The sequence below is a fragment of the Antechinus flavipes genome, chromosome 5, assembly GCF_016432865.1.
Source record: "Antechinus flavipes isolate AdamAnt ecotype Samford, QLD, Australia chromosome 5, AdamAnt_v2, whole genome shotgun sequence".
Lineage (NCBI taxonomy): Eukaryota > Metazoa > Chordata > Mammalia > Dasyuromorphia > Dasyuridae > Antechinus > Antechinus flavipes.
In genome coordinates, this window is record NC_067402.1 from 201,802,479 (window position 1) to 201,938,212 (window position 135,734).

Consider the following 135,734-nt stretch of genomic DNA (forward strand, 5'->3'; position numbering starts at 1 on the left):
CTTTTTAAAATCACATCATACTCAGCTCTACACAATCTTTCTTTTGAACTACTCAATTACTAATGACAATCTTAGACATATGGTTTACATTTCCACCTATAAAACAGAAACAGTTTGTCCTTATTGAGTTCCTTGAAATTAGGAATTCAATATTTATTTTATATTTCTCTTGGATATTAATGTCAAATTTTCTATTAAGTTCCAGATCTTTTTGCAACAAAATATTTAATGTCTGTCTAGCAATTCACTGAATGTCCAATTTTTGCTGTTATTCAGGATTAAGTTTAATCTAGCTGTGTATATTTTTGGCTGCAGCCCCAATACTTCGCATTCTGTTACATAGTATCCTTAAGAACCTCGGTCATTAATAATCTAAGAGAAATGGATGACTACCTCCAAAAATATAGGCTTCCCAGATTAACAGAGGAGGAAGTAAATTGCTTAAATAGTCCCACTTTCCACACAAATTAAGTCTGATCTAACCAACTGGAAAAATATTAAATGCTCTTGGATTGGGCGAGCAAACATAATAAAGATGACAACACTACCTAAACTAATCTATTTATTTAGCACTATACCAGTCAGACTCCCAAAAAATTATTTTAATGACCTAGAAAAAATAACAACAAAGTTCATATGGAAAAACAAAAGGTCAAGAATTTCAAGGGAATTAATGGGAAAAAAAATCAAATGAAGGTGACCTAGCTGTACCAGATCTAAAATTATATTATAAAGCAGCAGTTACCAAAACCATCTGGTATTGGCTAAGAAATAGACTGGTTGATCAATAGAATAGGTTCCAAAGAAGAACTAGAGATCATTATTGATGACAAAATAGAAAAATTTGATTATATCAATGATTATATCAATCTCTTCTTGATCTTTTCCACAGATCAGTTGTTTTTCTTATGCGATATCTCATGTTCTCTTCGATTTTTTCATTCTTTATATTGTTTTATTACTTCTTGATCTCATAATTTTGAGGACATCCCCTTGCCCAATTCTAGTTTTCAAAGAACATTTTCTTCCTTAAGATTCTGGATCTACTTTTTTAGTTGGTTGACTTTCTTTTCATAATCATCTTGTTTTTCTTGTATTGTTCTTATTTTTTCCTTCATCTCTCTCATTTGATTTTTAAAGTCTTTTTGAATGTTTCTACAGGATAAGTGATAATTTTTTTGTTTAAGTATCCTCCTCTGAAGATGAACTTTAGTCCTCCTTATTCCCAAAATAACTTTTACAATTGAGTTCTTCCTCTTTTTCCTGCTCTTTTTAAAAGTAGCAGATTGCTGGTATAATCAACTCTATCCTGAGGTTTGGGGAATGGTACCTCTGGTACCAGGTTCTCCTTCAGTTCTCCCCTCTGGCCTGGAATTTAAAACAAAAAACTCTATTTTCCTGTAAGTCCCAAAGTCAACAGGGTGCCTGACTCACTGCTTCTGCACTCACAGAGAATGTACTGGTTTATTCTTGCCCAGAACACAGCTCAGGAGCACAACTGGGCCTGGTATCTCTCTCATCTCTTTCCTGATTCAGACACACAAGTCCCCACACTGTCTGGGAGATGAAAATTCCTGTGGAATTTTGAGGCTACTGGAACTGAGGCTGCTTCCTAAGAAAGCTGCCCACAGGGCTTAACACTTGTTTAGTGAAACTACCCTGGAATTTCACTGGGCCAAACCTCTAATTCTCTAGTCTTTCTTTGGAGCTTTTCTGATTGTTTGATGAAGACTCTATTCTGCCTCAAACTTTGTTTATTTTTATCACTCTGTCTTTTGCCTATTTTGTCTTGTATGTGAAAGAAATCTGGAGAACTTGGAATTTTGGGACCTATTCTATCATCTTCCCAGAATACTCTCTGAAGATAACTCAATATTCATTTTGACTTCCAAACTTTTCTTCTTCCATCACTCTTCTCCTCTCTTCCTAAAATGATATGCATTTTGATTTAGGTTACATATGTACAATCATGTAAAACTATTTCCATATTAGTGGGGTTGGGAAAGAAGACATAGGACAAAAGGATAAAACACAAAAAATATAAAGAGTTTCATGATGCATCCAGAGTCCATCAATTCTTTCTCTGGAAATGCTTAGCATTTTTCATTGTTAGTACTTTGGAATTGTCTTGGATAACTGCATTGCTAAGAACAGCTAAAGTCATCCATAGTTGATCATCACAAAATATTGCTGTTACTGAGAACAATGTTCTCTTGGCTCTGCTCATTTCTCTTTGCATCAGCTCATGTAAGTTTTTCCAGGTTTTTCTGAAATTTGCCAGCACATCATTACTTATAGTATAATAGTATTACATTCATATACCACAACTTGTTTGGCCATTCCCCAATTGATGGGCTTTCCCTCAATTTCCAATTTTTTGTCACCACATAAAAAGCTGCTTTTTTGCATTTAGGTCCTTTTCCCTATATCTCTTTGGGATATAGACCTAGTAGTGGCATTGCTGGATCAGAAGGTACGCACAGGTTGATTGTCCTTTGAGCATAGTTCCAAAATAGAATTAATTTTTATGGCAAATTTACTATTTTGAGATCTTAAAAGATCATGATTCCTAAAATTCATAGGCACAATGAAGTACCTTAATGAAATTTTTCTTTCAGAAACCCAGCTTCTAAAAGGCAATCAAATATTTTTCATCCCATATATATGGAATATCATCCACCTTCTAGATAATCACTTCATATGACAATTGGTAGCTTTGGTTTCTTCATTTAAAAACTGTTTGTTCATTTCCTTTGACTATTTGTCATTTGGGAAATGGCTTTTTATTTTTTTTAATTTGATCCAACTCTCTATATATTTGAGAAAAAAGATTTTTATCAGAGTCTCATCTTGGTTGCATTGATTTTATTTGTGCAAACTTTTTAATTTAATATAAACAAAATTATCTATTTTACATTTCAAAGTGCTCTCTATCTCTTGTCTGGTTATAAATTCTTCTATTCTCCATAAATCTGACAGATAGATTATTCCTTGCTCTTTGTTTATGTCATTTATATATAAATTATGTATCCATTTTGACCTTATGTTGGTAAATGGTGAAAGATGTTGGCCTAGTTTTTGCCATAGTGTTTTCTTGATTTTACCATATTGTTTTCCATCTTTCCCAGGAGTTTTTTAAATAAAAACTCAGATAAGAACTAATTTTTAAATAAAAACTAGTTCTTATCTGAGCCTTTATCAAACACTAGATTACTATGGTCATTTCCTACTGTGTATTGTGTACCTAATCTATTCCACTTATCCACCTTTATTTTTGTAGCCAATACCAAATAGTTTTGATAGTTGCCACTTTATAATATAGTTTGAGATCTAATACTTCTACGTTCTCTTTTTTGTTTTTTTTTATCCATTAATTTCTTTGATATGCTTGATCTTTTTTTTTGTCTAGATATATTTTGTTGTATTGTGTTTTTTTTTTTTTTAGCTCCACAAAATGTTTTTTTGGTAGGTTAGTTTAGTATTAAATAAATAAATAAGTTTAGGCAGAATTGTCATTTTTTGTTATGTTGGCTTAGCCTAAACATGAGCAATTGATATTTTTCCAGTTGTTTAGATCTGACATAGGGAGTTCTGTGGGTTGGAACCAAGATGGTAGAGTGAAGCCAGGAAGCTGCTCCATCTTTCCCAGTTTCCCTTGAAAAGCACATGAAATCAAGCCTCTGAACAGTCTGATGGAGTGAAACCATTCTCCAGCTCAAGATAGAGTGGAAGAACTTCAAGAAAAGTCAATTTTACTGGGATGAAAGGGGTATTCAGTCCAGCTTAGACTGTCCAGGAAAGTCAGTGAGAGCATTTTAATCACAACAGATCAGCAACTGAGGCCCTTGGTCCTGGCTCAACTAATGACTCAATGAGACCCTAAGAATCAATCAAACAAACTAAAAAGAATGAAAATGGAAGAAAATGTAAAATACCTCATTGGAAAATAGATCCCGGAAAGACAATTTAAAAATTATTGATCTACCTGAAGGCCAGGACAAACAAAAAAGAAAAAAAGAAAGAAAGAAAAGAAAAGGATCTGAATTTATTTGTGTGAAAGTATTTGTAATTGGATGTACAGAGTTCTTGGGTTTGTCTTGGCAAGTAGATTCCCAAGTATTTTATATTGTCTGTAGTTATTTTAAATGGAATTTCTCTTTTATCTCTTGCTGCCGGATTTGTTGTTAATTTGTAAAATTGCCTATGATTTACGTGGATTTATTTTCTATCTTGTAATTTTGCTAAAGTTTTTAATTATTTCAAGTAGTTATTTTTAGTTTTTTTTTCTCTAAGATTTTCTAAGCATAGTGTCATTTTTAATTTGTTCTTTTTCTAGTTATTTTTAGTTGCATGCTCAATTCATTGATCTACTCTTTCTTTATTTTATTGATGTAAGAATTAGAGAAATAAAATCTTTCTCTAAGTATTTCTTTGGCTGGATACCATAAAATTTGTCTCATTATTGCCATACTTTTTAATGAAACTATTGATTGTTTCTATGATTTGTTCTTTGATCCACTTATTCTTTAGAATTAGATTATTTGATTTTCAATTAATTTTTAGTCTATCTTTCCAATATTTTTTGCTAAATGTAATTTTTATTGCATTATTATCTGAGAAAGCATTTAATATTTTCATCTTTTCACATTTGATTTTGAGGGTTTTATGCCCTAATATATGGCCAATTTTTGTGTAGATGCTATATTCTGCTGAGCAAAAGGTAGGTTCTGTTCTATCCTCATCCACCTTTCTCCAGAATTCTGTCATTTCTAACTTTTCTAAAATTCTATTCACATCCTTAACTTCTTTATTCTTTATTGTTTGGTTAGATTTACTTAGTTTTGAGAGGTGAAAATTGAAGTCCCTAAGTAGTATAATTTTGCCATTTCCTTCTGTAATTCACTTAACATCTTTAAAAATGTGGATTTTATACTATTTTGGTGCAATATGCTTGTTATTGATATTGCTTTATTGTTTGGGATACCTTTTAGTAAGACATACTTTCCTTCCTCTGTTTTAATTAGATGTATTTTTGTTTTTGCTCTGTCTGAAATCTTTATTGCTCTCCTGTTTTTTTTTAACTTCAGCTGAAACAAAATAAATTCTCCTCCAGCCCCTTAGCCTTTATTCTGTGTGTGTCCCTCTATATTAGCAGTTCTTCTTTTTTCTTGTAGAATTCTGGTTTTTTATCCATTTTTCTAGTTGCTTCCATTTTATGAGAGAGTATATTCCATTCACATTCAGTTATGACTACTAACTGTTATTTTCCTGCATTCTATGTTTCTCTCCTGTTTGTCCTTCTATCTCTCCTCTCACCATTTCTGTCTGCACCAGTGTTTTACTTCTGACCACCATTTCCCCTAATATGTCCTCCCTTCTATTTGTCATCCTCCCTTTATTTAACCTCTTTCTCCGCCTACTCACCTGTAGGTAAGATAGATATGTATACCCAACTGATAGTGTATATTATTCCTTATGTTAGCCAATTCTGATGAGCAAAATGTTCAAGTGATACCCACTGTTTATTTCCTGGGGTGAAAAGAGCATTGCCCAAAGCTTCTTATATGAGGTGCTACATACATATCCTGACTGTTTGTCTGGTACTGCCCTGAGGCTCATTGGAAACACTTGTCCTGCAAGGCCCCATTGACTCACCAAGTGCTCTAACGAAACATGTATATATGTGTGGTTATGGTGGTAGTGGGGTGGTCCTGGCCTTGGTGCCTTCTCATTCCTCAGGAACTATACTGAGGCATGCAGTGAGTGCCAGTACTTGTGTCTGTCCATTCACCCAGAGCTGAGCTGAGGCACATGAATGGTCACAAAACTGGCACCTTCCCATATGTCAGAAGTTGCACTGATGAGCCATGTGGGGAGTCCCAGTGTTTGTCTGCCCCGCTGACACACTGGGGCTCAGGGTCTCCCATTGGCTTGCTGAAGATCTTCTACTGACTTGCTTTTCTACAGTACCAACCTTCCCTATTTCCCTAGAAGATTTTTCCAACTCATTTTTGGCTGGTCTTACAATTCCTGAATTCATTTTTTGCACTATTTTATAGTTTGGGAGGCGAATGTCAGAAAGTTGCAGTGATTTCCTGCTTATTTTGCCATCTTGGTTCTCAGAAGTCTATTCTTCCAACATTTTCTTCTAAAAGTATAGCTAACTCATTACTTTATTTTTCAGATTAGGATACTGTGATTCAGTAAGAATAAAAGACTTTCCCCAAATCATAAAACTAATAAAGTGAAAATCTAAAATGTGATAACTTGAACCCAAGTTCTCTCCCATGGCAATTCCTGCTATACACACTGAAATAATCTAGGCAACAATGTCCTAATTAATTGGATTTTAATTTATAAAAGGTGATCAGATTAGATTGGTCAAGACTTAACTACAGTTAAATTGATATTTACAATAAAAACTGATAATCTACAAATATAATACTTGAATGGGAGATGAAATTTTCAAGGTAAATCAAATTATAGAATTTATTATTACAAGTTGAAGGAACTAAAATCCTGTATTTTTGAAATAAATGGGACAACAATGAAACATTTTAAAATATTTAGATTCACATTATATTTCAAAAATATTTTTGTATACTGTAATCAAATAATTCTGTACTGCCATCTACTGACCACTACAACTAAAATCAGATTAGAAAAAAATAACATGAAAAGAAACTAATCAACTTTGAAGAGTGTTAATAAATATAATTTCTGTAAATAAATAAGCTTTTAGTAATTTTCTCAAATAGAAAAATTAGCACTTTCCAGACTTTCAGCTTTGGAAAAAAGAATCATAATGCAAATTGTAGAGGGGGGGATTTATATTCATTAACCTTACAAAGAAAATCAAATGTTAAGCACTTAATGTGTCAGGTGCTGTGCTTACTATCAGGGATATAAATACAAGCATGAAATGATCTCTCTCCTCATGGAATTTTCATGCTGTAGGAAGACCATTATGTATAACAAGCATATGTACAATTATGTGGAAAATAAACAAAAGGCAATTGGCTGGAAGATGCATTAGCAATTGGGGAAATCAGGAAAAAAGTCATGTAGGAGGTGGTTTCTAGGCTGAGTCTTGAAGGAAAGTAGGAATTTTGAAGGGGTAGCTGTGAAGGGAGAATATAGGCCAGGCATGGAGAATAGCCTGTGTAAAGGCTTGACTGGAATATTGAGTATATGAAGGTCAGTCACATATAATGCAGTCAAGATTAAAACAGAAGCAGAAAACTGAAGAAAAATGTTTACAGCTGATGTTTCTGATAAAAGCCTCTTTTCTAAAATATATAGATAATGGAATCAAATTTATAAGAAATGAAATCATTCCCCAATTGATAAATGGTCAAAGGATATGAATAGACAACTTTCAAATGAAAAAATTAAAGCCATTTCTAGTCATATTGGAAAAAATGCCCTAAATCGGTGGTCCTCAAACTTTTGTTCTCAATATCTTTATCCTATTAAAAACGATTGAGGATCCATCTAAAAAGTTTTTGTTTATGTGGGTTATAGTTATAGATATTGATCACATTAAAAATAAAAACCAATTATGAATTTGTAGACTCTCTGAAAAGATTTCAGAGATTCCTCAGGATGCTCTGGACCAGACTTTGGTCATTATTGATTAGAGAAATGCAAATGAAAACAACTCTCAGACACTATCTCACATTTATCAAATTGGCTGAGATGGCAGGAAAAGATAATAATAACTTTTTAAATAACTTTTTATTGACAGAACCCATGCCAGGGTAATTTTTTACATTATCCCTTACACTCACTTCTGTTCCAATTTTTCCCCTTCCTCCCTAAATCCCCTCCCCCAGATGGCAAGCAGTCCTATATATGTTAAATATGTCGCAGTATATCCTAGATGCAATATATGTGTACAGAACCAAACAGTTCTCTTGTTGCACAGAAAGAATTGGATTCAGAAGGTAAAAATAACCCAAGAAGAAAAACAAAAATGCAAACAGTTTACATTCATTTCTCAGTGTTCTTTCTTTGGATGTAGCTGCTTCTGTCCATCCTTGATCAATTGAAACTGAGTTAGATCTCTTTGTCAAAGAAATCCACTTCTATCAGAATACATCTTCATACAGTATCGCTGTTGAAGTATATAATGATCTCCTGGTTCTGCTCATTTCACTTAGCATCAGTTCATGTAGGTCTCTCCAAGCCTCTCTGTATTCATCCTGCTGGTCATTTCTTTCAGAACAATAATATTCCATAACATTCATATACCACAATTTACCCAGCCATTCTCCAATTGATGGGCATCCATTCATTTTCCAGTTTCTAGCCACTACAAACAGGGCTGCTACAAACATTTTGGCACATACAGGTCCCTTTCCCTTCTTTAGTATTTCTTTGGGATATAAGCCCAATAGAAACACTGCTGGGTCAAAGGGTATGCACAATTTGATAATTTTTTGGGCATAATTCCAGATTGCTCCCCAGAATGGTTGGATTTGTTCACAACTCCACCAATGCATCAATGTCCCAGTTTTTCCCGCATCCCCTCCAACATTCATCATTATTTTTTCCTGTCATCTTAGCCAATCTGACAGGTGTGTAGTGGTATCTCAGAGTTGTCTTAATTTGCATTTCTCTGATCAATAATGATTTGGAACACTCTTTCATATGAGTGGAAATAGTTTCAATTTCATCATCTGAAAATTGTCTGTTCATATCCTTTGACCATTTATCAATTGGAGAATGGCTTGATTTCTTATAAATTTAGAGTCAATTCTCTATATATTTTGGAAATGAGGCCTTTATCAGAACCTTTAACTGTGAAGATGTTTTCCCAGTTTGTTGCTTCCCTTCTAATCTTGTTTGCATTAGTTTTGTTTGTACAAAGGCTTTTTAATTTGATGTAATCAAAGTTTTCTATTTTGTGATCAGTAATAGTCTCTAGTCCATCTCTGGTCACAAATTTTTTCCTCCTCCACAAGTCTGAGAGGTAAATTATCCTATGTTTCTCTAATTTATTTATAATCTTATTCTTTATGCCTAAATCATGGACCCATTTTGATCTTATCTTGATATGCGGTGTTAAGTGTGGGTCCATGCCATAATTATAATTTTGAGGGAAGGTGGGAAAACTGAGACACTAATGCATTGCTGGTGGAGTTGGGAATGTTCCAGCTAGTCTGAAGAGCAATTTGTTACAAACTGCATGCCCTTTGATCCAACAGTGTCAGTACTGGATCCGAATCCCAAAAAGATAATAAAAGAGGGAAAAGGACCTACACATACAATAATGTTTGTAGCAGCACTTTTTATAATGGCAAAGAATTGGAAATTTAGTGGATACCCATCAAATGAGGAATGACTGAATAAGTTATGGTATATGAATATAATGGAATATTATTGTTCTATAAAAAATGGTAAACAAGATAATTTCAAAAAATGCTGAATGAAGTAAGAAGAATCAGGCGAATATTGTACAAAGTAATAACAAGATAATGTGATGATCAACTATGATAGACTTATCTCAGCAATATAGTGTTCCAAGATAATTCCAATAGAGTTGGGATAGAAAATGGCATCAGCATTTAGAGGGAAAACTATAAAAATTGAATGCAAATCAAAACATAATATGATCACCTTTTTGTTTACTTTATCTTTCTTGTGGTTTTTTCCTTTTGTTCTTATTTTTCTTTCACAACATTATAAATATGGAAACATGAATGTTGTAAACTATTTTTACATGCAATTGAAAAAATAAAATACAATTGAAAACTAAAAAAAATAGAGACATGAAATATCCCTGACACATATGTGCCAGATGAAGCAAGGATCAACAAAACCAAAAGGAACACCAGTAATTTTTTTGATCTTGTCTTGCTATAAAAAGATGCTCAAAACTCCTGCTATTGTTCTGAGAGGAAATGTGTGGGTGGGGATGAGAAGAGTTGAGGAAGAATCAAGCAGAAGCAAGTATGGTCTCTGGTAAATGAAACCTGAAACTAAAAAGACCTCAACTTTGATCTATTAAAGTCAGAGCAGAGAATAAAGTTAGCACATGAGGGGATTTCTTATGAAAACAGAGATAACTTTGTTTTAGATAATATATACTCTAAGGAGTATTTCTCAGGACTTCCAAAAGTCCTGAAGTAAGCACACTCTGCAATAGGTGAGAAAATCTAAAAAGAAATTCCCAGAAAAAAAAAGAGACAAAGCTTCCAAGCAGTCCATCCAAGAGTAGAGTATTGCAGAAGTCTAAAATCAGTGCTATCTCTGATACCTCATTATATCTTCACTAAAGAACAAAGCCAAATTCTATTTGATGATTGACTAGGAGAAAAAATACAAAGAATCAATCATAGCCAGAACACATAGTGGGTCACCAGGAGAGAGATAAAGCAGATTCTGGTCCTAGGCACATCATCAAAAATTGAGGAAGAGTATAATTGATGGCACTCAGAACACAGAGAGCATAGGACCAGGGGCATAGGGCTAAAGGAGAGAGAGGATGCAGAGTTTAACTCTGGAATAAAGCTCTAATATAGGAAGTGAGGCTCTTTGGGGGCAGAGATTACATTCTTCCCCTTGGCCAAAACTCTTTTCAGTCTTTTGCAAAAACCAACTGGTACAAATTCAATATCACTAAGAAGAGATAGTAAAAGATATCCCATTTAAAATAACCATAGACAGCATAAAATACTTAGAAGTATACCTGTCAAGATAAACTTAGGAACTACATGAACAAAATTAAAATATTTTAGACAAATAAAGTAAAATTTTAAAAATTGGAAAAACATTCACTATTCATGGATAGGTTGAGCCAATACAATAAAATGACAGTTTTATCTAAATTAATATCCTTATTCAGTGCCATCTCAATTATGCTTTGCTACACAGCCTTATTGCTGCATAACAGGGAGTAAGTAAGCTGGAAAGCTTGTTTGGAAGAGTCAGGGACACAGTATGAGGAAAATAAGATATTACAAGAAGCATATACTAATTTTACTTATCCTGCTGTGAAACATAAAGAACAGCTTGGTGACCTCATACTCAGAGTAATGTTATAGGAGAAATATCTGCTTTCTCTGTTCAAATGGTGGGAAAGTGCTGCCAAATATATATTTACCACAATGCAGAAATTATAAAGGCAAAAACCTGGTTTTTATTACTATGTCCCAGCATAATTTCAGGTCTCAGAAGAAACCTGAACAATCATTAGAATTCTAGCAAAGCTTCTTATAGTCAAAATTACACCAGAATGTCAGAGAAATAATTATTTTACATATTTCAATCTTGTACATAATCTTAGGCCATAAAAGTTAAAGAAAAGATATATCTGTATTATCTTCAATGTTATAAAAGTTGAACAAATTTAGTTAAACAGAGTCATAATTTCATAAATCTCTCAAGAAAACAAGCATCCTCAAGCAAACTATAAAAGTAAACCAAATCATATTATAGATTAAACTACATTTATTGGATTTATAAATAGATTAATTGAGAAGGATATACATGTCATCAAGGAATCAAGGTACTATTGCAATTCTTCCTTTGGCTTCTTATCTAAGGAATGTTTAATAATGTTTATCTAATTAGTTTTCATATCCTATAGGATAGATTTTGGTCAGATGAGGTTAATTTGCAGGAGGAATGGTCTTTAATCTCAAATGATATTAAAAAAATTAAAAATTCCCCAAACAGTAGGTATTCACTTACCAAGATTGCAGCATAGGGATGCATTGGAGCTTTAAAAAAAATTTACTTCTTGGACTACAGAAAGTATAAATAAATAGGATGCATAACTCTGATATGCCTCAAATTATCTCTGCTTTGTAAACAGAGAAACTACTGCTTAAGTATATGAAAATAAAACAATTCACTTTTGATAAAATATTCAACCTCTACTGGCCCAGAATCTTTTTTTCCAGTGTAGGCAACAGAAGCAAAGGAAGGAAAATATTAATGCAACACATCAGTTCAAAGTGAAAGGACAAAGATGATTAGAAGGAGAAAGTATAACATTTTCTTTAAGATCCTTTTAATAAAGATCAGCTAATGATGAAAAGGGTAGAAAAATATGTTTGTATAAAAGAATAAATTCTCATTAATTTTTTAATGATATGGAATGATATCTTTGTTATGGATGGACATTTTGATATCCAAAATAAATAGAAAAAGAACTTTGTTTTGTTATACATTGTTAATATATGCCTGAAAAAACAGCTTTTGGATGAGATTTAGATAGAAATTTTGGGATTTTGGTGAAAAAGTTAGGTGTAGTGCAAATTAACCATCATTCTTATAAGAATATTAGAAATTATTAATAATTGATATGAATGGCAGTTGCTTTTATCTTGGAGAACTGCAAAAAATCATTGAACACGCTATCTGGGCTATAAAGACTAGTCCAATTAGTTATTCACTTACCTAGAAGTTAACACTGTCCAGTAAGAAAAGAAGTTGCAGCTCTGTAAGCATAGAAATTGGTGAACAGATCTCAGGTTCTTTCTTTAAGTCACAAACCAGAAAATTGTGACAATTTCAAAACCCTTTGCTTTTCATTTTCCAGTCAGAATTGGAATCTGAGCCCAACCAGTCTTCACAAAAAGTTACATTTCACTTCAATTTTAGTCCTGAAAGACAATGTGGCTGAAATTCAGCCAGTGAAACCAGTTCTCTCCAATAAATTAAGAATCACTTAGTTGAAGTTTTCTCTCAGCTGACTGCTTCCAGCTGTCAAAGTTTGTTATATACCTTTTAAACTTTTACAATATTTGTATTTTTAGCCTAAGTATACGAACCTTATGGAGCCCAGGTTCATTTGCCTGCTGGCTTAGAAACCCTAAATAAACCCCAAGTGCATAATCCCTTTTTGGAAGCTCCACACATTTTTTGGATTTACTTGATTTTGTTTCCTCTTCTTTTTAACTGAGTCTATTTATTATATTTTTAGGTGAGTTTGAGATTTTATTTGAATTACCCTTGCATTTGAGATGTCCTTAGGAATAGTGGCCCAGAGAAAATTTGCCTGGATTTCAATCATCATAAAACATTTCTGTTACTATGTTCTCCTGGTCTGCTCACTTCATTTTGCATCACTTCCTGTAGGACTTTCCTGGTTTTTTTTAAAGCATCCTGCTTATTATTTTTTAATAGCATAATGATATTCCAATATAATCATATTCCACAACTGATTCACCTCCTTCCCAATTGATGGACATCCCAATTTCCAATTCTTTGCTATCACTAAAAGAGCTACTATAAATATTTTTGTACATAAAGATCCTTTTCTTTTTTGTTTTTTATCTCTTTGGAATACAGACCTAGTAGTGGTACTGCTGGATCAAAGGCTATGCATGGTTTTATAACCTTTTGGGTACAAAGTTCCAAATTACCCTACAGAATAATTGAATCAATTCTCAAATCCATGAAATCGGTTCTCAAATCAATACATCCAAATGTATTAGTATCTTAATTTTCCCACATTTTCTCCAAGATTTGTTATTTTCTTTTTCTGTCATATTAGTGAGTCTGATAGATGTGAGGTAGTAATTGTGAATAATTTTAATTTATATTTCTCTAATCAATAGTAATTTAGAGATTTTTTCATATGGCTATAAATAATTTTAATTATTTCATCTGAAGGCTGCCTGTTCATAACTTTTGACCATTTATCAATTGGAGAATAGCTCTTCTTTTTATAGATTTAACTCAGTTCTCTATATATTTAAGAAGAGAGAACTTTATAAGAGATGCTTGTTATAAAATTGTTTTTACAATTATGATTACTAACTATATTTCCCTCCATGTTATTTCCCCATGCTTATCCCTCTCTTTTTCTCTCTCCTTTTACCATGTGCATCTTCAAAAATGCTTTGTTCCAATCCACTCTCCTTTCTATTACTAAGAGTGGAGTACACTATATATCAGCACAGGGGTTGCCCCAGCAAACCAGGAGCTGGCTCTGGGGACATATTTTTTCCTTGAAACTGTAATATTTTTAACTTTGTTATCTTCTTCTGAGTTTGTGTTTTGATCTTCTATAGTCAGGAACTTTTTTTGTTGTTGTTGTTTGCTCATTTTCATTTTTTAAAAAATTTGTATTAAAGTTGGGCTCTGCTCCCAGGATCCCAATGTTTTGTGTGTAACTGCTTTCAGAGTTAGTCTGTGCTTTGGTCTGTGAATGAACAGGAGCACTCTTTTATGTCCTGGGACTGTGACCAGGGAACCCACTCCTCTGTGGCCACAAGTTCTGATGTGCTAGTGACCCTCCTTGCCCTGGGATTGCAAGCTAGATCTGAGTATGGGGTAATGCAATAGAGTATTGCCCTTAGTGCCAGAGATGAGAACTTTGTGAATTCCTGACCAATTGTCCAATCTCCTTATTATCTGTGAGCTGAGAACTCTGGAAGCAGCTTTTATTGCTGCTTCAGTTACCCCCAAGGCCTATTCCTGGTTTTCTGGGGCAACAAGTGGGATAGATCCTTCTAAGTTGCCTCAGGCTAGAAAATTGTTTCATCCTAAAATTTTGAGGGTTTTGATGTTCCAGAATGTGCTTTGAGGTATCATTAAAGCTGTTTGGAGGGGAATTTGGGAGAGTTCAAATGAATCTCTGACTTTTCTCCAAAATCTTGGTTCATCTTCTCTTTCAATTAGCACACACACACACACACACACACACACACACACCCCAAAGATCCCTGAAAAAAGTTTGGGGTGCCTTATATTGCTTTAGGAACCCAGAATATTTTGGTAATTCTTCTATGACAAAAGAAACTAAAGATATTATCCAGACTTCCCCTTGCATTCCATATATCCCAGGGATTCATGAGGCACTCAAAGAACTGTTATGAATTAAGGTTATAAGGACAATGTATTTTTAAAAATCCTCAGTGATTTTTTTAGAGATGGCAGCTTTTTAAAAATGGATATTCCCAATATGCTCTGGCTAATAACAAATCATGTGGAGGCTTGGTAGCATACTCCCATAAATGTATAATAAAGGGGCACTTCTCTCTACGGTTCAGCACTTATTTCCCTCATTTCAGGGGAATAATTGTGTATTTCTTTTCTTGCTTTATTTCCTTAGTAAATATGCCTTTTAAAAAACAAATTGATGTAAAACTGGTTCACTTGTACTGAAAAGAGATCAAATTGATATTGGGGAGATATTTATACTGGCAATTGATATTGAGATGGGGGATTAAGAGCAATATCATTAGAAAGATACTTCTAACCCATCAGGACTCCTCCTAAAATCCTGGGGGAATATGTAAATAGTTATATTCTGAAGACCTGACCTGCCAATTCAAGTGGAGTTGGAGTTAACTTTTTTTTTTTCCAGGAGCAATGACTAACCAAGCTAGCACTCACATACAGACCATTTATATGGTTTATTTATAAGGTATATTTGGTATATATAAGGTATGTTTGGTATATTTATAAGTGGTTGAGGAGAAAGAAACATTGAACTTCAGGACACAATACATATGATAATATGTATACTCACAGCTATACCCATAATTTAGTAAGCATAGAATCTTTGAGAAAAGCTTTTTCAGCAGCTTTTGTGTAGAGGATGTGAAGGGCAGTAAAACATGATAAAAGGAAACATTGTTTAAAAGCATTAACAAATATTTTCAAAACCATGTTTTGGAAGATTTTTATCTCAACAATAACTTTTGTTCTTCCTGGTTAAAGGGGTCATATTAGCATCTGTTGCAAAGAAATTATTCAGATTAAGAACACCCAAAAGCAACACTGTGAGACTAGTAGATTGAGTAGCAGGACTGGTAATCTCTTTAGTAAATCTGTTTTAATAATTCTAAGTGGAGGGGAAAAAGTTTCCTGATAGCAAATCATGTGGAGGTTTGGTTGCATATTGTCTTTCCCTTTGGACTGTGAGATACTTGAAGGCAGAAACTTTGTTTTGCTTCTTTATGTATCCCAAGCACTTAGTATGAAGCCTGGGAAATATTAAGCATTTAATAAATTTGCATTAATTGACTAACGTCACTAAATTACCTGTAACTGAGAAACACTATTAGATCCATATGCTGAAAAAAGATCAAAGGAAGAAAGGGCAATTTTGCACAAATCTATTTGTAATCCTGCCTTCCTATCCTCTACCCCACTCTGCCAAATAGCAATTGCACTGACAAATTGTGTCCCCAGGAGGCAGCTATTCCTACTAGATCTCAACGTTTAGGTAACCCTATTACAAATCTACCTTTCAAGCACTGGAGCTTCTAAGTCTCCAATCTTAGGTTTCTCAACAAAAAAGTCAATATCTCCAATTAATTTTTAGAAAAGGTTATTTGCTAAGAAGGTTGTAAATAATTTCAACAAAAGTCTATGGTGAAAATATATAAATATGTACATAAGCCATGGTGGAAATGGGTTCAAATTTAGCTGTAGGGGTAGTGAGATGCCCATCTAGATAACATTATGGCAAAAAAGGGTAGCTTATAAGACTTGGCACATAATAAAGATTTGATATGTCATCTATACTCCTTTTCTTTGTATAAAGAAGTTTTTGTGTTTATTGATGTTTTTCAAGTTCATAATAAGAAAAATGAACATTTAAGAAATAAATGTCATTGAGAAAAACAACTGACAGGTATCCAGAAATCATTTTTCTCTTGTATATATTTACTTAAGAACATGTACACATCCTAAGTCCTAATTACATCTCAAAAAGAAATCCTATTTTATATAACTCCACTGAAACCTCTAAATCATTTTTCTAGATCAAAGCCAAGTTATCAATTAGCAATCATCTATTAATCACTACTATGTGAGGGATAATTTGCTAGGCACTAGTGATACAAGGACAAAGTGATTAAGTCCTCTAATTTTACAGTCTTTATTAATTTCCTTTTTTCCCCCTCTTTACTATTTTGACCTTTTTTAAGTTTTGATTTTGGCAATTTGATTTTCCTATCTCTTTTTGAATAAGATCAGAAATGTTTGAGCAACATTATTAAAGAAATCATCATGTTCACAGATAAGCAAATACAGGCTATACGCAAGTAGCAATAGGACCACTCACCCTAAAGGACTGTTATACTTTCTTCTTGTTCTGGATTCACTCAGATTCAATCCCTGGGAACTTGGTCCTTAAAGAAACAAATCAGGTTATGATTCTTTATTCTCTTCTACAAAAGTCCTAAAGAAAACAACTTAAAATATAGGTTTTGCTCTTGTCTAAGATCTCCTCAAAATAGAGATCAAAGAGATATTCAATGTACAATAAAAATCAGGTATAAAAAAGCTATTTCCTTCATACAAAATAAATACTTAAAATATATTTAGAAATATGAATTGACAAAGATTTGAAATATAAAATAGCAATCCCTATTGCATACTATAATCTTTAAGGAAGTTAATACTTAATACATTAAACAGGGAATATTAAATGGGACTTTTGGAAACATACTTTATCTTTCTTTATCTTAGCTTTTTACTCTATAAATAACTTCTAAATAACTAAATAACTAAAAGCCAGGACATGCCTATTCATCCTGTGAACGATCAACTCCAGGAAGGATGTAATTGCAGCTTACTCTTCTTACTGCCAGTGAGTTCTCGTTGAGACCAAGAATTCTCAATCTTCTGAGGTAACACATGCTCAAAGAACAGTAAGAAAAGGGGGAAACGAGATCAGATCATTGTTTTTAAGACATACTAATAGTGGACCATTTTTTCTGGTTGAATCTGATACTCTTTGCCATTTTGCCCCCCAGAAATTGTAAGAAATTGTTTACTACACCATGACAATTCTTTTAGTATTGGGCACATATATTCTAAAAAGTATTCAGGAAAGCTTCACAAAGATTCCATGGGACATGATTCAGCAGAGCAGAACTAAGAGGGGAGGTTATTACACCCATTATACCTAAAATAAAATGATACGAGAAGCACTAACCATTAATGGGATGAGGAAAGGCTTTTGAAGTAATTGAAGAATTTCTGAGAGGTGATGATAAGGAAGGAAGATAAAATGTTCCCTACTAGAAAAAGTAGCTCAATTGTCCAATAAATAGTATGTTGGACCCAGAGATAGAAAGCCTTCTTCCAATTTAAAACTTTAGACACTTTATAGTTGTGTAATTATGGACAAGTCCCTTAATTCCTTTTAGTCTGTTTCCTTATCTGTAAAGTGGGAATAAATGGTAATTGCTCCACAGGATTGTTGTGAGGACCAAATGAGATAATTGCAAAGTGCTTTGCAAATTGCAGAGTGCTATATAATGCTAGCTATTATTATTAAGCAGGTTAGGTTAGTAGAAGCAAAGTGTATAAAAGAAAGTCATGTATAATCTACCTGGAAAGGTATACTGCAGCCAGATTGTAAAAATTTTTAAATGCTAAAGAGAGGGGTTTGTATTTTATTCTAAGCAAAGGGAGCTATCAAGAGGGAAAATTCTGTTTTCAGACCTGTGCTTTAGTAATATCACTTTGGCAGTTAAGTGGAGAACCGATTGGAGAAAGGAAAATATGAATAGAGACCAATTAGAAGAAATATTATTCTTTGGGCACTGATTTCTTACTTTCTGCTGAAAGTGAAGAAATGTCATTTCATCCATTCCAAGTTTCCTCTTTACAAGTGAATCTGCTGCCTTTAGGGTAAGGGTAGAAAAGTAATTTCTTTATCTCCCCAAACACTACTTGTCAATTCACCTGAGATGCTGAAGATCCTAAGAGACTAAAGCCCTGAGGATGCTGGTAACCTATCTGAATTCAATTTGCAATGATTAACAAATTCTCCATTCCAATGATTTTGAATCACTGGCTATCATCATTTAAACCCAATTTCCCAATATTCCCCTCATTCTCATTCCCTTCAATCCCAATCCCTTTAATGTGTTACTCTAAAAACTATTCACCTCTTCCACTGTGCTTTCTGGAATATGTACTCCATTATGTTATCTTATATTTTCTTTATATATTATATTTCCTTTTGTACTCCAGCCATCTTGTGGTTTTCACTGAAATGAAGATCCCTCTCAATAATGAATATTCCCTGCTTTTCCTTTCCAATACTGGTCTATTTTCATTCTTTGCCTACTCCCTCTCCCTGAATCATCATGGGTCAAGGTAGAGGAGTTGGAAACTTCATTCTTCAATATCACTTCCAGGGTTTCTCTCTTCCTCTACCACCATTTTTTGAAATGCAATTACAGGGAGTTAGAGCCAAGATGGCTGAGTAGACAGAATTTTGCCTGAATTCTTCCTTCAGAATCAACACCAAATTAAGTCTCTGAATGGATTTTGGAATGACAGAATCTACAAATATTAGGAGAGTAACAAATTTCCAGCAGAAGATATCGCAGAAGGACTTCAGAAAAGATCTGTCTCAATTGAGCAGGGAGCTATGTGGACCAGCACAGATGAAACAGGGAAACCCTGGGATGAGAAGCCCCACACACTGGAATATAGTGGGAACATTTTAACCAAAATACAGCAACACTGGCTACTCTCTCCCGGTTCAGAAGGTGATGAATCAGCAGACTAGCTGAGACCTTCAATGCAAATACAAATAGTGAGCCCCTGAACCCTAGCATAACAAGTGGGACTTGGCCAGGCCCATCCAGCTCAGGAAGGAAATCTGTAGCACCACTGGCCCCAGGGAAGCCTAAGAAGAAACTCAGGAAAATCTCACCCATACCCTAGGAGCCTACTACAACTGAGTTCCTGGGCGGGAAGGAATCAGCACACGGGAGCACAGAAGCAGTGGGGCAGGGCGTTCCCGGCTGACAGCACTTGCTGAAGGGAGGAGATCTTGGTTTAGGGTTCCATGTCAGAGGGGAGAGCTGAGGTGAAGGCAGAAGCACCATCTCCTCATGATTAAAAGTGTTTATACTAATACTTCTTATCAAAAAAAAAAATGAGCTGCCAAAGAAGAAAAAATCCAATCATAGAAACTTTATATAGATATATATAAAGATAGAGATAGATAGATAGATAGATAGATATAGATATCTATATCTATCTATCTATCTATCTATCTCTCTATCTATCTATCTCTATCTCTATATATACAGAGAGAGAGAGAGAGAGAGAGAGAGAGAGAGAGAGAGAGAGAGAGAGAGAGAGAGAGAGAGAAACAGACAGAGACAGAGAGAAAGAAAGAGAGAAAGAAGACTGGGGTTCATCTTCAGAAGAGGACATTGAAGTAAAAAGAACTTCTTCAACCCCAAAGAGTAATGGTAAATGGCTCTCTGCCCAGAAAGAATTTATAGAAGGTAAAAAAAAGAATTTAGAAATCAATTGAGAGACCCTGAGGAAAAAACTAAAAAAACAAAATCCAAGACAAACAAGAAAATTATGAAAAAAAAAAGTTATCCAACTGGAAAAGGAGATACAGAATCTAAAAGATGAAAACAGCTCTTTAAAAATTAGAATTGGGCAAGGGGAAATCAGTGAAGCTATGAGAGACCAAGAAATAGCAAAACAATATAAAAAATGAAAAAATAGAACAGAATGTGAAACATTTTAAAGAAAAGCAACAGATTAAAAAGAGAAAATATTAGTATAATTGGACTACCTGAAAGCTGTGACCAAAAAAATAATCTAGACATATTAATGTAAGAAATAATCCAAGAAAATTATCTTTGAGTGACAGATCATGACAAATAGAAAAAATCTATTGATCACCACCTCAAAGAGATCCTTCGTGGAAAACATGTAGGAAAATTATTGTCAATTAAATACCAAATTTGAAATTCTGAAAATAAAATGAGAGATTAATAAAATTGAAAGTAAGAAAACTATTGAACTAATAAACAAAACTAAGCATTGTCTTTCTGAACAAAACAACAAAATAGGTAAATCTTTAGTTAATTTGATTAGAAAAAAAAAGAAAGAAGAAAATCAAATTGCTAGTATCAAAAATGTAAAGGGTGAACTCACTATCAATGAAGAGGAAATTAAAGCAATAATTAGAAGTTATTTTGCCCAGCTGTATATCAATAAATCTGATAATCTAAGTGAAATGGATGAATTGTTGCAAAAATATAGATTGCCCAGATTAACAGAGAAAGAAATAAATTACTTAAATAGCAAAAAGAAATTGAACAAACTATTAATGGATTCCCTAAGAAAAAATCTCTGGAGCCAGAAGGATTTACAAATGAATTCTACCAAAGATTAAAAGAACAATTAATTTCAATGCTATTAAAAAAACTATTGGGAAAATAAGAGAAGAAGGAGTACTATCAAATTTCTTTTATGACATAGATACCTAAAACAGATAGATCAAAACAGAGAAAGAAAATTATAGACCAATTTCCCTGATGGATATTATGCAAAAATCTTAAATAAAATTTAGCAAAGAGGTTATAGCAACTTATCACTAGGATGATATACAATGACCAAGTAGGATTTATGCCAGAAAAGCAGGGCTGGTTTGATATTAGGAAAACTATTAGAATAAATAGAATAATAATAATTAGAATATATCAATAATCAAACTAACAGAAATCATATGATTGCATTGATACAGAAAAGCTATCTGACAAAATTCAACAAACCTTCTTACTAAAAAACACTAGAGAGCATGGGAATAAATGGAGTTTTCCTTAAAATCATCAGTAGCATCTATCTAAAACCACTAGCAAGCATCCTATGTAATGGGGATAGACTAGAAGCATTCTCAGTAAGATCAGGAGGTGAAACAAGGTTGCCCACCATCACCATTACTATTCAATATTAGAAATGTTATCTTTAGCAATAAGAGAAGAAAAAAGAAATTGGAGGAATTAGAATAGGTAATGAGAAAATAAAAGTATTACTCTTGGCAGATGGAAACAATAACTTTAGCAAAGTTGAAGGATACAAAAAAATCCACGTAAATCATTAGAATTTCTGTATGTTATCAATAAAGTCCAGCAGCAAGAGATAGAAAGAGAAATTACATTTAAAATAACTAGACAATATAAAATATTTGGGGGGGTCTACCTATCAAGACAAAGTTAAGAATTATATGACCACAATTACAAAACACTTGCCACATAAATAATGTTAGATTTAAACAATTGGAAGAATATCAAGTGCTTCTGGGAAGGCCAAAGTAATGTAATAAAAATGAAAATTCCGCCTAAATTAATCTACTTATTCACTGCATACCAATAAAACTGGCAAGAAATTACTTTATAGAGCTAGAAAAAATAACAAAATTCATCTGGAAGGAAAAAAAAGTCAAGAATCTCAAGGGAATTAATGAAAAAAAATTGCAAACAAAGGTTTGCCTAGCTGTACCAGATCTAAAACTATATTATATAGCAACAATCATCATATAAAGTAGTGGTCATCAAAACCATTTAGTACTGGCCATGAAATAGAGTACTGGATCAATGGAATAGGTTGCATTTACAAGACATAATAGTCAATGATTATAGTAATCCCACATGTGCAAAAATGTTTGTGGCAGCCCTTTTTGTAGTGGCAAGAAACTGGAAACTGAGTGAATGCCCATCAGTTGGAGAATGGCTGAATAAGTTATGGTATATGAATGCTATGGAATATTATTGTTCTGTAAGAGATGATGAGCAGGATGATTACATAAAGGCCTAAACAGACTTATATGAACTGACACTGAGTGAAGTGAGTAGAAGTGAGGTGAAGTGAGTAGAAGTGAGTAGAACATTGTACACTGCAACAAGATTATATGTGATGATCAACTCTGATGGAAGTAGCTCTTTTCAACAATGAGGCGATTCAGGTTACAATTATTAATTAGATAGTAATTAAAAAAAAAAAAAACAACTGGTGAGATCACAAAGAGAAAGTACTTTCCTCCCCTCTAAGTTTTCCATTATTAAAATGTTAAGAGAAATCACTCAGAATTATTAAAATACATTTACTAAATAAATGACCAGTTCTGCTACTCAATCACTACTAGTCTTAAAGTGAAACTTTTAGTTTTATTTACTCTAAATCTGATGGAAAGAACCATCTGCATCCAGAAAGAGAGCTATGGGGACTGAAAGTGCATCATGACATATAATATTTTCACTTTTTTGTTGCTGTTTGCTTGTTGTTTTTTTTTTTTTTTCTTTCTCTTTTCCCCCTTTTTGATCTGATTTTTCTTGTGCAGCATGATAAATGTGGAAATATGTTTAGAAGAATTGCAAAAGGTTAACCTATATTGGATTACTGTCTAGGGGAGGGGATGAGGGCAAAAGAGGGAGAAAATTTTGGAACACAAGGTTTTGCAAGGGTGATTGTTGAAAACTATCTGCATGTATTTTGAAAATAAAATGCTATTATTAAAAAACAAATTGTTACAATTTAAAGCAAATATATATGCAAATATATAAAGCAAGCTATAAATATACACACATATGTCTGTATATATATATATATGTGTGTGTGTGATAAATTGGAAATAGTTAACAAAGGGAAAGGATTAGGGAATTAAGATGGATTAAGGAAAACTTCCTAATGTGTACTGGACATCCTGTTTGAGATAACTGAAAGGCATTTGGAGATGGGAGTTTAGCAAAGAGTCTGGGGCAGGACAGATAGATTTGAAAATCTATCTTGGAGAAGATAATTAAATAGTAATTAAATTCAGGAAAGCTAGTGAGATTACAAAGAGAAAGTACTTTCTCCCCTTTACTTTTCCATCATTAAAATGTTAGGAGAAAGCACTCAGAATTATTAAAACAGATTTACTAAATAAATTACCAGTCCTGCTATTCAATCACTATTAGTCTTAAAGTGAAACTTTTAGTTTTATTTACTCTAATTTTTTTTTTTTTTTTTGCAATAGAAGCCCTCTCTCTTTGATAAATTGTAAATTATTAATGAAGGAAAGCACTAGAATTAAGAGTGGTTGGAAAAGACTTCTTATAAAAGATGGGATTTTAGTTGGGAGTTAAAGGGAGCCAGTGACATCAGCAAGTGGAATTGAAGAGGAAGAGTATTTTTGGCATGGGAGACAGTTATAGAAAATGCCCAGAGCTGAGAAATGGAGAAGTTTGTATAAGTAACACCCAGAAGGACCAGTGTCATTGGATTAAAGAGTATATGGTGAGGGAGGGAGGTGTAAGAAGATTGGAAAGGTAGGAGGGGGATAGGATACAAAGGGCCTTAAAAGCCAAAGAGAACATTTTTATAGTTGATCTTGGAAGCAATAGGGAGCCACTGAAGCTTATTAAGGTGTAAATGACACGGTCCCATCTGTGATTTTAGTAAAATCACTTTACTGGTTGTAGGATGGATTGGAGTGAGGAAAGACTTGAGACAAGCCCACCGACTTTTCTATGAAAGTGCCCTAGTGCTCAGTGTCAGAAGAGCGATAGCGATATATTTGTGAAATATAAAATGAAATTCACAGACTTTGGCAACAGCTTGGATATGAAGGGATAGAGGAGAGGGAGAGGAATAGAGAGCAGTTCTGGGAGGACTCCTAGGTTGCTAGCTGGAAAGACTTGGAAAATGAGTATCCTCTTTACATGGGAGCTTCTTGAACTTTTTCCACTTGCACCCCTTTTTGGTCCCAGAAATTTTTACTCGATCCCAAATATATAGATATATAAAATAGGCATACAAATCAAACATTTACTGCCAATAAATCGTAAAGAAATTTATTTAAAAACAATTCTTTGGTATACATATAATTTTACCATTTATTAAAAACGAAGGCAAATTTGAATATTGAGATGGATGTACTTGTTTATTTTTACATAAAGAATTAAATCTTGGAGGAATATTTAATACCTTTTACTGTTTACAGATTTTTCGTGGCACCTCCCTTCAGTTAAGTGACCCCTCCCCCCCCAAATGGGGTCACAACACATACTTAAGTTTTGTTAAAAATTAGGAGGGGGAAGAGTTGAGGGGAAGAGATACTGAGTTCCGTTTTAGACATGTTGAGTTTTAGATAATTACTGAAATGTCTGCAATTTCAACTGAGAGTTTGGAGCAGGAAAGGTGGATTTGAGATGGTAATTATGAGCCGTATTTACTTAATCTGTAAACATAACGAACCTGTTTGAAGCATTAACTTGCCTTCCTACTTTTCAGACCTACCTGTTATATCTTTTATTGGGCAGTGCATCTTACACATTAACATCTTTATATCTTGCAAATGAGACCTTTTATTGAAGAGTTTTTACAAATTTAAGACAACCACTTATTAAATTTATCAACAACCACTTATTAAAGCTATGCATGCAAACAGGCACATAACAATTTGTTTACCACCTTGGTGGAAGCATTGCATATATAAAATTACAAGTAAAACTGCGATAGGGACTGGATTTGTGAATTCAGTGACAAATTGCTGGAAGAGGAAATTAAGTTTAAGGAACTGGCTTCTTGGAATTGCCTAGTGGATTGAGAGATTAAGTGACTAGTTTAGGATTACACTTGAATCCAGCCCCCTTTTCACTGTGCTTTCTCCTTTCTCCTTCAAAAGTTAAAGTAAATAAAGATAATAGAGGTTTTTTTTTAAAGTCCAAATGTAACATGCAAGGCTTGCTTGAAGTGAAATTGGGAAGGAAAAAAACCCAATTAGGTATTTTAAGATTAGGAGGTAAGGGGAGATTCCCCTCCAGGTATCAGGGGAGTTTGTGCAAAAACTCCGTAAGAGGAAGTGGAATGCAGGGGACAGAACGTGCAGACCTAGGAGGCAGGCAGCTGGTAAGCTACTTGCTGTATTTTGCATGAAGAGAAGAAACCACAAGCTCCTTTTTCGAGCTCCTCCTTCCAAGTTGCTGCTAAGTAGCCTGAAGTTAACTTTCCCCATTTTCAGAGCCTACCAGTAGCTTTGTTTCCCTAGACTCCTCCCTGGCCCCAGGGACCATCTCGTTCTGGGCTGGAAGACCCAAACCAGCCAGTAGTGCGCCAGGGCCAGACACAGACACGTGCAGCATCCGTAGAAGGCCCATCAGTGGCAGAAGCGTACGTAGCTGGAGGAAGCGCGATTTTCCTCCCTCCTTCTACCCCCCACCCCACTTTCTATCGAGGACGCTTCCCAGAAGCCTCAGCTCAGCCGCTCCTTCTCTTCCGCTCCCAGTTTGTGTGACGCGACGACGCTGGCTCGCCACGCTATCCTTAGTCGAGGTCGCAGCGCCGCCCTGCGGTCTCCTTGGGTGTCGTAGAGCTACCAGAACGGGAAGACGGAGGCCAAGAGCAAACGCGGAGTGGGCAGAAGCCAGGTCCGGTTGCTGCCGCGTGCCGACATGTGGTAATCTAGCTAAGCGGAGAGCAGTCCGGGGGGATCGGCTGGGGGAGGAAAAGAAGAGGAAGGAAAGGAAAGCCCTGAAAGACGAGGTGGAGACGCATCAGCAGCGGCGCCCGCGGTACACAGAGGTTTAGCATTGCTCTGGTCCCTGTTAACCCCGCCGCCGCCTCCTTCCGGCGCGGCCCAGTTCGTGCAGCTTTTAGTACTGGAGACTCGGCGGTCCCCGGAATACCTTACGACAGTGGAAGTGGAGGAGTCCATGTTGGGGAACTTGGTGACCGAGTGACGGTGACCGGGAGACTTGTGTGGAGGAAACACCCTAACTACCCCGCTGTGAGCGGGAGCCTTGTCTGCAGCCTGAGGTAAACATCGGGCTCGCGGGGGGAGGAGGGGGGAGGGCGGGGGGAAGGGGGAGGGGGATTGAGAGGAAGGGGGAAGAAAGAGTGAGCCGCTCGGAAGGCCTTGGGATCTGCGGGGGCTCGGCCGAGGGGGAGGGAGTGAGGAAATAGAACCTGATTGGGGGCGGGAGCAAAGTTTCTGCTCCACGCGCGGCCCACTGGGCACCTTGCTGGTAGTGGAGAGAAAACTTGGACCATTTATCTTTCGTCCCTCCTTCCCCCCCGCTAGGCGGGCTGCAGGCTCCCCTGCAGGTACGCGGAGTCTGTCCGGCACCCTTTTCCTTCCATTTCCTTCTTGTGGCCTACCCGTCCCTTACCCCTCCCCAAGCTTGCAGCGTTTGTAGCTGGGGGGGTGGGGTTTGCGGGGGGGACTGATGATGAAGAAGCGGGTGCAAAGTCGGACTTCTTTCCCTCCCCATTTCCTCTCTTTCCTTGGAAGCTGACTGCTTCTGTTTGACTTTGGGTCTTTTAATGCTGCATTCGTCGATATTTTCCTAGTTTTCTTGAGAAACCAAACTTTTAAGCATTGACCTTTCCATGTAAGCGAGGAACTTTTAAGCATCAGTGTGTATTTGCCTTCCTTTCATCCCCCCACCTCAAACTACTGCTTAGCTGATTCATTGCTGTGATAACAAAAGGTCCAGATTGCTAAACTTACTGGGATCTTTATACCCCGCTTCCCCTCCAAGCTGAAAGCCTTATCCTTTCTTAAAGGGAAAAAAAAAAGAAAGGAATCTTCCTTCTCGTTTTTAATCCATGTTAGTTTTCTTTTTTTTAAATAGCCTTCTTAACGAAAACTTCTGAATTAATTGCTGAACATAGTTACAAAATTAAATATTTTGTTTTTTAAAGTTCATCAGTTTATATCTAAATCAGTATGGATTATTTTTTCAAGGTTGTGACTAAGCCACTCCTATCATTTATGTTATACAGTTGGAGTAAAGAAAGATTTTAAAATATTACTGTCATTTGTTAAAGCTAATAACATTAAAGAAAAAACAAGTCCATAAGAGCAAAATGGAATTGATATCTTTTGGAGGTTGCAAACACTTTAAAGAGCGAATGGTCCTATTAGGAATTTCCAGTATGCAAAATACTTGAAATCTAGTTTCTCGTTTGTAATTTAATTTTTCTTTTGCATGAGATCAGTTATTAGTTACCCAAACTAAGTAAAGATTTTTAATATGGAAAATCCTTTGTCAACTTTAAAGCATATTATTGAAGACCCAGATATAAATAAATTTTTTAATTTCAAAAAAGATGTTGTGTATTATGTATACACACATATATATTGCTGTATATTAATCCAAATCTTAACTGAATATTGGAAGGAAAAGAATTTCATCCTAAATTTAATGGTTTCTAATTTTAGATAATTTTTTAAAAACTTTTTTTTTAGTACAACTACTTTGAATTTTCCTTCTGATAAATTCAGTATTTGTTAGCATCTTCCATTAAAATATTTTAAATTTATCAGAGTTTTACTATTCCTGAAAAAGTTGATTTTGGTTGGTAGGAGAAAAGGGTGAAACTACTGATTAAATGAAATGAGTCCTCCCTGAATTTTTTTTTTTTCCTTATGCTACATATTGGCAATATAGAGAAATGGGTTTAATTTCAGCTAAAGATTAGTTATGTCCTATCTGCATTTTTTTCCCCTTTTGCTATGTCTTAATTTCAACTAAAGACTTGTTATGTAGCAAATATTTTAATAATTGTATTGTCCTTTCATTTCAGAGGGTAGTGACTTTTTGTGATGAGTTCAGTAAATTATTTAACTGTGTAAAATTATTTTAGAATTTAAACTTAAACAATACCTACCATAGAAGTCATCACAGTCATAGAATTTGACAATTGCAAGGAAACTCAGTAGCTGTCTGGTCCAATTCATATTAAAGGAATCCTCATTACAATTATCTGAGAAATGATCAACCATTCTCTGCTGGGAATGTTATAATAGCTCCTTTCAGTTTTATACAGCTCTAATTGTTAGAAAGTTTTTCCAGTAGTAAAGCCTCATCTTGAGTCTTCATAACTTCTACTCATTTCTCCCATGGGATGACATATAAAAAAAAAAAATCTGACCCCTTTTTCCATAAGATAATCCGTCAGATGTTTCAAAGAAGCTATCACAGCCTTAGTATTCTTTTCATCTTACACTGCAGACTATAAGCTCATTAGGATAAACATTTCTCTTAGTCTCCTCTTTATTCTCTAAGATATAATGTCACTATATAGAGTAAATCAGTAATTTTTAACTGATTTCATTTGTAAATAAATTGATCATAACCAAAATCTAGTAACCACCAAGACTTTACAACTCCAAAGAAATGATTTACAAATAGTCAAATGCAATTATTTGTTAAATGTCCAAAGGGGAATTAGGTTCAATGATTTCTGTTTAGATTTCTAAAGCTCTACCTTTTTTTCAAGTACAAAAAATATGGAAGTGAAAAGTCAGGTGTAAAATGGGAGAAATAAAATTTTAAAGTATTTACTGAGAAAACTGGATTTCATTTTTGCCCTCAAATAGATTCAGTTCTACTGTAATATCAGATTGAATGCTTTGGGGTTTTAAGATAATGAGATGGAGGAAAATGAAGTCAGAAAGTATGTGCGGACTAAGAGTCTGGCAGGTAAAGTCTACTGCTTATATTTAATATTTATTGTGTGCTGTTTTATTAATAAGGCACTATTTTTTAACTGAGTTTAATCCCTGAATCCTTCTAGTTTGTTTTTCTTCTGTTCTAAAACATGGTCTCCTATAGATAACAAATATCCACAGTGAGTTTTTTTTTTGAAAAATGAGGTCAGCATGAAGACATAAACCTAGTTTTCACTCTTTATTGTCTGAATAACATTCATATTTAAGGTTATCTGGGTATCAGTTCTCGACCCCCCCTCCCCCCCCATACTTGCTGTGTGAACACAAACAAATCACTTAAATCTCTCAGCCTTAGTTTTTTCTTCTGTAAAAAAAAAAAAAAAAAAAAAAACAAGTATGCACATCGTAGTTTTGTTGTGAAGGAAATGTTTTACCAAACTTACACTATTATATAAATGATTATTGATTAATGTAATTGAACATTTGTTAGGGTATTTCATCATCAAGATCCTACTTTGTGGAGGGAATACCCACACTGATGAAATCCTGTATCTTTAAATAAAAGAAGTGTTAAGTTATTTGATTATCTTACATTTTATTATCCCAATCTTAAAGGTGAGAAAATTTACTTATGGACAGAGGCTTAATTTCTTGGCCTACATGATAAGAGAAACTGTAGATTATAGAATCTTGGATTTGAAATTACTATACATTTATAGGTGGTAATAATAGGGCTAGCTATAGAGTCAGGAATACAAGGATTTAAATCTAGACATATAGTTCAGCTATGTAACCATGGACAAGTGATTTAAACTCTCAGTTTGCCAAGACAATTCTAAAATAATAAATTTCAGACCTGCTTTGGTGGAAAAAGTTTTCAAAGTGGCAATTCCCAACATGAATGAAATTGCAAATTTGAGCTCCCTTCACAAAAAGTACATGTTATATTCCCTCCATACTATGTCAGCTCCTTTTAGAAAGGGACTTTTATTTTTGGATTTATATCTTCAGTTCTTTACACATAGTGCTTAGTAGATGCTTGTTGAATTCCTATAATGTGAAGATTCTCAGAACATTACATGTGTTTTTATTCAAATGTAAGTATACCAATTTGGTTTAATATATAGGTGTTTTCGTTTATAGATTAGGTTCCTTTTCTGTGGTTTGGCTCCATGAGGTTACTTTCAGTTTTGAAGTTCAGTGAAAGTTAGAGGGAGATAGATTTAGGCTCAGTTTCTGACCATTTGAGTTCTCCACCATGTCTCAGTAAAGCATTTATTATACCTACTTTGTGCCCAGGGCAAGGGAGTGGGGGGGAGGGGATTAAGGTGAATAAATGCAAATGTATAGAGAGTAATAAAATATAAGGTAATTTGAAGAAGATGGTACTATCATTTGGTGTATATGGAAAAACATGCAGAAGGTGCTTCAGTTATATCTTAAAGGAGGAGAGATTGAAGACAAAAGTAAGGAGGCATGTATGCATTCTATACTTGGGGGATGTCTGGTACAAAGACTGAGAGAGGAGATAGCCTGTCATATGGGAGATAGAGAAAAGGGTAGTTTAACTTGATCTCAGAGTAGAAGTAGGAGAAATGTCCAGTGAAGTTGGTGAGAGCTTGAGGTTTGTGTACAAAGACGGTGCATTTTATCCTAGAGATAAGAGAAAACCACTAGAATTGATTTGAGTAGGAGAGTCAGAGGATCTGATCCATGTTTAATCAAAATTTACCTTTGCAGTAGTGGATAGAATGGACTACTGTAGTGAGAAAGTTGGGGTCCTAAAACCAATTAGAAAGCTTTTGTAAAATTCCAGTTGACAAGTGGCTCTGTCACTGGCAGGCTGACAGAGTGAGTGGAAGGCTCTGTGAGTGGAAAGAAAGATTTGGATGCAAGAGATGTTATAGAACTCAAAATGGCAATATTTGGCATCTATGTGGGGTAAGAAGGAAATAAAAGAATTTGGAATAATGCTAGGAAATTGTAAGAATGGTGAAATAGAGAAGTAGTGAGCTGCTAAAATTAGACAAGCATATGGATAACTAATATGTCATATCTAAGTATTTCCTGCTTTGGGAAAGAACTTTGACCAAGACCCCTAAGTTTCCTTCCAAACTTAAGACTTAATAGTCAAAACATGCTTACTAAAATTTTAGTTTGAGTGTTAATTAAAATGTTTATGTGCATATTTCTTTTGTTATAGATCTATTCTGACTTGTTTGGTTAGTGAAATTTAAGGGGAAAAATGAGCCTTGAAATTAGACTAGCTGAGTTTTATCTAGACAGATTAAAAACCTTGAGTCACTTGCTAAAGCATAAAATTAGAGGGGTCACTATGGTTTTGCAAGGAGACAGTTATGCACAATTTAATTTGCTTTTGTAATAAAATGATACGTAGATTATTAAATTATTGATGTGGCTACAGTTTTCTTGATTTTGGGGAAAATTCTGATTCTTTCTCATATTAGTATTCACAGAAAAGTAAATTCTAGTTAAGGGGTGATCAACTCCCTTGAAGAGTAGTACTTTTAAGTTACTGATAACATGATATTAATAAAAGGGCAGCATATTGACTTAATATTTTTATAGAAGTTGATGCTAGCCTAATTTGTTAAGCATTTTAATTCTCTTATCTCTTCAACCCTTTTCAGTCTGGCTTCCAAACATGTTACTCAACTGCAACTGCCTTTTGGATTTTACATATAAGTCTGTCACTTCTCTATAACAGGTGGGTAGCATTCTTTTCCATCTATTCCAGAATAGCAGTTTCCACTCTTTCTCTTTTCTTAGCCTCATCCAGATCCATATCATAGGTTCTTCTCCTTTCTTTTCATTTCGAGTGTCTTTTCCCTATCTCCTCTTTGAATTCAGTATTTATTTTGATTATGTCTTGAAAATTTCTCCCATTTATCATATATGTATATATACACATATATTTATATGTATGTAGTACATAGTTGTTTTCATATTATTTCTCCCATTAAGCTTTTTAAGAGGAGTTTTTTTTTTTTTTTTTAATTTAACCCATTGTTTAGTATACACAGTGCCTGGCACATAATAGAAACTTAATGAATTCTTAATAAATTGCCATGCCCAATTTAAAATCTGTTCCAAAGCAGTCAGATCAGATTCTTTAGCTGAATATTTAGTGACCAAATACCTAACTCATACAATATAGCACTTTTAAAGTTTTAGATGGTCTAGTTGTTTGAAAGATTTTTAAAAAATAAATATTGATATGAGATTAATTATATGGCATTTTGTGGTTTTATAGACCGATTCCCTTTAAACAACTTTTAAACAAGACAGTCTAAGTATTATTCCCTTTTACAAAGGAACAGCCTTTAATATATGTCCTATATTTTATCATAGCACAGAGTCAATGCCCTGATTATAACCAACTTATCATATCAATCTATTCATTAATCAGCAGAAATTAAGTGCCTTCTGTTTGTCAGTACTGGGCTTAATACTGGGGATGCAAAGAGAAAGATAAAAATGTCTCTGACTTTAAGGAATTGGCATTGTATTGAGGAGACAATTTTATTCATCAGGCTTGCCTCTTGCTTTATTTTTGGAATTTTAAGAAACAAGAGTTGAATGTAGCCTATCCTTGGTTGCTATGTAATGGAAGTGCTGGAAAATAGTGGTAGCAATATAAAATTGATATTTATTCTTTGAACCTGAAATAGTTTGGGCCATAGACTTGCTGCCTACCTTTGTCAGGAAGAAAAAAAAAGGTGAAACTTTTTAGTTTTTTTTTTTTTTTTATTTTAATCTAGTATATGAATTTTTTTCCTATTAGGCCTGTCACTTTAAGCATATGCTAGGTGTGGGGCAGCTGAATGGTGCAGTGGTGGATAGAGCACCAACCCTGAAGTCAAGAGGACCTGAGTTCAAATATGGTCTCAGACATTTAACACTTCCTAGCTGTGTGACCTTGGGCAAGTCACTTAACCCAATTGCCTCAGCAAAAAAAAAGAAAAAGAAAAAGAATATTCTAGGTGTTTGAAAGTTTTATGTTTACAATTTAGTTTCTAAAATCTTTAAGCAAATGTTTGAGTGTATACTATATGAAGGAGAAATGATGGTATTATTGAAGAAATATTTTTTAATACCTAAAGACTGGAAACATTTACTTCTCTTTCAAAGTATAGCTTTTATAGCTGCTGGTTATTAACACATTGATACATTAAGAAAGGGTACACTATTAGTCAAATGCCTGAAGATTTTCAGTCTTAAATTTTTCAGCATAGTCATGTTTTTAACTATCTGATATCCATTTTGGGTGTTATTACATGAAGTTAAATTTGTTGTAAGGCATGCTGAGTTAAATTTGCTAATTTTCAGTTACTCGAGAGTAGAAATGTTGAATTCTATGTTTTTTACGATGTTTGTGATGCTAGAATTCAGTGGCTAGATTGGAAAAGTTGAACAACTTTATGGGTTTAGTAATTATTAAAGATAATTTTGCCAAATTTGTTAAATTAAAGTAGCTAAACAGTCTCTTATTATAATCAAGTAAAGTAGAATCAATAAAAAATGAAGCTATAAATCTTAACTTTCTCTTAGATTTTCTCACCCTATAGATGAGATGTTTAACAACTTAATCCCATGTAGATAGATATTTGCTTTGAGTTTTTTATTTCCTTGTTAAAAAAAAAAAAAAAAACTAAGCAGATGAAAATCAATATGAATTAGAATATATACCCAACCATCCTTTTGTTTTTATAAATATCTTTTAGTTTTCACTGAAATGTTTGTTCTTTCTTACTGTATTGGCCTGAGTATTTTTCCAAGTCTTTGGCTTCTCTTCTCTCTTGTTTGCTTGCTTCTGTTCTTCAGAAAGAGAAAGATCAAGTGATTTTTACTTTGTTATTTAACTTGAGTTATCTTGGACTTTGAGCCATTTTCAGCATGATTGAGACTTTAATAGTTGTCTATGTTGCAAGTAAATATTCCCTACCCTTAACATCCAGTGTTAACTAGAACCATTTATTGGTTAATAGAATCCGGGGAAATCAGATTTTTCAGAGATAGTAAAATTGCAGAGAATTTAGTAATTCATCTGAATGAAACTGGTGTACTATATGTGTAAAAATTATTACTTGGAATTTGTGATTATTTATAGAATATAACATAGGATTCCAGTTTTCAAAAAAGGAAGATAGTTATTTATCTGGGCCTCTTTGATGTCTGCTCTTTTTGCTATTTCAATATGCATTAATATTTCTTTTAGATGGCTAGTGGGGAATAAAGGACTAGTTGGTTTATTTTGCTATTGTTGGAAAGCTCTTTATAATTTTTCTAAAGATCTTGACTATGGGGAGATTTTGTTTTCTCTCTATTGTAATTGAGAATTTTTTGATGGAACAGTTTTGTGACTGGAGAAAACAATTTTTAGTTTGAGATAGATGAAAATCATTGGCCCTCTTTTACTTTTCATTTTCTCTACCTACCTAAAATCATCTAATAATACTAATGACTTGTTTGTGTTCTTTCCCAAATATACAGAAGCTCTTAGTCTTCTCTAATAAAAAACATCCTCAAAGGTAATAGTAGATTTTCTTGGAAGAGATGGTAGCAGAAATAATATGTTATATAAAGAATTTGTATGGTGAGATTGCCAGTGTAATTGCAAAGGGTAGAGGATGGTAAAGCTTTACATATATTTTTACTTTAGTTTGACCATTGGTATTCTGAATGTGAACTTGTCTAATGATCAGTAAGTGAACATATGCTAGAGGAACTGAATCATATCCATTTTGACATTCTTGAATAAATAATAGCAGAAAAAAGAAGTTAATACCAAAGTATGGGTCATGGGTACAACTGAGACTAAGAAAGAACTTGTCAATGGTTTTTATTCTATATTCAATGGCAAGACACATTTCTTCGAATATTCATATATTTCAGAACTGATATTTTAATAGTAGCAATGTTGTATTTTCAAAAGACCACCTTGTGGCCTGTAGCTTTTATACTAGTATTGGTTGCTGAGGCAGAAGTGTCACGTGAAATTAATATATGCTCTAATACTTGGTTATTTTAATGCAAAGGTGGGGGGAAAACCGTTGAGTATGGCAATATGAAAAAAAATGTTTCTGAAAAAAGGAATGAGAGATGCCAAAGTCTCATTGATTTCTCAGAAACCTCATGTCTCTGCATTATGAACACTTTCTTGGAGAAAAGAATTGTTATGTGCCACACATGGTGAGTACTAGATAACACCATAAGAAATAAAATATTATATATTAACTGACAGGAAAAGACTTATTTATTTGAGGGTTAGCCCTGAATTAGTAGTTGTGAATAATTTTCATTGATTTGTCAGAGCTAATAATAGAATTCTTTTAAAACAAGATAATGAGAAAAGTATATGATATACAATTGAAACATGTAAACCTTGAATTATTTAAGCAAATAATTTAAAAATGGAAAACAGATCTCAAAAATAATATTGATATCGACAAAATGTATCTAGAAGTTAGTTTACCCACTATAAATAAGATATAATAGCTCCTGATAAGTGCCAGGCACTGTTGTAAGTGCTGGGATTCCATGACCAGTAAATGAAACAATTCTTGCTCCCAAGGAACTTAATTTTTAATGGAGCATCCAAGTACTTATAGAAGCATATATAGAAAATAAAAGAGAAAAAATACAAATCATTTAAATATAAAGTAGTTCAAGAGGAAGGGCACTAACATAATAATAGCTAACATTTATAAAATGTTATACTCTATGCTAGGCACTTATTATAGAACTAAGAGAAGACTTGAAAGATAGATGCTATTATCATCCCTATTTCACCCTTAAGGAAACTGAGGTAAGCAGAGATTAAATAACTTGCCCAAGCTAACACCGTTAGAAGGTGTTCAATTCAGATCTTCTTCACTAAGGCCTAGTATTCTCTTCACTATACCTCCTAACTTTCTGAAGAAAAAGACCCCAAAAAGTGGCTTAGTCAGCAAACATCTAATATACTCACCAAACAGAGAGAGATGATAGTTCGAGGCAACTCTAGATTAGAATATAAACTTACTTGTAAACTCATGAGTGTACTATTAAAGAACAATATTATGTTACAAAGTTGAAGAAATCAATGGTGGGTAATCTAGTTAAGAAATAGGTTGGCAAGATATTCGCTTAAGCGAAGGTTTTTATCCCAAGAACATTTAGAATAAAACTGTAAGAAAGACTACTAATATAAGACAAATGGAAAAAAGATGTCTAAGATCATTATAACAAAACTGTTATCTGTATTAAGGAGGTTATAGAATCTCCCCACATTTGGGGGTGTCCTTGAGTTTCTTACTGAAGTACAAATGGTACTAAAGAGATCAGATACAAGGAAAGCAGTTTATTTGAACTAATTATATGTGGAGCTCAATACTAAAAGTCATTCATTTGTGAGCTTGAAGTTATCTGAAGGGGAAAATACAAGATAAGTCTTATAGAAAAATCTCATGCCTTATGAATACCAAAAAAGGTGACCAGAAAAACTCTCAACTTGTTTGTCATCTTTCCCATCTATACAAAATCTTTTCTTTATTAGTCAAATGAAGAGCATCCTCAAAGGTAAATTTCCTTGGAAGAGATGGCAACAGAAATAATATCCAACAAACTTCTGATAATGCACATTAGATAAGGCATCATCAAATAGGAATACATATGCTTTTTGTGATGTAGGAGATCTAATACAAAGTTGAGGTTGAAGAATGAATTTCTGTGAATAGTAAGGTCCTCCAGATAATTCTGTTTGTGGATGACTTTGAGCTAATGGCTTTAAGCCCCAGAAAGTTGCAAATAATTGCAATCACTGAAAGAAATTTGACTTGATCATCCACATAGGTATGACCAAGTGATTGAATTGTGGTTCTCAGATTTTAACATACTTTTGTAAAAACATCTTCAAGTACTTGGATGCCTGAGACAGATGGTATACATAGACCAGTTGGGCCAAAAATCGTACAGAAAAATTGAAGGGAAGAAAAAAAAGGGCTAAATTGCCCTTTTGGATTTTGGATTTGGACAAATCCTTTACTTATACCAAACTTTCCATAAAAGCAAAGGCCTATATGTTTAATAACTAAGATTCTGCTGCTATTGCTTTTGTAGCAATAAGGTCACAACTGCTTCCTCTCTTAGTCTCATTAAGTCATTATTACACAGAGGACAATGGAAAGATTGATGGTGGGTATGATAAAATGTGCAGTTAGGTCTGTTCATCTGAATAATGAATCCCATGAAGTTACATTTAAATTTGCTCTATTTGAAATTATAATTACATGTGTAAAAATGTCATTGGTTTCAGCTCTATGGAGATAAACAATGAAATTTTTTTTAAAGTAGGTTTTTTTGTTTATTAAAATAAAATAATCAGGAATAAGGAAAATGTATTTTTTTCAAGTTTTTTTTACAAACACCTCATTACTTTGTTTATTCTCAAAAAATCTATTCTGAGAGCATACAAATCATTGATCACTTCTAGTTCTGGATGATCCAACTTGTTTTTAAGTTATTTTAGCACAACTTTTAGGAAATGTTGCAAGGACAACAATATCATGTTTAAAGCAGTACTGATTTCAGATAATTCCTCAGGTCATCCAGTAATACCTGATTCACTGTATAAAAATGTGAACATAAAAATTTTTAGAGATTGTAGATAAAGCTTTCTGTATTTACTAGCATATGTATGAAGGGAAAAAAAAAAGCTGTTTAGTATATATTGCTAAAATTTTTTGCCCAATACACAACAGTGTGCAGTAAAAAAAAAAAAAAAAAGTACACTTAGTGTTTCTGAACACAGTTTCCCTCATCTCCATTTGGAAATGTATCTGGTCAGTCAACAGGGTACAGCAATTTATGTAATCCTAAGCAACCTATTCAACCTTGAGAGGCACTAATTACATGTGGCAGGGACCTTTTTTGCTCCCAGATGCAAGAAGCTGCATCAGGAAAGCTAGAGCCAATCAAGTTGTGTTGGGGATAAGGAGGAAGTTGTATTAGGGTCAGGAAAACTGAATCAGGAAATCACTAATCCTATCATATCTCACCCTTTGATGGCAAAGTTCTAATAGTCCTCTGAATGATTTTCCCCTATTTAAATGACTAGACAGTCCTGTCATAGGTAAGAAAAAGGAAATTAGAGAGAAAAATAAAAAAATGTGAGTCTAAGCTTTCTCTCTTTCTTTGGATGGACCAGTTCTCCAGTCTCTTATAGTAGAGGTGTCAAACATGTGGCTCCAAAGGTTGCAATGCACTCTCTAGTGTGGCTCAAACCTGATTAAAATGCAATTGGAAACCATTTAACAAAAGAACTTAAAATATAATAAAACTTTGGTAATATTGCATCTCAAAAAGTTAGCATGTGGCCTGCAAGGAGCCTTATGTCCACTTCAGTGACCCCTGTTTCTAAGTGAGGATGCCACCACTGTTTTACAGGACAGTTTATAGTCAATACTAAGGAGAAGGTGGGGGGAGGGGAGAAGGGAGAGAAGGAATGTGTGATATGTGGAGGGCATGTCACAGAAATGGTGAGGCATACAAAAAGCTGGAGATCCTACACTTTTATTTCCTCCTTCAAAAGGAATTCTAATCTAATTTCAATTATAACTCTTAATCTAATTCTACGTGATGAATGCTGGATGTTCAGAGTGCACCATGCATTGCCTAATGCAAAGTGGTATTGACGAACAAGAGCAGCCCCAAGAACATTAAAACTACAGCACAGGTGGTGATCCCCTAGCATAGTTGAAGATTTCTTCTCCACTAAAGTGATGATGATGATCAGGAACAACTCCAGAAATATCAGGGACTCTGCACAGATTTTTGTAATATACTTAGCAGTTTTTTATCCTGTCACAGGTTCATCTGTGGTAAAGTGACTAAACAGGTTCTAACAGCTTTTCTTATACCCAATCCATTTTGGGTTCTAAGTTGAGACGGAGGCTCTTCCCAAACTATTACTTGCATAGTATTCCTTGGTCCAACAACTGAAACCTCCCTCACTCAGAGAGCTATATCAAACTCTTGGCTTCTTAGGCCTCTTTCTGTAGGACAGCTGCCCTCTTCTTCCACAGTGACTAAATAAATACTCTTCCTCACCCTCATTCAGTGATTCAGGTCAGTCACCAAGTTAACTAAGGGTTCTCCTTTCTTACGAGTACATATCCAACATAATTATTTAGCAATACTTTTACTTCTTCCATACTCTTAGGTGCCTCCCAACAGTGTTGCTCCTTTTTATGGAAAGAAATTCCCTAAACCATTTCAAACTATACCAAAATATGCTAGTTGAGAGAAACCTGAACTACTTTTCCAAGATGTATAGAGACTTATAAAAGAGCAAGGACCTTGAAGCTAAGGCAATGCTGTTCCAGGAAAGGAATAAAGAAAGGCAGGAGAGGATTAACTGGAACAAAGTCCAGAAACACTTTATTCTTAGCAGATAAATCTTCCTGGAGACTGGATCTAAGAAATCACTAGAGAAGGAAATGTCTATCTTCTTTCCAGGATAGCCTCGACTTATCATATATATGGCTTCTGGGAGGTTGCTCACTATTGTAGGTAGTCAGCTACATACTGATACAACTATTCATCAGTACTGTCAGAACTCTTATCCTGTTATAGGAAAAGTTCCATTTTTCCCATTGGGGGACAGATTGGGAGTCCCATGGATTAGTAACTATCTTGAGCTTATTAACAAAGAGGATCATAAGTATCCTGTGCCTGGCATAATAAACTACTACTTGAATATTCATATTGATCCTGGATCCTCTTCCCAACTTCTGCCATTCTTGTAATCCAAGGTTAGAATGTTTTAAGATGTCTTTATGGTCTTTACTTCGGGTATTTTTATTTTTCGAAGGTAGTCCTGTATTTTGTTTGTGGTGGTGTTTGTTTTTTAATAGCATATAGTTGTAAAAAGAAGCTTACCTTTATTTTTCAATTTCTTCTGGTTTTGTTGTGACTTTCCTTAGGTATTTTGATATTTGTTTGAGGCACTCCTCAAAACCTAAATCTTGTTAGACTACTTTATGATTTTTCTGATGAATTTTATTAAATACTAATCCTTGCTCCAATAGCTGGGATCTTTAGGTTTCTGAGATATTAGCTTACTGGGTTTGTTTGCTTGCATATATTGTGTACCTGATCTGTTCCACTAGTCAGACTCTTCAGACTCTTACTTTTAAACCAGTACCAAATAATTTCCATGATTTTTTTTTTTTTTTTTGTAGTTGGAGACATTGAAATGGCTAGGCCCCTTCTTTCCTCTTTCTGATTATTTCTTTTGAGATTTTTCACTTTTTGTTCCTCCAAATGAGTTTCTTCTAAAAGTTACTGTTTCAAATAATTTAATATTCTCTAATTGAACCTTCATATCCTCAAAAATAGTGTTTTATTTCCTCTTTACCTGTGTTTATTCTCCTATTTTTCTTATCACTATTTGCAGAATTTCTAAACCTATTTCAATTTATAATGATTCTGAACATCATTGTTTTACTCTGACATTTATCTTTATATAAAGATGTCTAACTTACCCTTAGTGTATAATATATGATGATGCTTCTTATTTTCAGACATATGCTATTTATCCTGTGAAGGAAAGGTCCATTTTTTCTGGTGTTTTTTAGCAGAAATGTGTATTAGATTTTGTCAAAAAAAGTGGGTTTTTTTTTTTTTTTTTTTGGGTATGTTTATAATCATAATTTTTGTTATTATTTATAACATCTATTTTGTTTGTGGTTTTTGTAATATTGAACAAATCCCACATCCCAGCTGGTATTAATATATAATCTTATTGATAGCTTTCTAGACCCTCTTTTGCTAATGTTGCTAATATTAAAATTTTCTTCAGTGCTAATTAGGGAATTGACACAAAATTTTACCTTTGTTCTGTCTCTCCTTGTTATACGTGTTAAGGTCATATTTGCCTCTTATGTAAAAGGCATTTGGTAAAATAACCCTTTTGCAAATACTTTATATAATTGAATTGTTGATGGAATTTTTAAGTCTACTTGTTTTTTACTTTTTTTTATACATTTTTTTCTTTTTGGAATATATGATTGTTAGTATGTAGTTTGGCAAACTAGTTCCTAATTATTTCCTTTATTTCTTTGTTTGTATTGAATTTTCCTTTTCAGTTTTTATTCTAGTGATTTGATTTTCTTTCCTTTTTTTTTTTTTTTGTAAAAATAAATGACTTACTGATTTTTCCCTTTAGAAACTAGCTACTAATTTTATTCGTTTTTATTTTCTCTTTCATTTTTGTTACTTTATTTCTCAGATTTATTTTAGTATTTAATTGGAATTTTTTACTTTGTTGGTACTTTCTTCCTTTCTCCTTTTCTTCCTTCCTCTTTTTGATCTTTGACTCTTTTATTGATAAAATTGATCAGGGATATGGACTATGCCTGTAAGATTGTTCAGCAGTTTTGCAATTGATGGGCATTTCCTCTATTTCCCATTCTTTGCCATTAGAAGAAACTATTATAAATATTTTTGTACATGTGGGTCCTTTTTCCTTTTTTATGATTTCTTAGTGGTATTGCTGGATCAGAGTGTGTACAATTTTGTAGCTCTTTGGACATAGTTCCAAATTATATTCCATCCACTCCTTCAACAATGCATTAGTGTCCCAATTTTCCTACATTTATCATTTTCCTTTTCATTCATATTAGCAAGTCTAATAGGTATGAGGTGGTACCTCAGACTTGTTTTAAATAACATTTCTCTAATCTGTAGTGTTCTCTTCTTTTTCTATAATATGATGGTTCTCTGGGAGCAGGTTTTTTGGGGAGGTTTTCTGGAGGCAGCCTTAGTTTCAGTTCAGATCAATAATCACCTCAAATGCAGCCAGCTGATAAAATCCAAACGTTTATTTTATCCTTCCAAGTCTTGTCTAACTGAGGCCTCCACTCACTCCTGGCTCTCAATCTCCCAGAGTGCTCTTTGGCCCTGAGAACTTCTTGCTTATATGCTGTACACTGAGTACACACCAATCATTATATCACTGGGAAACTGTTATTTATTGTAGGATTAAATCAGTTCTAAACTAGATTTACAGATTGTCTCCTCAATTCCACTTAGGACCTTGTTTCAAGTTCTGGCCCATAACATCTCCTTGTAGCATCAGATCAATCATACTGAACCATGCTAAATTAGATAATTATTTTCTTTATCAATTCTAATGACTTAACACTTTGTAAGGATTTCAACACTAATCAATAGTGATTTGGAACATTTCTTCATATGACTATAGGGAGCTTTACTTTTTAATCAAAAAACTGCCTGTTCATATTATTTGACCATTTATCAATTGATGAACCAATTGGATTCTTATAAATTTGTTTCAATTTTCTCTATATTTTAGAAATGAAGCCTTGATCAGGAACACTGGCTATAAAATGTTTGCCTGCTTTTTTTACTTTCCTTCTAATCTTGACTGTATTTGTATTGTTTGTGCAAAAACTTTTTAATTTAATGTAACCAAAATTATCCATTTTGCATTTCATAATATTCTCTATCTCATGTTTGTTCATAAATTCTTCCTTTCAAAATAGAATTGACAGGAAAACTGTACCTTGCTCTCCTAATTTGCTTATGGTATCACCCTTTATATCTAAATTGTGGCCTTTGGGGAGGTATTTTTCTTTAAACACATGCATAGATAGTTTTCAACATTCACCCTTGCAAAACCTTGTGTTCCAATTTTTTCCCTCCCTTCCTTCTACCCTCTCCCCTAGACAGCAAGTAATCTAACGTGCAATTTTTCTATACATGTTTTCACAATTATGTTGACAAGAAAAATCAGATGAAAAAGAAAACAATGCAAGCAAACAACAATAAAAAAAAGTGAAAATACTATGTTGTGATTCACACTCAGACCCCGCAATCCTATCTCTGGGTGCAGATCTGGGCTCTCTATCACACTGGCCCAAATCCATCAGAATTGATCATTGCATAGTCTTCTTGGTGCTCTTTATAATGTTCTCCTGGTTCTATTCATTTCACTTACCATCAGTTCATGTAACTCTCTCCAGACCTTTCAGAAATTATCTGGCTGATCGTTTCCTATAGAACAATAATATTCTATTACATTCAAATGCCATAACTTATTCAGCCATTATTCAAATGAATGGACATCCACTCAGTTTCTAGTTTCTTAAAAAGGGCTACCACAAACATTTTTGCACATGTGAATTCTTTTCCCTTTTTTATGATCTCTTTTGGATATAAGCCTAGTAGGAACACTATTGGATCAAAGGGTATGCACAGTTTGATAGCCCTTTGAACATAGTTCCAAATTGCTCTCTAGGATGGTTGGATCATTTCAGAACTCCACCAACAATGGATTAGTGTCCCAGTTTTCCAGTATCCCCTCCAACATTTATCATTATATTTCCTGTTATCTTAGCTAACCTGAGAGATGTGTAGTGGTAATTCAGCATTGTTGTTTTAATTTGAGTTTCTTTGATCAATAGTGATTTAGAGCATTTTTTCATATGACTAGAAGTGATTTTCATTTCTTCATCTGAAAATTGTCTGTCCCTATCCTTTGAACATTGACCAATTGGAAAATGACTTGTATGCTTATAAATTTGAGTCAATTCTTTATATATTTTAGAAATGAAGACTTTTGTCAGAACCCTAGGATGTATTTTTTTCCCCCAGTTTACTGTTTCCCTTCTATTCTTGTCTACATTGGTTTTGTTTGTACAAAAACTTTTAAACTTAATATAATCAAAATTACCCAGCTTGTATTCCATAATGTACTCTTATTTCTTCTTTGGCCCCAAATTCTTTCCTTCTCTACGCAGCTGAGAAATACTGTCCTTTGTTCTTCTTATTTGCTTATAGTCTCACTCTTTATGTCTAAATCATGAATCTGTTTCGACCTTATCTTGGTTTGGGGTCTTAGTTGTGATTAGTTGGTTGTGGGTTAGTGTCTAGTTTCTGCCATACAAATTTCCAATTTTCCTAGCAGTTTTCGTTAAATAGTGACTTCTTATCCCAGAAGCTGGTGTCTTTCTCTTTAAGCAAACAGTTGATTGCTATAGTCAATGATATTACATCTTGTGTGTCCATCTTATTCCAGATCCATCACTCTATTGTAAGCCAGTACCAAATGGTTCTGATGATTGCTTCTTTACAGGTTTAGATTTGATACAACTAGATTACCTTCCTTTGCATTTTTTTTCCATTAATTCCTTTGATATTTTTCTAGATGAATTTTGCTATCATTTTTTTCTAGCTGTATAAAATAATTTTTTGGTATTTTATATGAAAAGACACTGAATAAGTAAATTAACAGGTAGAATTGTCATCTTTCTCAAACAATTGATATTTTTCTGGTTGTTTAGATCTGGCTTTTTATTTATGTGAAAATTGTTTTTTAATGGTTTTCAGATAGTTCCTGGGATTGTCTTGGCAGGTAGACTCTCAGATATTTTATATTATCTACAATTATTCTTTTTCTACCTCTTGCTGCTGGGCTTTGTTGATAATATATTGAAATGCTGATAATTTATTTGGATTTATTATAAATCCTGTGATTTTGTTAAACTTGTTAATTGTTTCAAGTAGCTTTTTAGTTGAGTCTCTAGGATTCTCTTAAGTACACCATCACAACATTTGCAAAGACTGATAGTTTTGTTTCCTCATGACCTATTTTAATTCCTTCAATTTCTTTATTTTTAACTAATTGCAATTAACTATTACAATATTGAAAAATATAGAGATAATGGGCATCCTTGTTTCACCCCGTTCTTATTGGGAATGCATCTAGCTTGTCCCCATTACATATAATGTTTTCTGATGACTTCAGATAGCTATTTGTTACCATTTGAAGAAAAATACATTTATTCCTGTGTTCTCTAGTGTTTTTAATAGTCAAAAGCTTCTTCTTTATCTATTGAGATAATCATAATTTCTGTTGGTTTTGTTACTGTCCATTAGCAGAAAAACTGCTAATAGTTTTTCTAATATTGGACTAGCCCTGCATTCCTTATATAAATCCTGGTTAAAGTTGGCTAATATTGTATTTAAAATTTTTGCATCAATATTCATTAGAGAAATTGGTCTATAATTTTCTTTCTCTTTTGTTTCTTCCTAGTTTTGGATATCAGCCCATTAAAGGAATTTGATAGGATTCCTTTGCTTATTTTTCTAAATAATACAAATAGTATTCGAATTAATTGTTTTTTTAAATGTTTGGTAGGATTCACTTGTAAATCCATTTTTTTCTTAGGGAGTTCATTGATGGCTTGTTCAATTTCTTTTTCCAAGATGGAATTATTTTAGCATTTAAAAAAATTTTTTTGTCAATCTGGGCAATTTATATTTTTTTCTAAATATTTGTCCATTTCTCTTAGATTGTCAGATTTATTGGCATACAATTGGGCAAAACTCCTCATTATTGCTTTAATTTTTCCTTCCCTGGTGGTGAATTTACCCTTTTCATTTTTGATAATGGTAGTTTGATTTTCTTTTTTCTAATCAAATCAATTATCTATTGTATTTTTTTTCATAAAACTCTTTTAGTAGTTTTCTTATTTTCAATGTTATTAATCTCTTCTATGTCAGACTTTCTAATTTGGTATTTAATTAGAGATTTTCAGTTTGTTCTTTTTTTCTCTGATTATATTTGTTTATTTAAATGAAAGAATAAGGCATAAAATAATAGCAGTTGATATATATATATATAGTGATTTAACATATAAAAAGTAAGATAGACATAATCTCATTTGGACCTTATAATAACTTTATGACATATTGTTGTTTGCTTGCATTGTTTTCTTTTTCATCTGATTTTTCTTGTCAACGTAATTGTGAAAACATGTATAGAAAAATTGTACGTTGGATTACTTGCTGTCTTTTTTACAGATGTAGATATTGAGGTTTAGAGGTTAAAGCTGTAATCTTGTAAACTTAGTGACTTTTGAGGAAATTATTTCACCATTCTGGGCCCTGGTATCCTCAAATGTAAAATGAAGTAGTTGGACTGCATGATATTTGTAAAAGATGTTGTAGTAGATAGTCTGATAAATTTATACTCAGGAATCCTCTTCTCAATAAGTATTCTTTCTGAACACTTCAGTCTTTGAGAGGGTTATAAAATTTGGATTTTTTCTTAGATACTTTCTCCTCTTTCAATCTTCAAGATAGTGTCCTCTTATAATTCTCCTCCTAATTATCTGATATTCCTTTTTAGACTTTTTGTTTTGTTGTTGATCTTCATATTTTGTCACACCCATTAACTGTGTATTTGTTTGCTAAAACTTGGTCCAGAGCTCTTTTCTCTTCTACTCTAACTGTACATGTTTCTTAAATCTTGGTCCTGGGCTCTGCTCTTTTCTGTTGCTTAATGATCTCATCAGTTGTCATGTTGTTATCCCATGTTATCCAGTTATTTCTATGCAGATCAAGAGAGTAAACCTTAGTTTGTCTCTAGCGCTTCATTTTTGCATCACAAACTACTGTTTGAACATTTCAAACTCTATTACTTATAAGCATCTAAAAATAATCATGTCCAAAAGGTTAAAAAATCCAGCAAAACAGAACTCATTATCCTCTTCCCCCTTATCCCCATTAAAAAAAAAAAAAATCAAATGAAGGTGGCCTCGCTCTACCTGATCTAAAACTATCTAAGTATCTAAAGCACCAAAACCATTTGATCAGTGGAAGAGATTAGGTTCACAGGACAAAATAGTCAGTAGCTATAGCAATCTAGTGTTTGACAAAACAGTAGTCCTAATGCAGAGCTGAATGTGTCACAGTAAACTTCAATGACTCCCTTTTAACCTCTAGGACAACTTTTTAATGTCTTTTATTTAACATTTAAATCCCTTTACCACTTCTCCCCTTCCTAGATGTCCAGTCGTACACTTTGTTCCATAAACTCTCATTTCTAATTTCTTTTTTTTTAAATAATAGCTTTTTATTGACAAAACATATGCATGGTTAATTTTTCAACGCTGACCCTTGCAAAAATTTCTGTTTGACAAGCCTAAAGACCCCAACTTTTAAGATAAAAATGCACTATTTGACAAAAACTACTGGGAAAATTGGAAATTAGTATGGCAGAAACTAGGCATTGACCCATACTTAACAGCGTACACCAAGATAAGATCAAATGGGTTCATGATATAGGCATAAAGAATAATATTATAAATAAATTAGAAAAACACAAGATAATTTACCTCTCAGGCCTGTGGAGGAGGAAGGAATTTGTGACCAAAGGAAAACTACAGATCCTTATTGATCACAAAATAGAAAATTTTTATTACATCAAGTTAAAAAGCTTTTGTACAAACAAAACTAATACAGTCAAGATTAGAAGAGCAATAAACTGGAAAAACATCTTTACAGTTGAAAGGTTTTGATAAAGGCCTCATTTCCAAAACATATAGAGAACTGACTCAAAATTTATAAGAAATCAAAACATTCTCCAATTGATAAATGGTCAGAAGATATGAACAGACAATTTTCAGATGATGAAATTGAAACTATTTCTACCCATATGAAAAGGTGTTCCAAATCACTATTGATCAGAGAAATGCAAATTAAGACGATTCTTGTGATACCACTGCACACTGCTCACAGTGGCTAAGATGACAGGAAAAGATAATGATGAAGTTGGAAAGCATGTGGGGAAACTGGGACACTGATGCATAGTAACTGGAGTTGTGAATGGATCCAACCATTCTGGAGAACAATTGGGAACTATGCTCAAAAAGTTGTCAAACTGTGCATACCCTTTGATCCAACAGTGTTACTACTGAGCTTATATCCCAAAGAGATACTGAAGAAGGGAAAGGGACCTATATGTGCCAAAATGTTTGTGGCATTTGAAGTGGAAGAACATTGGAGTGTTCTTTTTTTTGGTAGTGGCTAGAAACTGGAAATTGAATGCCCATCAATTGGAGAATGGCTAGGTAAATTGTGGTATATGAATGTTATGGAATATTATTATTGTTCTGTAAGAAATGACCAGCAAGATGAATACAGAGAGGCCTGGAGAGATTTACATGAACTGATGCTGAGTGAAATGAGCAGGACCAGGAGATCCTTATTTAAGTCTGACTTTATTTGTGTGGAAAGTTTTTTGTAATTTTGCTCATATAATTCCTGACTTTCCTTTGGTAGATAGATTCCTAAATATTTTGTGCTGGCTACAGTTATTTTGAATGGAATTGCTCTTTGTATCTCTTGCTGTTGGATTTTGTTGGTGATGTATAAAAATGGTTAGGATTTATGGGGATTTATTTTGTATCCTGCAACTTTGCTAAAGTTGTGGATTATTTCTAATAGCTTTTTAGTAGAATCTCTGGAGTTCTCTAAGTATACCATCATATCATCTGCAAAGAGTGATAATTTGGTTTCCTTATTACCTACTCCAGTTCCTTTAATCTCTTTTTCATCTCTTCTTGCCAAAGCTAACATTTCTAACACAATATTGAATAGTAAAGGTGATAGTGGACAACCTTGTTTCACTCCTGATTTTTATTAGGAATTTTATTGGGAACCATTACATATGATGTTTACTGATGGTTTTAAATAGATGCTGCTGATTATTTTAAGGAAAAGTCCATTTCTTCCTATACTCTCAAGTGTTTTTAATAGGAATGGGTGTTGGATTTTATCAAATTCTTTTTCTGCATCTATTGAGATGATCATATAGTTATTGTTAATTTGGTTATTGATATAGTCTATTATGCTAATAGTTTTATTAATATTGAACCAGCCCTGCATTCCTGGTATAAATCCTACTTGGTCATGTGTATTATCCTGGGGATGATTTTCTGTAATCTTTTTGCTAATATGTTAGTTAAGATTTTTGCATCAGTGTTCATTAGGTAGATTGGTCTATAATTTTCTTTTTCTTTTTTTGTCTTACCTGTTTTAGGTATCAGTACCGTGTCTGTGTCATAAAAGGAATTTGGTAGGACTCCTTCATTCCCTATTTTTTCAAATAGTTTATATAGCATTGGTGTTAATTGTTCTTTAAATGTTTGGTAGAAGTCATATGTAAATCTATCTGGTCCTGGGGATTTTTTCTTAGGGAGTTGATTAATAGCTTGTTCTATTTCTTTTTCTAAGATGGGACTGTTTAACCAATTTACTTCTTCCTCTGTTAATCTGGGCAACTTATATTTTTGAATGTATTCATCCATTTCATTTAAGTTATCAGATTTATTGGCATAAAGTTGGGCAAAGTAACGCCTAGTTATTGCTCTAATTTTCTCTTCATTCGTGGCAAGTTCTTCCTTTTCATTTTTAAGACTTAACAATTTTATTTTCCTCTTTCCTTTTTCTAATCAAATTTACCAAGGTTTGTCTATTTTGTTGGTTTTTTTCATAGAACTAACTTTTAGTTTTATTTATTAATTCAATAGGTTTTTTTTACTTTCAATTTTATTGATCTCTCCGTTTATTTTTAGAATTTCAAGTTTAGTGTTTGATTGAGGTTTTTAATTTGCTCTTTTTCTAGCTTTTTTAGTTGCAAGCCTAATTCATTGATTTTCTCTTTCCTATTTTGAGCAAGTAGGCCTCTAGAGATATAAAATTTCCCTTATTACCGCTTGGGCTGCATCCCATACATTTTGGTATGTTGTCTCATTATTGTCATTATCTTGGGTGAAATTATTAATTTTGTCTATGATTTGCTGTTTCACCCATTCATTCTTTAGGATGAGATTAGTTAGTTTCCAATTACTTTTTAGTCTATTTTCCCTTGGCTTTTTATTGAATGTAATTTTTATTGCGTCATGATCTGAAAAGGATGCATTTACTGTTTCTGCTTTTCTGCATTTGAAGTTGAGGTCTTTATGTCCTAATACGTGGTCAATTTTTGTAAGGTTCCATGAATTGCCAAGAAGAAAGTGTACTTTCTATCTCCATTTAGTTTTCTCCAATGATCTGTCATACCTAACTTTTCTAGTGTTCTATTTACCCTACTTTAACTTCTTATTTATTTTGTGGTTTGATTTATCTAGTTCTGAGAGTGCAAGGTTGAGATCTCCCACTATTGTAGTTTTGCTATCTATATCTTCTTGCAGCTCTCTTAACTAAAGGAATTTAGATGCTATACCACTCGGTGCGTATATGGTTAGTATTGCTATTGCTTCATTATCTATTCTGCTCTTTAGCAAGATATAGTGCCCATCCTTATCTCTTTTAATTAGATCAATTTTTGCTTTTGCTTGATCTGAGATCAGGATGGCTACCCTTGCTTTTTTGACTTCACCTGAAGCAGAGTAGATTCATATTTTGTATGTATCGCCCTGCTTCGAGTGTGTTTCTTGTAAACAACATATTGTAGGATTCTGGCTTTTAATACAGTCTGCTATCTGCTTCCGCTTTATGGGGGAGTTTACCCCATTCACATTTATGATTAAAATTACTAATTCTGTATTTCCTGCCATTTTGTTAATCCCAGATTATACTTTTCTCTTTTCTTTTCCCCTTACCCTGCTCCCCAGTATTAAACTTATGAACACCATTTGCCTCATGCAGCCCTCTCCTTTAGGATCCTTCCCTCCCCCTTAGAGTCCCTCCCTTTCAATTTCTGTATTCCCTTCTATTTATCCTACCCCTTCCCTTTTCCCCTCCCACTTTTCAATGAGGTGGGAAAAGTTTCTCTGTAAATCGAATATGTCTAATATTTTCTTTTTGAGCCAGTTCAGATGAGAGTAAGATTCACATTATAATTATCCCCCTCTCTACTTTCCCTCAGTTATAATAGGTTTCCTTTGCCTCTTCATGAGATGTAGTACCTCCACTTTTCCCTTTTTCTAGTACAATTTCCTTTCCACCTCTAGATCCTTTTTTATATTATAACAGTAAACCAAATTATACATGTATTCTTTATGTATACCCATAACAGAAATACAGTGTCGAGAGTTCTTTTTACCTTTTTTATGCTTATCTCAAGTCTTATGTTTGGAGATCAGACTTTTTGTTTAGCTCTGTTTTTTTCTTCATAAATAAATGGAATTCACCTATTTCATTGAATGCCCATCTTTTTCCCTGGAAGAAAATGCTCAATTTGCCTGGGTAAATTATTCTTGGCTTCATACCAAGTTCCTTTGCCTTTTGGAAAATCAGATTCCAGGTCCTTCAGTGCTTTAATGTGGAAGCTGCTAGATCCTGAGTGATTCTTATTGTGGCTCCTCTGTATTTGAATGTTTTTTTTTCCTGGCTGCTTGTAGTATTTTTTCCTTAGTCTAATAGTTCTGGAATTTAGCCACAATATTTCTTGGAGTTTTAATTTTGGGATCTCTTTCTGTAGGTGATCAATGAATTCTTTCAATGTCTATTTTATCTTCTGATTCTATGACATCTGAGCAGTTCTCTAATGATTTCCTGAAAAAAAAAAAAGGCTCTTTTTTTCATCATGTATTTCAGGGAGTCCAGTAATCCTTAGATTGTCTCTCCTAGATCTATTTTCCAGATGGGTTGTTTTCCTCATTAGGTATTTTACATTTTTTTTTCTATTTTTTCATTTTTTTGGTTTTGCTTGACTGATTCTTGTTGCCTTATTGAGTCATTTGTTTCCATTTGTTCAATTCTGAATTTTAGTGTTATTTTCTTCATTTACTTTTTTAAACTTCTTTTGTATTTGTCCAGTTGAATTTTAGATTGAGTTGTGTTCTATGAAATTTTTTTCCATTTTACAAATTCTGTTTTTTAAGAAGTTATTTTCTTTTTCTGTTTCACAAATTCTGTTTTCTAGGAGTTGCTTTCTTTTTCCAGTTTATCTAATCTATCTTTTAATGAGTTATATGCTTTTTCCATTTCACTGTCTATTTTGTGTTGCCTTTTCCAAACTCTTGCAGGGCTTTCATTTCCTTTCCCCATTTTTTTCTAGCTCTTTTTAAAGATCCTTTTTAAGTTTTTCTAGGAGAGCCTTCTGTGATGAGGACTAGATTATTTCACTTTTTGGAGCTTCATCTGGAGACAATCTACCTTTAGTCTCTGCAGGGTTTGAAATCTGTTCTTTTTTGCCATAAAAGCTGTCAATTGTTAGAGTCTCTTTGCTTTTTTACTAATTTTTTTTTTTTTAATTTAAGGTCTGTCTTTAGGATGGGAGAGGTTTTCCAAGCGACTTTTGCAGTGCTGACTCACTTCTGGTGCTGGGTCTGCCATGTGGAGTCGTTAGCAATGCCCCAGGACTCTGTCCTGTCTGCCCTGGTGTTGTGGTTATAGTCTACTCAGTCACCCTCAGACTGCACTGCTCAGAAACTCTGAAGTGTCTGGGCTGACGTTTGTGCTCAGCTGTTTGTGCTTTGCTGCCTCTCCCGTTTCTGATTGAAACAGATCTTTTCTGGTCTGTTTCCTCCTGTAAATTCTCTGCCCCTGGGACTCTGAGCTGTCTGTGCTGGTGTTTGTACTGATTGCCCTGGCTGCCTCCCTGCTGTTTCCAATTGAAACAGACCTTTTTTTGGCAATCTTTGTAATTATCTTCTGCTGATAATTTGTTGAGCTCCCAATATTTGTGGGTTTTGCCTGTCCAGCACTAATTCAGAGGCTGGATTTCATAATTACTATGAGGGTTGTAAAGAGGGTCAGAGAGAAACGTGTCATTTCCGCCCTTGGAAGTTGTTTTTGTTTGTTTGTTTGTTTTTAAGCTTTTTTGATTGCATGCTCAAATCATTGATCTCCTCTTTTTTATTCATGTAAACATTTAGATATTTAAAATTTCTCCTGAGAATTGCTTTGGCTGCATCCCATAAGTTTATGGGTTATTGTTGTTGTTGTTGTTTTTTAATGTGTTGTCTCGTTGTTGTTCATGAAATTATTATTTCTGATTTCTTGTTTGAGTCACTCATTCTTTAGGGTTAGATTGTTTAGTTTTCAGTTTGTTTTCAGCCTTTCTATAGCCCTTTATTAAATGTAATTTTTATTGAATCATGACCTGAAAAGAAGGCATTTAATATTTTTTCTTTCTGCATTTGATTATGAGGTTTTTATGCCCTATATACTGTTGAGAAAAAGGTATATTCTTTTCTATCTCTATTCAATTTTCCCCAGAGGTGTATCTCATAACTAACTTTTCTAAAATTCTATTCAGTTTCCTCAATAGCTTCTTGGTTGTTTATTTCATGGTTAGATTAATCTAGTTCTGAGGGGGAGGTTGAAGTCCCCCAGTAGTAGAGTTCTGCTGTTGATTTCTTCCTGTAACTCATTTAACTTTTCCTCTAAGAAGTTGAATGCTTATACCACTTGGTGTATATATGTTTATAATGATATTACTTCATTGTCTGGTGGTACCTTTTAGGATGTTGTAGTTTCCTTATCTCTTTTAAATAGAGCTGATTTTGCTTTGCTTTTGTCTGAGATCAAAACTGCTCTCCTTGTTTTTTTTTTTTTTTTTTAACTTTAGCTGAAGCATAATATATTCTATTCGTCTTTTACCTTTACTTTGTGTTTTTTTGTGTGAATCTGCTTCAAATATGTTTCTTATAAACAATATATTATAGGATTCTGGTTTTTAATTTATTGGTTCTGTTTTGTAGGAGAATTTATCCCATTCACACTCATAGTTGTGATAACTAACTGTATTTCCTCTATCATCTTTTTCCCATTTCATACTTTTCTTTCTCCTTTTATCCTATCCCTACTCAGTAGTATTTTACTTCTGGCCCCCACTTTCCTTAATCTGTCCTCCCTTCCTTTTTCTTTCCTTTTTCCCCTCCTAGTTCTGTCTTCCTTTCTGTTAGTCCTTTCTTTTCCTTTTCTTTCCTCTTTTCCATACTACTTCCCTATAGGATCATATAAGTTCCTTTATCCATCTGAATGTTTTTGTCATTCCTTCTTTGAGCTAAATCCTATGAAAGTTGTTGCGGCCATCTTTAGGAGTTCAAAATATATGAAGCCTTTGATCTCAGAGGCAAGATGAATGAGGCGGGAAACTCATACAATGTGAAAAGAGTTCCACTTTATTATGCTGTACATCCTTGTGGACCTACATTTTTGCAAGTGTGATCAGTGTGTGCACAGTAGGCAATCTCCAGTCACCATTCAGAGAAGCAGCTTGTGAACTTTGCTTATGCATGGTATCTGCCAAAGGGAGGAGAGCTGATCCAGCAATTTAACAACTCACTCGTAGGCAATAGGCCTTGTCAAGGCATCCCTGCTCATGAGCAACTACCTGTGACCTTCGGCTTTACTTGTTCCCATGGCCACAAATCATTGCTTCTTGCTCAACAAGGGCATTTCTTGCAACATGGCAGAAAGCTTATTGTGCACTAATGGTCAAGGTGGTTTCAGTACTCCCTCTTGGTAGAATCCCATAGCTTAGCAGAGAGTGATGTTTAAACCAGGACTTCTTAAATTTTTTCCACTTGCAAACCCTATTTGTTTGAGAAATTTTTATGCAATCCAGACTATATAAGTATAAAATCTGTATACAAATTAAACATTTACTGATAATAAATCATTGATATCATCACATCAAAGTCATCTTATACCCATACCCTCTATCTATATGCACTCTTTTTACTGTCCCAATAGAGATACAGTTCTCAAAAGTTATATCATCTTCCTGTGTCAGGTTGTGAATAGTTTAATCATATTGAATAAAATGGTTTTTTTTTTTTCCCCTTTTCCCTTTCCTTTTTTATGCTTCTCTTTGGTTCTGTATTTGAAGATTAAATTTTCTATTTAACTCTTTTCATCAGGAAAGATTGAAAAATAGTCTGCTCATCCTCTGGCTTCTGAACCAGGACAGAGTAACCAACACTGCTATATTTTGACTAAGATTCTCCCACTAGATTCCCTGCCCTGGCCCTCTCCTCTCCATGTTCTCCCCTGCCCAATTGAGGCAGACCTTTCCTGAAGTCCTTCCAAGATATCTTATGCAGTAAAATTGTTGTATTCCAAAAATTTGTGGGTTCTGTCACTTCAAAATCTGGTCAGAAGCTTGATCTAGTGTTGATAATGAGGGAAGTCAGGAAGAACTCGGGCAAAATCCTGTCTACTCTCTGTCATCTTGGCTCTTCCCCCCATCTAGTATTTTTTTAATTGCATACCCAATTCATTAATCTTCTTTATTTTATTGATATAAGCATCTGTATACATTTTCTCCTAATTATTGCTTTTGCTGCATACCTTATGTTTTGGTACATTGTCCCATTGTTGCCATTCTCTTTAATAAAATTATTTATTGTTTCTGTGACTTGTTGTTTAGCCCACTTATTCTTTAAAATGTGGTTACTTAGTCTCCAAATAATTTTTAAATTTATGTTTCCATGGTCTTTTATTAAATGTAATTTTTATTTCATTGTGATCTAAAAAGGATGTGTTTAATTCTGCATTTAAGTATCACGTTGTTAGCCTAACATGCTCAGTTTTTTTAAAGGTGTATGTACCATTGTGAAAAAGGCATCTTCCCTTTTTATTTCCTGTCAAATCTCCAGAGATCTGTCATATCTAGTTTATTATCTAAGATTCTGTTAATTTCTTTGACTTTTTTATTTTGTCCTTAGATAATTAATTTAGTTCTGAGTCTAGGAGGTTGAAGTTTCCTCCTGCCCCATTATTACAGTTTTGTCATATATTTATTCTTGTTATTCATTTAGCTTTTTCTTTAAAAATGTGGTTGCTATCGCTTTTGTACATATAAGTTTAGTATTGTTATTATTTCATTGCCTATGGTAGCTTTTATCATAATGTGTTTCCCTGTTTGTCTTTTTAAATGAAATCTATTTTAGCTTTAATTTTGAGACCATAAGTGCTACTCTGCTTTTTTTATTTTTAACATTAGCTGAAGCATAGTAATTTTTATTCACCTTAGTATTTCTTTTAGGTAGTGAAGAATGACTTTTAAAATTCTGTTACCCTCTATTTTTAAAACTGCAGTTTTTCTTAATAATTTCTTGAAGTAGAGTATCTAGATTCTTCTTTTGATCATAACTATTATGCATATGATCCATAATTAAAGTTACATGCTTCCATGTCATTGTCCTTTTTTTTTTTTAAATCCAAATTGTTCTCTGGTTTTTACTATTTTCTTTCTTTCCTTTTAATTTCCAATTATGATTCATCTCCCGAAATTGTAACTTGTTTGATTATGACAATTTTCTTCTTCAATATGCTGTCCCATTTAAATCCTTTCCCCCTTCTTCCTGTCCCTACTTATTTGAAAATTTTAATATTATGGTTTTCCATGCAACCATCCTTTGCTTCAAATAAATGATGTTCATTTTCTCTCCCATAATACATTTATATATAACTTTTATTATGTTCCAAATATGATACTTATTAATCACATCCCTTTTCTTTCTCTGTCTTCTTGTATATTTCTCTTATGTTCCTTTTATTTCCCTTTTAAGCTCATTTTTAAAAAGTACAAAACACATGAAGATCCTTTGATTGTCGTATTTTAACTCTAACTCTTAAAGACATTTGGTATCTGAATGAATATCTTAGACTGTAAGTACATCATGGTTTAACAAACTCCTCTGATTACTGAAATGTGTTGCTTTCTTTGTTTCTTTTGGTTTCTATGTTCACATTACAAAGTATTCCCTCGGTAACATTAATCAAGTTATCCTATGTCAGGCAGGACAGCTTGGTGGTACAGTTGCTAGAGCAGAAGGTGAGCTATCAGGAAGATTCATTTTTCTGCTTTCAAATCCATACTTAGAGATGTGTGACCCTGGGCAAGTCATTAACCTGTCTGTTTCAGTTTCTACATATGTAAAATGAGCTGGAGAAGAAAATGACAAACCACTTTAGTATCTTTGTTAAGAAAATCCCAATGCGATCATGAAGAGTCAGATACAATGGAAAAATGGCTATAAAATAACCAACTATGTCTCAGACCTTCTATTAAAGCTAAAGATACAAAGAAAGATTCAAATGACAGTTTTTGTTCTGAAGGAGCTCACAGTCTAATGAGGAAGAAAACATGCAAATAACTATATACAAACAAGTTATGGTACAGGATAAGTATGAAATAATCAACAAAGGGAAGGCACTAAAATTAAGAAGAATCAAAGACTTCTTGTAAGAGGTGGTATTTTTAGTTGGAACTTGAATAAAGGCAAAGAAGTCTGAAGGTGAAGTCGAGGAGGGAGAAAATTAGGAGACCATTCTAGGGCCAGTATCACTGGAAGAATATGTGGGAACAAGAAGGTATTATAAAATGTAAAAAAGATTTGGGGAATAATTTGTGACAGTCTTTGAAAATCAAATAGAAGATTTTATAATTAATCCGAAAAGTGATAGGTAGTACCTGGAGCTTATAAATAGGCAACTGTGTGGACAAGGTATTTGTGACAGGGTATTTCATGGTGGGGCCCTTGATGGTAAAGTTTGGAAGGAAGGAAAATTGATGAGAAAGATTATTAAATTTTGGAAATGATGAATTTAAGATGTCACTAGAATATAGGTGCAATTAGAAATGTGAAATATTAGAGATGTGAAATTGGACTTGAACAGAGAAGTTTCAGACTGGGTAAGTAATGGAAAAGTTATTGGCAGTAAACTTTTTATCTTAGGTTTTTCAAAATTTAATACAATAAAATTTTCTCACTTTGAATGTAGTTATGACATAATGGTGTGTGATTCTAACTCTGGTTCCTTGTTACTCAAACTGTTTTTCAGTCTACTTGTATTGTTTTTATTTGTTTGTTGTTGTTGTTTTTGTTTTTGACCTAGAAGCCTAAGATTTTGACTAAACATTCCTGAGATTTTTCATTTTGGAATTTATATCAGATGATCAGTAGAGAGAGAGGGGGGAGGGTGACATTCTGATTGTTTTATGGCAATTTTTATTTATGATTTCTTGAAAGTTTATCTAGGAATTTTTGTTTGATTAGTTTTTCAAGCAATCACTTAGTCAGCAATTTGTAAATTAATGAAAGAATGAACAAAAAAAATTAAGTATTAGAGATACCAAGAGAAAAAAAATAGGAGTCTGTTTGTTAAGGAACTTACTTTCTAATAGGGGTAGGGAACTAATAGGAGTTCTTGTTGGCAGGATAGTTTAAAAGCCATATGGTCCTTATGATACAGTGGCAAAGCTTGTTGATTATATTTCATGTCATTTCCTTTGATTAAAAATATTCGTTCTTACTGAAAACTTTTTTTCCTAGATTTTCTGTAGCTATGTCTACTGTATAGGCAGGAGAAAATAGTTTCCTTTCAAAAATGAGTTCACAAGTAAGGTTGTAAAGGATTTAAAAAAGGGTGTAAGGAAATAGAGGTAGATTTCTCAAGGAGTTTAACAAAGAAGAGACACAACTGAAGAGGCGCCTATAAGGAATCTAGTTAGGGTTTTTTTTGTCTTTCAAAGCATGGAGGGAATATGGGCAGTTTGTAGGTAATAGAAAAGAAGCCAATGGTTAGCAAGAGATGAAAGTTTAGAGAGATAAGTTTAGTGATGATAGTGGGGATAGTCTGCTGGAGGAGATAGGAAGGGTGAAATAATCAAAAGTGAATGTAAAAGGGCTGTGCTCAACAAAAAATGCCACATCTTTAGGTGAGACCAGAGTGAAAGAAGAATAATTTGGGAAAGATAGACATCTGAGTGAGATGAGATGAGGAGAGGAAAAGAAGGAACTCTCAACCAGTGGTCTGCTATTTATTTTTTTGAAATGGCTAAATAAAGGAGTTAGAACATCATGAGATTTAGTCGTTAATGAATTTGCCCTTTAGTAGTGAATCAATTTGTCAATGAATATAATTGATTCATTCATTGTGAGTGTGGTACAGAAAGTTAGAAAAATTTTCAAGACATGTAGAGCTACTTCAATACACCATGGGTCTTGAGAAATTTCTCTTAGTACATACAAAACAGAATATGGCTTTCTGGGATTGCCTGAACGTTCATCAGTTGAAGAATGGCTAAAAAAAAATTGTTGTATACGATTGTGATGAAATACTATTGTGCTGTAGAAATGATGAGTTGCATGGTTTCAGAAAAACCTCAAAAAATAATGTGAACTGATGCAAAGTAAAGTGATAAGAATTTGGAGAATATTATGTACAGTAATAGCAATTTTTTTTTTAAATTAGTGCTGGAAATACTTAGTAGTCTTCTGTTCTTTCCCAGTAGGGTGTTAGATACCTTATGACGTAAGGAGGCTTATTTTCTGATATATCTTTTTTTGTTTTTTATTAAAGCTTTTCATTTCCAAAAAATGCATGGAAAATTTTTCAACATTGACCCCTGTAAAACCTTGCGTTTCAGTTTTTCTCCCCTTTCCTTTATCCCCTCCCCAGATGGCAAGCAATCTAATATATGTTAAATATGGTTTAAAAAAATAGTTAAATCTAATATATGCATACATATGTATACAATTATCTTGCTGCGCAAGAAAAGTCAGATTAAAAACAGAGAAAAATGAGAAAGAAAATAAAATGCAAGCAAACAACAACAAAAAGTGAAAATGCTGTGTTGTGATCCACACCTAGTCCCCACAATCCTCTCTCTAGGTGGTAATGGTTCTCTTTATCACAAGATGATTGGAACTGCTCTGAATCATCCATGAGGTTTTCTTGGCAAAGATCCTGGAGTAGTTTACCATTTCTTTCTCTGGTAGATCATCATTTGTCAGAACTCTCTCTACTGTGACCTGTCTTGGGTAATTCTTTATGGCATATCTCATAGTGCAAGGCCTTCTGCCAAGGCAAGGAAGTCTAGGAGAGGAGTGGTAGAATTAAGTCTCTCCTATTTCAAGAATTACCCAGAAATAGCCAAATAATTAATTTAAGTTATTTGCCTTAAAAAGATATAGGAATAAATAACTGTTAGGACATGTATACTTATATTGTATTTAATTTATACTTCAACATATTTAACACATGTATTGGTCAATCTGCCATGGGGGGAGGGGGATGGGGGGAAGGAGAGGAAAAATTGAAACAAAAGGTTTGGCAATTGTCAATGCTGTAAAATTACCCATGCATATAACTTGTAAATAAAAAGCTATAATAAAAAAATAAATAAAATGAGCCCATTATCACAAAAAGAAAGATACAGGAATCCACATAAAAGTTGTTAATGATTAAGTATTAATTACCAAATGTCCAAAGTAAAGGTGAATGGATTTCTTGCCCACCAAACCCATTCCTCTTTTTAATCTTCTTTCTTTCTATGTATGGTACCAATTCTTTAGGTTACATAATTTTAAAAAATTCTTACTCACCAAGTTTTATGGTTTTTTCTTTTAAAACATCTATCTTTATATTTCTTTCATTACTACCCCAGTTTAGTCCCCTTTCTTCTTACAGCTAAGGTACAGATTGCACCTGTTCCAAGAGATCATTAGTTTCTTCCATGTATTCATCTATTTTTATTTGCTAAGCACTTTTATCATGCTCATCATTTCCAGAACCCATAGTGTTTGGGTATGGAATCCTTAATCTGAGATTCACATTCCTCTATCTTAAGGTTTTCTCTTACCTAATTGTGCTTCCCTCTATTCTTTTTTTTTTTTTTTTAAACTTAAATACAGAATAATAAAAAGAAAAAAGAAAAAAAAGGCATTGCATGTGTACTCCTGCACAGCAGGATTCAAAATAAAAACCATTAAATTTTCACTTTAAGAAATCCCATGTAATAAACATTATGCTCACAGGTGTTCTGTTGTGCATTTTTTTTACTGTTATTTTTTCATTCCTTTTCTTCTATCCCCAAGAAGACTACAGTTAAGCATAGATGAATTTCTTTTTGTAAGAGTATACTATGCTTATTTCTAGTTGTCCTCTGTTTCTCTGAAGTTAGATAGCACCTTCCTTTGTAAGTCAGATCTTAAAATATTTTTCTAAATCTACCAGCTCATTTCCTATATTACAGCAATATCCAATTTTGTACTATTTTAAATGGTCTTAAAAATATTGATTATTATGGCATGTAGTGTGTTTTTCTATTTTTCTCTTTTGCTTAAATTTATTTTAACTTCAACTTTGAGATCATTATTACTACCTGTGTTTTTTTTTTACATTATAAATTCCACTCCTGATCTCTATGTTTCTATATATCTCTCATTTTTATTCCTGAAAGCAATATATTATTGAATTCAAAATTTTAATTTACTGTTTCCATTTTATGAGTAAGTTCACCCCAACCACATTCTAAGCTATAATTATTTGTTGTATATTTTTCTCCTTCCTGTTTTCTCTCACTATCCTTCTTATCTATTTCTATCCCTCCTCTTCTACTCTACTTCTCCCTACTACCTGGCCCTCCTATTCCTTAACGTATCTACCTCTCTAAGAATTCCTCCCTTGTCCTTTCCCTTATCCCATCCACTTGCCCTCTTTCTTTTTTCTTTTCTTTTTTGCCTTCTTTATTTTTTTTTTAACAATTTAGAAGATTTGTATACCTTTCTAAATATATATGCCTTTCCCTCTATAACCCATTTCTAATACTTATTCCATCCCTCCCTTGTTCTCTCCTTCCCCACCCTTATCTCTTTGACTTCTTATTTCTTTCTGAATTCTAGATATACGTTGTTCCCTCTTTAGCCCACTCCTGAAGAAAATAAGGTTTCAACACTACCCATCTTCCTCCTGCTAACTTCTTCTATATCAACTTTTCCTTTTTTATCCATTTGTATGAAATAATTGCTCCTTTTTACCTCTACTCACAGCTTTATTTTTTTTAGAATCATCCAACCTATTCAGCTCAGTTCGTCTTTCTTTCAAACTACCCAAATAAAAATTATAGTCATAAAAGAACTAATAATATTTTTGTATAAAGTAAATTATTTGAGTCCCTTATAATTTTCATCCTGTGTTTATATTTCTCTTGGATGTTATATATTGAATTTTCACTTGTTTTGCTGTTTTTATCAGAAATATCTGAAAATCATTAATTTTTAGTTAACCATTAATTTTAAGTTAATGTCTTCCCCTCCTCTCCCCCCTCTCCCCTCCAATCAGGATTATGTATTTTCCTTGGTAAGTTATCCTTGGTTGTGATTTCAACTCTTTTAATTTATGAAATCTCACTGTTGGTCCTTCAGTGTGTATAATAACTGTCAGGCCATTGTAATTCTTATTGTAGATCCATGATATTTAAATTGTGGGGGTTTTTTGTTTGTTTGTTTGTTTTGCTTTGTTTTTTTTTTTCCTTTTTCCCTTGTTGCTACCAGTATTTTCTCCTTAATCTGGGAGCTTTGAAACTTAGCCATGGTACTATAAGTTTTCTTTTTGGGAGTCCTTTCAGTGGTCATGATAGATTTTTTTCTATCATTTCCTTGTCTTTTTGTTCTAGAATTCAGAGCAATATTCCTTGATAGTTCCTAATAATATATATCCTTTTTTAATCATAATTTTCAGGCAATACAACTATTATATTGCTTCTTCTCAGTCTGTTTCCCAGATCACTTGTTTTTCTGATGCTTCATATCCTCGTCTATTTTTTTATTCTTTTGATTTTGTTTTATTTTTCTGTGTCTTAATAACATCATTAATTTCCCTTTGCCTAATTCTAGTTTCCAAGGAATTATTTTTTTCCTTAAGTTTTTGATTCTCTTATTTCAAGTTAATTGACTTCCTTTTTGTAATTTTCTTGGATTGGTCTTTTTTTTTTTTTTTTTTTTTCATGATTTTTCCTAAGTCTCTCTTATTTAGTTTTTAAAGTCCTTTTAAAATTCTTCTAAGAAATCTTTTTGGTTTTGGGACCATTTGATGTTTCTTATTGAAAAAGGAGTGGTTTTTTTGTTTGTTTGTTTGTTTGTTTGTTTGTTTTTAGCTTTATTATCTTCTAAATATGAACCCTGATCTTCTCTATCTGTCCCCATAGTTGCTATCTATGTTTGGATTCTTTGTCCTTTGTCCTTTTTTTAAAAATTATTTTTAGCAGCTATTAGTGTGATCAAGTTCTAATCCCAAGCAGTGGGGAATAATTCCCAAACCTTAGGTCTTTCTTACTGTTATGTAATGTTCTGGTTAGCTCTCTGGAGATCCTCAGCAGAAGGCAGGAGAGCCACCAGGATGGTGGGAGATGGAATGTCTATCTTCCAGTCTTTGTTAGCCCTTATATACCTTATTGTAATTACATCATTACAGCATACTGATTATGTGTGAGCTTGTTGAGGTCTAGATTTGGGGTACCTAAATGAAATTAGGGTTTCAAAGCTCCCCTGCAACCCCCTTGGATACAGCGCAAGGATAGCGGCTTGAGTTCCCAATAAAAGCATTTATTGGCCCGAGAACTAGATTGATAAAAGAGGTTTATTATTGGGTAAGCAAGGTTAAAGTATAGGCGAAGGTAGAGATAAGGAGGGCATTGGACAGAGGGTCCAGTGGAGAGAGGGTCCTCACATGGCTAGCATGTTTAGAATCTGCAAAGAGGGGTTTCCAGTGTGGCCTTTTTATAATAAAAGACTTAGCTTGAGGGGCTTTTGGGTGTAACCCCAAAGTTGGCTCAGATCCGGGTGGAGCTGGGACAGGTCGGGATCTTCTATTGGAATTCAAAGGAACCAGGATTTGTGAGTCAAAGGGTAATTACATTCACTAGGAGGGGATGGGAATCTAGACACTAATCTTTCCCACATCAAGCTTAGAGAACCATTACCTCACCATACTAAATACTAAATATATTTGTGAACTAGAAAACCATTGTCTCATCAATTCCTGAGTTAACACCTTGTTTCAAGTATATTTCTCCAGAGTTCTGGCTCTCATACTGTTACTTTCTGAGTCAATTCTGGGGCTCACCCTTAGTTCTCCTCTTCACTCCTAAACCATAGGTAGAGCTTCCAGTCATACTGTGTTACCTTTGATCTTACTCCCTATGGTCCCTCTGCTGTCTACAAACAATAGCTGTCTTCTCTCCCTGAGACTGAAACCAGGGACTATGTTCTCCTATAAGTGCCCACCAGCCAGCAGTGTCCCCACTCCTCTCCTGCATTCTCCCTAGGACGTGTCTGGTCAGCACATCTATGCTTGTTGTCCCTTGACCTTGGAACATCCTTCAGTCTTCTCCCATTCTGGTGTCAGATCCCCACACTGTGAGGTGAAAGTCTGTAAGGCCCAGACTGCCTCCTGATCCCAGCTTCTTCCTGGGACTGTTATCTGTTGATTCTGCAGAGTTGGCCTGGAGGGTTTGCCCTTCACTCTGACCGAATCTCTTTGTCACCCTTTATTCAATAGTCATTCCTCCTTTTAAGTAAAGTTAAAAATTTTGCCTATAATCAATCTTGTATAACCCTCAAATCATTCTTCCATTTTTAATATTTCAATCAATATTTTCCTCTATTTCCCAACTCCTGCCTTTTTCTGGAGGAACTTTAATATTCATGTAGTTTTATCTTTTAACTACCCAAACTTCCTATTTCCTCAAATTCTCCAAGTTTCATGAGCATCACTTTTCATTTCACTTCAGACAGAAATGGAGATAGTCACTGATGAGTTTATTGTTACTCACAGGTGTTCACTTTAGGGACACGGATACTATATTATCTTACCAAAACCTCCTGTAGTTATATAACTCTGTGTGTTTCTCTTTTATCTGTTTTTCATCCTTAGTGAGACTTTTATTCCTTTCACTTTGAACTTTTCTCCTCTCTTCCTAAGTCCCACTTTGTTCCATCTTCCATAAAATATAAAGGTAAGAGAAAATCTCACACCTGTGCAGGCTAATGTATTACAAATTCATGTTACCCGGCTTTAACTGGCTCCTCACTGAAGCAAGATAGTTCTTTAATGCTTCCTTGACTCCTCTTCTCCCCACCTTAGAAACTTCCAGATCTTTTCTTCTCTCCTAAAACCTCCTATACATACCCAGATACTTTTAATGAAAAAAAATTGAAGCCATTTTATATGAATACATTCTTTTCCTATGTTATTCATTTCAGAAATCTTTGACACCATCTGCCACTTCTCTTTTCACTAATCTCTCTGACAAGAGGGTATCTCTTCTTCCAGGGAGTCTTCAAATATATTTGATTCCCAACATTTCTTGTCTTCTCCAGCACATTGTATTCTTAACTATTTCTTTTCTTTTGACACCCCCTCCCCCAATATTAGCTTACTGCTTCAAAATCCAGGTAAGCTTGCTTATATAGTTTTTCAAAATGTTGCTATCCTGAAAAGTACATTCTTTTTATGTGACTTGTAAAAAATTTAGATGTGAAATAAATATGAAATTAGGTGAAGTAATATAGCTTACTGCTGTAAAAATATGCCCATTTCTCCCCCATACTTAAAAATCTTCATTAGATCCTGTGATCTCTTCTGCCTCTCTTTAGTCTTTTTTCACCTAAACACTATAAAAAAGTTTTCTGTCCTTACTACCCCTCTACTTTTCCTTTCAATCCTCAGCTTTTTGAGTTAGTTTTCAAAATCATTATCCTGTTCTCTCAAAATTTACCACTGCTCTCTTAATTGTCAAACTTGGTCTCAATCCTGATCCTTTTCAACCTTATCTGCTGTTTGATATTGTTGGCTATCATCTCCTCCTGTATGGCATTTGATTTTATTGGGTTCTTATGACAGTCCTTTCTTCTGTTTTGATTCCTTGTTTGATCCCCTCCTCAATCTCCTTATGTGGCTAATTATCCACATTTTTTCCCTTTACTGTGAGTGTTTTCCAAGGTTTTCTCCAGAGTCTTCTTAAACCACTCTCTATCCTTTCCATCTGTTTTGTTTCTCCCTTTGTGCACATATTTTTTTTTCCCCTCTGAACTTCTACTGTATTTACTGTTGATATCCTATCGTTCAATACTTTTCTCCCTTCATCTGGTTTTCTTTTTCGTATACAAATTCTTTTCTTCCTCTCCTTCATTCTCAGTTTCATTCTCTCTTCCAAATTACCTTATATTTAACCTCTATATCTTTCTTCTCTATCAGATTATGAATTTATGAGCTGGAATTGTACATGATAGGTGCTTAATAAGTATTTATTGATTGAAGCTATCTGAAGTTATATAATTCATGTGAAATTGTTCAAATTGTGCCTTATTACCACTAGGTTTTTATAAAGCAGGGACTGTTTTTATATGTATACAGAAATACATGTACGCACTGTACTTTTCCTACTGGAAATTTCTAATGACTTTACCAGTAGTAGTATTAGGGTTTAATTATAAATGAGAGAAAGTAGCAATAAAATTGTCTCTTCTGATTGATCTTTTAGAAACTCCTTTCTAAGAAGAGATGAAGAAAAATAATAATATTTCAAATGTGGGGGATGAAGAGCGTGAAGACATTGAAGGTATGCGTATTTTTTTATTTCTGTCCTACTTAGCAAAACTTAGGTTTCAAAATCAAGGTAAGCTTCATTTAGTTTTTGAAGATGTTGCTGTCTTCAAAATTGCATTCTTTTTATATGACTTGACAAATAAATATGAAATTTGAGATCACATAAGTGTTCTTATTATTAGGTGAAGAAAATAGAATGTATCCTCATTCTGTTGTCATTCCATATGAAGAAGCTGATAAATGCCCAATATGTCTTTCCTGCATGTTAGAGAAAGAAGTTGGTTTTCCTGAAAACTGTAATCATATTTTCTGCATTACCTGCATTCTTAAATGGGCAGAGGTAAGTCTTAAAACCTGTATTGTACTAAAATTATAAATTAGTTATTCTCTTGGTAGTAGTTTGTTTTAAAAAGCAATTTTAACTTTTCTTAATGCTTTTGATAGGGGTTTATTTTTCTACATTTACAAAAGGAGATGTTGCTTTTCAGGTTTTGGGGGGGATTTATTTTATTTATGTCTCCTTGTTTAAATATGATTCTCCAAATTTTCTTTTGTTCTCAAAACTTTTTGGTTTTTTTGATTGATTATGTAAGTCTTCAACAGAATTGTATGTATAGACATCAAATATTACCTCTGGTGAAAGAATAGTAAAAGTATTTTCAGTATAAAATACTCATCTAACATGGAAGAATCTTTTAACAAAGTATATAAAATTTAGTTTTAAAAATATTTTACATTATTTTAGTTATTTCAGCAATTCTCTGAGGTTGACATAGTACATATTGTGATAACCATTTTGCAGATGAGAAAACTGAGGTTCAGAGTAATTAAATAGCTTTTCTAAGTACACATAGAATATAGAATTATTCCAAAGTCTTTAAGCTTTCTCTTTTCATCAGGCAACAAAGCATTAAATATTAGCTACAAACTTGGGGATGCACACACAAAAAAACAAGATCAGGCCTGTCCTCAAGGAGAATTAAATAATATGTGTTCTAAATAATAAGATACAACATAAATCCAGAGGAGATGGAAGTCACCTTTAATAGGAATGACTATGGTTACTGGAACCAAAAAAGATTATTTAGTAATCGTATTTGGCTTCAATCTTAAAGGAAATGCTAGGGTTGAAGGTTGGGAGAGAGAGTATATCAGATAAGGAAAAAAATTGAGCAAATATAGGTAGATGGGAGTGTGATAACCGTGTATTTTAAAATCAGCCGCAGTCAGGAATTCAGGTTAAGGGAAAATCTTTGATCTTTATTCTCTGTGGAGAGGAAGAGGGATTAGCAACTTGAGTGGATGCGACAGAAACCCAGCCAACAGTCTCTCTGCCTCTCTTCCTGCCCCCCTGTCTCCACCCACCAAAATCATCATTTCCTATACAATACATCAGGACTTGCACAAAGAGTGGGCGGGGCCATTCTTTCTCCAAGCATATATATTAATAGAGCATGGTTCAATTACTATTTAGCCTCATGTGCTTGGGACCTCAGTGCATCAACTCAAGCTTCAGCCCATTATATGGGAGGGGGAGAGCCATTTTTGAGGAATAATAAGTAGTCAGAATGATTTGGTCATAGTGTAGAGAACTGTAGGATGTAAGAAGATAGGAAAAGTAGAAAAGAGCCAAGTTGGGAAGAGCTTTAAAGGCCAAACAAAGGACTCTAGATTCTTGCAGTAATAGGCAGCCACTAGAGTTTATTGAGTTGGAGCAACATGACCTTTACAAAATCCTTTACAAAAATCAACTTGAGTGAATGATAGATTAGAAGAGAGACTTTAGTCAAGGAATGAATTAGGCTATTAACCCCAATGAGTAATGATATGAGAATGAATTAAAAACAATCCCTCGCTCCTCAGCAAACCACCCTCCCCAAAACAACAACAACCCTACCCTGAATAAGGACTGACAGATAAGTTTTATGGACAAAAAGCAGGAGAGTCCCAAAACTGGAAAACAGCATTATAAATGGGGAATACACTATGGCTTGTTACAAAGCCTTATAGATGTGGGGAACAATATGATTGGCTGGAAATTTGGAATACAGGGGTAGCAGCAATCCCTTTTTCCATCTTGTTGTGAAAGCTCATTGGTGATGTCCATCTGGATGGGCAATTAGTGTCACAGTGATAACAAACCAGACTCTCTTACAGAATAGAACCTTTCTGATTCTCTCAATTTTTAGAGTTATATTAAAGAAATATAAGATAAGGAGGTAAGAAAAGGAATTCATTGAATTACCTTAATAAGTTTGTCATACTTTGAAGCAACATTTTTCAGCAGAGAGCAAGTAGTGTTAAAGAAATTAGAAGTTTGAAGCAGTTTCTATTGTGCATGGACTTTGGAAGCAATTTGGGAGCAGTTACAGGATCACCATGTTAATGACAATATATTTGATATTAGCTCTCATAAAGCTGAGCATGGTTTTATGCTATTTCCGTGCTAATTCTATTCTTCAGCAGTTAGTCAACTAACTTCTCAATATTAGATAAAGACCTTTCAGAAGTTATTTTTTGATAGTGAAGAGAGGTTTGTCAGATGTTTGTTTCTTAATTCTGTATCTGCTTAGTTATGACTAAGCAGAAAAAAGAGGCACATTAACAGATTCTTATAGATTTTGTTTTGGCATCTACCTTTATATTTGAGCCCCTAGACGCTTTGTCTTGTTGGATCATGAACTATTGCTATGTCTGTAAATCTGATAGATAATTTACTTATGTGTGTTATAGGAAATACTTGGCAGGACTCTTTTTTTACCTATTCTTTTTCAAAGAGTTTTTGTATTATTGGAATTAATTGTTTTTTAAATGTTGGTAGAATTTGTTTGTAAATCCATTCAGTCTTGTGTTTTTTTCCCCTTTAGAATAGTCATATATCTTGTTCAATTTCTAAGATAGGGTTACTTGAATATTGTATTTTCTTATTTATGAATCTGGGCAACTTGTGTGTTTTGTAAATTTTCATCCATTTCATTTAAATGGTCAGTTTTATCGGAACATAATTGGGCAATACAGCTCCTAATAATTGTTTTAATTTCATCTTCATTGGTAATGGTGCATATATCCTTTCTATTTTTGATATGATTTAGCTTTCTTATTTGTAATCAAATTAGCCAGTGATTTGTCTATTTTTTTTCCTCATAAATCTAGTTGCTAGCTTTATTTATTAGTTCAATTTTATGAATTCTTTTGATTTTCAGAATTTCTATTTGGATATTTAATTGGAAGTTATTAGTTTTTCCTTTTTCTAGCCTTTTTTTAGAATTAAAGACTGGAATTGATGTTTTGTTATTAATTTCTTTTATTGATATAAACATTTAGATATATAAATTTTCCATACATATTATTTTGCTTGCATTGCACATTTTGGCACATTTCATTGTTGTCATCTTTAATAAAATGATTAATTTTTAATTGCTCTTTTAACCACTCATTCTTTAGGATTAGTTTAATCTTTGCTTCAAAAGTTCTTCATTAAGCTTAATTTTCATTTAATTTTATTTTGTTTCATGGTCAGAAATAAATGGATGTAATATTTTCACTTCTGCATTTATTTTTGGAGTTTTATGACCTCATACAAAGTTTTTTTTTTTTTTTTTAAATTTATTTTTTACAAAATTTATTTTTATGAATGTGCCAGCCAATGTGTAAAATCAATATGCTCCTTTCTATTCGTATGGGTTTTTTGTTGTTGTTTTTGATGAAACAATTGAGGTTAAGTGACTTGCCCAGGATCACACAACTTTATGTATCTGAGACCAGATTCTCCTGATTCCATAGCTGGTACCCTATCCATTGTGCCATCTAGCTGCTCTTCTGTTCATCTTTTTAAATTCTAACTAGAATTACAATTGAACAACTAGTTACCTAGGCCTGAAATGTCCTCCCCTAATATAGTCTTATCTTTTCCTCTTATAATGTTATTAGGTGCAAATTTGTTCAGTGATGATATTCATTTTAGCAAAATATTTTTCTCTATGTGTTGTCCACTCATTTCAGTCTCTTCATAGCCTCTTTTGGGGTTTTTGTGGCCAAATACCATTTGGTTGTAATATATTGTTCTGGTGATAAGTTTGTTGTAATCTCTTTGCTAATATTTTATTTTAAAATTTTCAGTAATCATTAGAGAAATTGCCCATAATTTTCTTTCTCTGGCTCTTTCTGGTTTAGATATCAGCACCATGTCTGTGTCATAAAAGGAATTTGGTAGGACTCCTCCTTCTATTTTTTCAGAGTTAATATAGTATTAGAATAAATTGTTCTTTAAATGCTTAATAGAATTCACTTGTAAATCTATCTAGTCTTAGAGATTTTTTCTTAGGGAATTCATTGATGACTTGTTCAATTTCTTTTTCCAAAATGGGGTTGTTTTTTATTTCCTTTTTTGTTAATCTGTGCAATTTATAATTTTGTAAATTTTCATTCATTTCAATTTTTATTTTGCCAATTCTATTTTTAAGGGGTTGTTTTCATCATTACTTTTCTTTTTCCCATTTCACCAAATCTGTTTGGTTATGTCTTTCAGTCATTTTTTGTGCTTTTCCAAGATGTTGACTTTTTTTTGAAAATAATTTTCTACATAGCTCTCATTTTTTTTCCCAGTTTTTCTTCTACTTCTTAATTTTTAAAGTTGTTTTTGATCTCTTTTAAGATAAGCTTTTGAACTTATGACCAATTCATATTCCCCTTTGAGGCTTCACTTATAAGCATGCTATTGTTGCTGTCCTTGTCTGGGTTTGTGTTCTAATCTTTTCTGTCATCATAGAAGCTTTGTATGGTCAGAACTCTTTGGGTTTTTTTTGTTGTTGTTGTTGTTCATTTTTTAAAAATTGAGCTCTGCTCATTAAATACAGGAGACACTGTCCCAAGCTTTTTTTGCAGGGTGACATGGGCTTCTCACTGGCTTTCTGTTCTGGGGCTGCAAGTGCTGCTGGCTTTCCCACTGTTCTGGGTTGGCCTGGTACTCAAGAGTTAGGCCTGTTATGGCTGGGTTTGGGGACTCACAATTTTCTTTCTGCACTGGGCTGGAGACTGCACACTGGCATGATATGCCAGGACTGAGGGCCTTTGCTGCTGATCTGTGCTGTGACTAAGAGTCTTGCTAGGTTTCCTGCATTGGGCTATGCTTGCCTTTGTCCCAAGTAAAACAAGTCTTTCTTGAAGTCCTTCTAAGTTATGTTAAATTGTAAAATTGTTTCAGTATGATCTTTTGTGGGTTCTATCCCTCTATATTCAGTTTACAGCTTGATTTAGCATTGTTTCTGAGGGAAATTAGGAAGAGCTGAGGCAACTTTCTGGCTTCTCTCTGCCATCTTTTTTCTATTCTTTTTGACATCATCCAAACATAACTGTCACTTTCAGGTCTTCTTGTCTAATTAGACTCTGACCCCAATGATGATAGTATTCTGTGGAGTTTTAGGTATTCCCTCCTTATACAAGAATGTAAATAATTTAACCTTGTTTATTAAAGTCCCTTATAATTGCACGCTTATGTTTATCCTTTTTTTGACCTTTGGCTTTTGTGTTTTCCCATAAGATTTTCCTTCCTCTTTTCATTAGGAAAGCTTGGAAGTCTCCTATTTTGGTAAAGTTCTATCCCTATAGTAGATAATACTCAATTTTACTGAGTAGTTATTCTTAGTTTTAAGTCTAAATCCTTTGCTTCTATAATAGAGATTTCAAACTTGTGTCCACAAGCCAAGTGGCCTACAAAAGTTCTGAATGTGTCCCCAACCAGATAAAAATATACCCCTTAACATGTACCCTTCAGAAATTTGTTTTTGTTTTGAGTTTTTCACCACTATTTTGTAATCTAGCTAATCCTCCCTTAATGTAAATGGACTGTTCTGCAGGACACCTCTGTTGTGTTTGACTCTTCAGCTCCTGCAGCTGGCATAGCTTTAGTGCTTGTGGCTCCCTTAGTAAAGTGGTTTTAATGCCTATAAAGAGGACCCCTGGTGAGGAGTTATTACTGGCTCTGCTTCTGTTGCCACCTGCTAGGAGCCAGACCTGGGCCCTAGTGGGGTCTTGCCAGGACCTTGCCAGGTAGTGGAGTAGAATTTTTATAAAGCAAGGACTGTTTGTCTAGGATACCAAGCTCTCTTCTCCTTTTTAGTGGTGGCTGATAAATCTTGTGTGAGATTAATTAGAGCTCCTTTATATTTGAATTCTTTTTTTTTTCCTAGCTCCTTTCAGTCTTTTTTTCTTTTGATTTTGGGTTACTGGATTTGGGTTATTATTCTGGGAGTTTTTATTTTGGGCTTTCAGGAAGTGACTGGTATATTTTTTCAATCTCTCCTTTGCTCTCTGGTTCTAGGATTTCTGTACAATTTTATGATTTTTTTTCCAAATCTAATGTTGTAGCTCTTTTTTGTTGTTGTTGTTCATAGCTTTCAGATAATCCTTATTGATTCTTATATTATCTTTCAAACTTTTCCACATTAGTTGTTTTTCTTATGAGATATTCCTTATTTTCTTCTGTTTATTTTTTCACTCTGTTCCCTTTCCACCCCCTGGCCCTGGCCCCTTGATGTTTCATTGAGATTTTTATTTCTATTTGGCCAATTCTAATTTTCAGGGAATCATTCTCTTGAATTAGGATTTATATCTCTTTTTTCAAACTCTTAAGTAACTTTTCATAAATTCTTTTCCTAGCTCTTGTTTCTTTCCCCACTTCTTTCTTTACTCTTCTCATCTGGTTTTTATTATCATTATTTAGTCTTTTTAATAACTGTTTTATAAATTTTTGTTGTTACTTGTTTACAGGCTGCATTTTTCTTTGAGGCTTTGCCCATAGATGTTTTATAATCTCCTCTTCTTGAGCTTCCCTTTGACACAATACAGTTATACTTTCTACAATTGATGGAGGAGGGTAAGGACTTAAAAGATGCAGGGCCTTCATGATCTGGAAAATCTGCTTAAATTTTTTTGGCTTTATGTAGGTCAGTTTTAAGTAAAAACACTTTGCCTTCTGCTAAACTCCCTCCAAATTCCATGTTATTATGTTAAGATTTGTTGTTATTTGCTCATTCTTCTAGCCCAAGTCTTCAATTTAGGTTTTATGTTTGTGCTGAACTTGTCTACTTATGGTGGTGATAGCTAACTTGAGTTTCTACTGTCTTCTTATTGCATTCACAACTCAGCTGCTCTGGCCGGGGGAGGGGTGGGTAAACCCGGGGGAGCTGTAAGCTTTCATTGTTCCTAAAGTCATATCATTTCTGATGAAATGTTCTCACTGTCCTTCTGGTATGAGTTCTGCACTTTCCTGAGCCGTATTTAGGTCTGTCAGCTTGTCCCTATTAGTCACTTTCAGTAGATAACTCCTGGAATCCTCTATGGTTACACTACTGAGGGTTGAGAAGTTCAGAGTGACTGATAGCCCTGGGACTTTTGCCTTGATTATCCCACTGCAAAATTCCACAGGGGATTAGGAGTTAGAAACAAATCACTGCTTTGTTGTTACGGTTGAAACCTCACAGGTACTGGGTGCTTCCTCCATGTACAACTAGGGTCCCACCTTGTGCCGCCTCTCTTCTCACTAGAACTGAACTATGAACTACAGAGCTGTTAGATGGCATGTGTTCTCACACTCTCTGCTGGTGTGTGGATGCCCTGGCATCTTTCTGCTTTCATTCTGCTTTGATGCCCAGACTCTGCCTTCTCTCAGTGCCTGCATCTTACACCTTCTGGTCACCTTTCTTCATGTCCTTCAACTACTCTGGGCTGGAAAAATGACTCCTGTGCTATTTTCTTTGCATCTTCTGATCAGAATTTAGTCTAATTTATCTTTTAGATCTTTGTGGAAAAGATTTAATGGAGTACTAGGTTGCTCTGTTGTCTTGACACCACTCTTTTTTTGTAGTCCTATTAAATTAGCATTATACTTACTCTGAAACTCTTTTTTTTATTGTTGAAATCACTACTATCTTCACAGACACCTATATTTATAACCTTGATATTACCACTTAATCTTTACTCATAATCTTTTATCTCATATCCAATCGTAGCCATCTTACCATTTCTACCTTCCCAGATTCTTTCCTATATGTCTCCTAGTTTCTACCCTCATTTCTTCTTGTCTTGACTATTGTAAAAGTCTTCTCATTGTTTACTTCTTTCACACAGGTTAATGGTTTTCCTAAATCACTTTTCTTTATCACTCTCTACTCTGTAAATTTTTCTTTGTTAAAAAAAAAAAAACATATATATAAAATCAAATATAAAAGCCTCTGCCATCTAAAGCTCTTCTCAGCCTGCTGGTCCCTTTTCATCTCCTACTCTTACATTTGACCTCTCTCTGTATATAATAAGATTTAGCAATAAAACACTAGTTGCTGGTCCCTAACACCCTAATTCCCCATCTCCCGTCTTCATACATTTGCACTGACTGCCCTTATGCCTGGAATATTCTCCCTAGTCTTTCCACTGCCTTAACTTTTTCTGTTTACTTCCACATTCAGCTCAAAAACTGTTATTGTGCTTGTGCTCTGTCTCGTGTGTGTGTGTGTGTGTGTGTGTGTGTGTAATATATATTATGATGTCTACATATCCTATTTCAGCTTTACTTTTATGTGAACTTTGTATGTTAGGCCAAAGAAGCTTTTTGGAGGGAGAAAAGGATTAGCAGGTTGACTGAATGAATTTTGGGGCTACTGTAGCTTTAGAAAAGTAGTCAATTAATTGTAAAAATGTTGTGATGGGGATAGCATGCACATTGAATAAATTTTATATTCTTGAATACTTTTTATTATCTTGCTGAAAACATTTTAATTTATCTAATTATAATTGAAGCATATTTTGAAAAATAAATATTCTTTCATATGCTGTTTTAAACTTAGTGTTTTTGAGGGGAGAGTGGTCAGAAATCCATTCTCATCTTTCTTTCTTTGAATAAAATTCAATCTTTTTAAGGCTACAAATGAGAGGCAGAATATCACAATATCTAGATGGTTGGTGTTCAAGTCTTGACTTGTAACAGACACTCTGTGACATAGGCAAGTTAGATAACTACATAGTGCTTCATGTTATTATAAGAAATATATGCATATGCATGTGTATATACACGTGTGTATATGTATGTATATGTACACATACACACATCCTGTGAGTGGTATTTATTCTGCTGAACATTTTCTTTATTATGTTTTGTCATAGACTTGAATAATAGAATTTTAGAGCTGGAAGATACATTTTTAAGGGGTCATAGTTTTGATGCCTAGTTCAATGATTTAATTTATGTTTCCAGTTTATCAAGTGGAAATTTATTTCTGTTTCTTATCAACCAAAAAGGTCTTTAAAAAATTTTTTTGGGTTCAAATTTGTGATTTTATTAATTATAGTGAGTTCCTTGTGAGAAATTGTGTCAGGTTAGCAACTTTACTATAATTAAGGTCTTAAAAAGTTTCTTGGGGCACTGTGTTGTTCATGGATATGTATTTGTCAAAAGTGGCTATACACTATGCCATCATCAGCAGGAGATAAAGCTGATAATAGTGATGATAGGCCTCATTTCCAAAATATTTAGAGAATTGACTCAAATTTATAAGAAATCAAGACATTCTCCAGTTGATAAATGATCAAAGGATATGAACAATTTTCAAATGATGAAATTGAAACTATTTCTACCCATATGAAAGGGCATTTCAGATTATTATTGATCAGAGAAATGTAAATTAAGACAACTCTGAGATACCACTATACACCTCTCAGAGTGGCTAAAATGACAGGAAAAGATAATGATGAATGCTGGAGGGGATGTAGGAAAACTAGGACACTGATGCATTGTTGCTGGAGTTGTGAATGGACCCATCCATTCTGGAGAGCAATTTGGAACTATTCTCAAAAAGTTGTCAAATTGTGCATACCCTTTGATTCAGCAGTGTTACTACTGGGATTATATTCCAATGAGATATTAAAGAAGGGAAAGGGACCTGTATGTGCCAAAATACTTATGGCAGCCTTTTTTGTATTGGCTAGAAACTGGACATTGAATGGATGAGTATCAATTGGAGAATTGTTGGGTAAATTATGGTATATGAATGTTATGGAATATTATTGTTCTGTAAGAAATGACCAGCAGGATGATTTCAGAGAGGCCTGGAGAGACTTACACGAACTGATGATGCTGAGTGAAATGAGCAGAACTAGGAGATCATTCTACATTTCAACAACAATGCTATATGAGGATCAATTCTGATGGAAGTGGCTCTCTTCAACAATGAGAGGATCCAAATCAATTTCAATTGATCAGTAATGAATAGAACCAGATATACGCAGTGAAAGAACTCTGGGAAATGCATATGAACCACAACATAGAACTTACACTCTTTCTGTTATTGTTTGCTTGCATTTTTGTTTTTCTTCCCAGGTTATTACCTTCTTTCTAAACTCGATTTTTCTTGTGTAGCAAGACAACTGTATAAATGTGTATACATATGTTGTATTAACATACTTAACATGTATGAGATTACCTACCATCTAGAATAGGGAGTTGAGGGAAGGAGGGGAAAAGTTGGAACAGAAGTTTTTGCAAGGGTCAATGTTGAAAAATTACCCATGCATATGTTTTGTCAATAAAAAGCTATCATAAAAAAATTTTTTTAAAAGAAAGTAGGGAATAATTACAGGGGGAAAAAAAGATAATAGTGATGAAATTTGGGGAAAAACAATGTTTCATTTCCAGTTTTTGTAGAAAACGTAATATAAGAGATGTAAAAAAAATAAAAAATTTTAATTCATTAATTTCATTTCAGACTCTGCCTTCATGTCCAATTGATCGAAAACCTTTTCAGTCAGTATATAAATTCAATGCATTGGAAGGTTGTGTTAAGGTAGGTCTGAGAATACCTGGGATTGGGGGGAGGGAATATGAATATATATATATATATTTTTTCTTTCAAAACAGAATATTCATAATAGCAGCCTAGCATTTATATAGTCCTTGCAAACTGCTTTGTACTTATTTTATCCTCACAGGTACTGGGAGGTAGGTGTTATTATTCCCATTTCACAAATGAAAAAAATTCGTTTGAGGCAGATGAAGTTTAGTTTCTGAGGTTCCAATTAAAGATTTCCTGATTCCAGATCGAGCATTATATCTCCTACTCCATCTAGTTTTCTCATAGGGAGATTAATTTTCTTTTAAAAGTTTGAATATAATTAATTAACATTTTGTGACTTTAGGAAACTTTAGCAAGAATGAATGCAGTGGAAGCAAGCTAGAAGATAACATTTTCACTTTTTCCCTTGCTGTTGAAAGGATGGCTAGGACAGAGTAACTTGGCATCTATTTCCTCACAGAAACAGTTATAAATAGTACTTTTGAGTTCTAGGCTATTCACAGAAGCTATAAGGTTAAGTGTAATCACATTTCATGAAATGCATTATAACATTAAGGGTCTCTAATATTTAAGGCACTTTGGTAGCAGGCATTGGCTAAGATAGAAAGTTTAAGTAAAGTACATTTTAATTAGTCAGTAAACATTTTAGTATGTATTGTGTACCAGGTACTGTGCTGCTGTTCTCTTGGGTTATAATATAAGATTGAAATGACTATAATATGTAGTAAGTATAAGAAATAATCATAATAATCAGTACTTACATATTGTACCACTATGTTTCAGGCACTGCTAAATGACAGTATTAAATTAGTATCAATTTGTCAACAAGTGAACACATTTGGACTAGTACCTGGATAGTAATAGAATATTTTAGCAAATACTCATTTTTTGCTTTCAAATCAATCGTTGCTCCTCCCTCCCCCAAGAAATAGGATTGATCCTTTTCATTTCTGAATATCATAATCTTGTACATAATATAAACAAGTAAGCATTCAAGAATAAGGTCCTATTGGCAGGTATAGGTCATGGAAACGTGCTCAATTACAACATGATTAAAAAGTTAAGTTCTGTCTTACATATTGACTTTTGAAGATAGCCTTTTGACCTGATTTTGAACTGCCTTTGAGTTGAAGATGTACTTGAAGGAAAATGTGTCCTCTCAATCAAAGGGAAATAAATGCCTAAATTCAAATACCATATACTACAGAAACAACCCCTTAGTCTTAAAGAATCAACTTAAACCAGTTAAAGTTTACACTTCCGACAATTTAAGTTGCTCACATTTAAATCTATCAATTGTCCTATTTTCATCATAATCTCTATTACTACTGATAGCACATTTCCCTCTGTCATTGCTTAGTTAAATCCTTACATCTAAAAAAAAATTAGTTCCCAAGTTGGCTCGATGTAACTATATTGGAAAAAAACAGTGCTAGGATTTTCCCCTGAAAAAAGAATCACAAAAAGTGAGTTATTCTTTCCATTGTTACACATCACCCCAGGAATTATTACTGGCTAGCAACAAGTCTGAAAATCCAGTTGTGTAAATATGTACAAATCTGATTCATCAAATCCATGTTCTGTCCTTAAATTTAATGCGTCTATCTCAGGGCATTATTCACCCCCTTCTTGACATTTAAAATGTATTTGAAAAATGACTATCTCTTGAAAATATCTCTTTTTTAGCTACTGGTTTTCTGACTTCGTCAGGAGCATCTAGCTCCTCACCTGCATTATAGGAACCTCTGATATTTCAATATGACTTGGAGGAAGCTATTAGAGGATCTGTGCCAGTATCAAAAAAAAAAAAAAATCAAAGAAAGAACTATAAGGATGCTGAGTGTGCCCCCACTTTTAAAAAAAACTCAGCTACAGTTTCTGAAAATTTGGTCTAAAATACTATCTGCATTAGATAATGGTGATTGGGGCAAAAGTTTGAAAGTATCTAGAGTTTGAGAATGAATTAATCTTGACTCAATAAAGGTCTATAATTGATAGCCCTTCTTCAAAATCATACTGACCTTTATATGATTAAAACTGTCATGCTTACATTTTAAGCCTGAAAATGTATAATGGTTATAAAAACATAAAACACAACAGTACCTTTTATTAAGAGGAAATTTCCTTCCTTTTCTAATTAGATTTATTTTTGCTTTTTGCATTGTAGAGATCAGGATTGTTGTCCTTGCTTCTCCCCATTCCCCCAGTTGAATGGCTTCTGTGCTAGCTCCTGTTATTCTTTATGTGCCTCTCCGCTTCAAGCGTATTTCAATCATATTGAGACATGTTGAAGATCTTAACTTAAAAAGGCCAAGGTCTCCCTCTGTATCTGGGGCCATCTCCAGTGTTTCTGATCCATATCTTGCCACTGGACTCAGATGGCTCTGGAAGAAAAAGTGAGGGCTGACTTTGTACAGTCCTCCCTCACTTAAATCCAGTTCATTTGCCTGTCTTGGTTTCACCTTCCTTGATGTGTCCTCTGATCCCAAAAGTCTCCCAGGTTTTGGGCTAGATTTTTTTCTTAAGCCCCATGCCATAAACTCAGATCACTCTGGCTCTCATTGATTGGTCAACAATAGGCTTCAGGCTCTCAGTTTCATTTTTTGGACCTTGATTGACTCAAAGTGAATGTAATAGCAATTGTTTCTATTTTATCCAGAAATCCTGAGGGTCTTCTCCTCTCAGATTGTAGTTACGGTTTTTTGTGACTAGATAAAAGAAGTAATTCTCTGCCTCATTTCTTTACCTAGCCTTAATAACTGATTGGGCCTTCCCTTAGACAGACTGAGACTTGAGATCTTAGCTTAAAAGGGCCAAAGTCTCTTACTGTGTCCAGGGCTACCTCCAGTGCCCTGATCTACATTTTGCCACTGGATCCACCTGACTGGAGGAGAAAGTGAACTTGGTAACTTTGACTAGGCCACCCTCACTTAAATCCAGCTCACTTGCATGTCTTGGGATTAACTCTGATGACATGGTTTTTTTTGAGATCAAAGGATAAATAACAAATATTAGTGATATAATTTTTAAGAATTACAAGTCTCATCTTCCCCATGTAGGTGTGTAAATAGTTTGGTTCTTTTGAATCCCTTATATCTATTTTTCCCTTTTTACCTGTTTATGCTTCACTTGGGTCTTGATGTTGGAGATCAAATTTTTGGTTTAGTTTCATCTTCTTATGAAAACCTAAAATCTTTGTGTTTCTTTGAATGACCATTTTTTCCCCTTGATATTTTGTGGGTAAGTGATTCTTTGTTTGCCTTCTGTAATATCATGTTGTATACCCTCCGATCTTTTAATGTTGCAGCTGTCAAGTCCTGTGTGATAATTTTGATTATGACTCCCTGATATTTTAATTTTTTCCTTTCTGGTCACTTGTATTTTTTCCTTGACTTTGTATTTCTTAAATTTTAATTTAATGTTCTGTCGAGTTTTTATTTGGGGATCTCTTTCCTGAGGTTATTGATGGATTCTTTGCATGCTTTCTGAGTCAAGGACGTCAAGATAGGTTTTTTTTGATAATTTCTTGAAAGATGCTGCCTAGGTACTCCTTTTGATTATGGCTTTCAAATATTCCAATAATTCTGATAATTATCTCTCCTGAATCTATTTTCCAAATCAGTTGTTCTTCCTGCAAGGAGTGGCTTTTTAAACTTCATTATTTGATCAAAGTAAATGAATAATTTTCAGATGCTCTAAAAAGGTGTTTTACATCACTGCTGATCAGAGAAATGTAATTTGAGATAACTCTTAAGTACCACTCACACCTCTTAGATTGGCTACAATGACAGGAAAAGATAATGATGAATATTGGAGGGGGTGTGGGAAAATTGGGACACTAATGCATTGTTGGTGGAGTTGTGAAATGATCCAACCATTCTGAAGAGCAATTTGGAACTATGGCCAAATGGCTATCAAATTGTGTATAACCTTTGATCCAGCAGTATCTCTAATGGGTTTATATCCCAAAGAGATCATAAAGGAGGGAAAGGGACCCACATGTGCAAAAATATTTGTGGCACCCCTTTTTGTAGTGGCAAGAAACTGGAAACTGAGTGGATGCCCATCAGTTGGAGAATGGCTGAATAAGTTATGGCATATGAATGTTATGGAATATTATTGTTCTAAAAGAAATGATCAGCAGGATGATTTCAAAGAGTCCTGGAGAGACTTACATGAACTGATGCTGAGTGAAATGAGCAGAACCAGGAGAACATTGTACACGGCAACAATAAGGTTATACAATGATCAATTCTGATGGATGTGGCTCTCTTCAGCAATGGGATGATTCAGACCAATTCCCATAGACTTGCAATGGAGAGAGCCTTCTGCATCTAGAAAGAGGACTGTTGGGACTGAATGTGGATCACAACAAAGTATTTTCATTTTTTATTATTTTTATTATTATTATTTTATTTTTTATTGTTGTTTGCTTCTTATCTTTCTTGTTTTTTCTCCCTTTTGATCTGATTTTTCTTGTGCAGCATGATAATTGTAGAAATATGTAGCAGGGAGCTAGGTGGCACAGTGGATAGAGCACCAACCCTGAAGTCAGGAGGACCTGAGTTCAAATTAGGCCTCAGACACTTAGTACTTCCTAGCTGGGTAAAATCACTTAACCCCAATTGCCTTAGGGGAAAAAAAAGAAATACATATAGAAGAATTGCACATGTTTAACATATATTAGAGTACTTGCCATCTGGGGAAGGAAGTAGGAAAGGAAGGAGAAGAAAATTGGAACACAAGGTTTTGCAAGAGTGAATGCTGAAAATTATCTATGCATGTATTTTGAAAATAAAAATCTTTAATAATAAAAAAAAAATAAACTTCACTATTTTCCTCTCAATATGAAGACAGATCTTCTCTATCCCCATAGTAGCTGTCTTTGGTTGGGTTCATTGTCTTTCGTTTACTCGTTTTTATTTTTGTTTTGTTTTATTATAAGCAGCTTATTATAATTATATTCTAGAACTGAGGTGTAGGGAATGATGCAGCAAGCCTCAGCATCTTCTTGCTGCTATTTCCTCAACCCTCTCCCAGGGCCTGACCTTGGACACATCTTTCTACCCTTCAGCCAGAACAAGGGTCCTCAGTCATGCTGTCCTCAAAATGGACTTATTCTTTGTGGTCCCTCAAGTAGCTGCAGCCTTCAGCTTTCATCCACAGTCAGCTGGGTTCCTGCCCCTCTGCTTCCCACCTCAGATTTGTGGGAGTTCCTTCTCCTTGTACTAACTGCCTGGAACTGAGTCTAATTAGGACAGCTGTGCTTGGCATCCTTTGACAGTGAAAGGTCCTTTAATCTTTTCCTACTCATTCCATCTGATCCCCACACCATTCTTGAGGTGAAAGTTCTTGAGTCTGAAGCTGTTTCCAAAGCAGCTGCTCCCAGGGCTTGTTTGTTGTTTCTGTGAAGTGGAGAGATATTTTTATTTCATCTGACCAGATCTTCTTTCCTGGGATCTTCTCTAGCTGTCCTAGGAGAAGAGAGACTTTACCCTCCTTTTGTTTGTTTCTGTTATTCTGAGGTGATTGTTTTGTCTTTTATTGTAGAGGAAATTTGGAGATCCTCTAGTTTTCTTATCTACTTTGCTACCTTCCTAGAATCCTCTACCTCTTTGCCTTTCTTGATCTGGACTGGAAAATTGACTCATTAAGATTTTTTCTCAGATTTTCCCTGTCAGGCTTCTGTCTAGAGAAAGACAGAGAGATAGACAGACACACACAGACACAGACACACACACACACACACACACACACACACACACAGACACACACACAACACACACACACACACACACACACACACACACACACACACACACACACACACACGCCAGAGAGAGAGTGTTTTGTTTTGTTTTGTTTTTGCAAGGCAATTGGAGTTAAATGACTTGACCAGAGTCACAGTGAGTTGGATTTGAATTTAGGTCTTCCTGTCTCCAGGGCTGATACTTTATCTGCTATACTTTTAGCTGTCCATTGGTACATCTTCTAAATCTTTGTAGAGTAATGGTGGGTTTGGCAGGAAGTGAGGGTAGTTGGACCATTTCCTTCTATTCTGCCAACTTGGCTGATTTATCTAAGCATTGCTACAATTAAATCCCAGTCATTGACAGTTGCTCCAAGTGAAGGATAGACACAAAGTGGCAAGATGCTTCCTACAAGTCAGTTCTTTGGTATTATTTTCCTATTCCATTTTCCCTCCTCACTAAGAGCACAATCTTTTTTCTTCTATTTCACTATTTCTCTCTCTCTCTCTTTCTCTCTCTTTTTTTTTAAGTACTTCTCCTTCCCCTTGTATGATGTATCCTCTGAAGTTGAAGTTTGGTTTCCTTTGTGACTTTATGCTACTTCATTTGCCCTATTAACTATATTTTTTTCCTAATCTACATTTTCCTTCTTTTTGTCCTTAATAAAAATTAGAGATTTCTAAATGTGTATCTGGCTCTCTGAGAGGCAATGTGTTTCCCTTCCTCTCAAGGTCTTTAGATTGAAATTTGATCCTTTTGATAACTTGTCAAGTTTATTAAAGTAAGGATGTCTTTATGTTTATGGGTTGGACTGGAGGACTAAGATCTTTTTCAATTTTCTCTATGCTTCTGTAACATCTAGATAGAAAGCTTCTCAGAAGATACTTCTAAAGGCTAATATAGAGTTTAGGAAAAGTAACTGAGAGCTGGAAATGTGTTGGAAATATCTGCACAAAATTGTTCATTGAAATTATGTTAATGATTGAGATTAGTAAGAGAAATTAGTTACAACAGCATTTGTTATGCTGGTAATGCCCTTCCCCCACCCCCACCCCCCCCCCCCAAAAAAAAAAAGCAAAAATAGTTTTTGTCCTTAAGGAATTTAATATTTAAAAGAACAGAAAAGATAAACAAAAATAGATACATGGACATATCCTATAGATAGTAAATGGAAGACAATCTTCAAGGGGGAAACTCTAGGGGTGAAAAAGTCAATTTTAGGCCTTATCTTAGTACAGTCTTGAATGAAGTCAGAGATTCTAAGAAGTAAGGAGAAAAAAATTTCAAGTAAAAGGACCAAGTGTAGAACCTTAGTAAAGATGTACATTGGTGGGTCAGTCATAAGAAAGAAATGAGCCATCTCTCAGATTGGCTAAGATGACAGTAAAAGACAAGGTTGAATGTTGGAGAGGATGTGGGAAAACTGGGACACTAATACATTATTGGTGGAACTGTGAATGAATCCAACCATTCTGGAGAACAATTTGGAACTATGCTCAAAAACTTATCAAACTGTACTACCTTTTGGCCCAACAGTGTTTCTACTGGACCCATATCCCAAAGAGATCTTAAGGAGGAAAAGGGACCCAGATATGTAAAAATGTTTGTGGCAGCCCTCTTTGTAGTGGCTAGAAACTGGAAACTGAATGGATGCCCATCAGTTGGAGAATGGGTGAATAAATTATGGTATACGAATGTTAGGCAATGTTATTGTTCTGTAAGAAACAACCAGCAGAATGATTTCAGAGAGGTTTGGAGAGACTTACATGAACTGATGCTAAGTGAAATGAACAGAACCAGGAGATCATTATACACGGCAACAGCAAGATTATGGGATGATCTTTTCTGATGAACGTGACTCTCCAACAATGAGATGATTGATGTCACTTCCAATGATCTTGTGATGAAGAGAGCCATCTGCACCCAGAGAGAGGATTGTGGGGACTGAATGTACATTTTTCTTACTCATTTGCTTTCTGCTTTTTATCTAATTTTTTTATGCAGCAAGAAAATTGTGTAAATATGTTTATACATATTGGATTTACATATATTTTAACATGTTTAACATAAGATTGCTTGCCATTTAGGGGAGGAGAGTGTGGGGGAAGGAGGAGAAAATCTGAAACACAAAGTATGCAAGGATCAATGTTGTCAAATTATCTGTGCATATGTTTTAAAAATAAAAGGCTTTATTAAAAAATAACTTAAAAAAAAGATAGCAACTTTACCCCTCCTTTTGTTTTGCTATTTGTGAGCAAAATAAAAAGCAATTAGCATGTGGTTTTCAATAGAAAAAAGGAAATGTCTGTTTTTAGTGTCTTTTGAATTAAGTATAATCTTTTTAAAATTAAAAAAACAACTTTATTTTGTTTGAAAAAGGAAATTTAGAGTATCATCTGATTATAAGATGTATGCTTTATTTTTAGTGTGCTTTATTAGAGAATCATAGATTGGGAGTTCTTAACATAGGGCCTCCAAGCTTTTTAAAAAATCTTTTAAAATAAGTACATTTGTTTTCTTTACAATTATATATACATATACACATATATGTGTACATATATGTATCTATGTATAATATTTGATTTATTTTTAAACATTCAGAGAAGTGGTCCATATGTTTCCACACACAAAATTTTAGGAATTCCTGTACCAAATGGATGTTTTACAGTATTTGCTGTTACAAATGTTCTGGAGTAGTGGAGAAAATATGCTAATATCCTTTTATTTGTGTTTGATGTTCCTGATTTGAATATGTATAGCTTGAGAAATATGTCCTGAGAAGAGGCATTTGAAAAAAAGAGAATTATATTTAAACACTTGAGTTGTCAGTATAGAGGTAAATTAATGATCTTATCAAGTAAAACGTAAAAATATCAAGATTTTTCTTAAACCGTTTAACAGGTCACTCATACATACAATAGGTTTAACCTGGGTTTGAAATAAAAATTGAAATGTGATTAGTTTGGTAGGAATTTTACATTCTATTAAATCACATAGTATTGGTAGAATTGTAGTGTGAACAATTAATCAAAGATTTTTCTAAGCATCTAAAGCCAAATATTTTCCATTTTTAGGTGGGTAACTCATTTCTAAAAGCATCTTTCATACAGGGACAGCAGGTGAATCCTCTAAAATCTATTTCCATCTCCAGTTGTTGATAACAAATCATACCATTAAGCTAATATTTGGGCAGCAGTTTTCAATGAGAATGTTAGTTTTCATGTATTTCAATATTCTGGAATAGACAGAGTTAAGCACTTTTCTTTTATCATGTTAAATTCTAATGCTACAAATTTGATTTTCTCCATAGGTTCGAATAGAGAGACAATTAAGAGAAACAGATGATAAGAAAAATGAAAGCTCCTTTAAGAAGCAGGATTCCTGTTCTGTATATATTAAAAGCTGTATGAGGTCAGTGATAAACTCCAGAAATAGAAACCTAGTCAGAATATTTCTATAAGTAAGTTTGTTCAGAAAAGTTTGGTTTAGGCATTATCCAGTTTTTAAAATTCAAAGCAAAATGTTTTTAAGCACTTAATATTTTAAAGAAATATTACCTGTAACCTTAACAGGTGGGTAGAAATATTCTCATTGTCTTTGGCAACAAAAGGTATTTATAACCAAAGGTAAAATCAGCTAAGGATATTCCACAGGATATTTATGGAAAAATTTAAGGATTTTCCTTTTTTTTTTTTCATGATAATGGACTCCATTCTACTTAGTCTGATCAGTCCTGAATTTTACTTTCAAAGTTCTTTTTTATATTAGGTATCACAATGTGAGCTGCTCTATTCCATGTACTCCTTTGGTATATAATTTTTTTCATATGACCCATGAACGTAATTACTTTTTTCTTGTGTTCAAATTGCAATGATATTGCACTTCTCAGTAGGCTCAACAATATGATATTTTGTAAACCATAAAATGGCACATAATCTAATAATGGTTGTTAACTGTTATATTGGGGGTAATAGGCCAACATATTTTAACATAAATTAGGTTGAAATATGTTATTTAAGTATAAAGATATTCTTTCATCAGGGAGATTTAAAAACATAATTGCTACATTTTTAATGATTATAAGTTGATTACACAGAATTTTTCCAACATGACTACCCTATGATAGAAACTTAATTGATATGAAAAAAATAAACTATTACTTTTTCATAGTTTTCATTTCTTGATATTCACAGAAAAAATGCAGATGTAAAAAGAAATCTGTTAAGTGCAAAGTTGTATAAAGATTTGAAGAAAATGCATAGTAAGTAATTTTTTGGTGTTATATTCCTGTTTTAGCATTCTTACAGTGTTTTTCCTAATTCAGACCCATATTTATTTTAATGCTATGGTTCCTTCTGTAGCCTCATAAATAATTTCATTTTACCATTTCCTGTCTCATATTGCTGACTCATGAATGTTGTCAAAACTTCATTTTCACCTTAATGTAATCATTTTTTTTCTATATTATTCCTTTGCTTGAAACCTTTAGTGACTCCCCCAAAATTCCTTAGTTATGTGATCAAGTTCTTAAGCATTTAAATTTCCTTACCCTCTTTTCCATTACCTTTGGCGTCCATTTAAAAAGCCCTTTTTTCTTCCCCTCAATAGTGAATCAATTCTTCAAAACTCATTCTATTCTGAAGTGATTCCTTTGCTCAGACCTTTAAAGGAATTATTATTTGCACTACTTATTTATAAAGACATTAGTATTTCTTGTTTGTTTTTTTTTTTTCATTTTTGTGTCTAGCTTTCTCAACTATATTATAATTTCCTTAAGGGGGCAGTGTCTTTATCAGCTACTTGTATGTATTAGGTACTCAGAAAATGATTGTGAATTACTTATAATCATAAAACAAAGTAAAGCTAACTGGGCCATACAAGTTTTAAACCTGAGACCTATTTGTTTAGTGAAGCCCATGAAAACTATATGGGCTTTTATTCTAACTCCCTCTTACACTGACAAGTCAGTTTTCTAGTGGCATATATTTCTCCCTCAGGGTTTTATTAGAAGTAGTTTCACAATTGGAATCTATCGATAAAATAACCATTTATTAGCAGGGGTATCCTATCTGTCATTAAATGAGTCAGTGGTTTGACTCCAATTATGCCAAAACCCTAAGCAGGAGGATAATTCCCCTTATATAAGTTTTGGGGAGTACAAAACAGATCAAACTACATGATGTCATAGAGTTGAAAACAGCATGATTTATTACAGAGCTGAAACACAAGGTAACATGATTGATTGGAAATCTGGTAATGGGGTTTAGCAGTGACTCCCTTCCCTCTCTTCATGAAACTAAGAAGTGCTCATTGTTTGAGTCCAGGTGTAGGATAGCAGCCCAGACTTTTGGACAGCAAATCAGACATCTTTGAAGTATAACTTGGTGGAATAAAGATAGCGGGCCCAAGTCCCTTTCTTTTACACATTCTCCAAGGTCAGTTAAATTCCTTGAGGCAAGAAGGCTGTATTTTTAAACTTAACCTATTACAGGTGAGCTAAAACCTAAAACTAAGGTCAGAGACAAAGAACTATGACTTATGCAGTCACAGGACAAAATCAATTAATTGTAACTAGGATCAATAAGAACATGATGCAGTATCAATTTTAAATTTCTTAATACCTCCCCCTGAAAGGTTGTTGGTGTCTTCTTAGTAATATTGACTTCCTATTTTATTCTGTTCCTTGATATCACTCAGCACTAGTTGTCTCCCTACTATCAGTTTATCAGCTAATATCTCCAGAATATCATTTAACCAATTAATATCAGTTAGTTTTATAAAGATATTTACTATAAAAGTATATAAAAAGCCAAACTGTGAAATTTCCCCCATTGAATTGGGGCAAACTCTCTCATATTGGCATATTATTTTTTGGAGAGAATGGGCTGAAACTTGAAATTTTAAGGTAATTATTCTTACCATCAAGTTTATTTCTGGGTGTGATACAGCTGACTGGTGAAATGAATTATTTCTCAGAATTATCCCAACCTAGGAGGTAGTTTTTTGAGATTCCACTTGGTCCTGTTTGTAATGACTGCGTATTTAAAATCAGCCGGAGTTAGGAATTCAGGTTAAGGGAAAAATCTTCAATCTTTATTGAAGTGAAGAGATGAATAAGGATTGCGATAGCAATATGGGCATGAAAGATTGCGATAGCAATATGGGCAGCTGGGACAGGAAGCCAACTAACAGAGAGAGATCTGAGCTGAGCAAACCGTTGCAATGACAATGCAAGCAGTCTCTCCTTCCCCTTCCTTTTCCACTACCCTGTCTCCACCCACCAAAATCGTCATTTCCTATACAACACATCAGGACTTGCACAAAGAGTGGGCGGGGGCCATTCTTTCTCCAAGCTTATATAGTAATAGAGTATGGTCCAATTACTATTTAGCCTCATGTGCTTGGGACCTCAGTGCATCAACTCAAGCCTCAGCCCATTACACCTGTTCAGTGGAAAAGAAGAATAAAGAGGAGTCAGCTCTATTTTAGACACAGACTTGCTTGGAAGACCATGTACTTCTGTGTCAACTCCTAGCTTTTTGGAGCTCAGAAAGTAGTGTTTGCATCTAATGGCCAATAGAAAAGAAAGGGAGAATTGGCTTGTTTACTCCTTTTGAATATCCCACTCATTTCTGACCACTAATTAATATTTCTGTTATCATATGGTAATATGAAGTGGAGGTCAGGTACCATTCCACGATTTTGTAGATAGGCCCCCTCCAAATATTAACATGGGTTGTTGTCAAGCAGAGGAGCCTATATATATGCTTGAGGATTGGACCCTCCCAGTCCACTGTCATATTAGTATACCGATCTTATAAGTTAGAGACAATTTAACATCCAAATGAAGATGCCAGTAATTTTTGTCTATCTTAATTTTCTTGATGATAAATTTCTTGTCATCTGTAGTCTTCAAAATTTAAGGTACCATTTGCTGGTTTTTTTTTTTTTAATTTTTTAATTTTTTGATGCTTTTATTTTAAAGATATTTTTGGTCTTAAGATGATTCTTAATTGTTTTTCCAAATTAAATTGTCTTCTGAATTCATTAGAAAATAATTCTCCTAAAATTCTTTGTATTAATTAATCCAGTGTTTACTCATTGCTTAGTACACAGATAATATATAGTTGTTTTACCTTAACAAAGATATATTTGGAAAATAACTTGTTAAACTGGTCTCTTTTTATGGTGGACTTATGTAGAATATACTGTTTATCAAAATAGAACATTAAGAATATAGACTTAAGTAAAAATCTTTTTTTTATTGATATTTTTTAAAAGTCTAAGTTTTACTCTATACTTACTCCTCTCTTCAGTCCTAACGAACTAGAATTTTAAACATTTTAAGCTTTAGTATTTATATTACATATGATATAATTACATGTTTTGGTAATAATTGCTTCATTAATAGATCCAAGAGTTCCCATATAGGTTACTTGGAATTGCTTCCCTAGATATATAGACTAATGGATCTAAAATTCTAGGAAAAAGTGTAGCTTAAAAGTGAAAAATATGCAACTTGAAAGTAAAAAGTAGGTAAAGGAAAGATGGCTAGCTGCCTGGTAGGTTTTGGCTATTTCACCTTTTTATTCGATTCATTTTTATTTTTGCTTGATTCTCATATATAAGTAGCACACATATAGAGTACTTTTGATCTGTTATCTACATACATAGTAAATAAGCTTATACTATGCTTATTTTCACTTATTCTTTGTTTCTGTGATGGTGAATAACATCTTTCTTATAAGTCCAAGTCTTTCCATGTTTTTCAAAATCCACCAGATCATAATTTTCTGTGTCACAGCAATATTCCAGCCTTATAGTATCTAGTTATTTTACATAAGAGAAAAGTATATTGATTTATATGACATACTGTAGTTTTTCTGTTTTTCTCTTTTGATTGAATCTATTTTAGCTTTAGCTTTGTCTGAGATCTTACTACTATTACTACTGCTTTTTTTTTTACATAATAAATTCTATTCCTAAACTTTATTGTGTTTATCTTTAATTTTTTATAACATTTTTCTGGAAGCAAATTATTGAGTTCAAATTTTTAATCTGTTTTCATTTCATGGGTGAGTTCATCCAATTCACATTCTAAGTTATAATTATTTGATGTTTATTTTCCTCACTAATCTTCTCATCCTATCCCTCCTCATTGTTCTGCTTTGTTTCCACTCCTCACTCTTTTCCTATTTCTCCGGGATCTACTACGACCTGCTACTTTGTATTCTTGTTATTTAACCTACCCCCTCCAAGAATCCCTCTCTCTATCCCAAATTCTAAGGTATAATTACTTGTATGTGTTCTTCCTTCCTGTTTTTCCTCTCTATCCTTCTCACCCTATTCTCCTTGGACTACTCGTAGTCTCCAGGAATCTTTCCCTTATCCTCTTCCCCTATCCTGTCCCCTTGCCCTCTTATTTCTTTTTGATTTTAGAAGACTTTTGTACTCTTCTAGATATAGATATAAATATGTTCCTTTTTTAACCCATTCCCAACTAGAGTAAGGCTTCATGCCCTTTTACCTACTAGTTCCTTTTGTGTCTATTTTTTCTTTGTTGCCTCATTTGTATGAGATGATTACTCTCTTTTATCTCTCCCTAAACAGTTTTATATATTTTTTAAAATCACCTCAATCATACTCAGCTCAATCCAAAGCTTTCTTTCAAACTACCTAAATAAAAAAGACATTCATAAAAGAACTGATAAGGTTCTTATATGAGGAAAAATTATTTAGCTTCTTATAATTGATCCTTAATATTTACTTTATATATCTCCTGGATGTTTTAAATTGAATTTTCCCTGAAGTTCTGCTGTTTTTGTCAGAAATATCTGAAAAGCTAATTACTACTTTTTTCCATTCAGAATTATATACTTTGTTTGGTAAGTTATTCTTGATTGTAACTCCAAATTTTTTGTTCTATGAAATATAGTGGTCCTTCAGTGTAGTATCTATTAGGTCTTATGTAATCCTTTTCTTTCTTTTTCTTTTTCTTTTTCCCTGAGGGCAATTGGGGTTAAATGACTTGCCCAGGGTCATACAGGTAGGAAGTTTTAAATGTCTGAGGTCAGATTTGAACTCAGGTCTTCCTGACTTCAGGGCTGGTGCTCTATCCCCTGTGCCACCTTATGTAATCCTTATTATAGCTCCATGATATTTAAATTGTTTTTCTCCCCTTATTGCTAACAGTATTTTCTCCTTAACCTGGGAGCTTTGAAATTTGGCCATGATATTCTTACAAGTTTTCCTTCTGGATCTGTTTCAGGTGGTCACAGATTTTTTTTTTCTCTTCATTGTCTTCTTGTTCTAGAACTTCAGAGCAATATTCCTTGATAATTCCTAATAATGTTATATCTGTTCTTTTTTTTAATCATAATTTTCAGGCATAATAATAATTTATATTATTTCTTTTCAATTTGTTTCCCAGATCAGTTGTTTTTCTAATGTTTCGTATCCTCTTCTATTTTTTTATTCTTTTGATTTTTGTTTTGTTATTTCTCTGTCTTAAAACATCATTAATTTCCCTTCGCCCAATTCTAGTTTCCAAGGAATTGTTTTTTCCCTTAAGTTTTTGGTTCTCTTATTTCAAGTTAGTTGACTTCCTTTTTGTAATTTTCTTGGATTGCTCCCCCTCCCCTCCCCCCTCCGATTTTTCCTCAGTCTCTCTTTATTTAGTTTTTAAAGTCCTTTTAAAATTCTTCTAAGAAATCTTTTTGGTCTTGGGACCATTTGATGTTTCTCATTGAAAAAGGAGTGATTTATTTTTTAAGCTTTATTAACTTCTGAATATGAACCCTGATCTTCTCTATCTGTCCCCATAGTTGCTATCTATGTTTGGGTTCTTTGTCCTTTGTTCTTTTTTAAACAAAACAAAACATTTTTAGCAGCTATTAAGAGTAATCAAGTTCTTGTCCTAAGCAGTGGGGAATAGCTCCCCAAACCTTAGGTCTTTCGTATATTACTTTCTGAGTCTATTCTGGGGCTCACCCTTGGTTCTTCTCTTCACTCCTAAGCCATAGGTAGAGCCTCCAGACATACTATCCTACCTGTGATCTTACTCCTTATGGTCCCTCTGCTGTCTACAAACAATAGCTGTCTTCTTTCCCTGGGACTGAAACCAGGAACTGTGTTCTCCTACAAGTGCCTACCAGCCAGCAGTGTCCCCACTCCTCTCCTGCATTCTCCCTGGGACGAGTCCGGTCAGCACATCTGTGCTTGTTGTCCCTTGACCTTGGAACATCCTTCAGTCTTCTCCCATTCTGGTGTCAGATCCCCACACTGTGAGGTGAAAGTCTGTAAGGCCCAGACTGCCTCCTGATCCCAGCTCCTTCCTGGGACTGTTATCTGTTGATTCTGCAGAGTTGGCCTGGAGGGTTTGCCCTTCACTCTGACTGAATCTCTGTTCCTAGGGGTCTGGTATTTCCTAGGGTCCTCTTAAAGGGTTGGTTGTCTGAGGAGAACTACTACTTTAGCCTGATTTTTATTTCAGTTGCTCTGCATTCCCTGAGGCAATGTTATGTAAAGACACTTGAAAAGCTGAAAGTTTTCTGCTCTACTCTGCCATCTCCAGAATCTTCTCCTCTGCCCATCTTAGATCTAAAAAAATTGTTTAAAATTTTTCCCCATCTCTCTTAAGTGTCTAAGAGTTATGGTTCATAGTTGCTATGAAAGAATTCAGAGGGATATTCTTATAATCACAAAAGTGAAGCAGATCAAACTTTGAGAAACTCTGGTAATGAGTAAAAGTTGGAGAGCTTTTATACTGAAATTTGAGCCTTCTATTAGCTGGCTGAATAGCCTAGAAGATTGTAAAATGCAAAAAAAAAAAAAAGATAAGGAAGGAGTCAGCATCTCATCAAGTGAAGAGACAGGATGAGATTTTAAGGTTCTGTCAACAAATAGGATTTTAGCAAGGTCCTGTCAACAGATAAGAGTTTATTGCCCCATAGTCCTTAAGTAGATATGCAGTTTTGAGTAGACCCTGGACTCTGACCCATCTTCTTCTCCCTTATCTGTCTTTTGGTGAGAGGAAATTTGTTATTAGGGCTGGAAGTTTCTGTTTTTCAAGGGAACTGTGGCTACTTCAAACTGCAAAAGGATGTAGAGTTGAGTCTATCTTTCTTTCTTACTTACTTATAAGATCTCTCAAAAAGAGGTGATGAGCTCAAGGACCCAAAAACCAGTTGAAGTAGCATTCATCAGGGTCCAATGTTGATCATCATTTGAAAGCAAATTGACAAGAATCTAGAAGGAAGAAATCTAGGCATGGGGGGGGGGGGTAAGGGGGGATTAATGACAACAGCATTGAAAACATAAAAAGGGTCACTTCAGTGGCCAGAATTTAATTTGCCCAAGTATTGAAAAGCAGTTACACATTGGGTAGAGAGGATGATTGGTTGAAATCTCTCTTTGGAGACTCTCCCTTTCTTGTTAGGGCTTTTGGAAATATCAAAGTTTTGAAAGGAAAGACTTATCTTACAGAGAGAAGTGTTTCCTGCAGGTGCATAGATGGTGCCTCAAGTCAGGATTTGTTTTAATCTCACCAAAGTAATATACCTCCATAGGCAGGAATCCACAAGTGAGGCAGTTGAGAACTCATCTTTGGTATAAGGAATAGGAGAAAAAATGGTTTAAGAAGTATGAGAAAGCAGTTTACTTGGAGAGAATATGATCAAATTTCTTTATCTTCTTTGAAGATTGATGATACCAGGCAGATTGGAGATAATAATTAATTTTAAGTGCCTCAGCCATATTTTGGGTTTTTTGTGGGGTGACGAGTGGGCCATTGTCATTTTGCAAAGAGCTGGACAAGCCAAAATAAGTTATAGTCTCTTTTAATAGAAATTTGCTCCCTACAAGGAAAAGCTTCCCACCCAACAGATAAAGGTGTCAGTAGAAATCAGCAGTAATTTGAAACCCCTGCAAGTGTAAAGTCTATCTGCATTTGAACAGATTTTAAAAGAGGAAGGGGGTGCTATTAGCCCCCGCAGCATTTATTTGGGCACAAATTGGACAGACCTGACAAAGTTGCTTATTGGTTTGTTTTAGCTTGTGACTAGTGAAAATTGGTTTTACAAGGGATTTTGTACTTTGTAAAGACCTAAGAAAAGTTTCCACCAGCTTCTGGAATTAAAAACTGCCCCAAGAGGCAGGAGGAAAGATCATGTCCCCTCTTTTTTGCAAAGGATGGAATATAAGAATTGGGGAGCTGAGGGAATAAGGAAGCTAATGTAATAGATTGGCCAGTAGCCAATTTCCTATTGCTTGGTCTATGCATATCAATAAGTTATTTGTAAGAACATGTTTGTAACCAAAGAACAAGTATAAACATGTCATTCTCACATTAAGAGTAAATCGACTTTTCCATTGCTGTAACACAAAATATTCCATGTTATATCCCTTTAAGAAAACTGATTACACAAAAATTTTCTTCTCCAAATCACACTAAAGATATTTCAGATTTAATTTCAATAATCATTAGAATAACAGCTGATCCTACAAACAATTGTATTAATAGCAATTGTTCTTACATTACTTTGAAACATTTAAAGACCTTATATCATACAGATGGATACATTTAGTAACAGGCAGATGAGTAGGCCAAATACTCATTACCTAATGACTGCATATTTTCAGATGGAAAACAGTAAGATCTTATTTACTTGCATATTTCTCATGGCTTTTATACTGACCACTTGCTCTAATTATAGAAATTAGTATAAGAGGAAAAACCAGGGACATGCTTATAACGGTATTTTTATCTCTTTTTGATGTCAGGTAAGAGTTAAAGTTGACAACCAAGTAGCAATAACAGTTTTATTCCATAGACAGATTCAAAAACAATTGGGTGGAAAACAAAGGAACACAGTTAGGAAACTGAGCCAGAAGGATCCCACCTTAAGTTTAAGTCAAGATTTTTCTTTCAGCCCTTGCCCAGATACAAGCTTTTTTCCTAGGGCTGCTGATCTTGTTCAAAAAGTGATTTTAAGAAACTTGGCAAGCTTACAAATTAAGGGGAGTCTACAGGGACCTTAAAGAAGGAGCTGAGCTTGCTGCTCCTGGCTGCTCACCTCTGCTGTCCTTATGGCCTATATTCCTTGACACTTCCCCCATTCTGTGAAGAGGGGAAGGGAACTGTATACCCTCAGATCCCAAGATGAATTGCTCTAAAATGCAAATCCAAACCAGATAAGATTTTTACCTTATCCTCTCCTTTCTACACACAGTAATTAGGAGTTTTAAGTTATATCATTATGAGGACAACTCCAAATAATTTAGTTTAGCACTCTTAGAACTTAGTTAACTACAACCAAAAAGGAAAATATTTGGTTCCTTTGAAAACATTCAAAATAATATATCTGGTATTAAAGATGTTTTTCATATGCTTTAATTATTCAATTTATACTTTTAATGTGGGTTTCAGGTGACAAAGCAAATCTCAGTTCTATGTCTCAGAAGGAACACATTACTTATCAATTAGTATTTATTGACTCTCATAGATGCAACTGGTAGCATTTTCTTTTCCCAAGCTATTATAGCTCTGGGCATTTTTAGAGAGCAGCTTGGACTTCCCCCTCTTGTTCCATCAATTAGGGAAAATTATTGTAATTCAGCTAGAACATATAATCCTGCTCATTCCCTAATAAAATATTATTATTGAAGCTATCTTTACCATATCTAAGGATTATTCCCATATACACTTTATGTAGATTTGAAAGTAGGCAAATGGGTTGGCACCTATCACACAATCCTAGAATTTGAGAGTTGGAAACTTATTAAGCAGCCATCTGTTTCAACATATACATCGGTACATCATCATCTTTTTTTTTTTTGGTGAGGCTGTAGGCATTAAGTGACTTATCCAGGATTGCATATCCAATATTAAGTGTCTGAGGTCAGAATTGAAATTAAACTTGGGCCCTCCTGACTCCAATTCTGGAGCTCTATCTATTGTGCCACCTCATTGCCCCTAGTGCTGCAACATACTTCCTCCCTCCCTCCCCCACAGTGCAATACACTTGATAAGTAGTTGTCTTACCTCTTTCTAAATATTTCCAAGAAGGAATCCACCACCTTAAAGTCCATTCCTTTGGATGGCCTTAATTATTTGATCTTTTTGAATGACCATCTGGCCTGTCTTCCAATGTGTCTCTCAGTTCTATGCCTTTGCCTGCTATATTGATGGTAACAGAGGAAATTAAAAACTAAACAGGTTTTAGAACACCTATGAATTTTAACTTGACTCTTCTTGATGGCAGATTATCTTGGTTTGATGCTTAAAAGGCCAATAGATATTTAATTGTGTTCTCTCCCAAGGGATAATTCTATACATAAGGAACTAAAAGGCTAACTTAAAGGGCTTAAAAAATTGCTACTTTTGCTCACCCAAAAGCATTTTTGGAAAGGCCTCTTTAGAAGACCTTTAGACTGACCTTGAGAAAATCAGCTAGTATATTACTTTATGCCATTGACTTCTAGAAGCATGGAGGCAACATTTCTGAAAAGGGTTTTAACCCAAATTGTAGATTAAATATAGTATACTGAGATTCATAATAAACCTTGGTCTTTTTCCAGCTTTTATTGAATAGAAAAATATTTGTTTTTATTCAAAACAGAATATTAAAAATTAAAATATTATTATATTAAATAAATAACACTATAATAATATATTGTTAGACCAAGAAGTAAATGCTCTGTTCATGAGACATAGAATTGTTATTGAATAAATGCTTATCAAAGAAATAAAACTTAAATGAAAAATTGGGATACTTTTTAGAGCAATACCAATATAATATTAATTTGATAAGTAATGGTCATTATCCAAGCATAGGAGAGCTAAACCAGGCACAGGCACCTGCAATTGATTTTTTAAAATATAATTTTCCATGACAGTCATTAAAAAAATGAATATTTATAGTAAAGAACAGTCATGTGAAGCTGTGAATCTCAGCTTGTTTTTTACCCCTTCCCCCTTCATCCCCCTTCAAATTTAATATGGTAGTTACAACAGTTTGTCTCTGTCCCTTTCTGAACTTCCCTCTGTTTCCTGTATTCTTTTAGATTAGTTGATGCTTTTTTCTTTTTATCTTTAATATATATTATTTCTCGCAATTCTCTTCTTTCTCCTCCAAAAAACAAGGCCTCCCTTGTCACACAAAACAAATCCATGGAAAATATCGGAAAATATGTATGATTTTGTACTTTGAGTCAGTCACCGCTTTGCCAAGTAGTGAGAATCATGATTCAGCATGTATCTTCTGGTGTCATAATTGTTTTTAGCATTGATTATAGAACTTAAATCTTTCATAATGTTTTTCCTTTTCCGATGTTTTAGCCATTGTTTAAATTGTTCTCTGGTTCTGCTCATTTCATTCTGTATCATTTCATATTAGTTCATCTGGAAGTCCTCTACTGTCTTTTTCATAACTTCTCATTCTCACAGTGATAATCCATTATTTGTATATTATAACATAATTGATTGAGCCATTTCTCAGTTTGTGGGCACTCATTTTGTTTCCAGTTCTTTGTTGCAATAAAAAGAATTACTATATATTTTTGTATGTGTAGGTCCTTTTCCCATTTTTCTTTTAAATACACAAAATAAGATTACAAAAGTACAAACTGTCAAAATATTTTTAAAAAAATTTCTGACTCTCCAGGTTAAGAATTCCTGTGTTCAAAAGCTAATTTCTATTAGATTGTTTTTCAACTCAGTAATTTTTTTGAATAAAGAATTTTTGCAGCTCAGAAGTTTAAGTCTTGGCTTATCAAAACATTGAGTCACTATATATATAGTCTTGTATATCTAATGAATTCTACTAAGTGTTTTTAATTTTATTTTAAAAAGTTTACCAACTTTTTTAATGATAACTGTTAGTGTAATTCCCACTTCTTGATTTTCCTTGAGAGTCTTAATTTACCACATAAATTTTAAATGTATAATATAATCTTTTGGAGATTTGATAGGTCACAGATGTTAAATACTAGTTGTCTCAGTAGTTTTATCAGTACCACTTGAAAACCTTATTTAACATCGAAGGACAAGACAAAATAACCAATCAAAATCCAGGAACTCAGACATTTAATGTTTCTGTAAATGTTTGTACCTCTGTGAAGAATGGGTAATAGAAAATCAAGCAGCTGCTATATGATCAGCTTAAAGAGATAAAAAATTAGTGCTCTTCAGTAGTGACAGCTATGTCATCAACCAGTCAGAACACTCCTCTATTATATCTTGTCTTAACAATTTGAGGATACAAGTCTAACAAGACATTGACCCATTTTGAATAGTCATTGTTGGTTTGTAGGACTATACGCGTGCATGTGAGAATGGAGATAGCGTTAGTAGTAGTAGCATCTTTTAATGGCAGAGTAGTGATTTTGGTCTGGAGGTTACAATAATCTAAGAGCATTCTGTGTAGTGATTTTAAAAGTAGCAGATAAAAATTAGGCTTTTTGCCTTCCTTTTTTAAAAAAAAAAAATTCATGTTAGAATTATACTAAGTATCCTATTTATGGTACATGGTTAAGAAAAGTTTTGGGTTTTTTTTTTTTTTTTTTAAAGGAAACAGAGAAGGAGAACTTTACTAACAATAGCCAAAAAAAATTAATATGTTAATAATACAGTTATGTTATACTAAAATTTTATTTTCTTCCATTAAAAAAATCATTTATTATTGTAGACTTTACCATTCTCAATATGAAAGTTTCTTCTACAATGAAGAATAGAAAAAGAGGCTGTTATATAGGTTTTTTTAAAGAGCATATATTCTACTGTAACCTATTTAACATGTAAAGGACTGCTTGCCATCTGGGGGAAGAGGTGGAGGGAGGGAGGGAAAAAATTGAAACAGAAGAGAGTGCAAGGGATAATGTTGTAAAAATTTACCCTGGCATGGGTTCTGTCAAAAAAAAGTTATTAAAGCAAAAGAGAGAGAATAAGAAAAAATAAAAATAAAGTGCATATATTCTGTAGTGGATAAGTTGTGCTGCATGACTGTAGGATGATTGCAGAAACGGTTAGAAAGACTTAAATGAACTGATGCTTAGTTAAGTGATCAGAACCAGGAGGACATTTTCACAGTAATAGCAATTTTGTTCGATGAATAATTGTGAATGACTTAGCTAGTCAGCAAAATAATGATCCAACTATTAATAATGAAATATTATTTGCCTCCAGTGTAAGAACTGATACTGTTTTGAGTACAGACTGAAGCATACTATTTTTCACTTTCTTTTTTTTCTTTTTTAATTTGAGTCTTGTACAAAATGATATTTATATGATTGCACATGTGTAACCTATATCCAATTGCTCATATCTCAGACAGAAGGGAGGGAAAGGATAGAGGGAAGGATTGAATTTGGAACTCAAAATTTTAAATTAAAATGCTTAAATTTTTTTAGAATGCATGTATTCAATCTTATGATTATTCTAACATCTCTGCTATTGGTTTAGCTATATAAAACAAATATAGATAGTAGCTGTATCTGAAAAATGTGTTTCCTTTTGTTCCTTAATTCCATTATCATAGTCAAAACATTGGAAGCTATGAAACCTAATACAGATTAAGAAGGTCTTACATTGAATTGTAAATTTAACCTAGTTAGATATACTTTTCATCTTTGTAATTAGTTTAAGTAAACTGTTGTCTTAAAATAAAAATTTAGAAAAGATTATCAAAACCTTTGTGTTTTTTATGCAGGAAACACTTCAAACAATGAAATATCGAAAAGGAAAGCCACATCAATTAAGATAAATAAGGTTTGTTGAAATACATGAAACATTTTTCTTGAGCGTATAAAATAATTTTAATATTATTATTAATTGGCTCTGTTATAATGATAACTTTTTACTTTTCTAGCCTCAAAGACAGAACTGCCCAAATCACTGCTTCCGAAATTATTTTTCCAGTGTATTTTCTTCTGATAATCACACTGGAGAATCTTCTTGTTCCTTTAGAAGTCATTGGTTAGTATTTTCTATTGATCATAACCTGTGATGTTTCAATAATGGTAAATAAGTTTTTCACATAAATTTTAATTAGGAAGGATTTCTACTTAAAAAAAAATACAGCTTCCCTCTTTGCCATTTGTTATTTTCAAGTTAAATTGATATTGAAGCTACTATAGTTTGTAGCCCATGTAGTTATTAAAAGGTACGTTTCCAGAGCTCAGTAGCTTTTTCTTTTTAATTCAAAGAGATGGAAAAAAAAAAAAAAAAAACTTGGATTATTGTTGCATATGGAATTTTCCCCCATGTGATATGAAAGGTGATATGCTAAATTTAAATCCACAAAAAAAATAAAAATAAAAATCAGGATTCTGTCAGAGATCATATAATTAGATTGGTAATGGTAAAAAAGGATGCACTAATACTTTGTCAAAATAGGGCATTTGGCTTAGATAATTTAGCCAATTTTCAAAAAAACAAAGAAATCTGAGTGACTTTTAAACTGTAGACTCCAATGCATGCCTTTTTTCACCTCGTATTTAGTTTCAGTGGGAAATTATTGTGGATAAAATTACCAACGTTTAAACTTTTATCTTTTGAATCTGGGGATAAGCAGCATTTGAGTAATCCATTTCTCTTTAAATAAGTTGTCTTGAAGGTTTACATATCTTTTTTTTTCATTTCGCTTCCCCATGGGAATGTCTGTTTACAAAACTTACTCTTGCTATCTATGTCTTGTGCAGAATGGAAATACAAATGTTTTATTTAGTGCCTTATTTGCATTAACTGCCAAAAACTTATATTGGTAAAAAAAAACTATGTTAATATGCAGTATTTTAATAATTTTTATATGGATTATACTTTATAGGTTTGAATTTTGTATGTTATGCTATAAAAGTTTCTTTCCATTTTAGCAATACTTTGATTAAAAAAATCCTTTTTTTCTTATTCTATACCATAAGCAAGATTAATTTTATTTTTCATAATGATAAAATGTCTAAAATTTGTCTTTTTAGTACAGGATTTACAGAACTCGCTGAAATCAATTCAGTAATTAGGCAAAAGAGACAGGAACTGCAATTGTCATGGTTCCCTGATACATTACCTGGAATTGCAAGGTAAAATAAAAAAAATTTTTTATTGTAGTAATTAAATGTTGACAGTGAGTGAAGGAATTTAAGACTTAGATATATTCTTGAAAAGACATACATCAGTTAAATAATTTTCAGGAGGGCAGTTGCTGTTCAAGGTAGCTTATCAGATTTTGTTACTTAAAAGTTTTTTGATGATATTAACGATTGTTAATCACCTAAATAATTTGTTTCATAAGAGTTTTGGATTTTGAATATGATACACTATCATAGTTATCTATGAATTAACTTCATTAACTCTAGAAGCCACTATCATAGTTAAGTTACCCACTTTCTACCTTTACCGTCTGTCTAGTCAGTTCTCCTTTGTTAATCCATCCTAGTTACTAAGTCTAGACTAATTTTTCTTAATACAATTTTTGTCTGTGTTACTAAAAACTTATAATGCCTTCCTATTAAATCCTATTCAGACATGTGTTTCAGCACAATGTGTTGAAGATACAAAGAGAAAAGAAAAACATATTTACCTCTACAGATCTATACAATCTAGTAAGGGAAAGACAAGGCTCAGAAAAGGCTCACAAGTAACAATTAGACATATTGAAATGTGACACAGGATGGTCAAAGAGAGTGGCATAAGATATTGAAAGAAGAAATCTTTTTCCCAAAAAAGTTTTTTAAATTTCATTTTCAATTTATGCAATAAAAGTCATTTCCATAACATAATACAGCAACAACAAAAAAAAAGAAGATTACAGTACACAACTTGCTGTTCCTTTCAAATATACAAAATTGTCATGTAAATTTTTTTCTTTCTTCCAATGCTATTTAGTTGTCAAAAATGAACAGTAGTCTCTATCTTCAAGGGGCTTCTGTTCCACAGGGGGTTACAGATTTTTTTTTTTTTTTTAATAACTACAAATTTGCGGAAGTCTATTCCAGACATTGGAAGATTTTTCAGCATGGGAATAATTTAGTCATGCCTATGTATTTATTATATTGGCTATATGTGAGGATAGATTGAAAAGGGAACAAATGGGAGTGAAAGACAAGGTATTGAGAGTGATGGCAATGAAATAAAATGTTTACCAGAGAATTCTTAGCTTCTCCTGGGCTTCTGGAGAATAAAAATAAAGATGGTAAGAAAAGGGACACATTTTGGAAGATGATTAGGAATTCAGTTTTAGATATAGAGAGTTTAGAACTTGGAGGTCAGTATTAGAAATATAGATTTGAAAATCATTTACCATAGAATTGAGAGTAAATAAAGCCATTAAGAAAATTTTATAGAAAAAAAAATTATAGAAGGATGAGAATTGGTATATAGAATCCATTTTTAGAAGGATACAAGTTGTAAGAATCACTGGTGGAAACTTGGGTGGTTAAAAAAAAAAATACCTAAGATAATACATTAGTCTGAAAAACTAAAGAAAGAAATTCTCTGTGATTCTAGATGCTGCAGAAAAGTTTGTAAAAAGGACATTGTAATTAGTGATTAGATATGATTAATGATCTTGAAGGGCATAGTTTCAATAATATGATTGGGATGAAAGCTAAACTGAAAAGAAGTTGAAGAGTAAGTGAAATTGAGGGAGAGAATATCGGTTAGTAACAACTTTTTTTTTCTTCTAGAACCATACTCAAATTTATATAGCGATTCTTTTTATCAATTCTATTTAACTTTGTCTATGTCTAATCTTTCCTTATCACAATTTATACTCTTATTGTTATGTTTTTCTCCATAATGTTTCCCTGTTTGGAATACATTGTTCACATCTCTATTCTTTAAGACCCAATACACACATTTAAATCCTTTGACATAGAATTTGAAATTTCTCTGGAAAATTTACTTTGAAATATCTAGTGGACGTTTGTGAGGTTGAAATAGAACACAAGAGAAACTAGTGCCTGACATATATATATATCTTGGAGTCATTTTGCAGTCCCATATTGGATCTATGAGAGTTGGTAGTCACCAATCATGAGAATATAGAAAATAAAGAATAGATGGCATAAGACAGAGCTTCGGTAATTAGTAAACATGACACATGTGAATAAACACAAGGGAGACATTGATTTTTTTCTTCTTTTGGTGTCCTTATTTTAATCACTTATTCTTTTCATGGTTGCAAAATCATGGGGAAAATTGTACTTTTTGTTTTTTCTAAGCATAGTTCTTAAGCAGATTTTCATTAATGTTCAATTGAATTAAAAGTCAAAGCAAATTGAATTAATTGGTCCCAAGTCAGTGATTTTCTTACTAATATGTCTGAAACATGTATACTTGTATTTAATTTATACTTTAACATATTTAACATGTGTTGGTCAACTTGTCATCGCGGGGAGGGAATAGGGGGAAGGAGGGGAAAATTGGAACAAAGGGTTTGGCAATTGTCAATGCTGTAAAATTACCCATGCATATAACTTGTAAATAAAAAGCTATAATTTAAAAAAAAAGAAAGAAAAGGAAAAAAAAATATGTCTGAAATATGCTAAAGAACTAGTTTTATTTGCCAGTTTTCTTAGAGTACTGCATGTAATTATGATATTCCTGCAAGAAGTGCTGGAACATTTAGGGAAGGTGTAAATTAAATTTAAATAAGTAGAAGAGTTAAAACATGCTTTGCAGTAAATTCTATTCTATATATCATTTTTTATTTTTACACATACATAATGTTGTACAAAATTAGTTTTTTGAGCTTTTCACTATCCTCCCAAATATTAAAACCAAATATCTGAAAGAAATGTAGACTTAAATCAGGAGACCAAAATTAGCTGTCAGAATGGAGTAGAAAAGAAAAACCTAAGAATGGATTGTTTGTAATCAACAAATGTGAATTATTTATTTGGTCTTTTTTTTTTTTTAATAACTTTTTATTGATAGAACCCATGCCAGGGTAATTTTTTACAGCATTATCCCTTGCATTTACTTCTGTTGCAATTTTTCCCCTCTTTCCCTCCATCCCCTCCCCTAGATGGCAAGCAGTCCTTTACATGTTGAATAGGTTACAGTATATCCTAGATACAATATATGTGTGCAGAACTGAACAATTTTCTTGTTACACAGGGAGAAATGAATTCAGAAGGTATATTTGTTTGGTCTTAATAAAGGATCTAGTCAGCCTATGAGTGAGTAATAATTTGGATGTTTAGGCTAAATAAAATAATTATAGTAAAGTGCAAAATAACTGGAACAAAGTGAAATACTGAAAATTATATAATGTGCGTTGTCTTAAGCTTTTCTATCCTTGGAAAATTTAGTACATAATATATATCTTTATTCCTGTTGCTTGTTTTATATGATTTGGCACCGAGTTTGTTAAATTTTGACACATACATTAATTCTTCATCTGAAACCACATTTTTATCATGTAAAATATTTAATATATCTTGGACAGTTAGTCCATTTTTCCATGAGTTTGCAATAGGAATTAAGCCAAGCAAGTTCTTGAGTCATTGAAGCATCTTTACCTTCATCTCTTGGATAAATTTCTTAACCTTTTGTCTTATGTAGCATGATACAAGGTCATATTGAAATATATCATTTCCATTTGACAATTTCTGTAATTCTGAAATAATTCTGCGCCTCCACGAAAAATATACTTATCAGAATTCATTGTTCCTTCATTGCTGACTAAACTACAAGTTACATTGGGAGTAAAAAAACAACCAAAAAAAAAAAAACCAAGAAATATTATCCACACCTTACAATGTCATTTGTACTTTTGAGAATAGTTTTAGTATAGGCTCATATGAAAAGTGAGTTTCACCAGGAAAGATTACCATTTTCTAGTCCTTGGAACTCCATTTTATTAAATTTCTTGTTGAATACAAGCATTTTTTAAAAAATCAAACAAAAAACAGCTCTTAACTTTTCTTCCATCTTCAAGATGTTTGTACTGTAATATAGAGAAATCAATAACGTCTCTCATTACCAAGTCTTTCTGAAGATCTTTCCTTGTTTTCTGAGAATTTTGAGGCTATTTAAAACAATAGTTTGTTCTTGGCATTGTTTTATAAACTTTCTTTTTCAGTTTGTGCAACTCAACCCTTTCATTATGGGCTTGAAATATTTTTGAAACATTTGATTTGCTCACACCAATGGCTATTGTGATAACTAACAGTTACTTAAATGTGCTCCTTAAGTGTCACCACTTTCATTTGTTGTGATATCTATTCTTTAAAACCAAAGAAAACACAACAAAAGGTATCAGTGAAACATGTTCACACAGAATGAAATCTGGTCTCAGCTGATAACTTAAAAAAAATGAGGAAACCATTTTGATTTAATTTCATATAGTCAAAACATTCTTTGTCAGTTCAGAATCAATAGAAAAGCACACATATATGGCCATTGCTGTCACACAATGAAGTAACAAATAATTTGCATAATCCTATAGATAGTGTGTAGCTGATTGTAACTTAAATGTTTTTTAAAAACAAAAACTGATGTAACTATTAATTACTTTTATAAAGTCTGTACCAAAAAAAATTAGTTTTCAAAGTTAATTTATTTGTGGTCTGTTGTTGACAGATAACTTAAAATCTGAAGATCACTTATTGATCATTTATCATTAGGCATATATTTGCATTTTAACCACTTATCTATGTCAGTATAACTTGAATAAATTTTACTTTAAAATATTTTGATTTTTTTTTTTTTTGAAATGTTAATGCCGATTTGTTTGTATTTCAATTTTTTCAGAATTGGTTTCATTCCATGGATGGCGGGAGCTGAAATCCTTCCTCTTGTTTCCTCTTTGTTGCCAGGAACAATTTTTCCAATGAATACTATTTCTTTGGAAGATTTTGGTAAAATGTTAAAATAATTTTTTATTTTAAAAAAAAAGAAGTTTTTCCCTTTCAGTTGCATGGAAAAATAGATAAGTTATGAAAACATAGCCGGGTGTGGTGGCGCATGCCTGTAATCCCTGCCACAGGGGAGGCTGAAGCTTGTGGATCATTTGAGCAAATTTTGAGCTGTAGTGGGGCTAAAGCCAATCAGGTGTCTGCATTGAGTCCAGCACCAATATGATGAGCCCCCAGGAGTGGGGACCCACCAGGCTGCATAAGGAGAGGCAAACTTTGGAAAAGTTCAAAACTTCTGTGCTGATCAGTAGTGGGATCTGGCCTGTGAGTTGACACTGCACTTTCAGTCTGGGCAAGATAGGGAGACCCAGGGAAGGAGAAAGAGAAAGAAAAAGAAAGAAAGAAAAAAAGAAAAAAAGAAAGAGGAAAAGAGAGAGAAAGACATTACAAAATTGTCCCAGTAAGTTAAATTGAATCTCAAGCACCATTTACTGAATTTTTTGATCATGATTTTGTTTCTGAAGAAATTTAAAGATTGGTTTTAGACTTTTTTTGATTGACTGTTCTTTTATTAAGAATATAACAATATAAGTTGGGATTCAAAATTTTAAGCCCACCTCCATCCATTAATCTTTTTTACTGACAAAAGGTATTAATTGCCTTTGTGGTTTCACTGGTCATACAACAGTGGTGTGGAATTGTGGTGGCCTCTGTAATTAATTTCTTCTTTAGGTTACTTTTGAGTAAATTACTTAGAATTTTTTCTGTGTATTGTCCCATGGTCTCTTTTTCCTAACTCAAAGCCAGTGATCCATAGTAAATATTTGTTTTCCTATATATAGTTATGTACTTGGACTAAAATATGATAATTAATATATGTATAGTGATTTGAGTACTGTTACTAAATAAACTGCAGATTTTCTAAACTTTAATTTGGATTGTGAGGTCTTTTACCTTAAAAAATCTATTGTTGTATAATATTTAAGCAGCTATTATATATGTTATGTTAAGTATGTTTATTACAGGTGTCTATTCAGTATGTGCTTATTTTTTATATACACACACACACACACATATATACACATATATGTAAGTGCACTTTTTTTTTTTTTTAATTTTATTACTAGGATCATCTTGCAAGGAACATGTGCTAGCCCACACACAAGGGGGAGAGGAGAAAAAGCAAACTTCTGGCACATCAAATAGTAGAGGAACAAGGAGAAAACCTGCAGAAACAACTCCTAGGAGAAGATCTACACGCAATATGAAAACTGAAACTGTCAGTCAGCCCCAGAATTCCCCAATTTCAAATAACTCTGAGTGTGATGCCCCTGATAGCAATAATTCATCTATAAATATTTCCACTTCAGCAGATTCAAAGAAGCAGAATAAATCAGTGACCAAAAGAAAGCCTAAGAGAAGAACTAGAAAGGCACCTGTAGTTAAAAAGAAGCTTCGAAGTTCATCATCTCTCCCTGAAAAGTCATCTTCTAGTGATTCAGCAGATGAAGAAGTTATAGAGTCTGATACACTCCCTGTGTTGGATAAAGAATCTATCTCAAATATAGAAAGTTGCAACTCTTGTGACATTGTGCAAACAGATATAGAACAAGAATCTACTAATGCTTTGGAAAGTTTTGTTGAACATACAAACAGTGAGGAACTTAAAGAAAATTGTGAAAAAGAACTAGATACTGTAAAGAAGTCATATTCTGATTCCTGTAACCAAGAACCTGCTGTGGTAGTTGAAGAAGAAATTAAGGAAATTGAAAGCAAGAATACCGATGCTGATATTTTGTATTTAGAAAATGAACATTCTAAGAACATTACTGAGAAACTAAATGAACCAATAGAAACTCAAGTTAAAGCACCTGAACCTCTAGAAGTTGAGGTAAATGCAAGTGCACCCATAGAAAGTCATCAGAATGAACTGCTTGCACATTCAAAATCTGAGGATGATGTACAGCAGCTTAGTGATAGTCTCAGAGATGACTTATGTGAGAATACAGAATCAGAAGTAAATGAAGATCAATATAGAGAAAGTCTTAAAGTGAATACTCTTGACCATATTGATTCTGAGATAAAAATACCACATGTAGAGAGTTCTGAGGCTGAGTCCCTTAAGTGTGAAGAAATATTACCATCGGAAGCTCTTACTCCTCAGAGCCCAAAAGTTGAATTACTTGATGATACAGAATTTGTTGAACTGAAGTGTCCTGGAAATGAAGAAAGCACAACAGTTTGTTCAAATAATGAAAATTTTAAAAGTATTGAAGATAGTAATAGTTTGTTAAAAGATATTCTTCCATCGGATAATGATAAATTAGACAAGTCTTTAGAAGAAAAGTCTGAATTTCTTAGTGCAGAGAATAAAAATACAGAATTGTCTAACTTAGATGCTGAACAGCTCCCCAAACATTTTAATGAAGACAATAATGAAACAATACCTATGGAATGTGACTCATTTTGTAGTGACCAAAATGAATCTGAAAGTGAATTAACTGTCAGTGCTGAAATCAAACTGGAGGAAAGTTCTCAAGATAATACCCAAGATTCTGATCTTGTAAGTGAAAAGAATGCAAAGCTTACTCATGAGGCTGAAAATTCTGTAGTTTCAGTAGATAAGGCTAAAAAACCTCGAACTAGAAGATCTAGATTTCATTCTCCTTCTACAACATGGTCTCCTAGCAAAGACATTGTACGAGAAAGAAAACGATCTCAGTCTCGGTCTCCTAAAAAAGATAGTGGAAAAGAACGCAGAAAATCTCATTCACAATCTCCTAAAATAGAAGTTACCCGAGGTCGGAGGCGATCTCGGTCTCAATCTCGATCTCCAAAGAGGGATGTTGCAAGAGAGAGGAAACGATCTCAGTCTTGGTCTCCAAAAAGAGAGGAAGGTAGGAAGTCTCAGTCCCTTTCTCCTAAGAGAGACACTTCAAGAGAAAGCAGACGATCTCAATCAAGAACAAAAGATTCCCCCTCAAGAGAGAAATCTAGGTCTCGAAGTAGAGATAGAGAAAATGATAGAGATGGGCAAAGAAGAGATCGTGTTAGGGAAAGAAGGGCCAGAAGGTGGTCTAGGTCCAGATCTCGTTCTCGATCTTGTTCAAGATCTAGAACAAAAAGTAATAAGCCATCCTTTAGTAGAAATGACAGAGACAGCTACTCTCCTCGGTGGAAGGAAAGATGGACAAATGATAACTGGAGGTTTCCCAGGGGAAATGATAGGTACAGAAAGAATGAACAAGACAAACAGAATGAAAATTTGAAAAAAGAAAAAAATGAAGTTAATCCAGATACTGATGAACATTGTTCTGCTGACAAAAATAGAAATGATTGCCCAGACTGGATAACTGAAAGAATAAATTCTGGTCCTGACCCAAGGACTAGGAATACAGAGAAATTTAAAGATTCTCATTGGGAAGAAAATAGACATGATAATTCAGGGAAATCTTGGAATAAAAACTTCGGTTCCAGTTGGATGTCAAACCGGGGCAGGGGCAACCGAGGCAGAGGCACCTTCAGAGCAGGTTTTGGACATGCTGAACAGAATGAGAATAGATGGCAAAATAGAAAACCCCTCTCAGGAAATTCAAATAGTTCAGGGAATGAGTCATCAAAGTTTGTTGAACAGCAACCCTATAGGCGTAAAAGTGAGCAAGAATTTTCATTTGATACCCCTGCTGATAGGTCAGGTTGGACTTCTGCATCTAGTTGGGCTGTAAGAAAAACTTTGCCTGCTGATGTACAGAATTACTATTCAAGAAGAGGGAGGAATTCCTCAGGCCCACAGTCTGGATGGATGAGGCAAGAAGAGGAAACATCTGATCAAGGTAGTATATTTTTACCTTTTTTGTTCATTAATTGTTAGTTTTTAAAAGAAGGTAATGATTGACAATTTGATCTATCATCATTCTTCTTTCCCCACATGGCTTGTTTATGATAGTGAACTAAAGTTGTACTTCATTTATACTTTAAGAAACATTTAAATTGTAATAGGTTGAATTCCATATTTCACAAGCATTCTCAAAAGACTACTTAATTCAAGTAATATTCAGTGCAGCAAAGTTTGATACAAAATCCTATTTTCTATAGAATTTGTCATTTAAAATAACAGAAATTTGAGCAGTTTGTGGAATTCATTAAATAGTTTAACCTATATGTTATTTAGATCAGTATACTAAAAATATTTCAGATTATAGTTTATATTCAAACTGACATCTGTTGAAAGTTTTTTTTGTTTTGTTTTGAAATCACTATAAGTGTCAGGCAAATGTGAAATCATCTCTCCTCTTAAGAAGTAAATTACGCATTCATTTTTATGTTTTATATGAGAAAAATATTTGGCTAAAATTACAAAATCTTATATTTCCATTGACTAATAGTTTTATCTAGCATTTAAGGGCCATTAGCATATGAACCTTGTTTTTAAATTGTGGTTTTTGTTTAATTTGTTGTCGTTAGGTGGCATCAGAAAATTATCCTGTGTTAGAAATTACATAAGAATTTTTAGGATTTTTATTCGTAATGGTCATAGTATTGAACAAACTTTGGATTCACTTTTGATAGGCTCGTGATTCAATTATTTAAAATGAGCTTTGAATGTAGTATTTAGTTGTTCCTTACTGCCTTAATGAAGTTATAGTTTTGAATTTTATTAGTTGCAAATAACCTATCAGAAGATCTTTTTTTTCATTTTATATACACACACACATATATATGTATATATATATATACACACACACACACACACACACACACACGTATATATATGTACGTATGTATTTTAAAATATCTTTTATATATTTGGTGAGGGTTGGGGAACTATATGTGTGTTGGGATATATCTGTGGATCAAAATGTATCTGACATTTTTTTTAAAGTAATTTTTTTCTTTCTGATAGATCAAAACCTCAAAGACCAAACCAACCAACAAGGTGATGGAACTCAGCTTCCTATAACTATGATGCCGCAACAAATGAATGTAATGCAACAACAAATGAATGCACACCACCAAACTATGAATATCTTCCCATATCCAGTGGGTGTTCATGCTCCCTTGATGAACATCCAACGTAATCCATTTAACATTCATCCTCAGCTACCCATGCATCTCCATACAGGAGTGCCTCTCATGCAGGTAGCTGCTCCTACCAATGTGTCTCAGGGATTACCACCACCACCACCCCCTCCCCCGCCATCCCAACAAGTCAACTACATTGCTTCACAGCCAGATGGAAAGCAATCACAGGTATGTTTTTTAGCAACTAAGATTTAAACACCCCAATCACTTTGAAACAAAATTTAGCCAATGGTGTCAGATGTCAAAGAAAAAGCTTCTTGACATACAAAAAATTGTTTTGACGAATCTTAATTATTTTCTTCCTCCCAATATTTGATATAAAAATGAATTGATGAATTCTAAAATTTAAATCTATATTGTCCCAAACCAATATATATGTATATACTTTCATTCAACAGTCAGATGGATATCTAATAATCACATTTTAAAATAACAATTTTTTTTTGATAAAAATTACAATCAAGTTGAAGGCTAAATTCTCTGTATTTATTTTAATGTCGTCTCCACATTATGGGGAAACATTTGGTGATGAAATAATGTGATGAAGCTTGTGTTGTCTTGTTCGGACAAACTCTAGGTAAATACGTTCATTATCCATTAATGTCTGTCCTTCATATTCACTTGAAAAAAAGGGGGAAGGTGAAGAAAATTTTGCCATTAGATTCTTGTGTAAAAGGTTTGCATGGGTAGGAATAAGTATTCTTGTTATTTTCTTGCAATAAAGTCGTGCAAAAAGTTAGAAAATAAAAATTCAATGTAATGTCTGCATTCTAGAAATTTTAGAAAACTCACAATAATGCAATATGGGTTAGTTCAAAGAACAGAGGACTTAGCGTTTCAGAATGCAATGGATTTTTTTTTTTAATTTTCATAACCACTGAATTCATTTGACCTTGATACCTCATTTCCTTCATTGTTTTTATTTTTAAGGCATTTTCACTCATAGATGTGACAAGTTATTTTCTTAAAAAATCTATACATAAAAGATATTGTTTGTTAAACTTATCAAGTTGTTTTAGTTTTGTCATAATGTGATAATACAGATACATCTTTAAAATAAGTTTGAATATTTTAAAGGGTTGTTTTAAGCTAGAGGGTTACTCATTTGTCTTCAGGAAGTCCGAAGGTAATGAAAGCCCTTAAACATCTATTTTCTAAGTTTTGGGAGATCCCAGAATTAAATGTATATTACGTTGTATATTGTTGATATTTATATAACTTAAGAAATTTTAAAGTGTCAAATGCATGAAGAATAATTAATTATCTCCTGTTAAATCTTTAAAACAGGGTATTCCTAGTGCTTCTCATGTAGGTAATAATACAAGTACACCAGTCTTGCCTACTCAAACAGCAAACCCTGGAAATATGGGACCATTTCAGGGACCAAGTTCTGGTAATGCTTCATCATCAAGTCACAGCAAAGCTCCTAATGCTGGTGTAAAATTGGCAGAAAGCAAAGTAAGTGTTACAGTGGAAGCCAGCGCAGATAGCTCGAAGACAGACAAGGCAAGTTCAAAGTTGAGAGCAACATATATTAATTCTGTGATGTTGAAAATGTAAAGGTTAAACTATGTCAACTTTCTATTCTTGAATTTAAGTTATTGTGCATGGTAGTTATTTTAGTGCTAAATAAAAATTAGTAAATAATAATGTTTTATTAGAATTTTTAGAAACATTGTATTTGTTAAAAGTCAATTTTTAAAGAAAAGTTTTAATATTGTAAGTTTGCAATGTTTTGAGACCTGTTTTTAAATGTATGAGTTTGGCAGCACATAATTGAACCAGTAATTGTTTTTCTCTTATTAGAAATTGCAAATTCAAGAAAAAGCAGCACAGGAGGTAAAATTAGCCATTAAGCCATTTTACCAAAATAAAGATATTACCAAGGAAGAATATAAAGAGATTGTGCGGAAGGCAGTAGATAAAGTAAGTTAAACCTTTGTTGTGTTCTATATGATACAAGATTGAGCCATCTGTAGTTTAACAAATATATTTAAACTAGTATTAAAATGTACTAGGTCCTTTTTGTCGCTAATTTTTCAGATAAGTTATGGGGCATTGTTGTTAAATTTTTAAATGTAATACTTTGGAGTCATTTGTCTTACAGAAATAGATGAAAATAAATTTGGTTGGCTCTAGGTATTGAGATCAAAGATATATAGTTACTGTCTTTTACAAATTAAAATCTTCATTCCCCCGTCCTTCCCTTACTCCTGCTATAGGTTTGTCATAGTAAGAGTGGAGAAGTGAATTCTGCTAAAGTGGCAAATCTGGTTAAAGCCTATGTAGACAAATACAAACATTCACGGAAGGGAAGCCAAAAGAAAAACCCAGAAGAACCTGCTTCGACTGAAAAAAAAATAGGGTGAAAAAGAAGAGTTAAGAACACTATCAAGATTATCTGCAAAGTGCAATTTCAACATATACCATTAACTGAAAATTATACACAACTGTGATTGAAATTTGGTTTTGATAAAAAAAAATTTTTTTTCAACGTAGGATATGATGGTTTGTTCTAAATGAATAGAGTTCTGCATTGCAACTTTATCTCTTTTTTCAAAAACAAGTTGAAAGGAAAGTGAAAGATTTGAAAGAGTGAATTTTAATTAGGAAAGTGCTAGAGTGTGGATACCAGAATATGTATAGCATTTTGACTTGAATAGTGGAGTGCATAAATTAGAAACAAGTACATGGATTTTGGAAGAGGTATGTACATGTAGGCAATAAGCCTAAATATATTAAGGTAGGATATTCTTCCTTATGTCTATCCCCCTTTTAATTGTGGTAAAAGTTAAAATAATGTATTGCCATGGTTAATATTTCTAATATTAAGTAGACAGAGACTGATTGCTGGATTCATTGTATGTTCTTTTATACATATATATACACAGACACACATACACACACACACACTTTTTTAAAGCACATAACTGTCAAAACAAAATCATAGAAAACAGTACTATTCAACTCCACAACTTTTGGAATACTCTTCAACACCAAATAAAGATTTTGCTGCTTGTTTTTATTTTGTGCTCTCCCCCACTCCCATTACTTTTGGGTTATTACTATGAAATTGCATAACTATTTTGAGATTACTAGAATTTTGGCAGTCTCTATAGTCTCTGGCTGCACTTGGAAGGACAATCCAGAGAACACTTTAGAAATCATGCATTCTTTATTCACATCTTCTGTTGGCCAGAGACAGCATATTGTATTACCAGAAATCTGTAGTTATGTATAAGATTTTTGTGTTGACATTTTACTTGGAAATAGGGGATAATAAATTTATTTTTTGATAACGTGGCTTACACAGGTCAAGAAAAATGGTATTGTCATTCATGTGGAATTTTCAAAGCATTTCACGGTGAGTGAAATACTTAGATATGTTAAATCCAAATATGAAAATTTGTTTTGCAGAAAGAAAAGAGAGTGCTAGAGTTTTTGAGAATTGTTGTCTTAAAAAATGCTATGAAACATGCTGATTTGGAAATATGGCTTAAAGACTAGTTTCCTTTCTATAAAGGACAATACTTATAAGGTAGAATATCTTCCACCACTTCCATCCAGGAACAGCTTTGGTTAAAAATTAAACAATAAATGGTATTTAGACAAACGATCCTATATTCCAAGGCAATATTGTATTTCATTGAGTCAAATTTGATCCTTTTATTTGCTAGATTTTTCAGCTTGAGCAATACTGTTTATTACTATGCTGTCTTAGAGTAAAGGTTTTTCATTTCTTCAATTTTAGGTGAACTGGATGTGCCTGGTTCTAGCTTTGGTAGGCACAGTTATTTGAAATCTTAGTACCTAATTAATGCTATATCACCCTTGTCAGACTTTAATAGGAAAGTTCTGAGGCATTAAAAATAATGACCTTTGCATTACTTTTTTGGATAGCTTTATTTTGTCATTTTTCTGATTTTTTTTTTGTTTAGTTTTATTTAAAACCTTATCATAGCTAAAATCTAATAGGTTGTGGAGTTTGATAATGATTTTTCTCTTCCCTAAAGCACACTCAAACCATGTCTTAAGATTCGCACAGTACCCTCTTCCCTTCCCTCCCCCCATTCAGTTTTCACTTGTAGCAGCAGTTGTGTGAACTTTCAATCTATTTTGAACTAAAACTGGTTAGCACTTTGAAGAAATTTGTAGCAAATTGCTATGCCTATGCTGATTAATCACACGCTGTGCGTATTTTCCTGCATTTTCCTTCAAGGAGTTTGTGGAGTTGTTTATATAACATTTTTCCTCTCTTGCTTTATATATTTGAGTCTCATTGCCAGACAACTCTTGCAAACCTGTAAAAGGGCTTAACAGAATGGCAGGTATGGTGAGGATATAAAATCTTAAGGTTAAAGTAGAAGATTTTTATGTTTTTTATTTTTGTACCCATCTGGGAAATAATAAAGGGTAGCTGCCACTTCTGGTTGGGACAAGTGGTTGCATTAGAGCTCTGCTTTATCTGTAATTCCTAATTAAGAACAATTTATAGATTAGAAAGCGATGAGTAAGCTTTTTCTTGTTTTCTTGGAAATATTTAAGAATTTATCAGAAAATGCATGATGTATATTTTTAACAAAATATATTGCCTTATGTGCCCTTGTTTTCCCAGAAACTTAAATTTACTTTGCACATGTCTCATGTGCTTTCCTTGTTACCATCACCAGTTAGTTCCTGATTCATTTTAGTATTAAGACTCCAACTTTATAATTTTGGGTCTAAATACAACAAAATGTTATTATTAGCAAGTATTCATGGCCAAAAAAAGTTCCCAAGATTTTGAAGAAGGTTATTTTTAGAAACTAAAGATATAGTGACCATTAAGTTTTGAAATTACAAAGATTTTGTGAACCTTTCTGCTAATTACTGAGTTTCTCCCTTACATTCTTTGAAATAATCACTGTGCCTGCTGCTTGAATGTATGGTTAGGAGCACAGTGGCTGCCCCAGGGTCTGTGTTAAGTTGTTTGTAGTGTAAGGCTGGAGTGCTGCCTACTAAAACAGTACTATCTTAAACAAATTATGTAGTGTATAATATTTTCTAATAAATTCTTTTGACTAAAATAAATGCTGTCTTTAATATTTTATTATGTCTCAGTTTAGTAAATCTTATCTTTTTCCCAATTTTTCCATGAACCTGGGATGATGTATTCAGTGCATTGGTTCCACAGTTAAGGTCAAGTGTACGTGTAAGACCCGGGGTAAAAGAAAAAGATTTCCTTCTAAGTACATGTATTTTATATATCAGATTTTCCCAACCTCAGGCTGCTTTCTCTTACTCTTTTAGTATTTGGCATATTATATTCTATATGCTTAATTTTTAATTATTTAAAATAATGAGAAGTTTGTAGTAATAGTCTTTGATACATTCCAGCATGTATCTTTCTAAAATGTTACACTCAGAGCTGATTACAATACAGTCAGTATGTCCCGAAGGAGCCCTTATTAAATACTTCTAATTGAGGCACATTAATGCCTTAATGGAAAACATTACCTTTTTTGGTTGCAATTCATGTCACACTCTTGACTCATGGAGCTTTCTGTCCATAGAACTTTTAGATTTTCTTTAGTCTTATTCTTTCCATCTTAGATTTTCAGAGTTGATTTTTGTGAATAGAAGATTACAGTTTTATATTTATCCCTACTAAATATGATCCATTATTGTGATTCATTTTTATATCTATCCATTATTCATTGTATTGCTATCTATCCCAGCATATTTGAAGGTACATTTGTACCTTCAACAGATTCAGCCAACTCATTGTTAAAATGTTCAGCTGCATAGAATCATAGACAGAATCCTGGGACATGCCATTAGTGACATTCAAGCTGGTATCAACCCATTAGTTGAGGTTGATCTTACTTACTTACTTACAAGATCATCTCTTTAGTCAGATCTGTAACTATATAATTCACATCTTTATCAGGCAAAAGAAGCACTTATTAAGTACTTACTATATACCAAGCAGTGTAATAAGTATTAGAAATTGACATAGAAAAGAGACAGCTCCTCAAGAAACTTAGACCTTATTGGGATGACACAGCATATTTACAAAATGAATAAAAAGTATTTTTAGGAAGGGATAAAGAAACTGACAACTGTGGGAAGTTGTTAGAACTCAATAAGCCTTGAAGGGAGCTAAGGACTGACTCTTAAGACGTAGAAGTGAGGAAGGACACATTGATTCCATGTATGAGGCCCTGCTGTGCAGAGGCATGGGGGTAAGAGTTAGCATCCTGTATATGAGGAGGAGGGGCTGCTTTGGCTAGAATATAGAATATGAAAAGGAGACATAATGTACTTTAGATAGGGAGAAGCTTTAACTAATATGGAAGAGTTTGTGTTTTAATTTGATCATCCAGGGGGGAACCAGTGAAGCTTCTTGATCAGGGGAGTATTATAGTCAGATTTATATTTTAGTATAATAATTAAGTAACGAATGGATTGGAGAGAAACCAGGTAGAAGGCTGTTGTATTCCATTTGGGAGGTAATAGATGTCAGGTTTTCAAATCTTGAGGAGAAAAAAATTCTGGATTTTCTTAGGGACATTCAATTTTTGGCTCATCCTTTATTTTAGAGCTAATTCATGTTAGCCATGTGCTTCTCTGTTGCTCTTGGGATGACTCAAATCTTTAATTTTTTAGAGGTTCATCATTCCTGTCCCCAAAGCAGTAAAGTTTATCTGGTATTACCCTTTTATACTTAAGTCACACTGGTCTTTAAGACTGCATTTTGTCTCTCTGAGGCTCAGGATTATTCTTAGGATTTATTTATTGCTCATTAATTAGGTTTGACATATCTGTCGATAATTTGTTTTCTTCTTCCCTTTCCTGTTCATATCTGCCAGACTACAGATACATTTTTTCTCTTTGTGCCATATTTTCAAGACTACATTTAACTCTGCTTCTTTTGTTTCTTCTTTGACATACTTCATCCATTTCTTCAGTACTTCTTCCATTCATCTTCATGATAACATGAGGAAAAAGTTATTATTATTATTATTTCAGTCTCATTTTCTAGTTGTAACTGACCCTTTGGTGTTTTCCTTGCAAAGACTCTGGCATGGCTTGCCATTTCCTGCTCTTGTTTATTTTTACAGATGAGCAGACTAAGGCAAACAGGATAGAATGGATTGCCCAGGGCCACATAGCCAGTGAGTGAAGCGAAGCTAAATTTAAATTCAGATCTTCATGATTATAGGCCCAGCCGTCTATCCATGCTGCCACCTAGCTGCCCTATTTTCAATCTAGGAAGCCACAAAAGTGTTGTGTTATGCTGCAAATACATAGTTCACTGCAAGTCTTCTTGTCCTGTGTCCTTGCTATAATTGAGATTCTTAGTCCTTTAGGTTCTGTTTGTTAGTTTTCATAGCTCAGTGTTCAACTTTGTTTGTCTTTTCTTAAATTAGTAATTAAGGCTTCTTGCCTTCTTAGAATAACATGAAACTACTCTCATCAGATCTAATGCCCAATGCAAATAATCTAATCCTATCCATCAAGCACTTTACCAAGACTCCAGTGAGCTTCCTTTAAGGAGCTTATATTTTACTTGGAGAGTAGGGTGTAGTAAGGTGAACACCATCAGATAAGTAGATACTTGATAATTTGGACAGGGACAGCAGCAACATCTAGGACATTCAAAAACAGGCTTCTTGTAGGTTAGGATACGGGAGCTAAAACTTGGACCCTAGGAATTCTAAGAGATGGAGATAAGGAAGCAGTTGGGGGCAGGCCTGTACAAATACTAAATTCAGGATGCTGCCTGTTGAGATGTAGAGTTTGTGAAGAGCAGTAGAATACCGTAAACTTGGAAAGGCATTTTGGAGTCAGACCGTAAAGGATTGTAAATGCCAAAATGAGAATTTGTAGTACAAATAGGAGTTTAATAGTCTGAAGTTATAACCACTGGCTGTTTTTGGATGCCTACAGACATTCCCCATCCTCAAAAAACCTTTCCTTGTTCCATTTGTTCCTCCTAGTTGTATCTAAGGTACCGCTATTTCCTTTCTTCATACTCTCCTCTTTACTCTCAGTAGTCTGTACATAATCTTCACAAGTTTAACTGAATCTTCCCTTGCCATCCAAAGTTACCAGTGATTTCTTTTTTCTTTTTTAAATTAAAGCTTTTTATTTTTAAAACATATGCATGGATAATTTTTCAGTATTAACCCTTGAAAAACCTTGTGCTCCAATTTTCCCTCCCCTCCCTGTGGTGTTCTTGTTCTTTAAAAAATATATAATAGTTTTCTCTGGGGGAGAGCAGGTTTCTCAGGGAGGTTTTCTGGAGGCAGCCTTAGTTTCAGTTAATAGTAAATAATCACCCAAATGCAGCCCAGGTGCTAAAAGTACAGACTTTTATTGTCTCCAATATAGCCCAGTTAGTTTTCTTAGAGGCCTCTCTCTCTGCTTGGTTCCAAGAGCTCTTGCAGCTTTGTCCTTTGCTTCTGCCTCTGCTTTCTTCAGCTTCCAATTCAGCACCAAGGTGAAAGTTGTAATAAATCTTGCTTGCCTCCGAGAGAGGGCTTATGGCTGAACTCACTTAATGCTCCCCTCTTAATCTAATTCAGCTGAACTCCCGAGAGAGCCTCTGTCTGCTTCCTATATGTGATCTCCTCTGAGAGAGTGGGATTATGGGTTTTTCTCCCAGAGTGCTCTTTGGCCCTAAGAGCTTCAAGGGAGGTGTAAATTCGGATATCTCATACTAAACCTTGAAATCTCCCAAACATGTGAACTCCAATGAGTACTTAAAATATTTCTTGCTTATATGAGCTCTCTTAAAGGTGTGAACACAAGCATCATATCAATTCCATTGAGTTAACACTAGGATTCTAACATCTTCTTTGAGTTATCACCTTGTTTCAAGTTGAGTTAACACTAGGATTCCAACATCTCCCACTTTCTTTTGATTTAGAACATAGGTGGTCATGACCTCCCTGACTTCTCAAGGAGGTGAGAACCCCAAAAAAGAAGGTGATCACGCTTTCTCTGACTGCTCAAAAAAGAGTGAAAACACTATAAAAAAAAAGACGGTCACGCCCTCCCTGATATCTCAGGAAGGAAGATGAAAACCCCAAAGGAAATAGGAAGTCAAATGAGATTAGCAGGTTTCTGAAGGGGCTCACTTGAAACAGGTACATATAAATCCGTCAATATGGGAGGCATTACATATAATTACATAAAATACATAAGCACATAGCAATATAACACAGGCTAGTAGTAATGTAACAAATAACATGAATCAACGTGAAATTTAAGTACTGCGATAGTCTCAACAACAATTTTTCATCTTAAGAAATCCAATGGTTCTGCTGGTTTTCAAGAACTAAAAGAGTCTTATCTTGTGTTAGGGAATCCAATGATTCCTGAAGATTTTCAAGTTCTTTTAACAGTCTCATTATCATCCATGCTCTTTCAGTATCAGATGTTTCTTAAATCTTCTCTGTTTTGAGGTTTTTCTCTTTTTCTGTTTCTGAAATGGACAAGGTGAATACGGCTCTTTGGCACCCATCTGATTCCTTCTCCTTCTGTAGAGATACAAGCAAACCCTCTTCCTCAAGCAGTTAATCTATCTAATTCCCTTCTATTTACCACTTTTGGGATTTCTCCTCATCATCTGGCAATTACGTTGGAACTGTTTGCGCTGGACACTGCCCTGTTAGTTTAAAAGACACAGGTCTGCATTTGATCCCCTATGTGGCAATTAATCGGTATATGTTAAATATGGTAGAAATATGCTAAATATAACTTATGCATACATATTTATACAATTATTTTGCTGCACAAGAAAAATCAAATGGGAAAAATATGAGAAAGAAAATAAAATGCAAGCAAACAGACAACAAAAAGTGAAAATTCTACGTTGTGAACCACATTCAGTTTCCACAGTCTTCTCTCTCAGTATAGATGGCTCTCTTCATCACAAGATCTTTGGAACTTTACCAATAATTTCTTAACAAATCTAAAACCTTTTCTCAGTGCCTCATCTTTAATGACCTTCACAGCATCTGATTTGTTGGTAACGCTGTTCTCTTTGATGTTCTCATCTCTAGCTTTTGGTGATATACTACTGCCTCCTAAAACTACTTCTCAGTCTCTTTTTTTGGATGATTTTATCTAATTCTTGCTCTTTAATCATAGTTGTACTTTTCTCTTTCTATATTATTTCACTTAGTGGTCTCATTAGCTGCCATGGATTCAACAGTCATCTTTGTGCAGATGATTTTTGCATCTTTTATCTACTTCATGGCTTATATCCTCAAATATTTGTTAAGCACGTTGAAATGGATTTCCATAGATGTTTTAAATGTTTAAAACTGAACTTATTTCCACCCCTAAACTCTTCTTCCTACCTTCCCTTTTAGTGGAGCTAGTTTCACCTTTCTCACTCATCCAGGCTCCTAACTTCTCTCTTTCATCCCTTATATCCAATCAGTTGCCAAGCCCTCTCATTGCTACCTTTACATGCCCTCTCTGACACTGCTACCACCTTAGTTCAGGCCCTCGTTACCTTAAACCTGAACAACTAAAGTTATCTTTTGGTTCACCTGCCTGCCTCAATCTCTTTTCCTCTAGTCCATTCTTTACTTAGCTGCTATGTTGTTCTTTCCAAACTCACCCATGTTCCTCCCTATATTCAGTCAACTCCAGTGACTCTTACTACCTTAAGGTTCAAATATAAAATCCTATTTTTAACTTTTAAAGACCATTATAATCTGGCTCTTTTCAACATTTCCAGTCTTATTTTACCTTACTCCCTTCCATGTACTCTTAAGATCTAGTGATGTTCATCTCCTTGCTGTTCTTTACACATTATTGTCCCATCTCCCAGTTTCATGTTTTCTAATCTCCCCTGACAGGAATTCTCGTCCTCCTCACCTGTACCTCCTGGTGTTCTTCCAAGAAGCATTTCCCCATCCTCTTTAATTCTTGTGCCTTCTTATTGTAATCATTTATCACATATATCACATATACATAAATATTTATAAACACATGTATAACATGTCATATATCATATGACATAGTTATCATTAAAACAGTTATTTTCATGACTCCTTGAAAGCAAGGGCTGCCTCTTTCTACATATTCTCAACACAGTTCCTGGCCCCTAGTAGGTGCTTAATGTTTCTTGATTTGAGTTAGGGTGGAGAGTTGACAGTTGAAAGATAGAATGGACAAAGCTTGGTAACTGATTTTGTATGAGGAAAGTTTGAGAAAAGATGCTCTGAAGCTTTGACACTATATGATTGGAAGAATGTTGTTCACCTTAATAAAGAAAAATTTGGAGAGGGGGTTGGCATATGGAACAGGAAAAATAAGATTCAATATGGAACTTCCGGGTTTTGATCGTCTCTGGGACATCCAAGTAGAGATGTTTACTGATCATTTAGTGATATGATACTGAAGCTCGGTCAAGAGTAGGGTTGGGTATGTAGATTTGAGGGTTATCTATTTGAGGGTAGAGCTAATGAAGCAGCTTTGGTGACATAATGGATAGAATGGAGTCAGAAAGAGCTAAGTGTAAACCCAATTTCAGCCCTTAGTAGTTTTGTGACAAGTAGCAAATCATTTAACCTCTGAACCTCAGTTTCTTCATTTGCAAAATGGGGGTAAAATGAATTAATTATAAAGCATTTTGTAAATCTAAAGCACTATATAAATGCTATTTGTAATTAAAAACTGCTAAGATCATTAAAAGAGAATGATAGTGGCAGCTGAGAAAAGACCAGAAAAAATTTGACAATTAAAGAGATTGTTGGTAAGCTTGGAGAAAAGCAGTTTCTGTTGAGTAGTGGGATCAGAGTCCAGATTGTTAGAGCTTGAATATCCAAGTCTTTTTCTAGACATTTTCCTGTAAAAAGGAGGAGAGCTTGTGGGGATGGTTGGGTCAGAGAAAATTGTTTTGAAAGGAGGAGAAAGGCTTTCATTGAAGAAAGTAGTATATTTTTTAAAAGGTGGACATTTAGAGAGTGGGCCAAAATCTGATTTTCTGTCTTACTTCATATATATATCTCTTTGTATTTCCCTGATTCTCACCTTGTATCAAAGCTCCTACCATGTGCTGTCACAGTTATTTAGGTATCACTTTTCTTGCCTTAGAATATGAAGCCAAACTAAAAGAAATATTTTAAGATAAATTTAATTTTAAAAGATATTCAGTTTATCATGCAAGCTGAAGACCTTTAGAGTCAGCCCACATTGCTACAAAATTAAGGTAATAGAGGACACAATTGAAGGCAAGCTACTTTTTAAAATTTCATGAGGTGCCTGTAACTAGAGGTAACCCAGTCATTAGCTAAGTTTGTAGCTAAGGTCAAAAAAAAGCTTTTACTAGGCTAAATGATGGAAGGAAGATGTTAATCAGAAATTTTAGTTTAATTAAGGAGTGAGCAACCTCATTTTCTTCTGTCTTAGAATTCCCTTCTTGATGAATGCGATATTCTCTGACTAGGATGGCACAGTTGGCTTAATTCTTTCATGTCATAGTGCCAGTAAGAAAACCTATTACAGTTAAAAGAAAGGAAGGATTCCTGTAGTCAAATTCTGTCCAAACCTTCCTAGCAAATGGCATTTTTCTTTAAAGGTTTTTTCCAATTAAACATCTCTCTCTACTTCTTGGGGGGGCCACCATCGTGTAACAGACAGAAAATTATTCTGCCTAGAGGCAGAAGCCTTGGGTTCAGATCCCATACTATATACTATGTAATCTTAGGCAAGTTCCTTAATGGGAATTTCTTTTCTTTTTTTTTTTTTTTTTTTTTGTTTTCAGATTAATTATAAATTATAGAGAAACTAGTCAGCTCTATTGCTAATATCTCTCATTAATGAAAGTTTCATATAGATGAAATCAAGTTCAGTCAGAGGAAAAATAGAAATGATAATGCTTACTCAGTGCCTATAAGTATATTTTATGTGATAATTAATTACAGGTTGCAGAAGTGGAGAATAAATTTTAAAATTCAAAAATGTTGAGTATCATAGAATTTCAGGTTTATAATGGACCCCAGTGCCTATCTAGTCTAATCTACAACTGAAAAAGAATTCCCATAATAATAGTATTGACTAAAAATTAAATAAGTGATAATCAGACATTTCCTCAAAAACCTCTAGTTAGGGTGAACTTCTTGAAGCAATCCATTCACCATACCATGCTCCTATTGAATTTAGGGAGTTGTATCTTCCATTGATAAATCATTCTTCTGTTTCTGTGGCCAAAAAGAGCAAGTCTTTTTCCATATGAAGAAACCACAGATTTAGAGCTGGAAAATGCCTCAGAGAAAATCTAAATGCCCTTCCCTTCCCCATCACTTTTTTTCCAGATGAGGCCCAAGAAGAGACATACCTTTAACTGAGATCACAGAAGCAAGTGGCAAATTTGGGATATGAATCCAGGTCCTTTGTTTCTAAATCCATTTTTTAAAAATATGAAAATGGGAAATGAGGACTTCTCTCCCTTCCCCTCTAAATAAATCCTACCAAAATTCTGCCCATTTCCTGAGGTTGCTTTCAAATGGTCTGAATAATTTCACAAAATGCCTTCCCGGCCCTCAGTTTTGTGCTCTCTTGAATCATCAGTATCAGGCTTAAAGTTTCTCCTCACTATCCAATCATTTGCCACTGTTTTTTCTTCTGTAATGCCGCCATAGAGCAGCATTTGGAAGGAAGTCAGAAGTCATTTCTTCCTGTCTGTCCCTAAGTCATGAATTCTGTTTAAAACTTCAAATCTCTACTTGAAAAACCTTCTCTGATAAGAAATTCAGTACTAACCTCAGAGGGGACTCAGCTTAGGAAGTTTTCCCTTACATACAAAGTCATCTGCATTAGCACTGTACTTAAGAAAACTCAAGGCCTAAAACAAGTGTGATCATTCCTCCAAATCAAGTTACCTTCCGGTTATATTTCACAATTACCCTATTACATTCTATGTTCCTAACTAATTGGACCAGCTGCTAAAAAAAATCACCAAAATCACTAAATCTCTTCTGTTGAAATGCTTCAGCCATCTAGACCACATGAGAAAGTGCATTTCCCATTCCTGCCTTTGCACAAGCTGCCTCCCTAATCCCATGCCTGATTGCCAGCTTTTCCCCCTAATTTACTTTGTTTTCTCCCAAGAGAGGCTAACCTCTGAGGGCAGAGACTGGTTTCCTTGATTTCCTGCACTTTGTAGATAAGCAGTAAATGCTTTCCTTATTCGTTTTGTCCATGTAGTATTCTATTCCACAAACCCACCATTTGGTGCCTCTTGTGGAGCCTCCCATAGACCCTCTCGTTCTCAAGCTCACTATAGATGGTGTAAGCCTCTTCCCTGAAAAGAAAGGCCAGGAGAAGTGAGTGTTTCCTTTTCCGGGCTTGCAGATGATACTTTGGTACCTGGGCTTTTGTTCTGCCGCCATCCCTCATAAATAACTTCTTGTGAACTTTTATTCCAAAGGTTGATGTTACCCCATCCAGTCCTCAGTGCTGTTAGCTACCAGCTTCTAAGTTACGCTCTTAAATATTTGAGTTCTGTACCAGCCTCAGAACATGTTCTGTCTCTCTTCACGCCCTGTCTTCTTTTTTCAGGGGATCTCACTTTTTTAGAGAATTATAATTCCCTCCTCTCCTCCGCATTGCCTCTCTTCCATTCCTCCAGTCTTTTTTCTTTTTATTGTTAATTATTTTTAAAAATTTATTATATTTTCGATTCAGGGAAGAAAACATTTTCATAACAGTGCAATAAAAATACTTGCACATGAAACTGTAAATCTACCATGTATCATTTGCTATTCCCTCCAAATATATGACAAAATTATTGTGTAACTTTTTTCCTTTTTTCTTCTTCCCCACTTTACAGATGGCTACCATTAGACACAAGTAGGTATACATATATAAAATGATTCTAAATTTACTTCTATATATCAATGCTTCTCTGGATGAAAATAGCATCTCAATATATTATTTTTAATCTCTGTATTTGTATAGGTCAAAATGATTTAGTTGCTCAAAGCTGTTCTTATTAAAACAACATTTCTGTTATTGTATACAATATTTTCTTGGTTTTGCTTGTTTTGTGCAAGTCTGTACATGCCTTTCTGAGATCATTGAGCTCATCATTTCTTTTTTTTTTTTTTAAATAGCTCATTGTTAATTCTTAAAATTCTTAAAAAAAGAATAGTCATTTACAATTGATCATCATATAATATTGCTGTTACTATGTGCAATGTTCTCCTGGTTCTGTTTACTTCGCTTTTCATCTGTTCATGTAAGTCTATACAGCTTTTTTTAAGGGTATTTTACTTAACATTCATGATTACACAATAGCATTCCATTGCAATCATAAACCACAACATGTTCATAACATTGATGCGCATCCTCTCAATTTTCAATTCTTTGCCACCACAAAAAAGTTGTTATAAATATTTTTGTACATATAAGTACTTATTCCCTTCTCTTTAAAAAAAAAAAAAATTATGACAGAGTTAGTAGAGGTATTTTTGGTCAAAGGGTATGCACAGTTTTATAATCCTTTGGACATGAGCTCATCATTTCTTACAGCACAGAAGTGTTCAATCGATCACAGCTGTATACCACAATCCTGTTCAGCCATTCCCCAGTTAATGGGGATCCTTGCAATTTCCAATTCTTGGCCATCACAAAGAAAGAAAGCAGCTATCAACATCCCATTCGCATTTCAAGTTATAATTACTATTTGAATTTCTGGCTCCAGTCTTTAAGGAAATGATGGGATCTCGCTATCCGTGAACATGCTTCAAATGCCTATCTTTTAAACAAAATTTGACCCTACACATTGTCCCAATATTTTCCCTTTTAGACCTAGAGAAGTAATCTGTGCTTGTTACTTCTACTTAACTATACTCACTCTGTAATTATAGTCTGGGTTCTATTCCTATATAAAAGTATTAACTTCTCCAAAAGGGGAGGAAAAAAAAGTATTATTTTTCAATGCTTATTCTGCTTGACCTCTGTAACTTTTTCTGTTTTGTTTTGTTTTGTTTTTTCGCACATTCCTTGGGTTTTGTTTGCTTTCTCCTTGTCCTCCTAACTTTGTGACTGACTTCAGTTGCTTCTGTTGTATCATCCACTTTATATTCCCAAAGTTCTTGGGCCTTTGTGATCTTCTCTGTTCACACAACTCATCTTCTCCATTTCCCACTTTTTTTTTTTGACAGCTACATTTGAATCTCTAAAGCATCTCAAGAATTATCCTCAGCCGAACTCATCTTTACCCACCACAACTTGTACTTCTTGCAAACTTTTTCAGTTGATGTCAACTCATGGTTGAACCTCTTAGACTAAAACTTGAGGGAAGCCCATACTTTTATCTCATCCAATTGCTTACCTAGTTAACTCCACATCCAGTCCCTTCTGTCCATGCACATGATCATTACCTTGGTTTAAGGGCCTCACCACTTCCTACCTAGCTTATTGCAATTATCCAACTGGTTTCCTTGTGGTCAGCTTCTTTTCCAGTCCATTCTTCATGTATTTTCTTTCCCACGGCTGAGAAAACTAAAATAAAATCTGTCATGACCAGGAATTATGTTATAATTGGTCTTTGCATTTCCAGCATGTTGCACACTTCCTTGCACAGTATTTAATATTTATTAAATGTTGAATCCCTTTTCCTCCATATAGTCAGTGTTGTAGGTAGGCTGAACTCCCTTCTGTCTCTTAAATGTGCCATGGATTATAAGAAAATAAGTTTAGAGCTCAGAGAGACCTCAGAAAATGTATAAAAAAGTTTGGTTTTCTAGAAAAGGGAACTGCTCAAGGTCAAATTGTATTGAGAATGAGAATTTAAGTCCTGATATTATGATTCCAGATTCCTTTATAGTAGTGCCTGCGGGTTATATTTTTTCAATGTCTTTGCCAATAGCATTCTCTCTCTTTGCTTAAAATATCCTCTTTTTAGGCTGGAATCAAATGCAGCCCACCTTTTTCCCCCTGGCTAGACTACAACCTCTTTTCCTTTGCTTTTTTTTTAAAGAAAATTTCTTTTCAGTGTGGGTGAAGTGACTTCATTTAAGGGTGAAACTGGATGTGGATGACTTCTCTCCCCCCCCCTTTCCTCTCTCCCTAACTCTAAATTTGTGATTCTGTGATAAATCATTGTAAAGCGCTTAACACAAGTGTCTGGCACTGAGTCAAGATGTATCAGGGCTTATTCCAATCCTTCCTCCCATTTGATATTTTTGGTGACCTGGCTTTAGGGAACATTCTTTTAAGGGGAGAAAAAAAAAAAAAGCAACACATGGGTAATTGTTGGGAATAGTTTTGTGTCAAATATTTCTGTAAAGTAAAAATTTAATAAATTGTATTTTCTTGCTATGAGTTTTCTTTGATTACTTATATTATACATACTTCAGTTATGAATAAGAAAAAACTTGATCACCTTGTTCTTTATGTTTGGCCTGAATTTGTTGCCTTCTTACATTATTCAAAATATTCAACCTTCCTATTCACATTAATGGTGAATGCTTTTTGTGACTGGATTCATTGTTTCATATTTCTGTGAACTCTACCTGTTGGTTATTAATCAGTTAACAGCATACTTTTATTCCAGTCCTTTGCCAGCGCAAACCATTAAGTTCTATGATTATCATATAGGTTGTTGGTATGAATCTGGCAGAGTGGAAGGTGGTGAACATTTTAATATCAGTACAATTAAGCTCTATTTCATGGTTCTTCCACCCAGTGCTAGAAAACACCCCAGACAGACAGAATAATATTTGGGGAAATCCAAGAAAAAAAATCTTGAGAATAATTTTTCCAACCTAGGTCCAGACACTTGGGGACAGGCTTTAGCAAGGGAAAGAGGGGGGATCCCATTTCAGCATAGAGGGGCCTGAATACCTGAAGACTGCAGGAACTTAGCTCTGTTGTTCACATCCCCCCATCCCTCCCTCCCACTTCTGGGTCACAGATCCAAGGCAGACTGAAGAGGGGCAGCATTCCAGGGTGCAGATGGTCATCAACCTTCAATTCCTTTACAAGTTCAGAAGCAAATGGTACCTGTGTGGCTCTTACTTCAGGCACATGAGGAGCTCAATCCCTACTTCTAGCCCAGTCTGTCTAAAAAGACTATGCATGCAGGGGTTAATTAATAAGAATAAAAATCCCAGATTAAAAAGGAGCTTTCTATTGAATAGTGGCTGAGTCCCACAGAAGCCTATTGAAACTCCCAATGTTTCACAAGGTATGTGGTCAGACCCTAATCTAGTTCAATAGCTGCAAAGAAAGTCCAGGCTAGTAGATCAGAGAGGTGACTTTGCCCTGGCCCAGACCACTGAGAGCACCGAGAGCTTCAGGACCTCAGCCAGAGGGGACGCTGAGATCCTGGAATAAGACAACAGACATTCACTAGTCCAAGGTGAAAGCAGCATGACCAACCAACCCAGATATTCTGTCCAGAAATGGCTAGAAGTTGGCCCTGATAAGTCCAAAATCAAGACGTAGGCTGGAAGACGAATAAAACAAAGTCCCACTATAAAAAGCTGCTGCTATCGATGAGGTTCGGTGCAGGGCAGACTTGTGGGAACTCCTCCTGGTCGGTGCAGGTCCGACGTGAAAGAATTCACGAACCCGAAAAGTTAAGACTGGCAAAAAGAAGTTTATTGGCACTGAGAAGCCAGCTTTTGCTAGAAGACTGACTTCCTCAGTGGCAAGTCCTGACAGAGAAGTAAAAGTAACAGAGGAGTCCTGGCAGAAAGATAAAAGTCTAAAAAGAATGCCTTTTCAGCGGGCAGGGGGTCCTTGCAGACAGCTGTGCCAAGAAGAGAGAGGGGTTCCTTGATAAGGTATCCTGCTTGTGGGCCTCTGCCAAGAAATGAGCCCCAAGTTGCCCTGTAAAAGAGATCTAAAGTTTCAATTCAATGAGATTCCTTCAATGTTGTCCCTGCCCTCTAAGCCTAGATTTCCAGCTGAATGAGACCACTTAAGTTGGAGCTAAGTAGGGAGGGTCCTGGACTAATCTTAATGAAAGCATTTAACTGTCAGGAGAGTTTCAGGGCTCACCCCAAACGTCAAGGACAGTTTCAAGGTTCCCCCATCATTTCAACATAGGCACTCCTCACTCAAGACACAATTACGAAAAGAATGACTCCAAAATGTTCTACTAGCTAAGCCTCAAATGCACAGCTTAAGCATAAATGCAGTGACCTAGGAGGAGTGAAGCAGGGATTTTTTTTTTTTTTAATGTTTATCTAAAGAAATGGAAAAGCTGTGGAAAAAATCATTAGAAAGGGAACTAACTTGTAGATTAAAAAAAAAAAGTCTAAGTAGAGCTATAATTAGAATCACAGTTTAGCAGACATATAAATGATGAAGTTGAGGGCAGGGCAGGGAGTTGTGAGAACCCCCTTCTCACAGGTCCTTCTTTACGAACCTGAAAAGTTAAACTGGCAAAAGAAGTTTATTATTAAAGATCCAGCAGACAGATCCTCTAGCAGACAAGATTTCTAGCCGAGAAATCCGAACAGAGGTGAATAATGTCCTGTTAGGAAAAGAGAGAGATAAAGAGGGAGTAATGCTGAAAGAGAATGTCATTTCAGCCGGCAGAGGGTCGCAGCTCTGCCAAGAGGAGAGAGAGGCCCTCGGCAAGGGATTGAGCTGAAGAAGGCTTGTTTTATGGGTGGCTCTTGGTGGGGGCTAGAAGCAGTTTGAATTGGAATCAGAATAAAGAGTCTTGGAATTGAATAGGTGTCCCTGGTTAATCTCCAACTCAATGGAGTTGGATAGAAATCTCATCCCTAAATAGGAGTGGTCCTGGACTCAACTAGTCCCACCCAGATAACAGAATGGGACTACTTTATCCCCTGATTGCCTGGGGCACATCTCTCAGAGGAGAACTCTTGAGAGAGTTCCGAAGTTTCCCCCCCAAAGTCGGAAAGAGTGAGAGTTTCGGGGCTCCCCTGATCATAAAGTAGAGAACTTGGAATATAATCAAAAGGCAAAGAGTATAAACTAATAATTTATCCATTAAAACAGCATAATCCTGAGGCAGTTAGGTGGTACAGTGGATAGAGCATCAGCCCTGAAGTCAGAAGAACCGAGTTCAAATCTAGTCTCAGACACTTAAATCTTAGGGCAAGTCACTTAATCCCAGTTGCCTCAAGGAAAAACAAAACAAAACCCAGTATATATTTATGTAGAGGAAATGAACTTTTAATGAAGTTTAGTTAGGTTCCAGTTACTTCAAACAATCCCCTCGAGTCATTGTTCACATTATTTGCATTCACATTGCATGGGCCAACACCTATTAATTATAATATTTTGTATTTATATAGTACAAATACATAAACCACTTTAGATTATTCATATTTATCTGGGATCCAGCTCTAAAGGAGTTCCAACATTCCTGATGAAAAGACAAGAGTTGTATAGTAATTTTAAAATACAAACTCGGGTGTCAAGAGAAACGTAAAGTGAACATGAAGAGAGTAAAACAAAAAATGGCAAACAATGGACTAAAGGATAAATTGGGGAGATAAGTGTCCTCTCAAAACTTATATACGGTTACATTAACTACAATTATGCATTAGACCTAGGAACAGTTCTGTTTTGATCATCTTAAAAAGAATAGGAAGAGAAAAAAGGAAACGGAAGGGAAGATGGAAGATGAGGGGAAATAGTGGAAGGGAATAATAATCAGGACATGAAGTTAGAAGTCCACCGATGAGTGAAATGGAATGGGTTGTGCTTATTTGAACGGGTCAAAGAAAAGAAAAACAAGTAATTGGATATTAAATACATTTCTCTCAGTAGGGAAACAGAAGGGGAATACAGGGGGAAGACAAGTTGAGAGACAGTAGTATTAAGCAAATAAACTGTTAACTTCAGAAGTGGTAAAGAATTTGAAAATGAGGTAACGTCCAATTGGGCGATGACTAACAAAGTTTTCCCAACCACTCAATTCTAGTGCCTTTCCCATCTTATTTCCCATTTTTCATATCTATCTATCTATCTATCTATCTATCTAGATAGAGAGATATATGTATACACACACACACACACACACACCCCTAAGCTTGCTTGATTGTACCTATTTGGTTGTCTCTCCCAGTGGATTTTGAACACCTTGAGGGCAGGAAGTGTCTTTTGCCCGTTTTTGTATCCTCAGCACTTGGTTTCTAGTGTACAGTAGCTATTTCGTAAATATTTAATGACTGACTCTGTGAAAGTGATGGCTTACTATTGCGCTGTAAGGAATGATGACGAGACAGATGGTTTCAGAGAAGCTGGGGAAGCCTTGCATGAACTGATGCAGAGTGATGAGAGCAGAAGCAGAATGGCAGCAGGATGGTAAATGCAAACAACTTTGAAAGGCCAAGGAACACTGACCAACACCTGACCAGCCGTGATTCCAGAGGAATGATGGTGAAACATGCTACTCAACCTTCTGATAGTGGTCAGAGAATTGGGGGGGTGAGGGGGGGAAGAGAGGGGAGCAGTATGAAATCTATTTTGTGTGATTGTCCAGTTGAGAAGGGGAAAAGGAATGGACAGAATTCAGCTTTCTCTTGAATGAAATAATATCCCCGAGACCACAGGCCTACCAGTTGAGTCTTTTCTCGCCCAGCATCAGCTGAAACAGTTGCTTGTCTCACCGTCTGTGAGCCTGCTCGCTCTCGCACGCTGCCAGCACTGAACATCCCTTCTCCACTCTGGCTCCATGGGGATGAGGTATTAGGCGTTTCTCAGATTGCCAGGGATTATGAGTAACTGTAAGAATGGCTAGCATTGACTTATGGTCTACAAATCATGTTAACGTGCTCATTTGATCCTCACAACATCTGGTGAGGTAGGAAATAGTTATTCCCATTTTATCAGTGATTGAACTGAGGCTGCATGAAGTGATTTTTTCTAAAGAAATGACCAGGATTTGAAATGAGGTTTTCTTAGTTCCAAGCCCCAAACACTCTCCTCTGTGCCTTTGAAGATAACCACCCTAGAGCATCCCATCTAGTACTGCACCCAGTCATAGCCGCTTCCCTTGTTGACCATCTGCATTTATTCCTTCCTTTGAAAATGATTCATGTCATGTTATGGAATATTATTGTTCTGTAAGAAACAACCAGCAGGATGATTTCAGAGAGGCCTGGAGAGACTTATAGGAACTGATGCTGAGTGAAGTGACAGGACCAGAAGATCATTATACACGGCAACAATAATACTATACAACGATCAATTCTGATGGACGTGGCCCTCTTCGGCAATGAGAGGATCCAAATCAGTTCCAAATGATCAGTGGTGAACAGAACCAGCTACACCCAGCGAAAGAACTCTGGGAAACGAGTATGGACTGTTTGTATTTTTGTTCTTTCCAAGTTGTTTTTACCTTCTTTTTAAATCTGATTTTTCTTGTGCAACAAGAGAATTGTATAAATATGTACACATATACTGTATTTAAGATATACTTTAACATGTATGAGACTGTCTGCCATCTAGGGGAGAAAATGGAGTGAGGGAAGGGAAAAGTTGGAACAGAAGTGAGTGCAAGGGACAATGCTGAAAATTTACCCATGAATATGTTGTCAATATAAAGCTATAATAAAAAAATTAAAAAGAAAATGATTCATGTCCTTTGTCATTCTTTTGTGTGCCATAATTCGTTAATATTCAAGATTTCTTTTTCCACCACCAAATTGTTCTTTAAAAATTTGCATGTTTTGCCCGAGTTCCATTCTAGTCTCTTCCCACTCTCACACCCTTAATTCCACTTTGCAGTTAACCTTACTTTTCTACATCTTTTTAAAATCCATGATTACCTTATCTATCCTATTCCTTATGCAACCCCATCCTGACCTGTGATATCTTGATTTCCATTTTAATGTATCTTTACTTCTAGTGCCTCAGTTTAAGATGTAAGGTTAATTCATCCTCATTCCATCTCCATTCTTTCTCTAGGATACATATTGTTTTCTCTAAGCTGGACTAGAACTTTGCTCATCCCTTTTGTACCAAAACTTTTAAGAAGTGAAATTTCTTCTTATTGCATTTATCTTTTTGGGGGTAGGAGTTGGATTTGTATTTGAGAGGGTTTTTTTTTAGGTTTTCTTCAAAAAGGGTGATTAGAAGTCAGATTTTGAAATCCCTTGGGATCATCCATTTTGTTTTTTGATATTTTTTGGTAATGAGCAGTCTCAGATAGTACATACTGGCATGGCTTGTTCCTTTTTGCAGGTTGTACAACTTTATAACTAAAGCTCTAGGATTTGCTCAGTGTATGGAGGTTTTCTGATAATGTCGTAGGATCTTTACTTTGACCTCCACTTCCAATTCTTCCAATTTTATTGTTTCAATATCCCCTTTTTTTTTTGGGGGGGGGGTAGGGAATCCAGGAAGCCGATTGTCATTCTCATGCCAAGCTGTCAGCATCTTTTGCTTTTAGCAATTTGTTGCCCTAATTTTGAATTTTTTTGAGTTTTGGTTCCAATATTGTTGAATCTCTTATTTGGTGTTTTCTGACCCTGCCATTCTATATTACTCATTAACTGCTTTTTTCTTGATGTCTATTTTTCTACCTTCTCTGAAAAGATTAGTATAGAGTTTGTATTTGCTGCACTTTGACTTGGGTTCAGATCCTGCCTCTGAAGCTATTTTAAATTATCCAATTCGGAGACAACTTCCCAGCCTTAATAATAAGTAGTAGCTTATCATCACAATACCACCTGCTACAGTGGGAATTAGAATCTGTATTGAGACTTTGTATCTTCCTCTAAATTTTTATTTAAGGTTCCTTACTGTAGAGATTATAGTAATTGGGTGGGAGCCCTAAAGCATTTTACATTCCATTAGAGTTTCTTTTTAAAATTACACTTGATCCATTTCTCATTCTGCCTTTTAGTTTTCACTTATTTG

General features: G+C 34.1%; 1 protein-coding gene across 3 annotated transcripts; it reads left to right on the forward strand.

The window, feature by feature from the left end:
* The first annotated feature begins 26,097 nt into the window (after positions 1-26,097).
* Positions 26,098-116,942, forward strand: SCAF11 (SR-related CTD associated factor 11). 3 transcript variants are annotated; one of them, XM_051961799.1, is made up of 16 exons: positions 26,098-26,538; positions 31,831-31,907; positions 66,282-66,359; positions 66,529-66,686; positions 77,101-77,178; positions 86,248-86,348; positions 87,131-87,198; positions 100,643-100,701; positions 100,802-100,908; positions 101,907-102,008; positions 106,687-106,793; positions 107,918-110,623; positions 111,694-112,040; positions 113,160-113,378; positions 113,679-113,798; positions 114,095-116,942. In XM_051961799.1, exons 3-16 carry the CDS (start codon positions 66,302-66,304, stop codon positions 114,239-114,241), a joined length of 4,377 nt encoding a protein of 1,458 aa, XP_051817759.1. In that variant the 5' UTR covers positions 26,098-26,538; positions 31,831-31,907; positions 66,282-66,301; the 3' UTR covers positions 114,242-116,942. The 3 variants fall into 3 exon arrangements, with proteins under 3 accessions (XP_051817759.1, XP_051817758.1, XP_051817760.1); XM_051961798.1 differs by lacking the exon at positions 31,831-31,907; XM_051961800.1 differs by lacking the exon at positions 31,831-31,907 and having other exon boundaries at positions 113,160-113,330.
* Positions 116,943-135,734: the final 18,792 nt, after the last annotated feature.

Coding starts and splice junctions, on each gene's coding strand:
- SCAF11 (XM_051961799.1), top strand. CDS start 66,302: ATGAAGAAAAATAATAATATTTCAAATGTGGGGGATGAAGAGCGTGAA. Junction 77,179..86,247: donor CATTGGAAGGTTGTGTTAAG/GTAGGTCTGAGA, acceptor TTTTCTCCATAG/GTTCGAATAGAGAGACAATT. Junction 86,349..87,130: donor TATATTAAAAGCTGTATGAG/GTCAGTGATAAA, acceptor TGATATTCACAG/AAAAAATGCAGATGTAAAAA.